This window comes from Schistocerca serialis, chromosome 2 (genome assembly GCF_023864345.2).
Source record: "Schistocerca serialis cubense isolate TAMUIC-IGC-003099 chromosome 2, iqSchSeri2.2, whole genome shotgun sequence".
NCBI classification, from domain to species: domain Eukaryota; kingdom Metazoa; phylum Arthropoda; class Insecta; order Orthoptera; family Acrididae; genus Schistocerca; species Schistocerca serialis.
This window is the reverse complement of record NC_064639.1, coordinates 920,253,743-920,397,921: the sequence shown is the minus strand read 5'-3', so window position 1 is coordinate 920,397,921 and position 144,179 is coordinate 920,253,743. Positions and strand designations below refer to the sequence as shown.

Below are 144,179 nucleotides of genomic sequence, written 5' to 3'. Positions count from 1 at the left end.
AAGGAACGTGTTTCTGAAGATGAGAAATTTGTTAACATTGAGTATAGATTTAAGTATAAGGAAGTCGTTTCTGAAAGTATTTGTATGGAGTGAAACATGGACGATAAATAGTTTGGACAAGAAGAGAATAGAAGCTTTTGAAATGTGGTGCTACAGAAGAATGCTGAAGATTAGATGGGTAGATCACATAACTAATGAGGAGGTATTGAATAGAATTGGGGAGAAGAGGAGTTTGTGGCACAACTTGACAAGAAGAAGGGACCATTTGGTCAAACATGTTCTGAGGCATGATGGGATCACAAATTTAACATTGGAGGGCAGTGTGGAGGGTTAAAATTGTAGAGGGAGACCAAGAGATGAATACACTAAGCAGATTCAGAAGGATGTAGGTTGCAGTAAGTACTGGGAGATGAAGAAGCTTGCACGGGATAGAGTAGCATGGAGAGCTGCATCAAACAAGTCTCAGAACTGAAGACAACAACAACAACAACAGAATCTATTATTAAGAAGTCTTTGACCACACAAATATTTGGGAACTACTTCATATGCTCGTAGCTTTGTTAACAGTTTCAGTGGGGCACAATGTCAGACATTTTCCAGAAATCTAGGAATATGGAATATTCATCCATGGTTCACAAGCTATAATGTATGAAAAGGACAAGCTGAGTTTTGCATGAGCAATGCTTTCTAAATCCATGTTGATCTGTCTCAAGGATATTTTTATATTTGAACTGAGAATATATTCAAGAAATCTGCAACAGACTGATGTAAAAGATATTGGTCTGTAATTTTGTGGGTCTGACCTTTTACCCCTCTTATATACACGAACCACCTGCACTTTTTTCCAGTCACTTGTTTGTTTGTGTTGTGTGATAAAGGCAAGCTAAGTAAGGGAACAATACTGTAAAGTACTCTCTGTAAAACTGAACTGGCATTCAATTTGGATCTGGCAAGTTATTTGTCTTCAGACCTTTCCAACTATCTTTTATCCTACTTGGTCCTAATGGCTTTTCGTACAATACAAAAATTCATTTTGTATTATTGCTGCAGGACTTTTAGAAAACAGTGACTCCATACTGTGGGTAGGGTTTAAAAAAAGTATGGTATGCTTTACGTAGAATTTGTTTGTTTGTATAATGTGCAAGCTGTTTCATAATTAATATCACAGTGATTGATTTACAACAATCATTGTCTATATGTTGTCTCCATCTGAGTATATTATCAACATAATTCCCCAAAAGAATGATAAAGGTCACTTTTTTCAGTCTTGTTTCATTTATGAATATATCTGTGTGATCTTCTTTTTCTCTCTTTGTGAATACTTTGAATGTTTTCTTTGTTAGATTCATAATTATGTCATTCTGTATGAGCCATTGCACTGTGTTATTTGTTGTAATTAACTGTCTGTTGACACAACAGAGGTGATCAATGTGGTACCATTCATTAGTGTCTATCATTCATTCTTCTTCCTCCTCCTCCTCCTCCTCCTCCTCCTCCTCCTCCTTCTCTGCCACAAATACTCACAAATTTGAGCAAACACACCTGATCTGCCACAAATATTCATAAATTTGAGCAAACACACCTGATTACCCTCTGATTATATTCTTAGGATATATGCTTCTTTTGCAGGTATCAGTATTATGAAAAGGAAAGTTGCCACTCACCATATAGCAGAGATGCTGAGTCGCAGATAGGCACAACAAAAAGAATGTCACAATATAAACTTTCAGCCAACAAGGCGTAATACACACACACACACACACACACACACACACACACACACACACACACACACACATGCAAATGCAACTCACATACTCATGACTGCGGACTCTGGCAACTGAAATCAATCACACTGCGAGCAACAGGAGCAGTGCACGATGGGAGTAGCAACTGGGTGGGGGTAAGGAGGAGGCTGGGTTGGGGAGGGGGAGGGATAGCAGGTTAGGGCTGGGAGACAGCAAAGTGCTCCTGGGGAGCACGCAAGGATAAGGTGGAGAGAGGGTAGGGCAGCTGGGTGCAGTTGGGGTGTTAGATGTGGACAGGAGAGAGGTAGCTGGGATGGGGTGGGGGGGCCAGTAACAGAAAAGATGAGATGTAAAAAGACTGGGTGTGTTGGTGGAATGACGGCTGTGTAGTGCTGGAATGGAAACAGGGAAGGGGTTGGATGGGTGAGAAAAATGACTAACAAAGTTTGAGACCAGGAGGGTTATCGGGAACATAGGATATATTGTAAGTAGAGTTCCCACCTGTGCAGTTCAGAAAAGCTGGTGTCCTGGTGTGGGTGGGAAGGATCCATATGGCACAGGCTGTGAAGCAGTCATTGAAATGAAGGATGCTGTGTTGGGCAGCATGCTCAGTAACAAGGTGGTCCAATTGTTTTTTGGCCGCAGTTTGAATGTGGCCATTCTTGCAGACAGATAGCTTGTTGGTTGTCATGTTCACATAGAATGTGGCACAGTGATTTCAGCTTAATGATTACATGACTGGTTCCACAGGTAGCCCTGCCTTTGATGGGGTAGGTGGTGTTTGTGACTGGACTGGAGTAGGTGGTTGCGGGATGATGTATGGAGCAGGTCTTGCATCTAAGGCTATTATAGGGATATGTGCCATGAGGTAAGGGATTGGGAGCAGGGGTTGTGTAGGGATGGATGAGTATATTGTGTAGGTTTGGAGGACGGTGGAATACCACTGTGGGAGGGGTGGGAAAGATAGTGGGTAGGAGATTTCTCGATTCAGGGCATGACAAGAGGTAGTCAAAACCCTGGCAGAGAATGTAATTCAGTTGGTCCGTCCTGCTATCCCTTCCCCTCCCTGCCCCCACCTCCTCCTTACCCCCACTCAGTTGTCACTCCCACCATGCACTGCTGCTGTTGCTCACAGTGTGGCTTCAGCTACCAGAGGCTGCAGTCGTGTGTGTGTGTGTGTGTGTGTGTGTGTGTGTGTGTGTGTGTTTCCTTTTCATAACGTTGTTACATTCCATCCTGGATTTTCCATTCTTTTAGAGGTATGTCTGGTCAGTGGGTATAGTATACACTGACATCATTTAATCTCCCAATAGCCACAAATCTAAGGTATTAAGGTCATCTGAATGGGCAGCTATGCTTTTTGACCTTCACAACAAATCCGTTGTTCATTAAATGTTTGCATTAGGCAAGTCTACATTGTATGGGGCTTATAAAAGGGAATGCACTCGATTGTACATACACTAGAGCCTTTGTCTTTCCGCAAAAGTTTGTTTTTGTTTTCAGTCCGAAGACTGATTTGATGCAGCTCTCCATACTAGGCTGTCCTGCATAGTGTTCTTCATCTCTGTATAACTACTCCAACCTACACCTGGTTAGTGTATTTGAGCCTGAGTACTCTTCTGCAATTTTACCTCTTCAAGCTTCTCTCCATTACCAAACTGATAACTTCTTGACGCCCCAGCCTGTGTCATATCAACTGATCCCATCTTCTACTCAGGTTGTGCCATAAATTCCTTTTTTCCCCCTAATTTGCTACTGTACCTCCTCTTCAATTATTTGACGTACCCATCTAATCTTCTGTAGCACCACATTTCAGGAGCTTCTGTTCTCATCTTGTCTGGATTTTTTATAACCCACAAGGCTATACTCCAGACAGGTACCTTCAGAAAATAACTCATAATATTTAATTTATATTTTATGTGAACAAAATTTATTTTTACTGAAATGTTTTACTTGCCATTCTATATTTTACTCCGAGGTGACAAAAGTCATGGAATATCTCCTAATATCATGTCAGACCTCCTTTTGGCTGGTGTAGTATAGCAGCTTGACATAGCAGAGACTCAGCAAGTCATTAGAAGTACTCTGCAGAAATATTGAGCCATGCTGCCTCTATAGCCATTTTGCCTCTTCAGGATTTTGTGCACAAACTGACTTCTCAATTGCGTCCCATAAATGTTTGACAGAGACCCAGTCAGGCAATCTGGGTGGCTAAGTCATTCGCTCGAATTGTCCAGAATATTCTTTAAACCAATCGTGAGCAATTGTGGCCCATTGACATGGTTCATTGTCATCCATACAAATTTCATTGTTGTTTGGGGGCATGGAGTTTGTGGGTATGTAGAACCACTGGGTCTACCCCTCTCCCCCTCCCCCCCCCCCACCTCCCACCCCCCCAATAATATCACTGCCATACCACAGCAAGAACAACTGTATCTTTGCCAGATCAGTTATCTATAATACACACTCTATGCTACACGCATTGCATATATGCTGCGAGAATAAAAGTATTCATAGTAAGTGCCAGGAGGGTGAGTGTTTACTTATTGTTGTAATTACCACACCCACTCCCCACTACCTGCAAGTTCATGAATGGCTGCAAATGGTCTCCAAGTAGCTGAACATAACCATTTTCAATCAAAGATCTGTGCAGTTGGACCAGAGGACCCAGCCCATTCAAAGTAAACACAGCCCACACCATTATGTAGCCACCACCAGCTTGCACAGTGTCTTGTTGACAACTTGGACCCAAGGCTTTATTAGGTCCGTGCCACACTCAAACCCTACCATCAGCTCTTACTAACTGTAAATAGGTATACTTTTACAGTTGTCTAGGGTCCAACTGATATGGTCACAAGCCCAGGAGAGGCATTGCAGGCGATTTACTATAAGCAAAGGCACTTGCATGGGTCATCTGCTGCTTTAGCCCGTTAATGCCAAATTTTGCTGCAATGTCCTAACAGATATGTTTGTCATACATCCAAAATTGATTTTTGCAGTTATTCACACAGTGTTTCTTGTCCTTTAGCACTGACAATTGTATGCGAACACCACTGTTCTGTGTCATTAAGTAAAGGCTATGGGCCACTGGATGCTCCATGGTGAGACGCAATGCCTGATATCTGGCATTCTCAGCACACTCTGGACCCTGTGGATCTCAGAATATTGAATTCCCTAATAATTTATTAAATGTAAAGTCCCATGCATCTAGCTCCAACTACTATTCCACATTAAAAGCCTGTTAATTCCTGTTGTGTAGCCATAATCATGTTTGAAACCATTTCACATGAATTATCTGTGCACAAATAACAGATCCAGCAATGCACCCACGCTGTTATACCTTGTGTATTCAGTACTACCGCCATTTGGATTGTGCATATTGCTATTCCATGACTTTTGTCACCTCAATGTATATCCTCTCTATGTTGTCCACCATCAGAGTTATTTTGTAGCCCACATGAAGTAACTCATCTATTACTTTTAGTGTCTCATTTACTATCTAATTCCCTCACCATCACTTTATTTAATTTGACTTAATTCCAATACCCTTGTTTTATGTTTGTTGATGATCATCTTTTAACTTCTTTTCGAGACAGTATCCATTCTATTCATCTGCTGTTCCAAGTCCTTGCTGTCTTTGACCAAATTTCAGTGTCTTCAGCAGAGACTCAGAGTTTCTATTTCTTCTTCCTGAACTTTAATTCCTTTTCCAAATATCTCCTTGGTTTCATTTACAGCTTTCTCTATATGCAGACTGAATAATTTTGGAAATAGGCTACAACCCTGTCTCGCTCCCTTCTCAACTACTGCTTCCCTTTCATGTCCTTTGACTCTTATAACTGCAGTCTGATTTCTGTACAAATTCTAGATAACCTTACTGTATTTTATTCTTGCTGTCTTCAGAATTTCAAGGAGTGTATTCGAATCAACATTGCCAAAACTTACTCTAGGTCAGCAAATATTATACATGTGGGTTTGTCATACCTTAACCTGTCTTCTTCCAACACAAAGCTGTAGGGCAGTATTGCCTGATATGTTTCTACATTTGCCCTGAACTCAAACTGGTCTTCCATAAGATCAGCCTCTACATTTTTCTATTCTTCTGTAAATAATTTGTGTCAATATTTTGCAACTGTGACTTACTAAACTAATAGAGCTGTTAATACTTTTTCAGTGCTTTGTCTATTTCTTCTCATGGTATCATATCTCCTGTCTCAACTTCATTTACATCCTCTTCCTTCTCTATAATGTTGTCCTAAAGTTCATTACGCTTGTATAGCTACTTTGTATATTCCTACCACATTCAGTTTACCCTTCTTTGCTTAGTATTGGGTTGTCATCTGAACTCTTGATATTCACACAGCTGCTTCTGCTTTTTCCATAGGTCTCTCTAATTTTCCTAAAGACAGCATTTATCTTTCCCTTGTTGTGGATGCTTCTACAGTCTTGCATTTGTGCTTTAACTGTACCTAATTAGTCATTTTGCATTTTCTGTTGGTCTCATATTTTAGATGTCTGTTTATCTCTTTCTCACATCATTTGCTGCATTTTTTATATTTTCAAGTTTTGTCAGTAAAATTCAGTAGCTTATGTGTTATACAAATATTTTTACTGGGCTTTGTCCTTTTACCTACCTGATCCTTTGCTGCCTTTCCAATTTTTACTGTGCAAGGTGTATTGTGATCCATTGTCATTGTAGATTATTTTCCCATGTCTACATGTTTAGATAGATAGATAAATAAATCTATTCATCTCATAACATACAACTTCAAATCATTGTTTATTTGATGTATTGGAAGCATATTAGGATTTTTACTTTATTTTCTATACATTTCTGAGATACTGCTACACAAGTACATACTACTTTCTAGTATAGAAAAGTAAATGTATAATTTCCTTGTTCAAATGGTAAAACTGACCTCAAAGAATTTTCCATTTGAACAGTAACACATTTCCACCAGATAGTTGTCAAGCACTCATTTCAGTGAACCTAACTCCATGATAAATACATTACTGCCTTTTATTTTATTGCAAATTTTTAACCCCACTTACTCCATTGTTTGGGCATATAGTTTTAAGTGGTATGCTGAGAGTTTGAAATTCTCTCTGTGGTAAGTACTTTAGTTGTTAAAATGGAAAGAGTTATGCGTACATTTGTTTTTATGTATGAACAATAATAGCTATATACATAAAGGAAAGGAATAGATATACTTTTAGATTTTTTAAAAGTGGTCAACATGATGCCCGTTGTTCGGAGACACAAATTATTATTATTATTATTATTATTATTATTATTATTATTATTCTCATTATTTTAGTAGTTTCATGACATTTGCTGAATTTCACCAGAGGACTATGCCATAAGGAATTATTTACTCAAAGCAAGAGTGATAGACTATCTTTCTGATGCCTATGCTTGTGACACCTGACAAAATATAAAATATACATTGCAAAAGCTAGGCTGTTAATCTTGTTTGCTAAGCAATCTAGGTGTACTTTCCAGTTTAAATTTTTATCAAGATTTAGGCCTAAGAATTTCATGTGGTTTGCTACTGTGATATTCTGATCATTGCAAGCTACCTTTATTTCACTTCATTCTAATGATTAAGCTCCAAACTGTATCATTTGAGTTTTATTTACTTTTAATTTTAATCCATTTTGATGGAACCAAGATTCGAGTATTATGTCTGAAGTGTTTATGACACTTTGTGGGATTCTTTCAAGACCTAATTTTCAATTAGAACTGATGTATCATCAGCAAATAAAACTGAATGAACTTCAGTAGCAAGTGGTAGGTTGTTTATGTAGAAAAGGAACAGGTAGGGACCCAAAATCAAACCCTGCAGCACTCTTTGGCCAATTGTTTTCTAGAGGTGGCAAAAAATAATGTAACTGATAGAAATAACCGGTTACTGAGAAGTAACGGTTACTGTGATAACCGTTCCTCTGATTCTGGCAGTTATTTCAATAACTGTTTAGTGTCAACAGTGCCTCGCGCCATCTGTTGACTGAAGATCGTACTGCGCATTTGGAAGGCGTTCTATAGACCATGGGAATTACTGTGAGACTGCACGCCATCTGTTGATAAGAACTGAGTACTATTTCGTGGGCCTTCGTTACTTTTAGCATAAACAATTAAATAAAGTTAATGTCCGAGCCGTGGCTGATAGGAGCTGCAGTACAGGCATTAACAAGTACGGTCGTTCCCTTAAGCCACCGCCTTACGTGTTAATTTAGCTTGGACGGGTAGTACAAGGAAAGTTACTTAGGAATTCGAGCGACTATGGAAATAACTGTCAGAGACCGGTATTCTCCTCTGGCAGTTATCGTTATTGGCTCGTAGTTCTAGTTCTCTGGTAGTTATCGGGCTACCACCACAGATAACCTGGAAGCTGGTAACGGAATAACTGTGTGTCTAGACGTTCCTGACTCGGTGACTCCAGTTAAAGGTCGTAGTTCCAGGTGATATTTCCAGAGAGGATAGTAACTGGAGCGAACAAATATTTTCGTACTGCTACAGAAATAGCCGCTGGCCATCGCGAATGACAAATAACATGTCAGAAAGTACAACATAATACAGTGGAATATAATAATTATTATCCTCATCATTTGTCAGGAGATTGTCAAAATATGTGAATATATCACAGTAACTGCTAATATTTACAGAATTGGTACACTGACAGAATAAAACACAGTTACGTACTTTTAATAAATTTATCGTACACAGAATACCCGATCTTGACTGTTGCAACCAAGTGCTGTCAAAACTGAAATATCGCAGAATTTTTACCTAAGCTGGTCTATCAGTCTGTTACGATATTCATCTACAGAGTAGAAGGAGGGGTCAATGGAAGCGTCTGATTCCACCCGTCTGCTTCGACGTAAAGGTGTTGTGGTGTGTGAATGTCATTACGGCACGGTGTTTATGAGTTGGTTTTTGTGTGTGTGTGTGGGGGGGGGGGGGGGGGGGCTGTCGATCTAGGTTGCAGTGCCGGAATTTGCTGGTGGTAATTAATTTTTTTTTTTTTTTTTTTTTTTTTTTGTTTTTTGGCATCAGTAGCTGTGGTGGACCTATATAGGTCACCGGAAATGACCGATTCCCATTTTCATAGTTGTGTATGTTGATGTTTTAGTATCGTCATCTGAGGTTGACCTATGTAGGTCAAGGGAAATGTCTGATTCCAATTTTCGTACTTTTAGTTGTGGGTATTGGTGTTTTGGTATGGTCACCTATAGTTGACCTATATTGTTCAAGGGAAGTGTCCGATTCCTGCAGATTTTTGTTGGTGTAGCAGAATGCTGTATTTTTTTTTCTTTTTGTTCTTCATTTTGTGTTTTGGGATCATGGTGTGTTTTTTTTTACTAGCTTGTCCTCACCCTAAAACCCCCAACTTCCCACAGTTGTCCCATTGGTTTGATTGTATTTTTGGTGGGAAATGTTATTGTATTATTTATATGTATCTTCGTGTTTGTTGCCATGTGTATGTAGTGACGTCATACACACACTTAAAATAGCCATTTCCGGCATATTGATGACGGGTGGAATCAGACACTTCTGTATCAAATAGTCTTTCAAACACACTGTAAACCGTGCCTTATCTGAAACCAAGTTTTTAATTTGTTGCTGACTTGCTGGCAGTTTATTGAAAATGCATGTTCCTGAATATTGGACCCCTTTTGGACCAAGGTAAGTAATTTTAGGTCTTTATGTAGATTGCTGTTCCCATTTCTAGTGCTGATATTATGTATTAAGCTATTGGTTGGAAATACTTGTAACAAATTTCATAAAGGAATAAATATACTAGGAAGCAGTGGTTAGAATACAAAGTTCCTTGAACAGGTTCCTACATGATGTTCTTGAATTGATACCACAAACGATTTTTATTACATGCTTTTACATGCGAAAAACTTTTGCTACGTTTGATAAGTTACCACAGAATATGCTCCCTTATGAAATAATAGAATGAAAAAATGTGGTATGCCCTTCCCAACTGAATTTATTATCTAGTTGTAGTCCCAGAAATGTAACACTGTCAACCTTTTCGATCTGCATTCTTCATATGTTATAAACATGCTGTCGCTGGAGAAATCGAGCAGTTTGCAAATCTGACATAAAACTTGGATTAGCGTACTCACACTTTCCCCAATACGACTAGCTTTTACAGCACAGGAGTAAACGAATCTGTCACATTACGTATATTTTTTGTTGTATTACAAGGCTGTACACTTTATTCTATTATGTGAGCAGCACAAGAAATTAAGCTTCGATTTTAACCTACAGTACTCAGTTTACATATTACTTCATACTTAAAAACGCACGTTGTTAACATTTTACTTAAACAGTGCTTTGGCGAAGTTCTGCGTACTTTCTGTCGCAGCTGCGAAGATAATATTTCTAATAGTGACTGATAACCTACAAGCATATAATATGAAACACCAATAATCGTTCTAACATCAACTAAAATGTACCCGGAGTTAATAAGCTAAGGTTATGACACGATTCATACGACATTCCTGCTATTTCACACTACTCGCAGTTATACTGATAACTAAACTGATGGATTCCAACTATGTCGTTATTTAACTGTCGGAGTATTCGGTATTCGCTAGCGAAAAATAACTTGGCAGTTATTAATAACGGTTAACGATAACGGTTATCAAAGAATAACTGGAACTGTGATAACGGTTACTCCAGAATAACCGTTTGGCCCACCTCTATTGTTTTCCATTCTGAGGAGCAATTTCTTGGAGTGGAAGTTATAATTACTCTTTGTTTCCTATCTGTTAAGTAAGAGGTGAACCACTGTAAAACAGTGTATCTTATTCCATATATGTAATTTGTCTAGAGGTAAGGAATGGTTTACTGAATCAAAAGAATATTCCTGCGATCTTTCTACCATTATCAAATGAGGAACATAACTTTTGACTAAATTAGTTCATGCGAACAGGATACGATTATCGGTTGAATGCAATAACTATCCCCATTAAATTCCACATAGAGATATATTTTGCAGTAAGTCATATATGTGTACACAGCTTGCAATACAGAACAGAACTAAAAACTAACATGGAGGCACAGCAGAGCAGTCAAGTCCAAAGAAGGTGTTAATCATAGTCAATACGACCTCTCAACACCCCCGCACACGCAGTACGGAGTACCACTGGTGAGGCTTGAGTGGAGGACATGTGGGCCTCGGCGTCAGTAGTAGTCATGTGAGTTGGCAGGCGTACGACCAGGATTTCCATCTCGGTTGAGGCGGATTGCGAGGGCGGAGTGACTGTTGGCAGGTCCATCTCATAGTTGGTTAACCAGCGGAGGCGGGCGATGCATCGACCGACCCGAGAGCAGGCGTGTGGAACGGCCTGTAACATGGTGCAGGTGTGTGCACCCTGTATACACATTGAGCCATTCAACGAGATGAACGCATAGATTTCTGATGGGTCACACTCACGTGGGAGAGACAGGCTATGCACCACACAGACATTTAAGTGCCTGTTGGATGGCGAGGCCGCGGTGTCTGTTAGGAGCATGGTCATCAAAGGTGACAATCGACATGTCGTGCACTCAGTGTGGTGGCACATTGCAGCACAGGTTGAATGTGGGAGAGCGAGTCTCCACAGATGTTGAAGTGGCAGTGAAACCCGCACGTGGGGTGGATGGAGACGTGTCTGGAAAACCTGCGAATGGTGACAACGAATCATGGGTTGGAGCAAACAGCACCATTGGATGAGACAAAGCATTTTCAGGCTCCACAGTGGAAAAGTTGTCAGGAGAGTCTGACTGAGGTGGCAGAGGGGCATCGGATTCCACGAAAGCAGGTTTGAGCCTATGCAATGAAACAGTTTGAGGACGATCTCTAACCATAATATCGAACATTGTCTCACCCTGCCAGAGTACTTTAAAGGGGCCAAGGTTGGGTGACTGCAGGGGTGGTCTAATGGAATCATCCCTGAGCATAACATGGGAGCTAGTGTTGAGTGCGGTTGGCATGTAAATGTCCAGTGGGAATGGCTGATAGGTGGGCATAGCTGTGCATGTCTGAAGTGAGTGTGCATGCGACTAATGAAATATGGGGAGAGGGGAAAATCCTCAGGTGTTTGATGCAGGATAAGTTCCCCTGGTAGGACTGGGTTCTCCCCGAAAACGAATTCAGAGACGGTTCCATGTAAGTCTGGTTTAAAGGTTGAATGGAGACCGAGTAACACCCATGGAAGCACCTCAGACCAGAGGCAATCGTGGCACCTGAGGGCAGTTTTGAGGCTGCGGTGCCACCGTTCAACTAACCCATTGCTTTGCTGGTGGCAAGCTGTTGCATGAATTTTTTTAATGCCACAGATGTTACATAAAATGGTGAACAGGGCAGACTCAAACTGCCGACCTTGGTCAGTGGTGATGGTGGTCGGGCAACCAAACCTGGGAATCCATGAGGAGATGAAACCCTTGGCCACAGTTTCAGTGGTGATGTTGGGTAAAGGAATAGCTTCCACCCAGCAGAACATGTGGCCGATTGTGGGTAAAAATATATTTGTGGCCCTCCGGTGGTGGTAATGGACCGATATGCTCGATATGTACATGACAAAATCGTTCTTGTGGAATGTCGAACTTGCCTAGCGGAGGTGTGGTGTGGCAGTCGATTTTGTTGTGTTGACAGGGGATGCAGCTGCATGCCCAGGTCTGACAGTCCCATTTAATATTTGTCCATATCAAATGCTCGGATATGAGCCGTGTAGTGACATGGATGCCAGGGTGAGCAAGGTTATGCAAGGCGTCGAAGGCTTGCCGGAGCAATGTGGGCGGGAGCAATGGCCGCAGGGTGCCGGTAGAAGAATCGCACCACACCTCATCCAAAACGCTGTGGAACTTGGCTTTGGTAAACACGAGAGATGTTTGAGGATCCGTGAGGAGAGCTTGAGATTCCTCGTCGGAGGCCTGGAGAGTGGCCAGGTTGGATAAGTCAATGATGTGTGAGATAGTATTGATCCACGAGAAAAAAATCAGCAGGGATGTTTTCTGTGTTTATTATAGTGAACGTATGTTGTGAATTGAGAGACTAAATCAAAGTGGCAGAAATGCTGAGGGGGTGGGTCCTCGGGAGGGTTGGAGAAAGCGTCTACTAGTGGTTTGTGATCGGTGAGGATGAACAAAGAGCGGCCCTCGACGTTGGGGTGAAAGTGTTTGACGGCATCATAGACCACCAGAAGTACCCTATCAAAAGCGGAATATTTCTCCGAGCTGTAGACAGTTTTTTAGAGAAGAAATGAAGGGAATAAACCAAGTCACCCTTGTGTTGCTGTAGTACTGCCCCCAGTGCGATGTCGCTGGCGTCCGTAGTGATGAACAACTCGACTGACAGGTCGGGGTGGGTGAATGTCACGGCGTGAGCTAAGGAAGTTTTTAGAGCCTTGAAGGCCTCCAGCATAGGTTTAGTCCAGAAAACTGGTTAAAGACCTGAAGTCCGTTTGCACGGAGCTTGAGATTCCTCGTCGGAGGCCTGGAGAGTGGCCAGGTTGGATAAGTCAATGATGTGTGAGATAGTATTGATCCACGAGAAAAAAATCAGCAGGGATGTTTTCTGTGTTTAATATAGTGAACGTATGTTGTGAATTGAGAGACTAAATCAAAGTGCCTCTGGTCTGAGTGAGTCTGCTGCATGGCAACAGCAAAAGGCAGATGCCGACAGTAGTAATTTATTGTACCCAAGAAACGTCGGAGTTCTTTGTAAGTAGCCAGAGGTGGCAGTGACGTGATGTCCTGCATGCGGGATTAGGGAGGCTGTATTCCGTCTGTGGAGACGGTGTAACCCAAAAATGTGACAGAGGACTGTCGCAAATAGAATTTGTCCTTGTTGACCTCGATGCCGTTGGAGTTCAAGGTCTGGAGGACGTTGTATAAATGATTTTCGTGTTCCTCAGCTGAGTTGTTGAAAATGAGTATGTCAGTGTAACATCACCAGTTTTTCTAGTTGATAGTTGATATATTAGTATTGATTGGCCCTGGCTAAAACTCGGTGATAGTTGGCAGAGCAATGATACTGTTAGTAGGTAAAGACTACGTTACAAAAAACAGTGCTGAACTGAACTCTCGATGTGTGCGTGATATTTACTTCACCAATTGTAACCAATATTACGCTACTCATTGTAATTAACTCGTTTATATTTGATGGTTTAACAGTTACTATTAAAATATTAATGATAAATTCAATTCAGTTCCACTGACACCAACTTCCGCATAGTTTGGTTGTAATTTCAAATCTCTAATAAGTCGTAACTTTGCGATTGCTTCTTAACGTCAAAGAGTTTTTATATATGCGCCAAGCGCTTCAGTCAAATATTATCGCAGCATGCAAAAGATCACAGTTATGTCTCTAAACAATTTTGTAATTTGGAATCACAAATGCGTAAATTGGCATGAAAGGGTGGTTTATTTCACAATAACACTCACTTCCTAACAAGGCTGTGAGGAAGAAGCTTTCCCAGGTGGTGGTGGTGGTGGGGTTATAGATTGTCTGCTTTAAAACTATTGCCAAATTCCAGAGTCCATTTGCAATTATGAATGAAGTTAATTGTCTATCACTGTTCAAGGCCTAACTAGAGTTGAGTTCGAGTTATCTAATTAAAAAGTTCACTTCGGTCTAATATAAGGTAGTCCTCTATCTGAATTCTAAACGATGTTATAGTTGAAGTCAATGTTTCGTTTCACTGTGTCATAGTAGATCGCAATTATCAGTCCTCGAAAAACAATCTAGCATACACGAGCATTCAAACAAGTCTGACCTGCTTCAGCTAACTCTCATAACATAGTGACAATGGATCAAATTTTCCTTAGCCGTTACTCACGATTCTCAAAGAGTACTCACACGAAGTATTATTTGAGATCGTTGGGTCTACTTTGCTAATTTTAATTCTAATGATTTTGTGATTTACTATGATTTTGAATTAGAGTTTACTGAGATTCTATCTTTCTTTTGTAAGTTGATAAATTACTAAGTATAAGGTTCTTGCCTCAATTACTGGTTATTATCCAGACAATAGTGTTAAATAGAACTTTGGTTACTTGTTCACTTTTCATGGAATTTGGAACTTGTTTTGGGGAAATTTTTGGGGTATTGGTTGCTATTTTTTCTTTTTTCGCTTTTCTTCTGAGGAAGTGGCATTACATCCGCCCCCCAGATGGTTATCAGTGCATTCACTTTTGCATACACAAGAGGGTGCTCTGATTATCGGACAAGTATTGGTATTGGCACTGGTTGCTTCCTCATGGCTCAATACATTCTATGTCATAACAGAACAAATTTGAATATTTTTTTTTTTTTTTTTTTTTTAAATATGGGCCTAACAATATTGCCCTCTAAAAATTTCACTAATTCTAAACTAATAATTTAAATATTTCACCACTAATACTACAAAGGCCTAAGGAATTCGCCTGTTTAAAAATTTCACACTTAAGTATTTCAAGCATAAAGTAATTTAGAACTGTTATTTAATATTGTCATCATGCATGATCAAATAATTTAAAATTTGTCTCATTTCATTGTCATATCTATGAATTGCATCTGAAAATTAACTTCATTAAGTCATAATCATTACTACAAAATATTCAATTTTGTAATTCCAGTTTTTTTACATCGCGACGTCCGGAAAGTGTGCAGACACAGCATCTGGAACGATGGTCTGCAAGTGGTGGTCAGCTCCCCATCGGGACGTTTAGCATGAAAGAGAGTTGGACCAGACTGTGTGGGCAGGGATCACAGCCTGATCATGTGCTATCTCTGCTGTGTCCCAGTTGTCTAGGAAGCAGGAACCCATTTCAGTATATGCTACCTCTTAACTGGCAAGTGGCAGACATAGATCTTCTCAACAGCTGCCTCTTGATTGGTTAGCAACAGACATATATCTTTTTGTCAGCTGCCTCTTGAATAGCTAGCAACTGACTTTTTATTTTTGGTTGCCTCTTGAATGGCTAGCAACCAACACTACTCTTCGTATCCAGAAGACTAAGAATGTGTGTTGAATGAACAGGTGAGGCTCCTCTGCTCACGGTGTCTTCTTGCAAATGAGCAGTGATCGTTAGACAGCGGCTGAAAGTCTCGGATGTGCATGAGAAGCAGCAGGAAGCAGCATTTTCCTTCTCAGAGGTTGACCGCATACGTGAGTGCCCCCCAGCAGTTTTACCTCATTACCGGCAGGGTTGGCACAATGTGAAGGCACCAGTGGTTATCTGACGGCTGCTACTGGTGTTCCATACTCAAGCAGTTGATATGGAACAAAAATCTCATTAATATACCCAATCACATTTAGTACACAACAGTCATGATATTTTCAGGTGGTCCATCTGTATGGGATTCAATCACACAAATTTATTAAAGGATACATTGTCTTCAGTCCTTGGTTTAATTTCATAAGTGTATAAGTTTGTCTGGGCATAGAACTTTGACTCGCCTACCATCGAGTTCTAGTTCAAGGAGATGACGTCCATCAGCGACTTGTATTTACAGTTCGCCTTCCTCAGTATGTCACACGAATTAACACACGGCACTTTTCACTTACACGTGTTAGTCAGAATTATTCAACTCTTTTCCTCTGTGATTGTAACAACGCAGCTTAGTCAGTTTTCCATAATGAAAACACACCTAGTCTACCATCCTTTAGTGGCCAATTGTAACACGGAAACTGTTGTACCATTAAATGTTTACAAGTAGGGTTACATGCAATCTCCTGTTACTAATAGTAACTTAAGTCATAAATAAGGAATACACATATGAGTGTATCCTTCTTACACAGGAAATTACCCTTGAGTTCATAAAACAAGTGATTAGTCAGATAGCTGTATGAGATCATTGTATATTCTGAAACTTGTGCAACAATTAGAAACATCTAATAACAAACCAACATCTTGTGCACTTGATAATCCTTTTCTGACTTAACACGGAAACACTATCATCATTCTTACTTAAATAAATCATAACTTACAACTATATATATTATTATTAACTGTATAAATAAATTTCATTTCAACAAACACAAAACACTCTAATAATTATTTCTCCAGCAGCATGGATCATTTTCTGAATATCTTTTCTTTCTTATGCTATTTCTCTTATCATTGCAAACAAACAGACTTGTAAAAGTAGAACTACTAACTAATATAAGTCTCTTCTGGCATAATTAATAAAACTACTGAATAACAAAGCTTGAGTCTCTTGCTATTCTTCTTTTTTAAGTATAATGGCACTCACTTATTGCTTTTAATTTCTTAGGATTTGGTGTTATGCCCAAAGGAGAGATAATATGGCAAAGAACTTTGACTCTCTCTTTCCTAAACTCAGATTTGGAAAGGTTCACCGTTACTCTATAATTTTGAAACCTACAAAACACTCATCACAACAACTTTATGTGATGCTCCCATGTAGCAGTAGCCACTAGGAGATCAGCAACATACAATGTCACTTCATTCACCAAGTCCGGGCTCAACACAGTATCGAGTGTGGAAATAAAAACTCCACCACTGCTATTTAAACCAAATGGCATAACTTTAAAGTGATAATGCTTACCCATAAATATAAAAGCTGTATACTTCTTAGATTCTTCAACTAAGGGGACGTGCCAATAGGAACTACGGAGGTCGACGGAGAATAGGTACTTTACACCATAGAAACGCTGTAACAATTCATCTAGATTTTCTGGCCTGCTTTGGACAGGTATTAAGATTTTATTTATATTCCTGGCGTCAAGTACCAATCTTACATCTCCATGAGGTTTTACTACTGCTAAGAGTGGACTACTGTATTCTGAGTTGGATGGTTCAATGATACCCCATTCCAACATTCGTTGAATTTCTAGCCTAACAGCTTCACATTTTGACCAGGGTATAGAATAGGTTGTCTTACAATAGGTGTCATGAGGTCTCACTCACATTCTATATTTAAATCCTCTAATCACACCAGGGTGAATATCAAAAACTGAAGCATAATCATGTTACAACTCTGACAGTTCCTGTTGCTGTTCACTAGACAAACATTCCGATTCACTTATTTTATCTTGTATAATCTGTTCAAGATCTGGATTGGGTCTAGCTACTGACAAGTTCTCGGTGTCATAAGATATTACATTACTATAATTACATACTACTTATAGATTCTGACAATATTTATCAGGAACCCTTATTTCTTTCAATAGAGACAGTTCAACAGTTTCGTTGACTGTGTGTAAAATACATACTCCCTTTTTTATATCGATGACTGCCCGGTTGTTGGCAAAATAATCCCACCCCCAAATGCATGGTACGGATAAATTCTTAATAATCAGGTTGGTGCTTATAAGTCTTTCCTCCTGAGTACATAGCTCCGCCATCACTTGAGCTTTAATGGGTTTAACCGAAGCACCAAGAGCACCGGAAACAGTACATCCTGTCACTGGAAAAGTAGGTACTTTCTCTACTCTGTTAATACAATTGAATAAATCGAATGGCATCACATTTGTCGTAGCCCCCATGTCTATCAGTAAATTTACAGGTATTCCATTTATCTTACCAACTTTCACAGCTTGAACACGTTCCTTCGGTTCCAAACGTCGCATCATTGCCTCACTTATCAATTCATCTCTGATGCCTACCCCTGCATTATACAGGGTGATTCAAAAAGAATACCACAACTTCAAAAATGTGTATTTAATGAAAGAAACATAATATAACCTTCTGTTATACATCATTACAAAGAGTATTTAAAAAGGTTTTTTTTTCACTCAAAAACAAGTTCAGAGATGTTCAATATGGCCCCCTCCAGACACACGACCAATATCAACCCGATACTCCAACTCGTTCCACACTCTCTGTAGCATATCAGGCATAACAGTTGGATAGCTGCTGTTATTTCTCGTTTCAAATCATCAATGGTGGCTGGGAGAGGTGGCCGAAACACCATATCCTTAACATACCCCCATAAGAAAAAATTGCAGGGGGTAAGATCAGGGCTTCTTGGAGGCCAGTGATGAAGTGCTCTGTCACGGGCTGCCTGGCGGCCGATCCATCGCCTCGGGTAGTTAACGTTCAGGTTTCATAATTAACCTTTTTTGTAGGACTCTCCATACAGTTGATTGTGGAATTTGCAGCTCTCTGCTAGCTCTGCGAGTCGATTTTCCTGGGCTGCGAACAAATGCTTGCTGGATGCGTGCTACATTTTCATCACTCGTTCTTGGCCGTCCAGAACTTTTCCCTTTGCACAAACAACCATTCTCTGTAAAATGTTTATACCAACGTTTAATACACCACCTATCAGGAGGTTTAACACCATACTTCGTTCGAAATGCACGCTGAACAACTGTCGTCGATTCACTTCTGCCGTACTCAATAACACAAAAAGCTTTCTGTTGAGCGGTCACCATCTTAGCATCAACTGACGCTGGCGCTTAGTCAACAGCGCCTCAAGCGAACAAATGTACAACTAAATGAAACTTTATAGCTCCCTTAATTCGCCGACAGAAAGTGCTTAGCTCTGCCTTTTGTTGTTGCAGAGTTTTAAATTCCTAAAGTTGTGGTATTCTTTTTGAATCACCCTGTATTATAGCAAACCTACACAATGATTGTCGTGACCTCCATTGCTCGTACCAGCCACCCCTGGAAGTTTAGGACTGGCTGGCCCTAGTTTGTTGGATTCACAGATTCACCACAGGGTTCGTCAACAATCTCTATAACATGCACATTATGGTTTTGGGAATTATACATAGGATTTCGGACCTCGGTTGCACCATTTCCCAGGGGAATGGCTGCAGAAGCGTTCTGACATGCAGAATTTGGTATATTACCTGAGTTTCATTTAGTTAACCCAATGAGAATGTGTCAGAACCCATTGGAATGACTGATTCTGATTTCCCATATTATTCAGTTCTTGATTTATATACGATCTACTACCATTAAATTTTCTTTTACGATTCTGTATATTAGATTCGTTATAACATGGACCTCCAGTGAAAGCCAGTCCCTGATTATACATATTTCTGTTGCTTTGGTTACTATTATTCTGATCATGGAAATTTTGGTTGCTAAACTTAGGTCTGCACTGTAGATCTCTTATTATCAGTTTTCCACTAATTGTTGTTATTATACTGAGAATGATTATCATTAATGTACAGGGCTATTACAAATGATTGAAGCGATTTCATAAATTCACTGTAGCTCCATTCATTGACATATGGTCACGACACACTACAGATACGTAGAAAAACTCATAAAGTTTTGTTCGGCTGAAGCCGCACTTCAGGTTTCTGCCGCCAGAGCGCACGAGAGCGCAGTGAGACAAAATGGCGACAGGAGCCGAGAAAGCGTATGTCATGCTTGAAATGCACTCACATCAGTCAGTCATAACAGTGCAACAACACTTCAGGACGAAGTTTAACAAAGATCCACCAACTGCTAACTCCATTCGGCGATGGTATACGCAGTTTAAAGCTTCTGGATGCCTCTGTAAGGGGAAATTAACGGGTCAGCCTGCAGTGAGCGAAGAAATGGTTGAACGCATGCGGGCAAGTTTCACGCGTAGCCCACGGAAGTCGACAAATGAAGCAAGAAGGGAGCTAAACGTACCACAGCCGACAGTTCGGAAAATCTTATGGAAAAGGCTAAAGCAGAAGCCTTACCGTTTACAATTGCTACAAGCCCTGACACCCGATGACAAAGTCAAACACTTTGAATTTTCAGCGTGGTTGCAACAGCTCATGGAAGAGGATGCGTTCAGTGCGAAACTTGTTTTCAGTGATGAAGCAACATTTTTTCTTAATGGTGAAGTGAACAGACACAATGTGCGAATCTGGGCGGTAGAGAATCCTCACACATTCATGCAGCAAATTCGCAATTCACCAGAAGCTAACGTGTTTTGTGCAATCTCATGGTTTAAAGTTTACGGCCCCTTTTTCTTCTGCGAAAAAAACGTTACAGGACACGCGTATCTGGACATGCTGGAAAATTGGCTCATGCCACAACTGGAAACCGACAGCGCCGACTTCATCTTTCAACAGGATGGTGCTCCACCACACTTCCATCACGATGTTCGGCATTTCTTAAACAGTAGATTGGAAAACCGATGGATCGGTCATGGTGGAGATCATGACCAGCAATTCATGTCATGGCCTCCACGCTCTCCCGACTTAACCCTATGCGATTTCTTTCTGTGGGGTTATGTGAAAGATTCAGTGTTTAAACCTTCTCTACCAAGAAACGTGCCAGAACTGGGAGCTCGCATCAACAATGCTTTCGAACTCATTGATGGGGACATGCTGCGCCGAGTGTGGGAGGAACTTGATTATCGGCTTGATGTCTGCCGAATCACTAAAGGGGCACATATCGAACATTTGTGAATGCCTAAAAAAACTTTTTGAGTTTTTGTATGTGTGTGCAAAGCATTGTGAAAATATCTCAAATAATAAAGTTATTGTACAGCTGTGAAATCGCTTCAATCATTTGTAATAACCCTTTAATTATTACTATTACCATTCTTATAGTGAATTTCTCAGTTATTTAACTGACGGAAATCCTCCTGCATAATGTCAATTGAGTCTATTGTAGTTAGAAACTGTTCAAAGTCATCATCCAAAGCATGAACTAACATCTCACTAATATTAATTGGAAGCCTTGTCTTCAAGATACGAATAACCTTGCAATGTGATATCGGCTCCATCCAATACCAAGTTTTATTCATATATTTCTCAAAGTATGAACGTAAGGTTCCTCTTTTTAGATTGTAAAACTTGGGATTGTATACTTCTTTTCGCAAACATTCCTGTTTATTAGTGGACCAATATTTAGCTAAAAACAGTTTTTCAAACTCATGACAGATTGGACAAGTTTCACTAATCTCACTGGCCCAGAGCGATGCCTCTCCGACTATTTTAGAGACTATGAACTGGATCTTATCATATTCCGTCCACACATTGGGGAATATTCTCTTAAAACTATTGATAAAGATCTTAAGGATGAATAGTATTCTTTTCAGATGAGAATATTGGGAATTGTCTGCTTTTAAAGATACTATTTTCGATTTTAATCGAGGACAATGCAGTTTGTTGAGTAAATGATTCTGATTCAGGCAGAGATCATTCCTCACTATAGATTCCCACTACTTTAGATTCATGACATAATCTTTTTTCTGGGCAAACGTTACAGTGTTGACTTTTACTGGCCAATTCCCACCTGCTTTGGCTACACTCCTTTACACTTTCATTCAGAACGCCACCAAAATGACCGGTACTCTCCATTTCTATCGGAATTTCATTGACTACTATGTTCTTACTAATATGAAACTCCTCTTTGAGCTGTTCTGTCTTCACCATTTGGGACATTTAATTTAGGATTACTGATAGAAGTCAATCTATGTTCTACTGTATCATCTACCCATTTTTTAATCTCTTCAGATTGCTCGTCAATCCAGTCAGACATCTCTTTTTCCCTCTGGTTAGACCTTTTAACTAAGAACAAATCAACATTCTGCTTAGTAGTTAGTTCTAATTGGTTCATCTTTTCTGATAGGTCCACAACTTGATGTACTACTGAATCTTGTGTAGACTTTACTACTGTTAAATTCTCTTCTAGCGTTTGAATAGCACTAGAAATGTTATTAATCTCATTCTGTACCTTTTCTATCTTTTGGTTGTATTTAAGATCCCAATTCTTTTGCAAATTCTAACATTTCTTGCATAAACTTTCTGTTCTCCTTGCTTTCTAATTCTCTGCATTTGACATCTTCCTCCCTTTCTAATTCTTTATGTTTTATAAATTCTTTTAGTTTAAGATTTTCCTCCCTTTCTAATTCCATCCATTTTATAAATTCCTTTAGATATGAGTCACGTTCCTCCATCTTCAACATGAAATTGAATAATATGTTCATATCGAAGTGCTGCGTGGGAGAAGCATCTGCCATCCCAGAAGTTTTTCTTGGTTCATTTATTATGTTATCTGAGCTTCCACAACATCCGGAATTTTCTCGAGTTCATCTTTGGAGGTTGCGAGCATGTTCAGTTTATACATTCGTTATATTGACTCAATTTCAGGGTCAACAGAAGGAATGTTTTGTACATTTTGATTTATCTCCTCCACTGGGTCTTCTCTAATATCAAACTCCTCTTGTCAGGTTCTAATCTACTTTTCTTGGTTCTCCTAGACATCTTGAATACTACTTGACAAATACCAGTTTACAAAACCTATTTACCTAGTAATACTTATTCAGTTGTCTATGTAGGTGCCTACAATATCCTACAAATACTCAATGGTACAAAGATTCCAATGTTACACCACACACAAAACAAGAGTTCATCTACTACTCACTAACTGAGCTGTACAGTACTTTACTGTGTTGCTGGGTTGAGTTGAGACGATGGACGCGCAGTCAGTTTTAGGCAGCCACAGCGCCCCCCCCCCCCCCCCCCGATCTTCACAACGTCGCGCGTCATCGCTCTTGTAGTTGGCATGTAGCTGTAGGTTGATGTGGGCTGCGTCCTGCGATGTCGACTCGAAGTTCTGCGTTGGTGAAGCATGTGGTGAAAAATAAGCGCCTACGCCTGTCTTGCGTTGTAGTTCAATCTGTTTTCCCTTCGGGCCTCATGTTTAGGTTGTCAGGTTTTTGTAACTGGGTGCTTGTATGTGTCTTCTTGGTTGGGCCCCACATTGGGGAGCCAGGTTTTTGTAATGTCACCGGTTTTTCTAGTTGGCAGTTGATAGATTAGTATTGATCGGCCCTGGCTAAAACTCAGCGATAGTCGGTAGAGCGATGATACTGTTATTAGGTAAAGATGACGTTACAAAAGACAGTGCTGAACTGAACTCTTGATGTGTGCCTGATATTTACTTCACCAATTGTGACCAATATTATGCTACTCGTCGTAATTAACTCGTTTATATTTGATGGTTTAACAGTTGCTGTTAAAATATTAATGATAAATTCAATTCAGTTCCACGGACACCAACTTCCACATAGCTTGGTTGTAATTTCAAATCTCTAATAAGTCGTAACATTGTGATTGCTTTCTAACGCCAAAGAGTTTCTAGATATGCACTGAGCGCTTCAGTCAAATATTATCGCAGCACGCAAAAGATCACAGTTATGTTTCTAAACGATTTTGTAATTTGGAATTACAAATGCGTAAATTGGCACGAAAGGGTGGTTTATTTCACAATAACACTCACTTTCTAACAAGGCCATGAGGAAGAAGCTTTCCTAGGTGGGGGGATTTGTAGATTGTCTGCTTTAAAACTATTGCCAAGTTTCAGAGTCCATTTGCAATTACGAATGAAGTTAAATGTCTATCACTGTTCAAGGCCTAACTAGAGTTGAGTTCGAGTTATCTAATTAAAAAGTTCACTTCGGTCTAATATAAGGTGTTTCGTTTCACTGCGTGATAGTAGATCGCAATTATCAGTCCTCGAAAAACAATCTAGCATACACGAGCATTCAAACAAGTCCGACCTGCTTCAGCTAACTCTCATAACATAGTGACAATGGATCAAATTTTCCTTAGCCGTTACTCACGATTCTCAAAGAGTACTCACACGAAGTATTCTTTGAGATCGTTGGTTCTACTTTGCTAATTTTAATTCTAATGATTTTGTGATTTACTATGATTTTGAATTAGAGTTTACTGAGATTCTATCTTTCTTTTGTAAGTTGATAAATTACTAAGTATAAGGTTCTTGCCTCAATTACTGGTTATTATCCAGACAACAGTGTTAAATAGAACTTTGGTTACTTGTTCACTTTTCATGGAATTTGGAACTTGTTTTGGGGAAATTTTTGGGGTATTGGTTGCTATTTTTTCTTTCTTCATTTTTCGTCCGGGGAAGTGGCATTACATCATCCAGATATGCAAAGCAAAACTCGAACTGTCGTAAGATTGAGTCGATGAAACGTTGCCATGTTTGTGCCATGTTTTTCAGGCCAAATGGCATGAAGTCGTATTCGAACAAACCGAGTGGCATGATAATAGCTGTCTTTGGAATGTCTTCCAGCGCTAAGGGAATCTGGTGATAGGCCCATTTACAGTCAATCACACTGAAGATTGCGACACCCGATAACATATGAGTGAAATCGTTTATGTTCGGCACGGGGTAATTGTCCATGACGGTACGAGTGTTTAAGCATTGTAATTACCGCACATTCAAAAAGAACCGTCATGTTTGGGGACAAAGTAAATCAGTGAAGACCAGTTGCTGTCCGATGGTTGTAGAATACCTGCCTCCAAAACTATATTAATTTGCTGCTGGACCATGCGCATCTTAATGGGGTTGAGGCGTCTAACCCTGGGCCTAATAGGAGGGCCAGCAGTGGTAATTATCTTGTGTGTTGTTCCATCAGTGATGGAAGAAACTGAGAACTGCACACAAGATTGAGTAACATCCTGATGTGAAGTTTTTGGACGAGTGGGGCATGACAAGGCATAACCATGAGCACGGTTGGGGAAAAGGCAGCATGAATGTCACATGCCTATTACGTGAGCACGGCGTGCACTTGTTTGGTGAGGTTGGCTGCGTGCGCAGCATGGAGCGGGTCGGGATGTGCAGTGACTGTATGTTGTCAGCCTTGCCTTGTGTAACCGGCACGGGTGAGAGAGGCATTGGCGTCGCGTGCGGAAGAGTGATGGCCGCTGAGTCATGCGATTACCACACGAGGGAGGAGGAATGTTTATCAACACGCGGGGCGGCTGCCTGAGTGGTAGGCATGGTCGCATTGTGCATGCGACTGTCATTAGAAGCACTGTTTGAAACACATGGCACTGAACGTGGCGACTGCTTCGGGGGTGTGGTGTCTACCGGACATGAATTGTCAGACGCAATAAATGTTTTTGGATTAACCTGCTGAGTGTCTGAGCCAGTGTCTGCTGGAGAAACAAGGTTAGATGGTAGCACTGTGGACTGCGGTTTCAGCAGCGAGGTACGAGCCGCAATGAGCTCATTGTAAGTGTGTGCTATTTGTTGTTTCAGCTCATCGTTTTGCCAGCAGAGTTGTGCTGCCGAGTCGCATTCTGACAGTAGGTTAGTGACGCAGGTCATAATGTTGCCCATGAGGGCAGATCACTCATGTATTAACTCACATGCTGCAAGAGAAACAGAACATGGAACATAAGTGCGGGAGCACAATATCTGAGTGTTAGTGCTATGGTGTATCATTGAGCCCTGAACCACGTTCAGAGAGAGTTTGTAATGGGACAGAAAATCCATACCGAGAATTGGTTCATCGAAGTCAGCAATGTAGAAAGTTCACGGAAAACACAGAGAAGGAAATGGGTGCACCGTAACTTTGTCAGAGCCTGAGGTTTGTAACATTGATATGTCGACAGCTCGCAGAAGTGACCTCGTCAGTGAAAAGACAGGGAGAGCCATCGATGTAGGTATGATAGACACATCAGTACCAGTGCCACTAGGAAAACAAGCCGTGACGAAATGTCAGTCACATACAAATGACCGCTTGGCCGGGCAGACGAGTGGACGGAGTGCAATGTATGGGGACGCCTGTGAGGTTGCCTGCAGGACTCGGCATCTTTTAGGTCCTGTGGTTGGCTTGGTTGCTGGCAAGGTAACCGGTACTTCTTAGCATTATCACTGAAAACCTTGTGGTACCAGCAGTACAGATGAGCCGGATGTGGTGGTGGTGGTGACTGTGGCAGCGGAGGAGGCTTGTCCTCGTCAATTTGTTCTGGCGTGTATACTGGCACTGGAATGTTCGGAGAGTGGAGAGAGTGAGTGGATACTGCCAGGCAGTGTAGAGAGCACAGATGTGGAGCAAGCTCTGCCTCTGCCAGCAGACGGCCGGTAAACAGTAGCAGTTGTGCCGACCAGCGGTGAGTGGTGAGCTGGTTGGTGTTGTCATAGCAATACATACAGCTGGTTCGCAATGCGGAGAGGAGAGCCAATTGACTCGAAGGAGTGCAGTAGCAGGTGAATCTGTAGGTCAGTAGGCAATTTGGCGGACCATACCACCCACAGAGTGACGTCCAGCATTGTATGCTCACTGACGAGCAACTGAAGGCAGCTCCAGAGTTGTGATGGAGTTTGGTCCCACAGGTGTTCCTTGTACAAGATCATGATGAATAATTCTTGTGGTGAGCAGGCAAGTCAGTCCATGATCGTGTTCTTCGCAACCTCGTACTTTGGTGGAGGCAGTGGCAAGAGGAGTAGATCACAAATTAAGTCTGAGTGATCATGGGGTGTGTGACGAAACACAGGAATTTAGAGTTGTCGTCGGACACATGATGCAACTCAAAAAGATGCTCAACAAGCGCAAACCATAATACAGGGTTGTCCTATTATAAAGGGGGCAGATTTGGCAGACGACCAGGGGGAGGGGATGAAGGCGGCTTCGGTGTCCCTTGGAAAACCGGCTGGTCCATGGTAGGAGAGGCCGTACAGCAGACTGGCACAGTAGGCATAGGTGTGTTACTGGCAAACATGTCCGTAGCAATGGCAGTTTGCATTGTCCTTGATGTGTTGCGAAAACACAACATGGCTGCCACGGTCGGTACCGTGGGAACGAGCGGTTGCGCAATACATTTGGGAGTCCTGTAAACTGGACCAGAGATTACAGGTACTGAATTGAATTGACCCACCCCGGACATAACATGGAAGGCCGGCGCAGCAGACACAGGCAGCGCTGTGGGAGACGCGAGCGCCTGAGCGACCAAAACCGGGGCCCCTTGTGAGTGAGGGGGGGGTTTGGGTCTGCGGTAACTCGTATGACCAAAATTTAATTTCTTCTTAAGTGAGCATGGAGACTTGTGCACAATACAATATTCTTGAGTAGTTTGCCAATGAGGCAAAACGGGAACAGGTCGCGGTTGATAGTGGCCGGGTGCATTTTGCAATATTGGGGGTGCTGCACACAGCAGTAACTGTTGTTGTGGTCTGTTGAGAGTCAAAGTATGTGTGACAGTGTTGATCACTTTGAGCATTATACAATCGATCAGTAGGTACATAGTTCTGAATATTATTCACTTCACACGTTGGTGAGCGCAGTCCAGCAACACAAAACCCGAGTCCATTGTTTGTGTTAGCTCCGTAGCATTCGACCGTTGTAGAACGACAAAGTTTTAAGTTAATGTGGCTTGAGATCACGAATCACTGTGAATTAATGTAGAACCGGTCATTGGCGAAGGAATGAAGACGTTCGGCGATCATTGTTTTGCTTCCAAATCTTCTAACAAAGCATTGGGTGAGGATGGATGGTGTCATGCGCATAAACTGTTGATTTACAACATCCAGTGCAGAAGTCGCAGAAAACGTAGAAACTTCGAGGTCGCCAGTATGGGAACGGGATACGATTATCAGTTGAATGCAGTAACCTATCAACACCACAATTTGATTGCTTTTGCAGAGCTTTTTCCTCGTTGGAATCTCAACTGGCTTTTAAAAAACATGTCATTTACAGTAAGAATTTTTTGTATTTGTCTTGCTGCAATCTTTTCAAACACTTTAAAAAGTACAAGCAGAAAAGAGGTAAGGTGGTAATTCCCCAAATCTTCTGTCATTCACTCTTTGAATAGTGGTTTTATCTTAGCATATTTCAATATATTTAAAAAACATATCGGCTCAAAAGATTTCTTTATGATAACTGTCAGTGGTTATGAAATGATACTATACACCCTCTTGATTACAGGTGTGGTGTAGTGGTTAATAAAAAAAATGGGAGAAGAAAGACTATGAAAAACGGAAAGAATGAAAGAAATGCAGATCGGACTTTGTATTACGGAAAAGCTATCGGACTTCGTTATTCGGAAAAGCTATTGTTGGGGTGGTCCTTGTGGCGTTTTTGAGCAAAAGTTAAACAAATTTTCACTACAAAAGTTATTGAAAAGAAACAGAGAATAACAGAATGTAACTGACAGGGGGAAGTGGCGTAGACGAGAGATCATCCTTTACCAGATTAACTTATCTTCTTTCGGGCGGCGTCCACGTCTTCAAAAATCTCCTTCATTTCAGCGTGAAAAAATCTGCTCCGAAATCTTGTAATAGTCCAGGGATCACTAATTTATACCAATTAAAATCATCTTGATACTGTATGCAATTTAATTCACTTTGCTACTTCCATCCACCGAATTTCTTAATAACTTCCACACTGTCTACACATTACAATCAGATCAAGATTAGCCATTAAGTTTTTACGTCAGCATCCGATCACGCCTGCCTTAAGCTTCCGCTATCAAGAGACAAAACAAAAAACGGATAGAAAACAAAAAAAGTGTTACCATTTTAGTATTTTCTCTGCCGTCGAGCGCTCATACCGCTGCGACGGGATATTTTTTATCTGAGGGAACGAGTGTAGCACGGCGAAATTTAAAGCCCCGCTACAGTGGGAATTTCATCCCACCCAGATAAGGTTTTATTTTTTAAAGAAAAAAATTTTGTTTGTATACTCTGTTGGGTGATTATTTCAAACTGTTTGAGAAATGAGTTTGAGTTGTTTCCCAAGCTTATGAAATTTTCATTGTGTTGATGGCAACTATTTCTACATCTGACCTCACTATGTTTAAGAAGAACTCAATGAAACAATTTGACATCTGGACAGGGTTTATTACTGTATCATTTCACTGGAACAACCTGCACACCATCTTGTTAGATGGCATTTGGCATTGGAGATGCAGTTTAGTGCACGTGTCAAGTGTGATTTATAATATTGGCTAAACCATAGCAAAATAAAATATTTGTCATTTCCCATGTGAAATAATAAAACTTCATGTCACATACATGCCGTGGAATCGCTAATTTGATTCTGATGACAGCACAACTTCAGAATCATAAATATAGAAAAGCTGATCTAGGAGGCAGTTGCATATGCACTATGTCTTACAGCATCACCATAGTGGAAGACTGTGTACAGAGACAAACACAAAGCATTAAGAAATGAGCAACAAAATATCAACAGGAAAACAGTCTATAGCACTGAGTATTGACCATTCAAGACACAAATAACATGGCCTATATCTTAACAAGTATTTATTTCCATATATGTATTTGTGGGATCAGTGCCATAACCTGTATGAACATGGGAAACTTTTTCTAAACTTCCTGTTTATTAGCACAAGAAGTTAACTGTACATTCACAAATACTTTCTTGTTGTAGAAGGAATTGTCCAGCAGATATGATTTGAGTTGTGTTTGAGGCTAATCTGTTAGATGCTATAATTATAGTTAAAATAAAAGGTAGAAGCAGGTTCTTCAAAGCAGAAGCTTTCTAAATCTTAAACATGGCTCAAAAGCTTTTGAAGCTTTCTTGTTAATTTTGCTATATTAAACTTATTGTGATTTATTTATTTACATTTTTTTGTATGTAGCCATCGAGCTGATAACTTCTGGAAATGTTATACAAATGTCAAGTAATAAATTGATAAAAAATAGTACTTACATGTAATGGTGGTACATATATTCATCTTAATATTCTAAATATATTACATGTTGCAACAGGGGACATGTAGCTTAGAACTGACTGAGTGGTACAAGCACTTATTAACTAGGAAAGCCTTTAACTCCCTGAGGAACAGCTTTACTTCACAAGTTTCCAGAGTATGTGGGAGCTTGTTGAACCGTATCTGCCCATAATATAAGGACTATTGCCAGTTATTTTTAATTTTGTCCTCTGCCTGAAGTAGCTAGCCTTATTTCTACTGTCATAATTACGTGTACCGATGCACTTATTTACTTTGCTTCTACTGTTCACAAAAAATATAAGTTTGTACAAATATAAGGAATATATTGTTAAAATCAAACTGTAAAATCCAGGATGGAATAATGACAATATTATGAAAGTGGTAGATCACTACTCACCATATAGTGCAGAAGTTGAGTCTCAGATAGACACAACAAAAAGACTGTCAAACACATAAGCTTTCAGCCAATAAGACCTTCATTGCAATTAGACATCATACGCACACAGACTCACACAAACTAAACTCACACACACGTGACCACAGTCCCTGACTGCTGAGGCCAGACTACAACAAGCAGCAGTGCACGCACAGTGGGAGAAGCATCTGGCTGGTGTGGCGTAAGGTGGAGGCTGGGGTGATGAGGGGGAGGGATAACAGGGTAGGGGTAGGGGACCACTTGTGGGAGCATACAGGATCAGGTGGAGAGAGGGTAGGACAGCTAGGTGCAGTCTGAATTTAGAGGTTAGATGATGTGTGGGGGAAGGGGGTTGGGGGGGGGGGGGGGGAGGAGGCAAGGGAAACGGAGAGATGTAAAAAAGACTGTGGGTCCATCAGTGGAATAGAAGGCTGTTTAGTGCTGGAGTGTTATTGTTACTGTGGATGCATTGGAGGAATTGAGGGCTGTTTAATGCTGGAGTGTTATTGTTAAATATTTATGATGGACAAAGGTTTCAGAACGTAGCCCACACATTAACCTAAATGGTCTGTTCTGTAGTACCAATAATCTGTTCAAACTTCCAGACTATAACACCTTTTATATTTGTTTTCTCTTGCTGCCACTTAATGAGTAGGTTTTTTATCTGTCCAATTACATTATGTTTTCAAAAATTGGTTATGAGTAGAGCTAATCAAACCACAGCATAAAAAGTCATACAACATCAGAGTAATGATGGTGCTCAAGTTGTTTGGTTAGTTAGTTAGTTAGCTACTTTCATGTTTCATGGATCATTTTGCACAATAAATTGTCATGATGCGGAATGAGTCATTTTACATTCATATTGCAGATTAATTTATACATTTATTTGTGCTTTAAACACCACCATATATTTTTTTCTTCTTTCCCTGAAATGATACAGATTGAGTTAGTGATTCCTACCCACCACCTTTTACCCATTACAAACATAGAAGTTCTTCTACATGGTAGAAGGAGTTGTCAGGAAAAAACTTTTCAATTTATTTTCAAATTTTGCCTCACTATCTGTTAGACATTTTATATCACTGGGCAAGTGGTAAAAAATGTTTGTTGCAACATTGTGCACCCGTTTCTTTGCTAAAGACACATGCGATATGTACAATTTTCAAATCATTTGATTTGATGTATAGGAGACATGTCAAGGTTTACAAAAAGAAACTTTTTCTCTTTTTTAAGAGAAATACAAAAGTTTACATTATATTTTACATTTCTAAGTTACAGCTACACAAGTTTATTTTACTGAAATTGTTTAACCACATATACTCCGACGTTTGGGCATAAAGTTTTAAACGGTGTGCTGGAAGTTTGAAATTATCTCTGTGGCAAGTGTGCTGCAGTTGTGGTCAAAACAGAAAAAGACTAGTGTATGTAGATTTTTATATAAGAACATCACCACCTCATATACATAAAGTGAGGGGACAGATAGTATTTTTAAATTTTTTAACAATGGTCAACAGGATTCCCGTGGTTTTTTTTTTTTTTTTTTTTTTTCAATGCACATGTTTCTAATTACTTTCTTTTGTAATACTAGGACCCTAGTGACATTTGCTGAATTTCCCCAGAAGATTAAGCCATAACAAATAACTGACTCAGAGTAGCAGTGATAAACTATCTTTCTGGTATCCATGTTTGTGGCACCTGACAAAATACACATTGCAAATGCCAAGCTGCATTTGCTAAGTAATCTATGTGTACCTTCCAATTTCAATTTTTATCAAGATTTAGGCCTAAGAACTTCACGTGGTTTGCTTCTGTGATATCCTGATCATTGCAAGTTATCTTTATTTCATTCCTTTCTAGTAATTTAGCTTTAAATTGCCTCATTTTGGTTTTAGTTACATTTAGTTTTAGTCCATTTTAATGGAACCAAGATTTGAGTTTTTCTAAAGTATTTTTTGCTTTTTGTGGAATACTTGCAGATACCACATTTTCAATTAGAACTGACGTATCATCAGCAAATAAGACTGGATGAACATCAATAGCAAGTGGTAGATCATTTACATAAAAAAGAAACAGATAGGGACCCAATATCGAACCTTGTGGGACTCCTTGGGGAACTGTTTTCCACTCTGAGAAATAATTGGTTCCATTTGAAGTTAACATTAGTCTTTGTTTTCTATCTGACAGGTAAGAGCTTGTGGCGCCAGTGAAATCGACACCAATATTATATGCATTCATCTTTGGACTCTAAGCATTATCTTCGGCTGTTCCACCACGTTCAGTTCAGATATTTGTGATCCTTGTATGTGTTAAGGTTAATAAATTAACTATTGCAAAATGAGTGTGATTATTGGTGCAACCAACCTGGTAATCCTCCTCACTGGTGACCCCGAGTTGTAACGTCTTCCATTTTCGCCATTTTACTGTGTCCGCGACCTCCGTGTCGGTTATTTTCGCGTGTATTACATCGACACAGCATTTGAACAATGACTTTGGCCCAGCCCCTAATGCCAGATTTTGAGATCAACATGCATCGTGTTACGGGCGATGTACACCCGCCAGGACTGCAACACGATGCCTCTCACTCGATGATTCCGCCAATTTTGCTGGACGTTTTAGAGCCTGCAATAATAAGTGAGGCTATCAAACGTCTTTATTCCCACCACATGTGCCCCCCCCCCCTCATCGACTCTGCAGTTACCTCTTACAGATCTCCGTGCAGTGCGGGACCAATGCCGGTTTCTGCAAATGCTTCGTCGGACAATCTGCTACCGCCAGGACAACGATTTGCTATGCCGAAATCCGTGCAGGACCATGCAGATATCTGCCATGTGGCCGGAACTGCTTTGTTCACAGGTCTACCTCCTCCGCATCTGAACACGCCCACACCTGCCTCGGTTCAGCATCAGCACATGCCTTCCTACTTCGATACCTTGACCTGCAACAGGAACAATAACTTGTTATCTGTGCCTGACCTCCACCTCCATCCCACTGCTGCACCTCAGTGTTTTGTGCCATGACATGCACCTTATCCGCACACCGTTTTGAGTGGAGTGACTATGAACAGTGAATATTCACACATTCCGTCCCACATATGACATCATTTCCCACACTGTGCTTCTGGACAGCCCGCACCTCCGCAGCCTCCCTGCGACACAGGTGGCCCCAGCTCTAATCACACATTGAGCTTTCCGCGGACTAACACGCGTTCTCAAACTTTGAACTTTTACTCACCTGTCGCTCTCGCGCCAGCTCCAGTTGAGCTTCCGCTACCATTCTTGGCACATCTCGGTGCCTCATCCGCGTCGGTCTTCCGCAACGCATCAATCCGAACACACCCGCAACGTGTTGAGCTTCTGCAACTGCAATCGACACATTATGGTGTCTCACCCACATCGGCGTTGCGCGTCGCGACGGATTGCGCTCAACCACAATGTGTCACCTTCACATTGCCACCCGAACAGCCATCGTTGCCACATCCCCTGGAGGCACACTCTCCTGGAATACTACAGCAACAACAGCTCGATTCAGGCAGTGCCCCGACGAACTCAACTCAACCTGTTCTTCCGAACATTATACAACGCTTACTGACACTGCCGCCATTTAATCCCGACAGAGCAACAACCTGGTTCAAAATTGTGGACAAGGTATTCGGCCATTACAAACTCAATGAGTCAACCAGGTTTCTGTGCCTCATTACCCACCTGCACGACCAGGAGGACTTGATTGCTGACCTGGTCGATGCCCCTGGACTCATCTACCTTGTACACTCTAGCCAAAAAGACAGTTCTCCGTCGGCTTGCACGCTCAACTGAGGCAGCAATATGGCAAGTGCTCCACATCAAGCAACTAGGCAACGAAAAACCTTCCCAGCTCTGGAGATGGCTACGTGCCCTGGTGAGTGCTGATCTACTCTCTGCCACAGTTCTCCTCACCATCTGGTCAGATAAACTATCTCCTCACATCTGCTTTGCTCTGGCTCAAAGGTCTCCTGAATCTGTCGAGCAAAGAATGACAATTGCTGACGAGCTACATGATGCATCACTGCTCTATTTCACCAGCCACTGCCTACCTGACTAGTCTCAGGTTCAGGCTCATCGCCCTGCGTCCGGACGTGGCCAGGGCCGTACTGTGCCGACCGTTCCACTCACTCCGGGAAGCAGTAAACAAGCAACTGGGATGTCACCGGCTCTGCCCACAGTCACACCCCCTCCTGCAACTGAACCTGCTGCACCCGGAAATGCAACCGCACTACCCGTACTGTTACTTCCACACACGGTTGGTGAGGCAGCACGGAACTGCAGACCACCGTGCTACTTCCCAAACGCCAATCGCAAGTAGGTCCGGGTGCCGCCTCCTGCGCACAACATGACAGGCACCGCCCAGTGCTCCATTCTGTCTGGGACCGACCAGATAATTGCGGACGAATTTACATTAAAGACATTTCGTCGGAATACTTTTTCCCAGTGGACACAGGCGCCGATGTTTCACTGCTGCCTACGTCCTTAGCATTGTCAGACATCCACCCTCATCATACTTCACTGCAAGCCGTGAATTCAACTAAACTACGATGCCCGGGTTCAACTCCCCACATCATTACACTCTCCAAAAACTGCAACCTTGAGTGGACTTTTTTAGTGTGCAATATTGAGGAACCTATACTGGGCATTGACTTCTTGCGACACTACAAACTTTCACCGGACCTAGTGCAAAACACCGTGTTTCATCACCTGTCCAAAACTCACTTCCCCTGTGCTCCGTCGAGCAACCCCCCCCCCCCCCCCCCTTGACACATCAGTCAGGGCTCATCTCATCCATACATGCTCGTCTCTGTTGACAATGTTACAAGAAACCACGCACAAGTGCCTTGTTGAGCTTGAACACGTCGCTCGCCTATGCAAGGAAAACTTAGAGCTCTCCCTCCGGCTCCACATAACACAGCTCCAGCTCTCCGATGCAGCAAAGGAATTACAGACGCTAAAGCAAGGACAAACCAGGTCAGTAAGTGCACTAAATCTGCTTTCAATCCCGGCAATCGAGCCTTCGTGTGTTTACCTCCTGCTACCCCTCGCAGTTGTGCTATCAAGAGTGCCATAAGGTGTACTGACAGTTCCACAGGGCCCCACCCTCCTAACACGGCAGCGTTTGACACTCGGCCGAACACAAGTGTGCATGCGTGGTGAGCGTCACGTGTTTCCAAAATGATGGTTCCTATCCTACCCCTTGCGGACAGCACCTCAAACTATGCAACTTCAGCTCCTGCGCACCACCATGTGACCGCCACTGACAAGACAAACAGTGCACTCGGGCCAAGCGTTTTGCCCGCAACCATGCTGCCACAGGCTTCACCCTCAGACAATGGACTCACTGATGGCTCACGAGCTCTACCGAGCTCACCCGACCATGGTGCCACTGCTTTGGGCCAGCGGCCATCTTGTCGCATTGACTCCTGGCACACTTCACCACCTCGGCTCATGTCGGATCCGCCGAGTGGCTCCGAACACAATGACCACGCCTCGCCTGCCCCACCCGTCACACATTATAAACAAACTGCCTCCCGTGCTGCCGGCAACATTTTCATCACTACCAACGGCACGGTTCACAAGCTTCGCCTCACGCCTGGTCCCCCGATCTCCAGTCAACCACGTTGACTTTGTCCCGAGCGCTTCTCTGACCTTAAAAATCAGATTTCTGAACCACTAAGCTCTGGCATCAACGAACCCTCTGCCAGTAGCTGGTCTACACCCATACATATGACATCCAAGAAAGACGGGTTCTGGCGCATATGCGGAAACTACCGTTGACTAAATGCACCAACAATTACGGACACCTACCCCATACCCAATAGTGCCGACTTTACCAGTTCCCTCGCAGGTTCGACCACGTTCTCTGTCATTGATTGCAAATGGGCCTACCACCAGATCCCCATGGCATCTGAAGACATCAAGAAGACAGCAATAACCACCCCGATCAGGTTATTTCAGTTTCAATTCTTGCCCTTCGGTCTGAAAAACGCAACCCAGCCCTGGCAACGCTTCATCAATGAAGTGCTATTTGACCTAAAATTCTGCTTTGCATATTTTGATGACATTCTTGCATTCAGCTCCTCTGTTGAGGGCAACATGTGCAAACTGTTATGAACACTCTCACAGCAGCAGTCATCGACATCAGCCAGGACAAATTGCAGCTGCATCAACCCGCTGTCACTTTTCTTGGTTTTCGGGTCTCTGCCAACGGTATTTCACCACCCCCTGAGAAAGTACAAAAAATACTAAACCTACCCAGACCTTCGTCATTCAAAGAGTTCCGGCGCTTTCTGGGGACAGTTAATTATTACTGCCGACATCTGCCTCGGGCTGCGGAGATTCAGGTTCCAATGACGGACACCTTGGCAGGCACCAACACTTCTGAATCTCGGTCCTTTCCATGGACCCCTGCTATGACTGACTCTTTCACTGCCCTCAAAAATCTTCTTGCCGAGCCCTGCACCATCACGCCTCCTCATCCCAATGTGCAGCTTTTTATCACCACTGACGCAAGCGATACTGCCATTGGCGCTGCCCTTAGCCAGACAATCGATGGCCAAACTTCACCTCTGCAGTTCTTCTCGTGCAAGCTCACCAATGCACAACAGAAATATTCCGTGTTTGACAGGGAGCTGCTCGCAGTGTACGAAGCAATTAAGCATTTTAAGACTGACGTTGAGGGATGCCCTTTCTATGTTTTAACGGACCACAAACCCCCGGCTGTGGCCATTACAAACCTCCCAGCTGACCCGCCTCCTCGCCACTTCGGATACATGGACTTCATATCTCAGATCACCACCAATGTCAGACACATAAAGGGTGCTGACAATATAGTTGCTGATTTCCTTTCACGAGTCAACACCGTCCATTCACTGTTAGACCTCTCTGAACTGCCTAACCTCCAAATAACCAACGAGGAAACACAAAACCTGATTTCACTACACTTCGTTTGCACCTGGTGCGAAGACAGTATGGGCACGTTACGCCCCCTCATTCCAACCACACTCCGTCAAGCTGTCTTCAACGCACTGCATAATTTAGCCCACCCCTGGTGTTCGTGCATCCACCCGCCTCGTAGCGGAGTGCTTTGTGTGGAGAAATGTCAACAAGGACTGCCAGCAATGGGCACGCTCTTGCGTCGCATGCCAATGCTGCAAAGTTCACAAGCACACTTCAACCCCCCTCGGCGCCTTTTCAATCCCACCTGGGTGTTCCCAGCATATTCACATTGACATTGTCAGCCCTCTCTACCCCTCTAACGGCTTTCGTTATGTTCTCTGGTCTATTGACCACACAACTCGCTGGGTCGAGGCTGTCCCCCTCCGCAATATTACGGCAGAAACTGTTGCTCGAGCTTTGGTCAAGTCATGAGTATTGCATTTCGGATGTCCAGCTATCATCACGACTGACCAGGGCAAACAATTTGAGTTGGCCCTGTTCAATGGGATTTGTGGCATCTGGCACATCTGTACCACAGCATATCACCCGCAAAGTAACGGGCTAGTCAAGTGCTGGCACCGCACTTTCAAGGCGGCTCTTCGATGCCACAACTCTCTATGGACGGAGGCCCTTCCCCTTGTGTTATTCGGCATTCGTGCAATCTATAAGGAAGACCTCAAAGGCACAATAGCCGAGTTCGTATATGGCCAGAACATTGTTCTCCCTGGTGAACTTGTGAGCCCTTCAGCTTCTCTCCCTCAGTCTGACTTACCTTCCTTCACGGACCGCATCATACACCACTTCATCAACCTCCATATCCCTCTGCCCACCAGCCATTCCTGCCCTAAGGTTCACGTCCCGAAATCTCTGGACAATTGCATGCTCCGAGATGACACTGTCCGTGCTCCCCTCCAACCTCCATATACCGGCCCGTACCGAGTTCTCCGGCGCTCAGGCAACACCTATGACATCCAGATGAAAGATTCAGCTGTTACAGTCTCTCTCAACATTATTTAAGCCTGCTCATGTTGAGCCTTCTTCTACCCTCCTTCAGGCCACAATCACGCCACTCACTGTCGTGGCTCACGACGCTCCGACCACTCCCTCCATGTCGGACTTACACACTCAATCAAGTGACTTCCAGCTCCAATCGTCGAGCTTTCCTCTGGCCTCACCCTCTACTCCGGTCTCACGCACTCCGCGTTGAGTGACCTCATGCTCCCCACATTGAGCTTACCTACGATCATGCCCTGGCCGCCGGGCCTTTCTCCGGTCCCTTCGACCTCTCCACTGTCGCCTGCCTCGCCCTGTCGAGGTTTCTCACGCTCCCCCCCCCCCCCCCCCCTTCCCCACTGTCTTGAACGTGCCCTCGCTCAAAGTGTTTGTGCCTGTCCCCCCAGACATAATCTAAGACACCTCAATAATACTGCACAATTATATACTGTTCGTCATGTGTTTCTCTTCATCCAGTGCTCATGACACAACCTCTGCCATTCCCTGCCACCTGGTGAAATGTGTTCTCCTCCCACCCAACGTCGACCTGGACATGCTTCGTGTGTTTGTCACGCCCACTGTAGACATCATCATCATCGCTCCATTCCACCCGCAAACTGCCGGCCTACGTGTTGCCGCACGACCAGCACGATGCCCGCCTCAATTCAACGACTTCCAGATTTGGTGACCGACCGAACCTTCCTTCACGACATCTACCCACACATCTCCCCGACGACGCTGTCGAGCTGACCGTGATCCGGCTCCTGCGGACTGCCCCTGCTGACGCCATAGTCACCCCCCCCCCCCCTCGGCCTTTCAAAAGTACTCTGTACTGCAGGGAGAGGGGGGGGGGGGGGGGCTTTGTGGCACTGATGAAATTGACACCAACATCGATATGCATTCATCTTTGGACTCTAAGCATTATCTTTGGCTGTTCTGCCATATTATTTCTCAACCACTGTCAATTATTATAAATCATGAACAAGGATGTTTTCCAAATGTATTGAAATATGCTGAGATCAAACCTGTATTGTGACCCTTGTATGTGTTATGGTTAATAAATGAACTATTGCTAAATGTGTGTGATTATTGGTGCAACCAACCCGGTAATCCCCCTCAAGCTAAACCATTTTAAAGCAATGTCCCCGGTTCCATATATCTGTAATTTGTGGAGGAGTAATACATGGTTCACTGAATGGAAAGCTTTAGTTAGATCACAGAATATTCCTGTGACCTTTCTACCCTTATCATATTTTTTGGATAAACTCATTTATAGTATTCACAGTACTTTTACCCTGTTGGAATCCAAACTGGTTTTTAAAAATCACATCATTTACAGTAAGAAATTTATCAATTTTGATGCAATCTTTTCAAACATTTCAGAGAAGACCGGCAAAAGAGAGATAGGGCAGTAATTCTCCATTCTTCAATCCTTTTTTGAATATAGGTTTGATCTCAGCATATTTCAATACATTTGGAAAACATCCTTGTTCATGATTTATAATAATTGACAGTGGTTGAGAAATAATATCGTACACACACTTCGTTACGGATGTGGTAATTTCATCCCACCCATGTGAGGTTTTGATTTTTAGAGACAATATTTCCTTTTCCACATCCCTTTGGGTGATTTTTTCAAATTGTTTAAAAGATGTGTTCTGGCTGTTTTCCAAATTTGTGATGCCTTGACAGAATGTCATATCCACATCTGATCTTACTACATTTAGGAAGAATTCACTGAAACAACTTGACATCTGAACAGGGTTTACTATAACTTCATTTTCAAGTCTAATTTTCAAAATCTCATGAATTTTTACTTTGGCTCCTAATTCAGATTGAACAACTGGTCACAATGTTTTTGTCTTATTTCTGTGTTCTCGTATGAATTTATCATTTGCCAGTTTTTTATCTGCCACTACAACTTTCATAAATACAGCTTTATGCTGTGTGACGTAAGAAACAAATTCCGGATTTCTGTTTGATTTTAACTCATCCATGAGAAATTTTTATTCCTGTTGCAGTCCATTTGAGTTTACCATTTACTTCCTTTGCTTAGATCTACGAGTAAATGATTCATTAAATACTTCTAAGAAACAATTTGTGGATTTGTCATAGTTTATCGTGCTTGAACTGTTGTGGTCTACAGGCCAGCTTATTATACTAAATTTACTGCAGAATAAATCTGTTTTACTTTTATTGAGATCCCTTTTTATATACACTTCTGGAGGCTTTAGATTATTTGCTTTTGGGAGCTCAATAAACAAAGCTGAGTGATCTGAAATACCCACGTCTAAGCCATATTTGTGCTTACTTCCATTGTCAAATTTGTAGTTGGTAATAATATTATCAATGCAGGTCACCGATCTGCTGTTTTCCCTAGTGCCTTCAGAAAAGTTTAGCTTGAAACCAGATTTCTGAATTAAGTCACAAAAGACAACCTTAATGTTGAGTAATGAATGTGATTTTATCTTCTAGTATTGTAATTATGTACATCATTGTTCCTTTTGAACTGTAGTGGATTATTTACAACAAACTTTATGAGGAAATAAATATATTGTGAAGCAGTAGTCAGAATTGCCAACTCCTTAAACAGGTGTCTACAAGATGTTCGCAGGTGAGCACCACATATTCTTACAGCACATCTTTGGGCAATGAAAACCTTCTTGCTTAAAGATGAGTTACCCCAGAACATTATTCCATATGACATTATTGAATTAAAATAAGCAAAATAAATTAGAATTATATATTAATACCTTCAGCTGCTGATGAGCGTTGGTATATATCAACGGGGACAGGTGAAAATGTGTGCCCCGACCCGGACTCGAACCCGGGATCTCCTGCTTACATGGAAGAGGCTTTATTCATCTTTTTTTTTGTTTTTTTTTTTTTTTTTTTGTTTAATTTTTTCAACCCATTTTGTTCACTTTTGTTCATTGCATCTGCTCGGGGCAGACGTCGTAAGACATCCGTTTAAAGTTCGTTGTTGATCGATTAACCCATTTTTTTTATTACAGAGGGCACCTAACCCTCTCACCAAACACGCTGAGCTACCGTGCCGGCTATCCATCTGAGCCACCGAGGAAACAGAGGATAGTGCGACTGAAGGGATTATCTCATGCACACCTCTCGCGAGACCCACATTCTCACCTTGTATGACCACACACTACATTCGTAGTGTCCCACACTCGTTACTCATAGATGACGTTCTTACTAAGTCTTGTAAGAGTTCGAAGAATATGTGTGCATCCGCACAGAAGAAGAAGGTCATGACCGGTATTGCCAGAACTCATATGGATATGAAACTGAAGAAACTGCAAAAAGGTGGGAATTTAAGGAGATGGGACCTGGATATACTGAAAGAACCAGAGGTTGTACAGAGTTTCAGGGAGAGCGTAAGGGAACAATTGACAGGAATGGGGGAAAGAAATACAGTAGAAGAAGAATGGTTAGCTTTGAGGGATGAAATAGTGAAGACAGCAGAGGATCAAATAGGTAAAAAGACGAGGGCTAGTAGAAACCATTGGGTAACAGAAGAAATATTGAATTTAATTGATCAAAGGAGAAAATATAAAAATGCAGTAAATGAAGCAGGCAAAAAGGAATACAAAGTCTCAACAATGAGATCGACAGGAAGTGCAAAATGGCTAAGCAGGGATGGCTAGAGGACAAATGTAAGGATGTAGAGACTTATCTCACTAGGGGTAAGATAGATACTGCCTACAGGAAAATTAAAGAGACCTTTGGAGAAAGGAGAACCTTTTGCATGAATATCAAGAGCTTTGATGGAAACCCAGTTCTAAGCAAAGAAGGGAAAGCAGAAAGGTGGAAGGAGTATATAGAGGATCTATACAAGGGCGATATACTTGAGGACAATATTATGGAAATGCGAAGATGAAATCGGAGAAATGACATTGCATGAAGAGTTTGACAGAGCACTGAAAGACCTTAGTCAAAACAAGGCCCCCGGAATAGACAACATTCCATTAGAACTACTGACAGCCTTGGGAGAGCCAGTCCTGACAAAACTCTACCATCTGGTGAGCAAGATGTATGAGACAGTCAAAATACCCTCAGACTTCAAGAAGAATATAATAATCTCAATCCCAAAAAAAGCAGGTGTTGACAGATGTGAAAATTACCGAATTATCAGTTTAATAAGTCACAGCTGCAAAATACTAACGCGAATTCTTTACAGACGAATGGAAAAACTGATTGAAGCCGACCTCGGGGTAGATAGTTTGGATTCCATAGAAATGTTGGAACACGTGAGGCAATACTGACCCTACGACTTATCTTAGAAGAAAGATTAAGGAAAGGCAAACCTACATTTCTAGCATTTGTAGACTTAGAGAAAGCTTTTGACAATGTTGACTGGAATACTCTCTTTCAAATTCTAAAGGTGGCAGGGGTAAAATACAGGGAGCGAAAGGCTATTTACAATTTGTACAGAAACCAGATGGCAGTTATAAGAGTCGAGGGGTATGAAAGAGAAGCACTGGTTGGGAAGGGAGTGAGACAGGGTTGTAGCCTCTCCCTGATGTTATTTAATCTGTATATTGAGCAAGCAATAAAGGAAACAAAAGAAAAGTTCGGAGTAGGTAATAAAATCCATGGAGAAGAAATAAAAACTTTGATGTTTGCCAATGACATTGTAATTCTGTCAGAGACAGCAAAGGACTTGGAAGAGCAGTTGAATGGGATGGACAGTGTCTTGAAAGGAGGGTATAAGATGAACATCAACAAAAGCAAATTGAGGATAATGGAATGTAGTCGAATTAAATTGGGTGATGCTGAGGGAATTAGATTAGGAAATGAGACACTTAAAGTAGTAAAGGAGTTTTGCTATTTGGAGAGCAAAATAACTGATGATGGTCAAAGTAGAGAGGATATAAAATGTAGATTGGCAATGGTAAGGAAACCGTTTCTGAAGAAGAAAAATTTGTTAACATCAAGTATAGATTTAAATGTCAGGATGTTGTTTCTGAGAGTATTTGTATGGAGTGTAGCCATGTATGGAAGTGATACGTGGACAATAAATAGCTTAGACAAGAAGAAAATAGAAGCTTTTGAAATGTGGTGCTACAGAAGAATGCTGAAGATTGGATGGGTAGAACACATAACTGATGAGGAGGTATTGAATAGAATTGGGGAGAAGAGGAGTTTGTGGCACAACTTGAGTAGAAGAAGGGATCATTGGTAGGACATGTTTTGAGACATCGAGGGATCACCAATTTAGTATTGGAGGGCCACGTGGAGGGTAAAAATCGTAGAGGGAGACCAAGAGATGAATACACTAAGCAGATTCAGAAGGATGTAGGCTGCAGTAGGTACTCGGAGATGAAGAAGCTTGCACGGGATAGAGTAGCATGGAGAGCTGCATCAAACCAGTCTCAGGACTGAAGACTGAAGGTTCGAAGTGATGAACCCATGTTTCATCGCCTGTAACAATCTTTGACAAGAAATTGTCGCCCACAGCCACATGACGAGCAAGCAATTCCGCACAGATGGTTCTCCTTTGCTCTTTATGGTGTTCGGTTAGACAACGAGGGACCCAGCGGGAACAAACCTTTGAATATCCCAACTGGTGAACAATTGTGACAGCACTACCAACAGAGATGTCAAGTTGAGCACTGAGTTGTTTGATGGTGATCCGTCGATCATCTCGAACGAGTGTGTTCGCACGCTCCGCCATTGCAGGAGTCACAGCTGTGCACGGCCGGCCCGCACACGGGAGATCAGACAGTCTTGCTTGACCTTGCGGTGATGATGACACACGCTTTGCCCAACGATTCACCGTGCTTTTGTCCACTGCCAGATCACCGTAGACATTCTGCAAGTGCCTATGAATATCTGAGATGCCCTGGTTTTCCGCCTAAAGAAACTCGATCGCTGCCCGTTGTTTTCAACGCACATCCATTACAGACGCCATTTTAACAGCTCCGTACAGCGCTGCCACCTGTTGGAAGACAATGAAACTATACGAGACGAAGCGGGAATGTTTGAAAATATTCCACAAGAAATTTCCGGTTTTTTCAACCAAAATTGGCCGAGAAAAAAAATGTGTTGCATTACTTATTGAACTGCCCTCGTATATAAGCAAAATATATCAACTTATTGATTTATCTCTCCCCAAAATTTGCTGATTCTAAGTGCAAATATGGCTGAACTAAGGTGTTTTGGGAGTTCCAAAATGTATTTTTTCCAATTTAAATTCTCATCAATGACACCTACGAATTTTGAAGTTACCACTCTATGTCTTATTTCATCACCATGTGTTACACTTATCACTGGTGCAGTACCCCTAGAATCGCAGAATTGAATATGATGTGTCTTTGTGAAATTCAGGATGAGACCATTTGCAGAAAACTAGTCAATGATACTTTTGAGAACTTTGTTCGTCATTACTTCCATTTCTTATACATACTGGGAGTGATTACAATGCTGGTGTCATCTGCAAAAAGAACTAATTCTGCTTGTTGTACATTAGATGGTAGATCATTTATATATATGAGAAACAGTAGTGGACCCAAGATTGAGCCTTGGGGGACCCCATACATGGTTTCTCCCCAGTCAGAATTATGTCCCTGGATTTTGTTGGTTGAATTACCACTAAGTACAACTTTCTGCATTCTTTTGGTTAGATATGACATGATCCACTGGTTGACTATACAATCAAACCCATAAAACTTCAATTTATCTAGCAGTGTACTATGATTCACACAATCAAATTCCTTGGATAGGTCACAGAAACTACCTACCTGTGCTATTTTGTTATTTAATGCTTGTAATATCTGGTGTGAGAACATGTAAAGGGCATTCTCAATAGAGCAACCCTTCTGAAACCCAAACTGTGATTTGCTAAGGATACTATTGTTGCCAAGGTGAGACACTACTCTAGAATACATCACCTTCTCAAAAATTTTGGAAAATGATGTCAGCAGTGAAATAGGTCTGCAGTTACTGGCATCTCTCTTATCACATTTCTTAAAGAGGGGTTTTAGTCTCTCTGGAAAAATGCCTTGACTTAGTGATGCATTACATATTTTGGACAATACCGGACTTATTACATGGGAACAAATGTTTAATACTCTATTGGAAACACCATCTAAACCAGAAGAACTTTAATTATTGAGGGAATGTACGACCCTCTTAATTTCAGAAGTAGAAGTTGGTGGTACATTCATATGATGTAATTTTATGAGAGTTGCTTCTTCAACATACTGCTGTTATCTTTCTCTTGAACTGTTGATCCCTATGATTTCCACTATGTTTAAGAAATGATTATTAAATACATTTCCACCTGTGACTTGTCATTCATAACACTTCCAGTCAATTCAATAGTAATGTTATCCTCTTCTGTTTTTTTGTTGTCCTGTCTCTTGCTTCACTATATTTCATATTGCCTTAACTCTGTTGTCAGACATACTGATTTCTGACATTATGTGCATGTTTCTTGATTTTTTAATAACTTTTCTGAATAATTTTGAGTAGTTTTTGTAGTGTGCAACACTGTAAGGTCTGTACTTGTTCTCGCCAAAAGATCCCTTTTCCATTCACAAGATACTTTAATCCCCTTAGTGATCCATGGTTTTTTACAAGGCTGTTTTAATGTTCCTTTTGATTGGCTTATGCGGAAAGCTATTTTCAAATACTGATACAAATTTATCATGGAATAGATTAAATTTTATATTGGCATTTGGTTCTTTATAAATTTCATTCCAGGTTGTTTCTTGTAAACTACTTTTAAAAAGGTTTGCCCTGTAGTCATTAGTGATTCTAACTGACTTCTCCTGAAATGTATCAGCACTGTAAGGCACTATGCCATTTATCCTGACTAACTGTGCATTGTGATCAGAGAGAACATTTATTACTGGATAAACAGTTATTTTCTTGCTTTGTGCCTCATCAAAGAAAACGTTATCAATTAGAGACCTAATGCCTATCCACCCATGTTGTAAAGTTAACTACTGAGAGCAAATTGTAGGATCCAAATAAGGTTTGCAGATCATTTTTCCTATCAGAACCCTTTAGAAAATCTACAATGAAGTCACCACAGACTATTGACTGGTTGCTGATGTCTGGCAGACAGCACAGTAAGGAATCCAGGTCCCTCATAAATAATTCAAAATTTCCCAGTGGGGATCTATATACTCTTACAATTCAAGTGAACTGTTTTTCAGCATTAATTCACAAGCTGTGCTGATCACTACAAAATCTACTTGTGTCAATGCTTTTGAACTTGTGTTCTGTCTTAATATATCCAACAACTCCTCCTTTTCCCACATTAGTTCTGCATGAGTAAGCTGTAACTTATCTGACCATCTGGTTATGTGGTGCTCAGACAGGCACAGGATGTCTATCTTTTCCTCCAAATTTTGCAAGCAGGCAAGAAGCTCTTCTACCTTATTACTCAATCCTCTAATATTTTGGGGGAATAAGCTAACCTTATTTTCCTGTGCATTCTTGTGGATGGCCTTGCCGCAGTGGATACACTGGTTCCTGTGAGATCACCGAAGTTAAGTGCTGTCAGGCGTGGTCGGCACTTGGATTGGTGACCATCCAGGCCGCCATGCGCTGTTGCCATTTTTCAGGGTGCACTCAGCCTCGTGATGCCAATTGAGGAACTACTCGACCTAATAGTAGTGGCTTCGGTCAAGAATACCATCATAACGTCTGGGAGAGCGGTTTGCTGACACCACACTCCTCCTATCTGCATCCTCCTCTGAGGATGACGCGGTGGTCGGATGGTCCTGGTAGGCCACTCGTGGCCTGAAGACGGAGTGCATTCTTATGGGGCTCTTCTGTTATAGTGACTTCTTTCAAAACAGGGTGCCTGAAACTTGATTCTAACCTAAAAATGGTGCCCCTCTGACAGTAGTAACTGTCACACAATGCAGGAGGCTGGGATGGGGAGGGGGAGGGTTAGTAGGGTAGGGGTGGTGAACAGTGACATGCTGTTGGGGAGAGTGCAGGGACGAGGTGGAAAGAGGGTAGTGCAGCCATGTGCAGTCAGGAGGCTAGACAGAGGGCAGGGAAGATGTGTGGAGGAGGATAGCAGGAAAGGAGAGAAGTAAAAAGACTGAGTGCAGTGGAGGAATGAGGGTTGTGTAGTGCTGGAATGGGAACAAAGGAGGGGCTGGGTAGGAGAGGACAATGACTAACAAAGTTTGAGGCCAGGAGGGTTACGGGAACATAGGATATATTTGCAGAGAAAGTTCCCACCTGTGCAACTCACAAAAGCTGGTGTTGGTGGGAAGGATCCGTATGGCACAGGCTGTGAAGCAGTCCTTGAAATGAAGGATGTCAAGTTTGGCAGTGTGTTCAACAACAGAGTGGGCCACTTGTTTCTTGGCCACAGTTTGTCAGTGGCCATTCATGTGGACAGACAGCTTGTTGGTTGTTGTGCCCACATAGAATGCATCTCATTGGTTGCAGCTTGCTTATAGATCACATGACTCGTCTCACAGGTAGCCCTACCTTTGATGGTATAGGCTGTGTTTGTGACTGTACTGGAGTAGGTGGTGGTGGGAAGATGTATATGACAGGTCTTGCATATAGGTCTATTACATGGCTATGAGCCATGAGGTAAGGGATTGGGAGCAGGGGTTGTGTAGGGATGGATGAGTACATTGTGTAGGTTCAGTGGACAGCAGAATACCACTGTTGTTTGGAAACCATACTTATCCTCCCAACCTTATACAAAAACAAATCTCCCATGCCTTGTCTTTTCAGTCTCCCACCACCTCACAAAGCCCCACCATCTGGCCACAGAGGAACATTTCTCTTATAACTCAGTACCACCCAGAACTGGTGCAACTAAATTACATTCTCCACCATGGTTTCGATTACCTCTCGTTGTGCACTGAAATGAGAAATGCCCTGCCCAATCCTTCACACCCCTCCCACAGTGGTATTCCACCATCCACTGAACCTACGCAATATACTCGTCCATCCCAATGCAGTCTCTGCTCTCAACCTCTTACCTCACGACTCATACCCCTGTAATAGACCTAATGCAAGACCTGTCAAATACAAGCTCCTATCACCACCTAATCCAGTCCAATCACAAACACCATGTATCCCATCAAAGACAGGGCTACATGTGAAACCAGTCACGTGATCTACAAACTAAGCTGCAACCACTGTGCTGCATTCTATGTGGGCATGACAACCAACAAGCTGTCAGTCCACATGAATGGCCACTGATAAACTGTGGCCAAGAAACAAGTGGACCACCCCGTTGCTGAGCACGCTACCAAACATGACGTCCTTCATTTCAATGACTGCTTCACAACCTGTGTCATATGGATTCTTCCCACCAGCACCACCTTTTCTGACTTGGATAGGTGGGAACTTTCTCTGCAATATAGCCTACATTCCCATAACCCTCCTGGCCTCAACCTTCGTTAGTTATTGTCGTCTCCCACCCAGCCCCTCCTCTGTTCCCATTCCAGCACTACACAGCACTCATTCCTCCATTGCACACAGTCTTTTTACTTCTTTCCTTTTCTGCTATCACACCCCCCCCCCCCCCCCTCCCTCCCTCCCCGCCTCACCGCTGCCCTCCGTCTAACCTCCTGACTGCACATAGCTGCCCTACCCTCTTTCCACATCGTTCTTGCACAGTCCCCAACAGCATGTCACTGTCTGCCACCACTACCCTACTATCCCTCCCCCTTTGCACCTCCCCTCCTCCTTACCCCCACCCAGTTGCCACTCCCATCATGCGCTGATGCTGCTGCTCGCAGTGTGGCTTAGTTGCCTGCAACTGCAGTCATGTGTGTGTGAGTTCTGTTTGTGTGAGTGTATATGTGTGTGTTTGTCACCTAATTTTGACAAAGTTCTTACTGGCCAAAAGCTGTATTTGTGACAGTCGTTTTGTTGTGTCTATCTGCGACTCAGCATCTCTTCTATATGGTGAGTTGGCAACTTTCCTTTTCACAATATTTTTACATTTCATCTTGGATTTTCCATTGTTTGTAATGCTATTCAGATGTATGATAAAGAAATACCTGCTTGACCATCTACTGTACTCCTTAGATTAATTCTTTTCCAGAAATAATTAAAAGTTCCCATATATGCTTTTAATGCTCTTCTTGAATAAAAAGACATATCTTGTTATTTTTAATAAGAGAAATTGTTACTTACTGTTATTTATATTATTGTACAATGTTATTATTATTATTTCTTTTCTCAGACGTTATGTCTGGTTAAAAATGGAAAGTGACGCGGACCTTGATCAAGCGTGACTTCCTTTTAACTGTACGGTATATGTTACTTTGCATTTAGGAACTTTCGGGTAATTGAACATGTATCAATAATTACAGATTTCTGTAGTTGTATATATATGTTTGGATGTAGCTGTATTGCGTTGATGTACTGGTGGATGTTGTGTGGTATGACTCCTGTAGTTGATAGTATAATTGGTATAATGTCAACTTTATTCTGATGCCACATGTCCTTGACTTCCTCAGCCAGTTGGATGTATTTTTCAATTTTTTCTCCTGTTTCCTTCAGTATATTTGTTGTATTGGTTATGGATATTTCCATTAGTTATCTTAATTTCTTCTTTTTATTGGTGAGTATGATGTCAGGTTTGTTATGTGGTGTTGTTTTATCTGTTATAATGGTTCTGTTCCAGTATAATTTGTATTCATCATTCTCCAGTACATTTTGTGGTGCATACTTGTATGTGGGAACGTGTTGTTTTATAAGTTTATGTTGTAAGGCAAGCTGTTGATGTATTATTTTTGCTACATTTTCATGTCTTCTGGGGTATTCTGTATTTGCTAGTATTGTACATCTGCTTGTGATGTGATCTACTGTTTCTATTTGTTGTTTGCAGAGTCTGCATTTATCTGTTGTGGTATTGGGATCTTTAATAATATGCTTGGTGTAATATCTGGTGTTTATTGTTTGATCCTGTATTGTAATCATGAATCCTTCCGTCTCACTGTATATATTGCCTTTTCTTAGCCATGTGTTGGATGCGTCTTGATCGATGTGTGGCTGTGTTAGATGATACGGGTGCTTGCCATGTAGTGTTTTCTTTTTCCAATTTACTTTCTTTGTATCTGTTGATGTTATATGATCTAAAGGGTTGTAGAATTGGTTATGAAATTGCAATGGTGTAGCCGATGTATTTAAATGAGTGATTGCTTTGTGTATTTTGCTAGTTTCTGCTCATTCTAGAAAGAATTTTCTTAAATTGTCTACCTGTCCATAATGTAGGTTTTTTATGTCGATAAATCCCCTTCCTCCTTCCTTTCTGCTTAATGTGAATCTTTCTGTTGCTGAATGTATGTGATGTATTCTATATTTGTGGTATTGTGATCATGTAAGTGTATTGAGTGCTTCTAGGTCTGTGTTTCTCCATTTCACTACTCCAAATGAGTAGGTCAATATTGGTATAGCGTAAGTATTTATAGCTTTTGTCTTGTTTCTTGCTGTCAATTCTGTTTTCAGTATTTTTGTTAGTCTTTGTCTATATTTTTCTTTTAGTTCTTCTTTAATATTTGTATTATCTATTCCTATTTTTTGTCTGTATCCTAGATATTTATAGGCATCTGTTTTTCCCATCACTTCTATGGAGCCACTGTGGTTATCCAATATGTAATCTTCTTGTTTAGTGTGTTTTCCCTTGACTGTGCTATTTTTCTTACATTTGTCTGTTCCAAAAGCCATATTTATGTCATTGCTGAATACTTCTGTTATCTTTAGTAATTGGTTGAGTTGTTGATTTGTTGCTGCCAATAGTTTTAGATCATCCATGTATAGCAAATGTGTGATTTTGTTTGGGTATGTTCCAGTAATATTATATCCATAATTTGTATTATTTAGCATGTTGGATAGTGGGTTCAGAGCAAGACAAAACCAGAAAGGACTTAATGAGTCTCCTTGGTATATTCCACGCTTTATCTGTTTTGGCTGTGATGTGATATTATTCGAATTTGTTTGGATATTAAGTGTGGTTTTCCAATTTTTCATTACTATGTTTAGGAACTGTATCAATTTAGGATCTACTTTGTATATTTCCAATATGTGTAGCAACCATGAGTGGGGTACACTATCAAAAGCTTTTTGGTAATCAGTGTATGCGTAGTGTAGTGACCTTCGTTTAGTTTTAGCTTATTATAATTATAATTATAATAATTATTATTATTATGTAGTGGTAATTAAAGGAGCATATGTTATCATTGGCTGGGAGGCCCCATACGGGGAAGCTCGGCCGCCAAGTGCAAGTCTTATTTCAGTTGACGCCACATTGGGCGACTTGCGCACCAGTGGTGAGGATGAAGTGATGATGAGGACAACACAACACCCAGTCCCTGAACAGAGAAAAATATCCAACTTGGCCGTGTATCGAACATGGGCCCACTTGCATGGGAGGTGAGCACTTCACCACCCAGCTAAGCATGTGGAGTATTATGTAGTATTAATTATATTTGTATAATTGTATTTACACATTCCATATCAAAGTGAATTACTTCCATGTATGGATCCATGGAGTATGCATTACCAAATAAATAAAAAAAGGTGCAGATCTGACATACAGCCCCACAGTTCAATACTATAATTAAAAAATGGATAAAATGTACCATAGTACCCAATTTTTAAGGTTTGACCTGGAACCATTTTTGTCAATTGGCTTATCAGATACAAACTACTGCTGATTATCCCACATACAGAATTAATGCAGTTTATCAGAGATTTTGTTCAGATGAACACCAATAAATTTAATTTTATCTGTTTCTACTGGTATAATGCAAAATATATTGTTTATTTCAACCTCATGAGAGCCAGTTGCTTTAAATGTTGGTAGCAGGTATTTGCTGATGTTAGAGTTTATGCCTTAGTCTAAAATACATGTTGTTGCTTCCTTCACAACCTTAGTTGCAACTGACTGTAATGTCTCAAAGTCTTTCTCATAAAACAAGAGGGATGTTTCATCAGCGTAGTTTTCTAGATGTGAGTTGAAGGGCTTTGTAACCAAGAAGAGAAAGGGAACAAGGATTGACCCCTGCAGCACCCCCCTCGATTACTTTATCTCTAGCAGACTCTGTTACCTTGTGATCTATTTTGTGTGAAAGTTTAGTACAGTAGCTGCAGAGGTTAATCTTTGATGTTGTATGCTTTCAACTTGTTCATGAGCAGCCTATGGTTGACAGAGTCGAAGGATTTGGAAAGCTCTGAGAGTATGCCTGTTGTCTTCATTCCTTCATATAGGAGGGTGTGCACTTTATGGAGGAATTCACTAATTGCAATTGTTGTGCAGAAATCTTTCATAAAGCTATGGTATGTTTCTATTAACAATTTGCTTTTTGTAAAATAAACAGAGAACTGAGAAATGATTAACATTTCAAAGACCTTAATAGAGGTAGGGATCAACTATATACTTCTCAATTCTGAATCTCTCGATTCTACTGGCTTAAACATTTTGTCTTCTCATTTAATTGTTCTGTCAGAGTTATCCAGGTCTATTACATTCCCACACCCACCCATTTCTAGTTCAACCTTTGATTTAGTAATGGTCATTGTTCCTACACTTTCTCTTCAGGTGACACAGATTGAATAAATCACTGAATCATAAAAATTTCATTTCTATTTATATTTACGTATCCATATACGTTTCCATTGTTTATCAGGCCAATTCCTTTATCGCTGCTTCCGTCAGTTCATTATATGTCCTCTGTTAGGAATAATGTTTTTCAGTACCACAATATTTACTTTTTGTTAACTTCATTCCTGAGAAATTTTGACAAATTCATGTGGACAGAATTAATGTCCTGGCTGACACCACAAATTCTAATGTTTTCCACCATTAATGATACTGAATGTCATTAAATTTTAAAAATCTCTTCCCAGATCTCGTTTGTAAAATGTAACTCACTGCTGTTAGCTGCAGTATGTTAAACAGGTTCAGTTTTTATGCTAGATATTGATATTAGTTATAAAGCTTTCAGGTGTCATACATTTTTATTCCACTTTCTTTTAGTTTTTACATTTTCAATCACAAATACATAAAAACAAAGTCAAGCAATACATTTTGTTTTGTGCCAAGTACATAATATTACTTACAAGACAAACACGGAACCAAAGATACGGAAACTCACTGAAGTTACAAATCTATTATTCCAAAAAGAATTGTTTTTGTAGATTGATTTTTTTTCTTTCACATATATTTATAAGTGATTAATAGTTTATGTTACAAAGATTTTCAAGCTGTCTTCCAAAAAATTACAGAAATAGTAATGTCAATAATAATGATAATTTTAAATATCTTTCTAAAATTTGAAAACTATGGTTACTATAAATCAGAAAAAGTCTGTGTATTAAGTGATCTGGTTGTCCAATTTCTAAGCAAACCAACCTGAATTCTATGGCCTCTCCTCTATCACCTCTTCAGTAGTTCATCAGTTTGTATTCATGAAGCTGAAAATCTTAATGAGTATTGGATGGGATTTTTTCAAAAAATGTATACACCACCATAACTTTAGTTGAACATTTTCACACATTTATTGTCCTTGAGGTCCTATTATTTGGGTATGACTAATTTTTCAATTAAGTGACATTATTAACACAAAAATATCAGGTTGGAGCTCAAAAATAACTGAGAGTTTAGTGGCAGAATTAGTCAGATAAATTGTATTGTTATTGAAACACTATCCAACAGTCAGTGGTAGTTCTAACAACTCACTGAACTCAGGTAAGTTAATCTATTATGCTACTTTGAAGGAATTCAAAGCTAACAGTACCTACGTTACGTAGTAACTGTCAAGATACATCTCTTTCCCAGAAAGATTATCTCTGCTCAATCTTTTTAACTCTCTGCATCCCTATTCATCTACATCAACAAGCTATACTCTACAAACTGACGCGATGTGCTTGGCAGAGGGTACATCCAATTGTACCAGTTATTAGGGTTTTTTCCTTGGTTGAATGCCTCTGTGCGTGCAGTAATTATTCTAATCTTATCCTCACGATCCCCATGTGAGTGATACGTAGGAGGTTGTAGTATATCCCTAGAGTAATAATTTAAAGTCAGTTCTTGAACTTCGTTAATAGACTTTCTCAGGATTGTTTACATTTGTCTTCAAGAGCCTGCCATTTCAGTCCCTTCAGTATCTCTGTGACACTCTCATGTGTTAAACAAACCTGTGAGCATTCATGCTGCCCTTCTCTTCAATATCCCCTGTTAGTCCTATCTGGTATGGGTCCCACACACTTGAGCAAAATTCTAGGATGGGTCACACAAGTGATTTGTAAGCAATCTCTTTTGTAAACTGATTGCACTTCCCCACTATTCTACCAATAAACCAAAGCCTACCATGTGCTTTAGCCACAACTGAACCTATGTGATCCTTTCATTTCATATCCATACAAAGTGTTACACCCAGGTATTTGTATGAGTTGGCCGAATCCAAGAATGACTCATTGATATTATAGTTGTAGGATACACATTTTTTTCATTTTGTGAAGTGCAAAATTTTATGTTTCTGAACATTTAGAGCAAGTTGCAGTCTCTGCACCATGTTGAAATGACTATAAGGTTTGCCAAATAGTGTACAAAATGGTGCCAAAAAACAGAATACAGATGTATGGAAGTATCTGATACATAACATATTACAGAAAACATGAAAAAATGTCTACTATACAAGTCATAATTTGTACATATATCAGGACATGGCATTCAGATTTTCAGATCTGTGGAACATTCTGTCACAAGACAAACAATACCAAGTTAAAACTACAACATTACAACATTAAACTATAGAAATAAATACAGAGACAATCTAAATTACTAGAATTACAAATTGCAAGTTTACATCCATAAAATCAAACCTTCAAAATCTTCAAAAGAGAAGAGAAAAAAAATTCAGAGTTGACTTGAAAAACTCACAACGACAGAAGAATATACTCAGTCTTGAATAGGATTATAGCACAAAATCAATCCGCCATGCAAACCTGTGTATTGAAGGATATGTTGACCCATGAAAGGACAAAATAATGAAAAATATTAGGGCCTAAGCTTACGATGTGGGGACTGACCCATGAATCCAAACCACAGCAGGTATAAAACCAGCAAAAAATGTTTCGACGCAACGAAATGAATAAAGTTCCTAATCATATCAACAAGTTCAATCATATGAAAGAGTAATTATGAGAAGCATCTAGTCTCAATCAATAGTTGTGTGCTCTTCTTGAGTACATACACACAGTCATGATGACCAGAGGTACCCAAACCAGAGTTAAGCATGATTTTGCCCACAACTCAAGATCCAGTCAGATACAATATTGTAGCACTCAGGATAAATAAAGATAAACAGAGCCATAATTAGCTTTGAATGAAGACATAATTGAGTAGCTTCAGGACCAAAATCAGTGTATGAAAGCTGACATGTGTATGTCTTGTTATATTGTCTACAGTAGTAAATGTCTTCCACACTATTTGCTAATTGTTCATACAAACTAATGTACCTGTATAGCAGCCTAGAAAATTGATTTACAATTGATAAAAAAAGACATACAGACTTAAAGTTATATAATACACTTGGAAGTCAATCCCGCTACTTGAAAAGACATGCATTTATGCAGAACAACATTGTCTTTGGCAGTCTTGGCTAACAATTTACAAATCTCAGTCGCAACACTGATGTAGTTGACAGATGCTTGAGTACATTACTTAGAACCTATGATCTCTTGTGAAAGACGAGTGATACGGCAGGATACAGCCACACAGCAGTGTGGGGAGTGGATCCACCCGCATCTTTCAGTTCCCTCCGTAGAGTTCTCATCACACACTTCAACAGATAGGTAACTTCCTATCTAGCATTCACATCAAATCCTGAAACATTGTTGTGTGTACTAAATATGCTGTTCAATACCTTCTTCACATCACATGGCATATGCTCTCCCTATTTATATTGCAAAAGCAGTTATGTAAGATTTACGTCAGATAGGATTAAAAAGTGTTCACATTAGAAACTTTAATGAATAGAGCTAAATGCAATGAAAAAAATGAAATAATAAGGTGATACAGACAGATATACCAAGATACTATTACAAATATTTATGGTGTGAAAACTCACCACTAGATATTTAATGGCCTTGCCCCATTTCAAATTAGTAAAAAGATCTACTCATTTAGTATCGTGGCATATTTGTATCAAATTCTAAAGCACAAATCTATTACAAGACATAATTATATAGTTGTATCATAGATTTAAACTCAGTCAATAGCTAAGGCAGAACTTTAAAAATCACATCATCTTACATAAATGTTATTATATAGTCTTAGTAATCTGCAAATATAGTGTATATTTTCTTCTAGACTAAGGATCATTAAGCATCCATGTTCATAGGTCTTGTCTTCTGTACTAAAAGTTAATAGTACTTGACATTTTACATACTTGCTTTGCGTACCAATAGCTCCTCTTATCTTTACATGTGCAATGGACATATCCACAAAATTCTTACTGTCCTTAATCTTGTCTCTAAATGGTTCAGATATGTAACAAATTGGGCTACCTGTATTAATCAAACAGTTCCCTTCCAACTGATCAATCTTAATCTTATTGTAAGGTCGCCCAAAATCTGAATCATACTCTCTGTTATGAGACACTTCATGCAAAAGATTACTTTCCATTTCATCAAATGCTACTTTCAATCTGTCTTTACAGGGTTTTATCAACTTTACTGGTATAATAGCATTACTTTGGTTACTCATGTTACAAGGTATAGAGTGAACACAATGAATGGATCCTAAGGCACCACATCATCTCTTATTACAGAAGGGACACAAAATATATTACTGTCAAAGTTACACTTCCTTCTTAGATCTTCTTTCATTTCATTCCACCAATTTGGATACAAACTTTGACTAACCACAGCTAATTTATGCCAGAATGCACATTTATCTATGTTATCATCAATCTGGTCCCAAACAAACTACAAAAAGTTTCACCTTTATTCTCTAGGCTTACAGATAACTCACCTTTAGTGTTTGGATCATTAATCTGCATGACATTAATGAAAAATTGTTTTGACTGGGCTGGTATTTCATGACTCTCACTTACATCATCACATACATCACTTACCTTATCTGTATTGTCAACATGATTCACAAATAATTCTGAAACTCCATTATTCTTAAATTCCACAAATACCTGATAGTCATCATCATCAAAAATTACTTTGTCTATAACATCATTAAGGACACAAGTCTCATCTCCTTTAAGTCACACACCTCACCTACATTCATTTGCGATAAGCTACTAGTCACAGACTCACCAACCTCAGTTATTTCACAGCTCTCATTCACATCTACATCAAAAATACCACCTAGTTCATATACAATACAGTCATAACCAGATTTACATACATCAATAACACTATTTTCTGACCAAGAGAAGAAATCATTAGGACATACAGCATCAAAATTCTCATTACCCACTCATTCTGGTTTGTGATTACCTACATCACCATAATTAAACATAGTATCCCAAAACCTTTGATCAAAACATAAATGAGAAATCTGACATTCCTTCAGTTCAACTTCAGGTACCTGTGCCATATCATTAACAGTGTTATTATTGTCTAATTACAAGTGTAAATTGGGAGTCCTGTGCTTGTTGTGTTTCCTCGCCTCAAAACTGTGGACCTTCTTGTGACGGACTGTCGTTTCCTGATTAGTTACTTCTATGATTGTTTCTCCTATTCAACTGCCCACAGTTATCCTCATTATTCCTATCCTGCTGATGTTCAGAGTTTCTCTTTCCATCAACATTTTGATCCTGGCAGAAGTTAGGTACATACTTCTTTCTACTGCCCTATCCAGCCTGTTAATATATCGCAAAAACTGCTCAAGACAATTGTCAGGTCCATATACCAAATCCCACTGCAACCTTTCTGGTAATCTCCTTTTAAGAGCATCAGTCAATGTCATTTCATCAAATGATTTGTCAAGGTGTGTTAATTTCTTAAGTTGATTCCTACAAAACTCTTTAAGTTACTGTCCACATTCCTATAATTAGGACCGTTCAGAAATTCACTTTTAATTCTCCCCTGTTCAGATTGATATGTTTCCCATTGACTTAAATTTAAATTTACCCATGACAGAGCTTCACCTTCAAGGCATCTTTTAACAAATTTAATTTTTTTATTCCCCTTCATGCCTGACACAAAACTATCTCTACAGCGGTGCAGAAAATCCATTGGATGTAAATTGTCTGATGGAAAACTTTTGAGTGGAGTGTTAGACCATGCAATACCATTGTTTGAATACAGATTTTTGTGAATATGATTTTGCTGAACTGCTGAAATCTGTTGATCTAAAACATTTACATTAGTTTGCATATTGTTTTCAACATTTAAAATTTTTTGATTTAAACTAGAGATGTTTTGTGCCACTTTTCTGCTATGGCCTTCTATTCATTTCTGATGCCATTAACATTCATCAGTTGTCTTGTTGATTCAACAATGAACTCATTTTCCAAAACAATAAATTTATTTTCTAAGATATCAACTTTTTCAATCACTCTTTTTAACCCCTCTGACAACCCATTTTTTAGCTCTGAAACTTGATTACTAATTTGGTCTATTTGGTATTGTACCCTATCCATTTTACTATTGTTTTTAGTTTTTAAGTCATTTAATTGTCCTTGTAGTGAAGTAAATTTTTTGGTTAAATGATCATTAACTGCACTAAATTTACTATTGTTAACTGTTCTTATTTCAGTTAACTGATCATTAACTGCACTAAATTACCTATTGTATTCCTCTAGTTTTGCCAAAATTAATTGCAAAATATCAGTTTTTACTGTTTCTTCACTGACTACATTTTCACTCACCTCAAACCTGCCCTGACTGGGTCCCACAGCTTTCACTTCTATATCACATTTGCCCTCATCTCGATTCATTTTTTTAACTAGCACATGAATCCACAAACAAATTAATTTCACAGGTAATTTGTACGTATCTTTCCTTTTTGATGTCACTCTTTCATTTGATCTGGACCGTCATTGTAGGTAGTACATTGTCACTGTTGATACAGCATTGTTGGGCAGCTCTTGGTCTTCTTTCTTCGAGTGATCAGAAATCCGTTCATACATAAACTGCAAAAGACACAAATCACTCTCCCTTCTTCTACAACAGACAAAACTTTATTATCAGTCAATTGATCACGGATGATGCCTTGAATGTCAACACCAATATATTGTGTCACCAATGTATGCAACAGTGCTTGAGATTTATGAAGTGATGAATATTTTTCCATTAATGACTTTTAAGCCTATATGTGAAAACCGAGAAAGGACTTATTATTTTATTGTGACTTATTATTATATTAGGAAATGTAAATAATTTCCGACAACAATATGTTTTATTGTTGTTGTTGTTGTGGTCTTCAGTCCTGAGACTGGTTTGATGCAGCTCTCCATGCTACTCTATCCTGTGCAAGCTTCTTCATCTCCCAGTACCTACTGCAACCTACATCCTTCTGAATCTGCTTAGTGTATTCATCTCTTGGTCTCCCTCTACGATTTTTACCCTCCACGCTGCCCTCCAATACTAAATTGGTGATCCCTTGATGCCTCAGAACATGTCCTACCAACCGATCCCTTCTTCTGGTCAAGTTGTGCCACAAACTTCTCTTCTCCCCAATCCTATTCAATACTTCCTCATTAGTTATGTGATCTACCCATCTAATCTTCAGCATTCTTCTGTAGCACCACATTTCGAAAGCTTCTATTCTCTTCTTGTCCAAACTATTTATCGTCCATGTTTCACTTCCATACATGGCTACACTCCATACGAATACTTTCAGAAATGACTTCCTGACACTTAAATCTATACTGGATGTTAACAAATTTCTCTTCTTCAGAAACGCTTTCCTTGCCATTGCCAGCCTACATTTTATATCCTCTCTACTTCGACCATCATCAGTTATTTTGCTCCCCAAATAGCAAAACTCCTTTACTACTTTAAGTGCCTCATTTCCTAATCTAATTCCCTCAGCATCACCCGACTTAATTAGACTACATTCCATTATCCTTGTTTTGCTTTTGTTGATGTTCATCTTATATCCTCCTTTCAAGACACTGTCCATTCCATTCAACTGCTCTTGCAAGTCCTTTGCTGTCTCTGACAGAATTACAATGTCATCGGCGAACCTCAAAGTTTTTATTTCTTCTCCATGAATTTTAATACCTACTCCGAATTTTTCTTTTGTTTCCTTTACTGCTTGCTCAATATACACATTGAACAACATCGGGGAGAGGCTACAACCCTGTCTTACTCCCTTCCCAACCACTGCTTCCCTTTCATGTCCCTCGACTCTTATAACTGCCATCTGGTTTCTGTACAAATTGTAAATAGCCTTTCGCTCCCTGTATTTTACCCCTGCCACCTTTAGAATTTGAAAGAGAGTATTCCAGTCAACATTGTCAAAAGCTTTCTCTAAGTCTACAAATGCTAGAAACGTAGGTTTGCCTTTCCTTAATCTTTCTTCTAAGATAAGTCGTAAAGTCAGTATTGCCTCACGTGTTCCAGTGTTTCTACGGAATCCAAACTGATCTTCCCCGAGGTTGGCTTCTACTAGTTTTTCCATTCGTCTGTAAAGAATTCGTGTTAGTATTTTGCAGCTGTGACTTATTAAGCTGATAGTTCGGTAATTTTCACATCTGTCAACACCTGCTTTCTTTGGGATTGGAATTATTATATTCTTCTTGAAGTCTGAGGGTATTTCACCTGTTTCATACATCTTGCTCACCAGATGGTAGAGTTTTGTCAGGACTGGCTCTCCCACAGCCGTCAGTAGTTCCAATGGAATATTGTCTACTCCGGGGGCCTTGTTTCGACTCAGGTCTTTCAGTGCTCTGTCAAACTCTTCACGCAGTATCATATCTCCCATTTCATCTTCATCTACATCCTCTTCCATTTCCATAATATTGTCCTCAAGTACATCGCCCTTGTATAGACCCTCTATATACTCCTTCCACCTTTCTGCTTTCCCTTCTTTGCTTAGAACTGGGTTTCCATCTGAGCTCTTGATATTCATACAAGTCGTTCTCTTATCTCCAAAGGTCTCTTTAATTTTCCTGTAGGCGGTATCTATCTTACCCCTAGTGAGATAGGCCTCTACATCCTTACATTTGTCCTCTAGCCATCCCTGCTTAGCCATTTTGCACTTCCTGTCGATCTCATTTTTGAGACGTTTGTATTCCTTTTTGCCTGTTTCACTTACTGCATTTTTATATTTTCTCCTTTCATCAATTAAATTCAATATTTCTCCTGTTACCCAAGGATTTCTACTGGCCCTTGTCTTTTTACCTACTTGATCCTCTGCTGCCTTCACTACTTCATCCCTCAAAGCTACCCATTCTTCTTCTACTGTATTTATTTCCCCCATTCCTGTCTAATATGTTTTATTATTTTTATAAATAGTTTTCTACAAAGAATAATAGTATAACAAAAGATAATACCACTAAAAGAATGTATTAGCATTGTATTGTCTGTGAAATTTTCCTTCTTCTATTGTTCCCTATGATGTATGAAATGGATGAGTTTGAAGATAAGCTGAGGTCAATTCTTTTAAATATTGTAAAAGGTAGTCAGAAGTGATGAAAAGAAAAATATAATGTACAATTTAGTAAATGGAATTTGAGCATATGGACTTTTATTTGTAATCAGATAACCAACTATGAATGTTTTAAGTTTTGTGTCCTCAGCAGTCCAGACTGTGCTGTGTCTGCTGCCATTTCATGAGTGTATGGAGTGGCAATTTCAAACTGCATAAATAATCAGACATTAATTCTTTCGATTGATATTACAATATTTGAACTCCAAGGACAAGAACCCACAGGAATTTATAATGTTTCTATTCTAACAGTGAAAATAACATTCAGTAGAACAATCTAAGACTTTACATATATGAAATAATTTTTTAGGCTGGTGTGTAAGATTAATTTTTCTCAGAGTAATACATCACTGACTTCAAATGAAAATATTTATGACACCAGTGTTGTTATGGGAAGAGGTTAATTCTTTGATGCATAAATTTTAATGTCATTTACTGAATTAGTGAAACAGCATTTCAATATTTATTTGTTGTGATAAGGTATGACAAAACAATTCATTGTAGTTGGGCTCAGCAGCACATTAATAAGAATTATCAAAAATTATTTCTTTCTTTCAAATAATACTGTTATCCTTGCTGTTACATTTTCGTATGTTTTTCAATAATATGTACACACCACCACAACAACTTTAAACAGAAAAAAACTGTTACATTGGCACCCTGCCACAATGAGCTTAAATACAAATATTGTAATTATATTTATTGTAATCAGTGTATTTCTTTTTGTATACAGATTGCCACTGTAAACTGTTAATGATTGTTTTGTTTGCCTTTTCATGTACAAACTGAATGTACAAGATACTGTTGTAAATATCAAACTGACACCTGACAAGATTATTGTAATTATGCAAACAAACTGGAACTGTGGTGCTATATGATCTTATTTGATAATTTGTAAGCAGTGTGCAGCTGTGTATCACCGGTGGCATCACCTGTCAGCTGAAGGTAGTAACAGACACACACATTACACAAGCACACAGCTAATATCTGTTTGTGTGCTACAAAATTCTTGCAGCACTTCAGTCAAAATCACTCCAGCCATCAGAATTAGCAGTATCATATTCTGGCTGCAAGAAGCATTTTCAAATATTTTCTTGTCTATAGTGAATTACACAAACACACATTTAGTTGTAGTGATTGTTTCTTGTGTTAGTTATAGAATATTTTTGGGGATTTGAATTTGTTGTAATTGCTTTATTGTGTAAAACATTTGCTGATAAACGTGGTTAGGCCTAAGAAGCAGGCTAAAACAAATGAGCAGGCTGATACAGATGTACTGTCAGATGCTCAAGTGAACCAAATTCTGCACACCATAGTGCATGAGCTAAATAGCTTAAATGTTGATGATGATATTATTTGACCAGACATGACAAGAAAAACTGAAAATGAGGTGTTGCCAGTGTTGAGTGACACTCTTGTGGTGAAAGCTTTAGATGCAAATGATAGTAATTTCACAGGGCAAGGGGCAGGACCTACCAATGCTCAAGTTATGCCATAGGGAAGAAGAAGTGCTTAAAGAAGAGCAGCGTGAATTTAAAGAACAGGAAAGAGAAAGAAAATTCTTAGAACAAATCAGTCAGGTCTTTATCCAGAAATTGTTCAAAATATTAACCAAGTGATAATCAAAAGGGATAAAGCATTGTCAGCATACTTTAATGCAGAGATAAACACAGTTAAAGACATGATCAAACCATTGGCAAACATTCCCACCAAAGTAATTGATATCCAGGCTGAAGTCAGTAACTTAGAAACTAGTTTTAAAATGCTGACTACTGCTGTAGAAAGAATTGAAGAAATAAGTACAAACAGAGGTAGCCAGAGTTTTTAATCTAGACAATCGAAACTTAGGGCTAATGTCAGAATCCAGTAATGAAGAATCTGGTCCTGACGGGGAAACTAAAGTTGAACACTAGCCGACTGCTAGTGTGGCAATGCAGAATAGACCACAACATTTACCCACTGGTCATGTTATAAATCAGAGTAATACACAAAGTTTGCCAGCAACCCTGTTGCACTTTATGACAAATCAAGCCAAGGGATGTGACACACTCCACCGTCCAGGAGAGCTGCCACACTTGAATCCCCCTTGTTAGAAAACCGGCACCTCTGTTTTGCTGATGTGTCACTCCAAGTCATCTACTCTGTAAACCACCGCATTTACTCTTTTCAGCAGTGCAACGGCCCTGTTGCCTCCATTCTACTTCACAACCATTGGTCAGCGTAAGTTACTGTCAACAGGCCCACGCCTGGCTGTAATTTGTGTGCTCAGAAATATTGCACCGTATCTAACTTTCCTATCTTAAATGGTGGTGCTGCTACATTATTCCCCCCTAGGGAAAGACCCGGTCTCCTGGTCGACCTCTAACTACTCTTAAACTTGTTTGGGTCAGCACATACTTATGACATATTTACTACTACTATAAGAAAACTTAGATGTAGCCTAGTCCTCTTAAACACATGACATGAGACAAAATGTAAAAATTCCTTATTAGATGACCACTCCACTTAATGCTCGATCAGTCTCTTACCTGCCCATCTTACGCCCTCGGTATCCAATCCACTGGGATTTGGACTACGTCGGTTCCCCTTGGAATTGGCTCTCCACCTGATCAGAATGAAAACAATGCACAACAAAGTTAAGGCTGCAATGGTACTTCGCACAGAGGTGCTCAAACTGATCATTACTTGTTGTTGCCTCTCCCTATATTGATTGACATGCTGCACAAGCTGTTTGGCTGTTATGCGCCACTCTTGCTCTGAAATGAACTGGTTTACGGATCTCAACAGACCTGACTCCAGAGTTTGATTTAACAAGGTCAAATTCTGCCTTTGCAAAAACTCTAAAGTTGCTCTGGCCAGTACAGCTGTGGCTGTGTAACATTCAATTGCATGACTCACGAAATTGACGCTGGCAGATGGAAGGTTGGTCCTATTATGTTACGCGTAGTTCCATTGATTAAAATTCTGCTCCCATAAAGCTCTATACATTTCACTTCTGCAAATACTCCCTGCTCAAAACAACTTGTTACTACTATCAAATCTTCATATGTGAAGAAGTTCCAACGCATCCCGACCTGTTGCAAGCTCAATTTTGGCTCCACGATGTCCCTTGGACAGTCTATTTCTTTCCTCCTGGCTAAAAATAACTGCACCATGCATTTGTCCAGATAGGTGCTTATCACCCTGGCTGGACATACCATTACCTTCCCTCTACGGCAGCTCCGTAATTACTCCCTTGTCATCTCAGCATACTGGCTGTTAACTGCTGAGATCAGCAATACCTCTTCAGTTTTTTACATCTACCAGCTTGCTCAATGCTCCCCTTTTCAGTGACCTGAGGGCAGTTATCACCATCACCCTTCTTCCCTCTTCAAAAAGACTGCTGTCCCCAGCAGGCTCACAATACGCAAAAACACATACAATGTATGAAAACTAATCTACGCAAACCCCATGATACATAACAAGGAAACGAAAAACTACAAATGCTCTACTACTTTCTGGATCATAAAGCATATGGTACATCATGCTGTACTCTATCTTCCTGGTTTTACCTGCACTTAACACCTCTCTCCACTCTCTCTTTCTTCCTCTTTCCTTCCTGTGACTTGCCTGGAACCACATCCGGACAACCCTTAAATGGCCGCAACCACCCGATGTGTACTATCATTGTTCTAGTTGGCAGCTGAAGCTTAACATTAACGGGGGATGTGGTTTCAACTACTTGGTATGGCCCTTGATACCTCATGACCTCTTGATACCTCATGACCTCTTGATACCTCATGACCTCTTCATTTTTCCTTTTGGTGTATAGGGGCTGTATAGCATTACCCATTGCCCTACTCTATTCTGTGGTAAACTTCCTTTCCGCTTCACTGTGTCTTCCTTTCCAAAGCCTTCATATTTGCCTTTTGTACCCATTTCCAAACATCCCCAATTGTCCTCATGAATTGACATACAGATTCACGGGCCCTTCCTTTCTGTAGCTTCATTAAATCAAATGGTGACAGCGTTTTTCACCTGTACACTACCTCAAATGGAGACAAACCAGTATTGGTATGGACTTTTCCATTGTATGCACATACAATATTCTTCAAATACTTGTTCCACTGACGGTGATTAGATCCACATAAAAACTCAGCATCTTTCTGATTGTTCTGTGTACCCTTTCTGTTCTTCCACTCACCTGTGGATGCAATGCGCTCGTCCTCAACTTCTTTACATTCAACAATTTACACAGTTCCTTCATTAAATCTGACATGAAGTTGGCCCCTTGGTCAGTAATTATTGTCTCCGGTACACCAAACTTCAAAATCCAGTTGTTTATTAATGCTTGTGTGACCTTTCCTGCCTGTTGATTTGGTATAGCCACCGTCTCCACACAACTCAAAAAATGGTCTATTACTGTCAGAATGAATGCGTTCCTCGATAGTGTTCTACTGAAAGGTCCTAAGACATCAATTCCCGACACAGAAAATGGACATGTCGTTTCCGGCAATTGTTGTTGCTGCATCCATTTATGACTCAAATCTGCTCTCTGTGCACATGGTATACAGTTCTTGACATACTGATCCACATCTACTTTCCTACCCCTCCACCAATACCTCCCCGCCACTCTCCTATTCGTCGCTCTACTCCCACCATGACCAGATAACATGTGATCACGTGCTTCTTTTAAAACCTCATGTCTCAGCTTCGCTGGCACTACTACCCTTGGCCCTAACTTCATTTCCCTGCACAGAAGACTGTCGTAAATATTAAATTGTGGCTGTGTCTAATACAATTTACAATCATTGTCAGCGTCCTGTAATTCTTGCCATACTGCTAGGTCATAACCTATGACTTCTACTTTTGCCATCTTTTTAATCAGTGCATCCGCACCTTGTAGTCGAATTCACTAAGCCTCACACGCCAACTAGTCAGTCTAATGGACAGATCCTTCAACCCCAACAACCACTTCAACGCAGCATGATCTGTCACTACCCAAAATCTTCTCCCATATAAATAACATTTAAAATATGTGATTCCATATATTATGCTAAGCATCTCCCTCTCTGCTGTTGAGTAATTCCTCTCTGCTGCATTCAACTGCCTAGACGTATGGGCTACAGGATGTTCTTCCCCATCAATTTCCTGACTAAGAACACACCCTAATGCTTGATTTGATGCATCGCATGCTAGAATAAATTCCTTTTCAAAATCTGGAAACACAAGAACCGGACTTGATGCTAACACTTATTTCAGTTTGTCAAACGCTTTCTGACACTCTTCTGTCCACTCAAATTTCACACCCTTCCATAACAATCGCGTCAATGGCTGAGCTAAATCTGCAAAACCCTTCATGAACTTTCTATAGACATTGCAAATTCCGACAAATGATTGCACTTCCTTAACTGTTTTCAGCTCCAGAAAATCCCTTACAGCCTGTACCAACCTCAATCTGTTCGCACTCTGTCCTTATTGATGATATAACCTAAATATTTCACTTCTTCCAATGCTAAATGACACTTCTCTAGGCTCAACATCAAACGAGCTGCTCTTAACCTCATAAAGACTTCCCTTAACCACTGTCTATCCTGCTCTATACTACTTGAAAACACTATAATGTCATCCAAATAGACAAGACATTGCTGTGGTTTCAAACCCCTTAACACACAGTCTAGCAACCTCTGAAATGTTGCCGGAGAGTTTTTCAAACCAAATGGCATTCTGATGTACTGGTAATGGCCTCCAGAAGTAGAGAAAGCAGTTTTTGGATGATCCTCTGGAGCCTCCTCTAACTGATGATAACCACTTGTCAAATCCATCACAGAAAAGTACTGTTAAGTGATCCAAAGCCTCCAATATGTTTGGAATGGGGTATGCATCCATTACTGTCTTATTATTGAGGTATCGGTAGTGACAACAGAACCTGTATATCTTAGTTCCATCCATAGATTTTTTAGGCACAATGACAATGCCCGCTCCCCAGCAGCTATTGCTATGCTCTCTAATACCGCCCGCAAGCTGCTGATCGGTGAAATCCTCCACAAACAGCTGCAAATACCTCAGTATTCTGTATTGTTTACAGTAAACAAATGCTTCTTTCCCTGTTGGTATCCTATTTTGAACTAATGGAGTCGCTGGTAATGGCAATTGCAGAAAAAACAAATCCTTAAATTCCCACAACAATTCTTCCATATGCTCTTTTTCTCCTCATTTCAAATGCTTAACTTTGTTATGCAATGCAGTTCTATCGGCAGCTAGTGGTTGATCACTATGTCTACCTCTCGAACACCAGTCTTCATCATCTGGTACATCCAAATTCGGTACTAAAACTCCTTTTCCCAAATTCACGTCTACAGTGCTAAAATTATCTATGTTCTCTGGGACTACTCGCCTGTCATTTCCCTCTTGAACACCTACAATACATTTCACAAAACAACCTAATCGATCCAAAACTTCATTATCCCCCAATGGTTCAATATCACATATCGTACCCACAGGTAAACTTGCCTCTACACTTACCCAAAGTTACTTCCTGGTGCCACTAGACACACACTTACACGAATTAAGCCTTAATGTTAATGTACGTGGCTCAGTTGGTTTGTTCATTACATTGAATGCCCCTTGCAACAGCTCTGCATTGACAACAGTTTCCCCTACCTGAAATAACATTCCACCAAGTTCCACAGTTCGTTGTCCAAGGTCGATTTTGGCATGATGTTGATGCAAGAAATCTACTCTACATCTATATCTACATCTACATCCATACTCCTCAAGCCACCTGACAGTGTGTGGCAGAGGGTACTTTGAGTACCTCTATCGACTCTCCCTTCTATTCCAGTCTCGTATTGTTCGTGGAAAAAAAATTGTCGGTATGCCTCTGTGTGGGCTCTAATCTACCTGATTTTATCCTCATGGTCTTTTTGCGAGACATACGTAGGAGGGAGCAATATACTGCTTGACTCCTCAGTGAAGGTATGTTCTCGAAACTTCAACAAAATCCCGTACCGAGCTACTGAATGTCTCTCTTGCAGAGACTTCCACTGGAGTTTATCTGTCATCTCCTCGTAGGATCATGTAGTAGCCCTCTCTTACCCATGGTACTACCTCCAAGCATGCATCATATCAGACTTTCCCTATGCAAAAGCCAACTGTCGCTGACCCCATAGGTGTGACCTCCTTATCCCCCACTCCATGCAACCTATAACATGGTGGGTCTAACTTCCTTCATCCCATTAAACCCTTAGTAGCCACTGACATTTGCACCCCTGTGTCCAACAAAATCTTAAACTTTTTAGTTCCTATGGATCCTGCCGCTGAACATTCCGCATCTGCATAAGTATTTGTAGCACTGAAATTAAACGGCAGCTCCCTTAGGTTGGTCTTGGGCCCCCTCTGCAATTTAACAATTGTCCACCTCTACTAACTCCACTTCTCCATCCTTTACACTACTGATTTCGACCCCTTCCTCTATTCCTCAGTGACTGGGTACACTGCCTCTGCACGTGTCCTGCACGGCCACACTCATTACATTTTATACCCAATTTAAACACCGTTTGTCTATCACGTACCCCCGTTGACACCTCTATTTCCTCACATTGGATTGCCAGCTGAATGGCCAAATACAAATCTTCAGGAGCCCCTTCATGCACTTTCCACACCATATGTGCCGATAACCCTCTCAAAAATACATCAAGTGCCCTTTGCTCAGCCTCGTGCAACAGAACACCATTTGCTTCATCGCTCTGACCCAACTCGTAAGTATGCTCATTAATCTCTCTTATTCTGTCTGCAAATTTCTCTACCATCTCCCTCTGTCTCCTCACCATTGTACTCAACCTCTCCCTAAAGTATTGAGCGCTATTCTGTTTCTTGTACCTCTGTAAAAGCCCCTCCTTCAACTGCTTAAACTGTCCTGCCTTCCTTAAGGCCTGAGAACACCTTTCATATGTCTTCGCTTCACCCGTTCGTCTAATCTTGGCTACATGTAAAACCTGTTCATCAGACCAACCATTCATCACAGCTGAAGTTTCCAAGTCTTCCACGAACGAACACACATCCTCAGATGCCTTTCCAGAAAACGGAATAATCATACTCGTGGCAGCTGGATCAGTCTCCTGCTGCAACACCCTAGGCAACAACGACTGATCACATGCAGTTTGCCGCTCACTCCTAGGTATTAATTCACTTCTTAACTGTGTATTGTCCATTGTCAATTGTGCTATGTTTTCCAGCAAAACCTGTACCGCTTCTGGTTCTGACACACCTTGCGTTCCTGACTCTGCCATTGTGTTGCTTTCATTCCCAGTTAGTCCCATTTCAACCTATAAAATCCCTTAGAAACAAAACATCTAACTACAAAAATAAACTGACTTCCTACAGCTCAATATCTCATCTTATCATAAACATCATACTCAACCCAATACAAAAGTAATTAAACCCCACAAAAGAAAAAAAATCTTACTGCCCCAAACACACTAAGACTTACTCTGACAATGTAAAGAAAGAAAATGTACAAAACCCAAAAAGAAAAATTGATCAACATTCACCACATTTTGTGACTGTAATGCAGGCAATGGGCTCAAATGTCGTACTGTACAAATGACGCCCTCTATTCTGCCACCTAATGTAGCTGCCCCTACCAAATGCAGATGTTGGCATGTGGTGGAGGAATGTTGGATGTGGATGGAAAGTGTCAGGATGCACCATATTAAAACTCGGCCATGATCTTCAAGTGTTTTATTATTCCCAGATACAGTGCTGCATTCCTCTCTGGCTACATCACAGGATCCCGTGATGCTGAGGATGCCACTTCACTGTCTGCAAAACAGCTTGGCACAGAAGGGCTACCTCATCAACCCGTGCAATGTACTGCAGCATGCCAGCTGTGTACAGCCGCAGAGTTTTGACGACATCAGGATGTGCCGGCAGCCGACTCAGCAGCCTTCATACCCGTTGCCTCAGTGCCACTCTCTGGGAGCCACAGGGTGGCCCACTACGTGCTTCTTCACCATTGTGGTTAAGATCGTGGTGACAACAAGCACCTGTGATCTGACAGCCAAATCTGCAGCCCTCACCTTGGAATGCCTCTGGCATGTGTTGGGAGCCAACAATACTGCCCATGGTAGCAAGCCATCGAGTGGCCCGCTGTTGGCTGGCTACAGACCCTACGTTGGTCTTAGAGGGTTGAACCAGCAACCCACCGTGGACTGGAATGCTGGTGCCCCATCTGATGCTGCGTGTAGCCGGTGGTGTGACATTCCCCGCCATCCAGGAGAGCTACCACACTTGAATCCCCCTCATTAGAAAATGCATCTATTTATATGCAGCTGTGCGCCTCTGTTTTGCTAATGCGCCACTCCGAGTCATGTACTCGTAACACCTAGGTTGCTCCAGTGGGCCGCTTCTGCCTGTAACTTGTGCCATGCAAACCACTGCATTTACTCTTTCCAGTGGTTCGACGGCCCTGTGGCAGCCATTCTACTTCGCAACTACTGGTCAGTGTAATGTACTGTCAACAGGCCTTCACCTGGCTGTAACTTGTGCGCTCAAAAATATTGCACTGAATCCAACTTTCCTATCTTAAACGCTAAAATATGATTAGATATCAGGGTGGAATAAAATTAGAGGATGAATTATATTAAGAAGATACCATATCTGAAAATGAAACAGCAGAATATATACAAGCAACAGTTAATGCATCTGTAAACGGAATTGTTACCTCAGTACTCCTTGATACTGGCGCAAGTATTTCAGTGATAAAAGGGCAATTTTTCAAGAGAGTTTTGCAAGTCAAGCAATTATTGATTCTGCCAGTGAGTAGCCCGCATCTCGTAGTCGTGCGGTAGCGTTCTCGCTTCCCACGCCCGGGTTCCCGGGTTCGATTCCCAGCGAGGTCAGGGATTTTCTCTGCCTCGTGATGGCTGGGTGTTGTGTGCTGTCCTTAGGTTAGTTAGGTTTAAGTAGTTCTAAGTTCTAGGGAACTGATGACCATAGATGTTAAGTCCCATAGTGCTCAGAGCCGTTTGAACCAGTGAGTAACTGTAAAGTTATAGGAACTTCGAGAAAGAAATCACAGATGGTGAAGTTCAAAATGCAGATAGAGCTTTCCCTCAGAAATGATAGCCTCAGGTGCATGTTCCTATTTATGGAATACCTGTCTGTACCAATAATTTTGAGCTTCGAATTTCTCCAGGATAGAGGATCAATAATAGATCTTGCCCAAGGAATCTGCAAACTGAAGTACCAGGAGCAAAAGATAACCTTACAGCTAAATCAGGAAATTAAGGCAGGCCTTCAGCTGACTAGAACTGTAAATATAGTGGTCAGTGAACAAAAATTGCTTATATTAGAGTATGCTCACCTAAAACAGGTGTTATAAAAGGTTATATTTATGATATGAATGTGTATCCGCCCAAGACCTATTTTAAGGCTTCATGTTTGGTCCCTTGGATGAAGAAGAGTGAGGTAATGAGAGAGATAAAAAAATGCAAGATTGGCAAATTATCAAGCCATCAAATTCACTCTATAGTAGCCCCTTATTAGCCACAATGAAAGCTGACAAAAGCATATGACTAGTCCTAGTTGCACGGGACAGAAATAAAATTGTTGTGGTGCTATGCACTTGGCCTGAAAATCTTGACGAAAGAAGAAAAATAAAAAGTGGCATCTACTATATAAAGAGCCATTCAAGATTGTTTCAGTTCCTCATGACAATTGCTGTTTACTGCAAGACATCAATACTGAAAGTATAAAGGGACTCTATTGTCATAGGGACCTTAAGAAATATTTGCAATAAGAACCACCGTTCTTTGATTGCAAGTAACAAAATACAAGGGTCGTCCACAAAGTGAGTTCTGTTTCTATGCCTACCCGCAGCAGTGCTATGATAGCAGTTCCGAGCATGCGTGGCAGTTACTCTGACTCAAGGAGAAGACATGTACGCCATTTTCAGATTGCTGCTGCCGACGTGTGCTTTGTAGTGCTTCTTTATGTCAGCCATAATTGAAAATGCCACCATGTGTGAAATCAGGCTGGTGATTTGTTTTCTAAATAAGAAGAAAGTTAAACCAAAGGAAATTCATCAGCAAATCTGTGAGGTTTATGGACAAAATGCTATGAGTGATTCAATGGTTAGAAGATGGGTCAGACCGTTCAATGAAGGACGTAATCATGTGCACGATGAAGAATGAAGTGGACGCCCGTCTGTGGTTACTGATGAACTGGTTCACACCATTGAAGAGAAGACTAAGCACAACTGTAAGTTTACACTTAGTGCCCTTGCTATGAAAGTTCCACAAATATCATGATCACTAGTTCATGAAATTTTTACTGCAAAACTGAAATTTCGAAAACTTTGCTCATGTTGGGTACCCAAAATTCTTACCGAACATCACAAAAAACAACGGATGGGCAGTGCTCTTCTGTTTTTGACACACAACAATAAAGAAGGTGATGGTTCGCTATCTCGGATAGTCATGGGGGATGAAATTTGGGTATGTTATGACACCCCTGAAAACAAAACAGCAATCAATGGAATGGAGGCACACTTCATCCCCAACGAAGGTTAAGCCTAAGCAAATCTTGACACCTCGAAAAGTCATGTTCACCATTTTTTGGGACAGAAAAGGCATTTTGCTGATTGATTTCTTACCACAAGGCCAAACAATCAATGTACGTGGCTATTGAGAGACCATTAAAAAATTGTGTCGTGCAATACAGAACAAACACCGAGGATTACTGGCAAAAGGTGTTGTTTTTTTCCACAATAATTCCCGACCTCACATGGTGAATGCAACCAGACAACTCTTATGGGAATTTCACTGGGACACGTTTGATGATCCTCCATACATCCCGGACCTCACTCCTAGCGACTTTCATCTCTTTTTACACCTAAAATCTGTCCTTGGTAGTCAACACTTCAATGATGATGACGAGCTGAAAGAACATGTTACCACATGGTTTAATACACAGGTGGCAACCTTCTATGAAGAAAGCATACAAAAACTTGTGCCACACTATGACAAGTGCCTACAAGATTTTGGAAGCTATGTAGAAAAGTAGTTTAACAGTTGTAGATTTTTGTACAATAAATATTTTTTCTGTATCTGTACATGTTTGTTTTATATAACCAAATGGAACTTACTTTGTGGACATACCTCATATCTTCATGCACAAGCACTATTGTAAAGTATGTAAATAGTAGTTATAGAGCAGCTTAATTGTAAATTCTTTTACTCATGTGTCTTAGTTTACAAGGATTTATTTCAGGTCATGTATGACCCGACGATATGTTTAACTTTATCTATTTAAAAAAAAGAAAGTCAATGCCAATATTTTGTGTCACCAGTGTCTGCAACAGTGCTTGAGATTTATGAAGTGATGAATATTTTTCCATTAATGACTTTTAAGCGTATATGTATATGTGAAAACTGGAAAAGGACTTATTATTATATTGTGACTTATTATTGTATTATGAAATATAAATAATTTCCTACAACAATATGTTTTATTATTTTTATAAAAAGTTTTCTACAAAGAATAATCATGTAACAAAAGATAATACCACTAAAAGAATGTATTCGTATTGTATAGTTGGTGAAATTTTCCTTCTTCTATTGTTCTCTATGATTTACGAAGCAGATGAGATTGAAGATAAGCTGAGGTCTGTTCTTTTAAATACTTTAAAAGGTAGTCATAAGTGACCCAAGAAAAATATAATGTGCAATTTAGTAAATGGAATTCTAGTGTATGGACATTTATTTGTAACTAGATAACCAACTATAAATGTTTTAAGATTTGTGTCCTCAGCAGTCCAGACTGTAATTTGTCTGTCACCATTACATGAGTGTATGGAGCAGCAATTTCAAACTGCAGAAATAATCAGACATTAATTCTTTTGGTCGATATTACAATATTTGATCTCCGAGAACAAGAACCCACAGGAATTTATTATTTTTCTATTCTAACAATGAAAATAACATTCAGTAGAACATCCTTAGACTTTATGTAAATGAAATATTTTTTGTGGCTGGTGGGTGAGATTGATTTTTCTCAGAGTAATTAATCAGTGACTTTAAATAAAAATATTTACAACACCAGCATTGTTATGGTAAGAGGTTGTGGTGTGACATATTAATTATTTGGTGCTTACTGAATTAGTGAAAAAGCACTTCAATATTTATTTGTAGTGATAAGGTATGAAAAAATAAGTCATTGTAGTTGGGCTCAGCAGCACATAAATAAGAATCATCAGAGATTATTTATTTCCTTTATTTCTTGCTGCTACATTTCCATACATTTTACAATAACACGTACACAACACCACAATAACTTTAAACAGAACCAAAACCCATTACAGCCACCACTTGTAATCTACCCATCCCACACATCATTTGTTGATTGTTACTGACTTCTTGATTAACTCTTGTAATATGCATCAAGAGGAGTAAAATTTACAATAAACTTTTTACTTATCTTCTTTTCTCATAGCTGGCTCCCGTTCTTCACATCTAGGAGCTGATTCTTGAAGCAGAAATTTTTGATATTATAGGTTCTCATGGATACAATTGGCATAAATAATGCTGAAGTATTGCCTGAGCAGTAATTTCTGTTTCTGTAATTTTTATTCTTTCACATTCTTCTATATCACACTGTCTTTACAATTTTTACTTCAACAAAACTGAGTAATACATTGTTACTGCCAAAATTAAAAACACGTCTGATCACATCAAAGGTATGCCCACTACTAATCCATTCTGTGGTACTAACGATATTTCGAAGAGTTTACAAATTTTATTCACAAATTAATCTCCACCAATTTATATTATTATTTTACAAATGAATCCAGAAGTAAACATAAAAATATCATCAGATTGTGCAATTAATAACAGGAATTTTAAGTCCGCCAGATGATTCATAATTTCAAATATTTCTAAAAAAAAAAAGCAATTTTACCTGTACGTACAGAGCTAGTACATATCAACTGTATCAATGAAAATAAAGTAATTTCTTTTTATGGATTATAGCCTGAAATATACCATACCATGTACAAAATCATGTGAAATTCAGTTCTTTTAGAAAAATAGCTGAGATCACATTAACCTGTTTAAAAAGTTGTAATTGTTTTTGGTATCAATTATTTCTGTTGAGGTAAAGTAATGCTAGAGTAGGGTGTTCCTTTACAAGCTTATCTCAGATAGTACTTCATTATAGATAACTGCACCATCTGCAAAAAGCCTGATTTTCCTATTAATATTGTCTGCTAGGTCATTAATATACAACATGAATGCGTGGGCCCGTACACTTCCCTGGGGCACACCCTAAGTTACTTCTTCATCTGATGATGATTCTCCATCTAAGATAGCATGCTGTGTCCTCAATCCAGTCACCAATTTCACTTGATACCCCATATGATCATACTTTTGACAGTAAGAATAGGTGTGGTACTGAGTCAAATGAGTTTCAGAAATCATGAAACACTGCATCTGGATGGTGCCTTATGTCTAAAGATTTCAGTATGTCATTTGAGAAAAGTGTGAGTTGGGTTTCATATGAGAGATGTTTTTAAAAACCATGCTGGATGGCATTGAGGAGGTCATTCTGTTTGAGAAGACACTTTATGTTTGAGCTCAGAACATGTTCTAAGATTCTACAACAAATTGATGTCAAGGATGCTGGATGGTAATTTTTTGCATCACTTCTACTGCCCTTCTTGTAGACGAGTGTGACCTGTGCCTTTTTCCAACAACTGGGCATGGTTTTTTGTTCAAGGAATCTACAATAGTGTCTGTGAGGGTTCTTGTTTTGGTATAGCAGGGCTGCCTGTTGACCTTTCCCATATGCTTGGCTGTACACAAACACCATCTCAGCTTTTTCCCAATCAGAAAACCAAACCTTTCTACTGCTTACAATATGCTGCATCAATCACACAGACTGCAACAAGGAACACATGGCACATTGAAATGGGACGTCCTCCTATAGCATTACTTTTCCTCAACAGAAGTAGTCGATACCAGTAATATTTTTCGAATTTTGGACAGGTCAATATTATCTCAGCTGTTTTGCTGGAAAATTTCATATAATTTTATACATAATATGTTATATCTCAAGCTACAGTTTATGAATAGAAATTATTATTTTGGGTGTTATAATCAATAAATACTAGTTATGAACATACAGTTAAAATTATTTTGTTATAAATATTTAAAATTACTAATTATTTGGCACACTTAAAATTTCAATCATGAATTATGCAATATAGTACTATTTATTATGTTTATTTCTGGATTCATTTATGAAATGATAATCAAAACTAAGAGAAATTCATTTATCAAGAAAAATTGTAAGCCATTTGGAATGTTGTTATTACCGCAGAGTGTAGTAGTAGTAAGCATGCCTCCGATGCTAGAGTAGGGTATTTTTGTATTTTGGGCAAAAAATGTAAATTCGGCTTTGTTAATGTGAAAATTCAAAAGACTGTGTGGTATACTAAAATGTGACAAAATAAATAAACGTAAAAACAAAAATGCTGCAACAACAATCTTCAAAATTATTTATATCAATTCAACCATGAGAATTAAAAATGTGAGAATTTCATCTTTAAGAGTCAGACCCCTAGAAAAGAACTGGAGCCAACTCTACAAGAAAAGATAAGTAAATCAAAAAGTTTATTGTAACCTTACTATTCTCAAATCTTCAGAAAAGACTTTGCACATTGTGTACAATAACTGCAGCTAGGAAGGAAGGGGTAGATTAAAAGTGTGGGCATTGTCTGGTATTAATTGACTAATAATGAAGTTTTGTCTGTTGCAGAAAGGAAACACTTATTTCATTAATTTTTGTAATTTGTGTACTGATAAATTTTTGATCACATGGAGTAAAAAACCAAAGGCTGCCCAACAAAGCAAATCATACCAACAGTGACAATGTACTATCGGTAATGATCAACCAGATCAAATGATAGGGAAGAGGACTTTACAAGTACAATCAGGGACATCAGAAAGGAAAGATAAGTACAAACTATTTGTGAAGTTAATTTGTTTGTGGACTTGTGTGCTTGTTAACAAAATGAATAGGGATGAAAGCAAAAATGAGATAGAAATGAAAGCTGTAGGATCCAGTCAGGACATGTCTGAGCTGAGTGAAATCATAGTCAGTAAAGAAACAGTAAACATTGATATTTTGCAGTTAATTTTGGCAAAAATAGAGGAAATGAAGACAGATAACAATAGCAAATTGGACAAAGTACAAGATCAGATGGATCAACTTAGCACTCAAGTTTCAGGGCTAAAAAATGGGCTGTCAGAGGGGTTAAAAAGTGTGAATGAAAAAGCTGATGTTTTAGAAAATAAATGTATTGTTTTAGAAAATGAGTTTGTAGCTGCGTCAGTGAAACAATCAAAGAATTTTGATGACATCAGAGCTCACCAGAAAGCCATAGTGAAAAAAAAGAAACAACAAAATATTGCCAGTTTACACCAACATATTTTAAATGTAGAAAACTTTTTTAGATCAAAAAATTTGTCTGAGCCAAAGTCGGTGTGCAAACAATGATATTGTGTGATCCTATCAAAAGTTTTCCATTACATAATTTATATCCAGTGGATTTTCTGTGCCCCTCCAGAGATAGTTTGTATCAGGCATGAATGACAATCAAAACATTAAATATGTTAAAAGATTTCTTGAAGGAATAGGTCTGCCATAGGTAAATTTACACTACTGGCCATTAAAATTGCTACACCGTGAAGATGACGTGCCACAGACGCGAAATTTAACCGACAGGAAGAAGATGCTGTGATACGCAAATGATTAGCTTTTCAGAGCATTCATACAAGGTTGGTGCTGGTGGCGACACCTACAACGTGCTGGCATCAGGAAAGTTTCCAACCGATTTCTCATACACAAACAGCAGTTGACCAGCGTTGCCTGGTGAAACGTTGTTGTGATGCCTCTTGTAAGGAGGAGAAATGCGTACCACCACATTTCCGACTTTGATAAAGATTGGATTGTAGCCTATCACGATTGTGGTTTATTGTATTGCGACATTGCTGCTCGTGTTGATCGAGATCCAATGACTGTTAGCAGAACATGGAATCGGTGGGTTCAGGAGGGTAATACGGAACGCCATGCTGGATCCCAATGGCCTCATATCACTAGCAGTCGAGATGACAGGCATCTTATCCCTGAGTCAACAGATGGGGACGTTTGCAAGACAACAACCATCTGCACAAAAGGTTTGACGACGTTTGCAGCAGCATGGACTATCAGCTCGGAGACCATGGCTGCAGTTACCCTCGATACTGCATCACAGACAGGAGCACCTGCAATGGTGTAATCAACAACGAACCTGAGTGCATGAATGGCAAAACGTCATTTTTTTGGATGAACCCAGGTTCTGTTTGCAGCATCATGATGGTCACATCCGTGTTTGGTGACATCGCGGTGAACACACATTGGAAGCATGTATGCGTCATCGCCATACTGGCGTATCACCCGGCGTTATGGTATGGGGTGCCATTGGTTACACATCTCTGTCACCTCTTGTTTGCATTGACGGCACTTTGAACAGTGGACGTTATATTTCGGATGTGTTATGACCCGTGGCTCTACACTTCATTCGATCCCTGTGAAACCCTACATTTCAGAGGATAATGCATGACCTCATGTTGCACGGCCTGTACGGGCCTTTCTGGATACAGAAAATGTTCAACTGCTGCCCTGGCCAGCACATTCTCCAGATCTCTCACCAATCGAAAACGTCTGGTCAATGGTGGCTCAGCAACTGGCTCGTCACCATATGCTAGTCACTACTCTTGATGAACTGTGGTATCATGTTGAAGCTGCATGGGCAGCTGTACCTGTACACGCCATCCAAGCTCTGTTTGACTCAATGCCCAGGCATATCAAGGCCATTATTACGGTCAGAGGTGGTTGTTCTGGGTACTGATTTCTCAGGATCTATGCACCCAAATTGCATGAAAATGTAATCACATGTCAGTTCTAGTATAATATATTTGTCCAATGAATACCCATTTATCATCTGCATTTCTTCGTGGTGTAGCACTTTTAATGGCCAGTAGTGTAAATTTAAGTCAGTGAGAAATATATCAGAGTTTTGAGAAAAGTTTTTTTAAATAAATTTTGGTCAGAAGCAGAACAGGAGAGAATCAAAAGTGAATTTTCGAATGGTCCTAATTGTAGGAATAGGGATAGCACTTTTAAGAGTTTTATAAGAACCAACTTAAAAAACTAGCACATCTTGACAAACCATTTTATGAAGTGATCTTGATTGATGCAGTTAAAATGATATTACCAGAAAAATTTCTGTGGAATTTAGTACACGGACCTATCGATTGTCTTGAACAATTTTTACGATCTGTAGACAGGCTGGATAGGGCAGTAGAAAGAAGTGTGTACTGTAATAATAAGAATGATTGAAATCACAATGGGAGTAATCACAGAAACAGAGATAATGGGAACTTCTGTCAAACAATGGAAAATCCAGGATGGAATGCAACAGTATCATGAAGAGGGAAGTTGCCACTCGTCATGTAGCGGCGAAGCCGAGTCGCTGATAGGCACAACAGAAAGACTCTCACAATTAAACCTTTTGGCCATTAAGGCCTTCATCAACACTAGACACACACACACACAGAGGCAAATGCAACTGACACACACGACTGCAGTCCTAGGCAACCGAAACCACACTGCGAGCAGCAGCACCAGTGCTGATGGGAGTGGCGACTGGGTGGGGGTAAGGAGGAGGCTGGGGTCGGGAGGGGAAGGGATAGTATGGTGGGGTTGGCACACAGTGAAGTGCTGCAGGTCAGATGGGGAGCAGGGGTGCGGTTTGCTGGGGAGGGGGAGTGGCAGAAAAGGAGAGAAATAAAGAGACTGAGAGTGCTGGTGGAATGATGAATGTATAGTGCTGGAATGGGAACAGAAAGGAGCTGGATGGGTGAGGACAGTGACAAATGAAGGTTGAGTCCAGGAGGGTTGTGGGAATGTACGATACACTGCAAGGGAAGTTCCCACCGGTGCAGTTCAGAAAAGCTGGTGTTGGTGGGAAGGACCCATATGGCATAGGCTGTGAAGCAATCATTGAAATGAAGAACACCATGTTTGGCAGCATGCTCAGCAACTGGGTGGTCCACTTATTTCTTGGCATTTTAATGTAGCATTTCCAAAAGTAGTAAAAACAGTAAAACCTAACAACAATAAGCAATGGGTACCTAAAGGCATAAAAATTTCCAGTGAGAGAAACAGATTTCTGCAGTACTCTTGTAAGAAATATAGAGTAACCCAAGAATTTGTAGATTATTCAAAAGCCTACAAAAGAATCTATGGTAGAGTAGTCAAAGAGGCAAAAATTATGTGGAATGACAATTTGATAAGAAACTCATCTAACAAAATGAGATCCACATGGAGAGTTATAAAGAAAGAAACTTGTAGTTCAGTGCCAAAGAAAAAGAATGTATCATTAACACTAAAAGGCTCAAAAGTCATAGACCCAAATTCAGTTGTGGAAAAATTCAATGAATACTTCACCTCACTAGCTGAAGACCTCATTGAAGTACACTGTCAAGGTCCAGTCCCAAGTTTCTTCAGCAAGTCAGTGATCGTGACTGCTTCTATGTATGTGTATAATATAAACCCCAATTAAATTATAAGTAAAATTAAATCATTAAGCAATAAAATATCAAGTGGTCTTGATGAAGTACCTGATTTCGTATTAAAAGTATGTGCTCACCACATAGCAAACCCCTTGGCAAAAATTTTCAACCTCTCTTTAAAAACTGGTGTATTTCCAGATATTTTTAAAATAGCGAAAGTTTCACCACTGCTAAAAAAAGGTTCTTCTGAAAAAATATCAAACTACTGTCCCATGTGACAGTTAAGTACCTTCTCAAAAATTCTAGAAAAACTCTTCTATGACAGGCTTTTAAGTTTCATAAATAAATATGCACCTCTTACAGTACAACAACATGGTTTTAGAAAGTCGAAATCTACACAGACAGCAATTTTTGAATTCTTAGACTGCATTTTAAAATCCCTTGATCAACATAAATTAGCTGCAGGTATTTTTCTAGATCTATCAAAAGCCTTCAATGTCCTGGACCATAACATTCTGCTCGAAAAATTAGAAAGATAAGGAGTGAGAGGTGTAGCACATAGCTGGTTGAGTTCAAACCTAAAAAACCACAGGCAGAAAGTATCACTTCAATATGAATTCAACAAAATGAATAAAACAAGGAACATCAACTTTCTTTCTAGGGAATGGCCAATAAAATATAATGTACCACAGGGCTCAATCTTAGGTCCACTACTCTTCTTGATTTATGTGGATGACTTAGTTGAATATATGAGTCCCACAAAAACTATCCTGCTTGCCGATGACACCAGCATATTGCTCACTGGATCCAGTCCAGAAACTTTGTGGTCCACAGCAGAACGTTCTATGAAAAGACTTTCTGAGTGGTTCACAAAAAACAAACTCATTATAAATACTGAAAAACCTGTGTGTGTCGATTTTCATTTAATGCCTCCAACTAATCAAATGTCTCTTCAAGCCCAATTAAAAAATGATCCCCTAGAAAATGTAAGTGTCACAAATTTCTTTGGTCTTTGGGTTCGGCATGACTTTGTGGCACCGATGAGATCGACACCAGTATCAACCTGAGCATCATCTTTGAACTGAGCAAAACATTATCTTTGTGTAGTTCCGCCATCCAGTTCTGTGTAAACCTTGTTTGTGTAAAGAGGTGAATAAATGAACTCCTGATTATAAGGTGGTGTTTGGTGTATCTAACCCGAGCATTCACCTCACTGGTGACCCTGAGTTGTAACGTCTTCCGTTTTCACCTTTTTACTGTGTCCGCGGCCGCCGCATTGGTTATTTTCGTGTGTATTACATCAACACAACATTCAAACAATGGCTTCCGCCCAACGTCTAACGCTGGATTTTGTGATCGACATGCATCGTGTTGCGGGTGATGTACACCCACCAGGACTGCAGCACGATGCCTCTCACTTGTCGATTACGCCGATTTTGCCAGACGTTTTTGTGCCTGCAACCATAAGTGAAGTTAGGAGTGTGCATGACTCCGGCTATCAGACGCGTTTGTACCCGACACATGTGCCCTCCCTCATCGACGGTGCAATTACCTCTTACGGATCTCCATGCAGTGCGGGATCAATGCCAATTTCTGCAACTGCTTCATTGGATAACCTAGCACCGCCAGGACAACGGTTTGCCATGCTGCAGTACCACGCAGATTCCTGCCACGTGGCCAGAACTGCTTTGTTCACAGGTCAACCTCCTCCGCATCCGACCACGCCTGCGCCTGCCTCGGTTCAGCTTCAGCACATGCCTTCCTGCTTCAATACCTTGGCCTGCAACAGGAACAATGGCTTGTTATCTGTGCCTGACCTCCATTTCCGTCCTACTGCTACGCCTCAGTGTTTTGGGCCACGACATTCACCTTATCCGCACACCATTTTGAGTGAAGTGTCTATGAACAGTGAACATTCACACATTCTGCCCAACATTTGACATAATTTTCCTCGCTTCTGGACAGCCCGCACCTCCGAAGCCTCCCTGCAACACAGGTGGCTCTGACTCTGATCACACGTCGAGTTTTCTGTGGACTGGCACGCGTTTTGAAACTTTGAACTTTTTCTCACCTGTCGCCCCCGCGCCAGCTCCAGTCAAGCTTCCGCTCCCATTCTCAGCACATCTCAGTGCCTCATTCGCATCGGTCTTCCGCGACACGTCAATCCGAACACACCCGCAACGTGTCAAACTTCCGCAACCGCAATTGACACATTACAGTGTCTCACCCGCGTCGGCCTTCCGCATCGCAACAGATTGTGCTCAACCACAATGCGTCATCTTCACGTTGCCACCTGACCAGCCATTGTCGCCACATACCCTGGAGACACACTCTCCTGGAATACTGCAGCAGCAACAGCTCGTTTCAGGCAGTGCCCCGGTGAATTCAACTCTCCCTGTTCTTCCGAATGTTCTAGAACGCTGACCGACACTGCAACCGTTCAATCCCGACAGGGCAACAACCTGGTTTAAAATTGTGGATGAAGTGTTCAACCATTTCAAACTCGATGAATCAGCCAGATTTATGTGCCTTATCACCCACCCGCACAACCAGGAGGACTTGATTGCTAACCTAGTCGACACCCCAGACTCAGCTACCCAGTACACTCTAGCCAAAAAGACAGTTCTAAGTCGGATTGCGTGCTCAACTGAGACAGCAATATGGCTAGTGCTCCACGTCGAGCAACTAGGCAATGACAAATCTTCACAACTTTGGAGATGGCTACGGGCCCTGGTCAGTGACGATCTACTCTCTGACACACTCTCCTCACCATCTGGACAGATAAACTACCTCCCCACATCCGCTTTGCTCTGGCTCAGAGGTCTCTGGAACCTGTCGAGCAACAAATCACAGTTGCTGACAGACTACATGATGCATCACTGCTCTATTTCGGCAGCCACTGCCTACCTGGCAAGTCTCAGGTTCAGGCTCCTAGTCCCACGGCTGGACACGCCCGGGGCCGCACTGTACCGACTGTTCCGCTCGCTCCAGGACGCAGTATACAAACAGCTGGGATGTCACCGGCTCCACCCTCGGTCACGCCCCCTCCTGCAACCAAACCGGCTGCGGCCACTAAACCTCAGTCACCACCTCCGGCAACGAACTTTCCACAGGAAATGCAGCCGCACTACCCATACCGTTACTTCCACACACGGTTTGGTGAGGCGGCACGGAACTGCAGACCACCCTGCTGCTTCCGAAATGCAAATCATAGGTAGTTCTGGGTGCCGCCTCTTGTGCACAACATGACAAGCACCTCCCAGTGCTCCATTCTCTGTCCGGGAACAATCGGATAATTACGGACAACTTTATATTAAAGACATTTTGTCGGGATACTTTTTCCTAGTGGACACAGGCGCCAATGTTTCGCTGCTGCCTACATCATTAGTGTCACTGAACATCCACCTTCATCATACTTCACTGCAAGCTGTGAATTCTACTCTACTACAATGCTCGGGTTCAACCTCCCACGTCGTCTCACTCTCCGCAAACTGCAAACTCGAGTGGTTTCTTTTAGTGTGCAATATTGAGGCATTGACTTCTTGCGACACCACGAACTTTCACCGGACCTAATGTGAAACACTGTGTTTCATCACACGTCCAAAACTCACTTCCCCACTCCCCCCCCCCCCCCCCCCCTCCCGACACGTCAGTCCGGGCTCATCTCATTCATACATGCTTGGCTCTGTCGACGACATTAAAGAAACAACGCACAGGTGCCTTGTCCACCATGAAAATGTAACTCGCCTACGCAAGGAAAACTTCAAGCTCTCTCTCCAGCTCCACGAAACTCAGCTCAGCTGTCCGACGCAGCAAAGGAATTAGAGACACTGCAGCAAGGACAGAGCAAGGTCAGTAAGTGTGCCGAATCTGCTTGTAGTCCTAGGAATTGAGCTTCTGTGTGCTTACCTCCCGCTAACCCTTGCAACTGTGCTATCAAGTCTATCATAACGTGTACTGACAGTTCCACAGGGCCACATCCCTCTAACATGGTAGCATTTGACACTCGGCCGGACACGAGTGCACATGCACGACGAGCGTCACGTGTTCCCGTACTGACAGCTCCTACCCATCCCCTTGCGGACAGCACCTCAAACTACGCAACGTCGGCTACTGCGCACTGCCGTTTGACCACCACTGATAACACAAACAGTGCACTCACGCCTAGTGCTTCGCCCGCGGCTGTGCTGCCACAGGCCGTGCCCTCGGACAATGGACTAACTAATGCTTCACGAGCTCTACCGAGCTCACCCGACCATTGTGCCACTGCTTCGGGCCGGCGGCCATCTTGTCACGTTGACTCCTTGGATACTTCGCCGCCTCGGCTCCCGTCAGATCCGCCGAGTGGCTCTGAGCTCCACGACTTCACCTCACCTGCCCCACCCGCCTCACATTGTAAACAAACCACTTCCTGTGCCGCCAGCAACATTTGCGTCATCACCAACGGCAAAGTTCACAAGCTTCACCTCACGCCAGGCCCCACAATCTCCAGTAAACCATGTTGACTTTGTCCCAAACGCCTCTCCGACCTTAAAAAGCAGATCTCTGAACTTTTAAGCTCCGGTGTCATCGAACCCTCTACCAGCAGCTGGTCTAAGCCCATTCATATGACACCCAGAAAGACGGGTCCTGGTGCATGTGTGGAGACTACCGTCAACTAAACGCACGAACAATTATGGACACCTACCCCATATCCAACATTGCCGACTTTACCAATTCCCTCGCAGCTGTGACCACGTTCTCTGTCATTGATTGCAAATGTGCCTACCACCAGATCCCCATGGCATCTGAAGACATTGAGAAGACAGCGAGCACCACCCCAATCTGGTTATTTCAGTTTTGATTCATGCTCTTCGGTCTGAAAAACGCAACCCAGACCTGGCAACGTTTCATCAACGAAGTGCTATTCAGACTAAAATTCTGCTTTGCATATCTTGATGACATTCTTGTGTTCAGCTCCTCCATCAAGGACAACATTCGACATGTGCAAACTATTATGGACACTCTCATGGCAGCAGGCATCGAGACCAACCGAGACAAATTGCAGCTACATCAACCCGCTGTGACTTTTCTTGGTTTTCGGGTCTCTGCCGACGGCATTTCACCATCCCCTGAGAAAGTACAAACAATACTAAACCTACCCAGACCTTCATCATTCAAAGAGCTCCAGCGCTTTCTGGGGACGGTTAATTATTATCGCTGTCATCTACCTCGGGCTGTGGAGATTCAGGCTGCACTGACGGACGCCTCATCCCATCCCATCCTCATCCCAATGCACAGCTTTTCATCGCCACAGAAGTGAGTGATACTGCCATCGGTGTTGTCCTTAGCCAGACAGTCGACGGCCAAACATCGCCTATACAGTTCTTCTCGTGCAGGCTCACCAATGCACAACGGAAATAGTCCGTGTTTGACAGGAAGTTGCTCATGGTCTACGAAGCGATAAAGCATTTTAAGACTGACGTTGAGGGATGCCCTTTCTATGTTTTAACAGAGCACAAAACCCTGACTGCAGCCATTTCAAACCCGCCAGCTGACCCGCCTCCTCGCCGTTTCAGATACATGGACTTCATATCTCAGTTCACCACTGATGTGAGACCAATAAAGGGTGCTGACAATATAGTTGCTGATTTCCTTTCATGAGTCGACGCCATTCATTCACTGTTAGACCTCTCTGAAATGCCTAACCTCCAACCCACTGACGAGGACACACAAAACCTGATTTCAGACTCTACCTCTTCACTACACTGCGTCCGCACCACCTTCCCTGGCATTTCTGGTGTGATCTATTGCGATGACAGTATGGGCATGTTACGCCCCCTCATCCCAACCACGCTCTGCCGTGCTGTCTTCAACGCACTGCATAATTTAGCCCACCCCAGTGTTCATGCGTCCGCCTGCCTTGTAGCGGAGTGCTTTGTGTTGAGAAATGTCAACAAGGACTGCCAGCCCAGCAATGGGCACATTCCTGCATTGCGTGCCAATGCTGCAAAGTGCACAAGCACACTTCAACCCCTCTCGGCACCTTTTCGATCCCTCCTGGGCATTTCCAGCATATTCACGTTGACACTGTCGGCCCTCTTCTCCCCTCTAATGGCTTTCTTTATGTTCTCTCGTCTATTGACTGAATAACTCGCTGGGTCGAGGCTGTCTCCCTCCCCAATATCGTGGCAGAAACTGTTGCTCGAGCTTTCGAAGAGTCATGGGTATTGCGTTTTGGATGTCCAGCTATCATCACGACTGACCAGGGCAGACAATTTGAGTCAGCCCTGTTCAACTGGATTTGTAACATTTGTGGCATCCGGCACATCCGTACCACAGTGTATCACCCGCAAAGTAATGGGCTAGTTGAGCGCTGGCACCGCACTTTCAAGGCGGCTCTTCGATGTCACGTTTGACAGAGGCCCTTCCCCTTATGCTACTCAGCTTTCTTGCGATCTATAAGGAAGACCTCAAAGGCACAATAGCCGAGTTCGTATACAGCCAGAACATTGTTCTCCCTGGCGATCTGGTGAGTCCTTCCACTTCTCTCCCTCAGTTTGACTTACCTTCCTTCGTGGACCACGTCAGACGCCACTTCATCAGCCTCCACATCCCTCCCCCTGCCAGCCATTCCCGCCCTAAGGTTCACGTCCTGAAATCTCTGAACAATTGCAAGTACGTAATGCTCCGAGATGACACTGTCTGTGCTCCCCTCCAATGTCCATATACCAGCCCGTACCGAGTCCTCCAGCGCTCAGCCAACACCTATGACATCCAGAGAAAGATTCAGCTGTTACAGTCTCTCTCATCAGACTTAAGCCTGCTCATGCCGAGCCCACTTCTACCCCCCTTCAAGCCACGACCATGCCACTCACTGTCATGGCTCACGACACTCTGACCACTCCCCCCACGTCGGACTTATTCACTCAGTCGAGTGACTTCCAGCTCCAATCGTCGAGCTCTCCTCCGACCTTGCCCTCTACTCTGGCCTCACGCACCCCGTCGAGCGATCACATGCTCCCCACGTCGAGCCTACCTACAATCACGCCCTCACCTCTGGGCCCTTCTCCGGTCCCTTTGACCTCTCCCCCATCGCCTCCCTCGCCCTGTCGAGGTTTCTTGTGCCTGTCCCCCCCAGACATAATCCACAACATCTCTATAATACTATGCGATGACACACTGTTTGTCATGTGTTTCCCTTCATCTGGTGCTCATGACACAACCTCCACCATTCCCTGCCACTTGGTGAAATGTGTTTGCCCAACGTCGACCCGGACATGCTTCATGTGTTCGCCACGCGCAGTGGAGACATTGTCGTCATCGCTCCGTTCCTCCTGCAAACCGCCAGCCTACCTGTCGCCGCACGACCAGCACGCTCATTACGATGCCTGGCGCACTTCAACGACTTCCAGGTTCAGTGGCTGGACCTTCCTTCACGACATCTACCCACACAGCTCCCCAATGACGCTGTCGAGCTGACCGTGGTCCGGCTCCTGCGGACCACCCCTGCTGATGCCATAGTCATCCCACCCAGCCTCTCAGGACCTCCTGAAGAGGAGCAGCAGCCTTTTCAGTAGTTGCAAGGGCAACAGTCTGGATGATTGACTGATCTGGCCTTGTAACAATAACCAAAATGGCCTTGCTGTGCTGGTACTGCGAACGGCTGAAAGCAAGGGGAAACTACGGCCGTAATTTTTCCCGAGGTCATGCAGCTTTTACTGTATGATTAAATGATGATGGCGTCCTCTTGGGTAAAATATTCCGGAGGTAAAATAGTCCCCCATTCGGATCTCCGGGCGGGGACTACTCAAGAGGATATCGTTATCAGGAGAAAGAAAACTGGCATTCTACGGATCGGAGTGTGGAATGTCAGATCCCTTAATCAGGCAGGTACATTAGAAAATTTAAAAAGAGAAATGGATAGGTTAAAGTTAGATATAGTGGGAATTAGTGAAGTTCGGTGGCAGGAGGAACAAGACTTCTGGTCAGGTGACTACAGGGTTATAAACACAAAGTCAAATAGGGGTAATGCAGGAGTAGGTTTAATAATGAATAGGAAAATAGGAATGTGGGTAAGCTACTACAAACAGCATAGTGAACGCATTATTGTGGCCAAGATAGACACGAAGCCCATGCCTACTACAGTAGTACAAGTTTATATGCCAACTAGCTCTGCAGATGACAGAGAAATTGAAGAAATGTATGATGAAATAAAAGAAATTATTCAGATAGTGAAGGGAGACGAAAATTTAATAGTCATGGGTGACTGGAATTCGAGTGTAGGAAAAGGGAGAGAAGGAAACGTAGTAGGTGAATATGGATTGGGGCTAAGAAATGAAAGAGGAAGCCGCCTGGTAGAATTTTGCACAGAGCACAACTTAATCATAGCTAACACTTGGTTTAAGAATCATGATAGAAGGTTGTATACATGGAAGAACCCTGGAGATACTAAAAGGTATCAGATAGATTATATAATGGTAAGACAGAGATTTAGGAACCAGGTTTTAAATTGTAAGACATTTCCAGGGGCAGATGTGGACTCTGACCACAATCTATTGGTTATGACCTGTAGATTAAAACTGAAGAAACTGCAAAAAGGTGGGAATTTAAGGAGATGGGACCTGGATAAACTGAAAGAAGTTCTAAGCAAAGAAGGGAAAGCAGAAAGGTCGAAGGAGTATATAGAGGGTCTATACAAGGGCGATGCACTTGAGGACAATATTATGGAAATGGAAGAGGATGTAGATGAAGATGAAATGGGAGATACGATACTGCGTGAAGAGTTTGACAGAGCATGGAAAGACCTGAGTCGAAACAAGGCCCCCCGGAGTAGACAACATTCCATTGGAACTACTGATGGCCTTGGGAGAGCCAGTCCTGACAAAACTCTACCATCTGGTGAGCAAGATGTATGAAACAGGCGAAATACCTTCAGACTTCAAGAAGAATATAATAATTCCAATCCCAAAGAAAGCAGGTGTTGACAGATGAAAATTACCGAACAATCAGTTTAATAAGTCACAGCTGCAAAATACTAACTCAAATTCTTTACAGACGAATGGAAAAACTAGTAGAAGCCGACCTTGGGGAAGATCAGTTTGGATTCCATAGAAATACAGGAACATGTGAGGCAATACTGACGTTACGACTTATCTTAGAAGAAAGATTAAGGAAAGGCAATCCTACGTTTCTAGCATTTGTAGACTTAGAGAAAGCTTTTGACAATGTTGACTGGAATACTCTCTTTCAAATTCTAAAGGTGGCAGGGGTAAAATACAGGGAGCGAAAGGCTATTTACAATTTGTACAGAAACCAGATGGCAGTTATAAGAGTCGAGGGACAAGAAAGGGAAGCAGTGGTTGGGAAGGGAGTAAGACAGGGTTGTAGCCTCTCCCCGATGTTATTCAATCTGTATATTGAGCAAGCAGTAAAGGAAACAAAAGAAAAATCAGGAGTAGGTATTAAAATCTATGGAGAAGAAATAAAAATGTTGAGGTTCGCCGATGACATTGTAATTCTGTCAGAAACAGCAAAGGACTTGGAAGAGCAGTTGAACGGAATGGATGGTGTCTTGAAGGGAGGATATAAGATGAACATCAACAAAAGCAAAACGAGGATAATGGAATGTAGTCGAATTAAGTCGGGTGATGCTGAGGGAATTAGATTAGGAAATGAGACACTTAAAGTAGTAAAGGAGTTTTGCTATTTGGGGAGCAAAATAACTGATGATGGTCGAAGTAGAGAGGATATCTAATGTAGACTGGCAATGGCAAGGAAAGCGTTTCTGAAGAAGAGAAATTTGTTAACATCGAGTATAGATTTAAGTGTCATTAAGCCATTTCTGAAAGAATTTGTATGGAGTGTAGCCATGTATGGAAGTGAAACATGGATGGTAAATAGTTTGGACAAGAAGAGAATAGAAGCTTTCGAAATGTGGTGCTACAGAAGAATGCTGAAGATTAGATGGGTAGAGCACATAACTAATGAGGAAGTATTGAATAGGATTGGGGAGAAGAGAAGTTTGTGGCACAACTTGACCAGAAGAAGGGATCGGTTGGTAGGACATGTTCTGAGACATCAAGGGATCACCAATTTAGTATTGGAGGGCAGCGTGGAGGGTAAAAATCGTAGGGGGAGACCAAGAGATGAATACAATAAGCAGATTCAGAAGGATGTAGGTTGCAGTAGGTACTGGGAGATGAAGAAGCTTGCACAGGATAGAGTAGCATGGAGAGCTGCATCAAACCAGTCTCAGGACTGAAGACCACAACAACAACAAGCAGAGTATTAATACAAACAGTAAAGGTGAGGTATCTGGAGCTTGAAGAGCAAAGGTGAAAACTTTTTGAAGTTTGTTTGGGACCAGACTGATGATAAAACAGATAAAGGTGCATTCTGGAATAAGTTAGCTGTGCTTAGTCAGAATTTGTATCCCAGTGGGTGGAATGAAGTGAAAGAGGATGTAAACAGGAAGCATAATTTTCATGGTAATGTGTTTTGTGTTCCTTCTGTAATGAGTGATGTTAGTTGTGCCATGAAATCTATTCATTGTGTTCAATCTTTACCTGACAACATGATTAATAAAAATAATATTATGATACCTGTAAAGTTACCATCCTCACTCACTTCACAGCTCTCATTCACATCTACATCAAAAATACCACCTAGTTCAGATCCAATAGTCATCACCTGATTTACAAACATCAATAACACTGTTTTCTGACCAAGAGAAAATTATCTGAGATTTTACCAATTTGCTTTGCTTACCTGTAGCTCCTCTTATCTTTACACCTACAATGGGCATTTCCACAAAATTTTTACTATACTTGATCTTGTCTCTAAATTGTTCAGATGTACCACAAATAATGCTACCTGTATCAGTCAAACAGTTGCCTTCCCTCTGATCAGTCTTAACTTTCATGCAAGGACACCTAATATCTGAATCATCCTCTCTGTTGTCAGACACTTCATGCAAAAGATCACTTCCAATTTCGTCAAATGCTACATCCACACTGTCTTCACAAGGTTTTATCAACTTTACAGGTATCTCCAGGATAGGCAAGAAATAGGCTGGGTGATGTGAGGGAGGTATTGAACAGCATACTTAGTACACAAAACAATGTTTCAGGATTTGATGAGAGAGCTAGACAGGACGTTACCTATCTGTTGGAGAGTGTGATGAGAAATCTAGGGAGGAAACTGAAAGATGTGGTGGATCCACTTCCCACACTCCTGTATAGCTGCACCCTTGTAGGTCCAGTCGACTTACAAGGGATCATAGTTGCTGGGTAGTGTACTCAAGCATCTGTAAACTACATCAGTTTTGTGATTGAAATTTCTAAATTGTTAGCCAAGAAATTATGCTATATGGAGAATTTGTAGAAATACTTGTTTAGAAAAGTAGTCACTGCTATAGCCAGTGTTATTCCACATTGATGTATCTTTATGCATGTAGGGAATTAACTTCCCAATATATTATGCAACTATAAATAATGCTTTGGAAGGCTGATGTTGTATGATGGATGATTTATTATGCTCAACACAGAAATGTGGAAACTTAGAAAGTTCAAAAGTACATTATATGAATCATGTTGTAAGTAATTATCAGAATCTGATAAAATTAGCACTTTTAGGTTATTAGTCATACATTTCAATGAATTTTCTTATCTCAACACTCAGTTTGTATTTTTGATCAATTGTAAATGAATCTTCTAGGGTTCTATGTAAGTAGGTTAATTTGTATGAACAATTAACAAATAATGTGGAAGACATTTACAATTGTGACCGTAAATGAAGTATAGACTGTATAACAGGATGTATACATTTCTGATTTCACACATTGAGAGTGTGGAACTATTGATTGAGGCTAGATGCTTCCAGTAATTATTCTTTACATATTATTGAACTTATTGATATATGATTATGAATTTCATTCATTTTGTTGCGTTGAAACATTTCTGTTTGTGTGTACCTGATGAGGTTTGGATTCATGGGTCGGTTCTCACACTGTAAGCATGGCCCCTATTATTTTTCATTATTTTCTCCTTTCATGAGTCAACATATCCTTACATACTCTGGTTTATGTGGCTGATTGATTTTGTACTATACTCCTACTTCTGATTGAGTACATTCTTCTGCTCTGTACCTGTCATTGTGAATTTTTCGAATCAGCTCACTTGTCGTATACTGAGGCCCTGAATTTCTTTCTTCTTTTTTGATAATTTTGGAGGTGTGACTTTATTTATATAAACTTGCAAGTTGTAATTCTAGTAATTTTCACTGTCTCTGCACTTATTTCTATAGTTTGGTGTTGTAATGTTGTAGTTTTGGCTTTGTATGAAATGAAATGTCGTGTGACGAGGGCCTCCCGTCGGGTAGACCGTTCGCCTGGTGCAAGTCTTTCGATTTGATGCCACTTTGGCGACTTGTGCGTCGATGGGGATGAAATGATGATGATTAGGACAACACAACACCCAGTCCCTGAGCGGAGAAAATCTCCGACCCAGCCGGGAATCGAACCCGGGCCCTTTGAATTGACCGTCTGTCGCGCTGACCACTCAGCTACCGGGGGTGGACGGCTTTGTATAATTTGTCTTGAGACAGAATGTTCCACAGATCTGAAAATCTGAATGCCATGTCCTCATATATGTATAGATTATGACCTGTATAGCAGATATTTTTCTTACATTGTCTGTGATATGTTATGTATCAGATACTTCTATACATCTGTATTCTGCCTTTTGGCATTATTTTGCACATTGTTTGGCAAACCTTATAGTAGGTCACAAAATACTGTAAACAGATTATTTTCATATCCTGAGAGGGGGATATTGTAACGGGACTTCCTCCTCTAGCATTACTTTTCCTCAACAGTAGTAGTCAATACCAATAATATTTTTCAAATTTTGGACAGGTCAATATTATCTCAGATGTTTTTCTGAAAAATTTCATATAATTTTATACACAGTATATTTCAAGCTACAATTCATGAACAAGGATTATTATTCTGGAAAATCCAGGATGGAATGTAACAATACCAGAGCAGGAAAGTTGCTACTCACCATATAGCGGAGATGCTGAGTCGCGATAGGCACAATAAAAAATCCTTGTACAGAATCCTTGTACAAAAACAAGTCTCCCGTGCCTTATCTTTCCAGTCTCCCACCACCTCCCAAAGTCCCACAGTCCGGCCACAGAGGAGCATTCCCCTCGTAACTCAGTACCATCCGGGACTGGAGCAACTGAATTACATTCTCTGCCAGGGCTTCATTTACCTCTCATCATACCCTGAAATGAGAAATGTCCTGCCCATTATCCTTCCCACCCCTCCTACTGTGGTATTCTGCCGTCCACCGAACCTACACAATACACTCGTCCATCCTTACACAACCCCTGCTCCCAATCCCTTACCTCATGGCTCATACCCCTGTAATAGACCTGGATGCAAGACCTGTCCCATACATCCTCCTACCACCACCTACTCCAGTCCGGTCACTAACATCACCTATCCCATCAAAGGCAGGGCTACCTGTGAAACCAGTCATGTGATTTACAAGCTAAGCTGCAACCACTGTGTTGCATTCTATGTAGGCATGACAAGCAACAAGCTGTCTGTCCGCATGAACGGCCACCGACAAATTGTGGCCAAAATACAAGTGGACCACCCTGTTGCTGAACACACTGCCAAACATGATATCCCTCATCTCAATGACTGCCTCACAGCCTGTGCCATATGGATCCTTCCCACTAACACCAGCTTTTCTGAATTGCGCAGGTGGGAACTCTCCCTGCAATATATCCTACGTTCCTGTAACCCTCCTGGCCTCAACCTTTGTTAGTCACTGTCCTCACCCATCCAGCCCCCTCACTGTTCCCATTCCAGCACTACACAGTCGTCATTTCATTGCCACACCCAGTCTTTTAATTTCTTTTATCTCTCTCCTTTCTGCTACTTACCCCCCACCCCCTTTCCACCTTCTCTCCTGCCCTCCTTCTAAACTGCAACACTTGATCATCGACCACTCCCACCATACTATCCCTCCCCCTCCCCACCCCACCCCAGCCTCCTCCTTACCCCCACCCAGTCGCCACTCCCATCATGCACTGGTGCTTCTGTTCGCAGTGTGGTCTCAGCTCTCTGAGACAGCAGACATGTGTGGAAGTTGCTTTTATGTGAGTTTGTGTGCGTGTGCGCGTGTGTGTATGTGTGTCTACTGCTGACAAAGACCTTAATGGCCGAAAGCTTTAATTGTGTGAATCTTTTTATTGTGCCTATCCGCGACTCAGCATCTTCGCTATACAGTGAGTAGCAACTTTCCTTCTCTGATTATTATTTTGGATGTTATAATCGGTAAATATTAGTTCTGAATGTACAGTTAAAATTATTTTTTTTTTAGAAATATTTGAAATTACAAATTATTTGGCGGACTTAAAATTTTTATTATGAATTATGCAATCTAGTACTGTTCATTATGTTTATTTCTGGATTCATTTATGAAATAATAATTGAAACTAATATAAATTAAATTGTCAAGAAAAATTGTAAACCCATTGGAATATTATTATTATTGCAGAGTGAAGTAGTAGTAAGCATGCCTCTGATGAGATTTGTATTTTGGATGAACAATGCAATTTCAGATTTGTTAATGAGAAAATTCAAAAGACTGTGTGATATACTAAAATGTGACAAAAACAAAAATTCTGCAACAACAATCTTAAAAATTATTTAAATAGTTTAAACATGAGGAACTGAAATGTGATAATTTCAGCTTCAAGAATCAGATCCATAGACAAGAAGAACCCTACAAGAAAAGATAAGTAAACTAAAAAGTTTATTGTAATCTTACTCTTCTTAAATCTTCAGAAAAGACTTTACGCATTGTGAACAGTAGCTGCAACTAGGAAGGAGGGGGCAGATTACAACATGGTCAGGGGAACTTACATTCATCAGCACCATCTACTGTGCCAACAATGCATTTCTAAAAAATGTTGATAGGACTTTTTTCCTCCATTTCTAGTCAGGAATCTGTTCCTGCATTTTGTCAGTTTTGTTAATGTTCACCCTGTATATCAAGCTAACACATTCCTACTGTATCCAGTATTCATACCTGGTTTCTAATCTGTCTTCTCTGCTGTATTTATTGTACTCCTCTGTACTTAAATACTCATTATTTACATATATACTGAATGCTCTCCTATTACATGTTTCAGCAATCATATCTGGATGTTAGCCCATCATATTTGCACTCTATAGATAAGGGTATAGCCCCCTTGTTTGCTGGAGCAAACAGCTGCTATCACTAAGAAGAAACAAGTCATCTAGGTTTTTCAGCATATCCACTGGCCATTGTTTGATAAGTTCTGTTGTTTGCCAAATACAAATATATCTTTATGTCATATGTTACATATAATTATCTCACTGTATATGAATTATCTATTCTATCACTTTTATAGTATAGAACAGTCAAAGGTAATTACAGTTTTAAAGAAGGCAGGGAGAAGGTTAAGAGACTGCTATACAGAAATCTAAAGCTGAAGAAATATAGCAGACAACTCAATAAATAGATTATGTCAATCTGCTAAATTCACACAGCATGTGAATTTATCTGAGGATTGTTTCTTAGGACCCATATCTTTTGATCATGTCTATATTATATAGACCTTCTTCTTTAGCCATCAAAGGGTCTATTAAGAAAACAGCCTTCAGATGTGGAATCCCTTTAATGTTGTATGGATCTTCTTAATGACAGAACAACTTGCTCATTTCTTTCTTTGATTGTGACCTGGAATGAAAAACATTTATTGGCACTGTATCATCCAGTTAAAAATTTAGGGTGCATGCTTTTAAATTATGTTCTGACAGTCAACATTGTGCTCGCTTTTTTAAATTCCTCTCTACCTCTCATTGGAAATTGATATTTGTTATCTCTTTCAATTCTGGCCAAAAAAAAAAAGAACTTTAACAATGATTCTCCCTTGAATTTTTGGTTCAACAAGTCTACCAGGAAAACTCCAGTTGATAAATGAGGTAACTAATTAAGGATAACCTGAAACTTCAGGATCATCTGTGTCCACGTTGTGTTCTTCATAGAATAATAAGGATGACATAATCTTCCTCTTCTTTCATTATTCTTTCATATGGGTAGATTGTGGGTGGTATTTTGAAATAAGTACCTGTTTCACACCTACACATGCTAAAAATTCTTTAAAAATATTACTTATAAATTGAGTCCCATTATTGGTGAGTAAGCGATTTGGTTTGCCATGACCATGAAATAATCTCTTAGATTATGGTGGTTGTATTTGCTAATTTAATGGGATATAGCTTTACATATTTTGACCAACAACCTACTAAGACAAAAGTATCAGAAACATCACCTTTGCCCATTGGCAAAGAGCCAAAAAATCTGATGCTGCTAAGTTGTATAATGCTTTGGGAATTACTCATTATTTGTCTATGATTTCCTTTAGCCTTCTGACAAAGATCACAATTTACTTACTCTTATTATCTCTCAACACAGATTTTGAAATTAATAAAACTTTATCATATGTTAGATGCCTTTTTGTATACCAAAATGTCTAGCATGTCACTCAGCACATTTCTTATAAGTTCCCAAACTATTTTTATAATACCATGGGTCAAGGAACTCAAGTGTTTAAGACACATTACCCAATCAGCACCACCATCCTCTAAAAAAAACTTGGTGCAAAATATTTTCTCTTCAAACTATCCCATGATAAAGATTTAGTAAATACTCTTAAAATGTACTGTATGTGAGGTGAACCTCCCTATCCAGCTTAAATTAAGAGAATTGTTGGGATAGACCAGTTCCATTTCCCAGCTGCAGTTCCTCTATCAGCTCTAATGACAGTCCACTATTTCCACTAAATTTCCTTTTATTTAATTGCTCCTTAGCCTTAGTTAATTCATCCTAAATTTTCTGCAATCCACTCTCCATTCTATCCTTTTCTGCATTATATTGAGGTCTACCTATAGATGAATCAATCTTTTCTCATATTTTATGATTAACTGGAGCTGCTACACACTATTCCAAGCTAGCAAGTGTACAGTCTGAAATAGTAGCCACATCTGAATCTCTTTGTTCCAACACCCTTAATCTCACTCATGTGTCTGCAGTTTTGTGTGTGTGTGTGTGTGTGTGTGTGTGTTAAACTCCAACTCAGTTAATTCTTTTAATTGTTTTAAGTTCTTGTTCACATCTCTGAATTGATCAAACACTTCATTACAAACTAAATTACACTCTTTAATTAGCCCTGAATGTAATTCCTCTGTTAAGATGGTAAGTGTCATCTGCAGTTCTGATATTCTATTTTGAATTTCTTGTTTTCCAATAAGTGACTAATTGATGTGCTGCTTAAGTGTGATATTTGTTCACTTTAGTGGGGTGTTTGTTGCTTTTATTTCATTTTTTAATTCTGATTTACTATTCCCTATACTTGCAGTTAACTTCTTCATGTCAGTGCTCAGTTGCACAGGAAATATCTTAAACCAATGCAGCACTTCGGCCTCTGTGCTGCTTGTCACAAGGGGCATACAATGTCTAGAATAATATGTGCTTAATTAAACTTAGTTTAATTCTGTAACAACACCAGCCACGACATTGTAGTACACCCACAAACTCTGACTTAGAAAACCACTTGCTGTTTACTCCACAACAAAAACACCACTTAAAAAAATTCAAAACTAATCAATCTGGATTTTATGCAGCTGACTAGAATCTCACCACAATGAGATACCAACAGGAGGCTGGATTGGTGAGTTGGTTGGGCTGCATTGTTGAAAATGAGTGCCTGTAGATTGATGAGCCACAGCTGCAATTCTCAACCGTTACTATAGATTCATTGTGGGTAAATACAACTGAAGTTGTACTCAAAATTGTGGACTCGTTAGTTTCTTCTCTGATTTATTTGTAGTCAAAGGATTTATTAATTGTTCAATGACTACTCAAACTTCCTCAAAATTCTTAAGTCACAGTGCCATCAGTTGTTTTTGCATTTGCACTGCATTGTAGTCTTGTCTACTGAATTTCATCACGGACAACAGTTATCCACTTGAGCAAATCTTCTTACAAAAATTACCAATCTTCTTCAACCATTCAAATTTCAGGTTACTATCCCTGTTTTTTGTCATCTTTATTTACTCCCAGCCATATTTTTTCTGGTTGTTGTCACCAGTCACTGCATGCAGTCTTCCAGTGCTTCTTTATCATGATACTGACTGGCAAGGTAAAGTCTGCTCGGGAGCTATGATTTCCTATTACTTGACTTTGGTCACCTTGTTATTTCTTCACATTCACCAATATATCCTAATCAGACTTCATTACTCAAATTGCTGTGGTTGCTGCTGAAGTCACGGGTACGGTTCAACATACAAATTCGCAAAATAAACATGATGTATATTGTACTCTAATTTACAATGACCATGCATAACAAAGTTGGCTTATTATTTGGAACATCACAAATATATTAATATGGACTATGTTCAAAATGGTCTGTCTTACTTAACATACATGCTTTTTCCCCTCTTGTCCCTATGATGTCATTGGAACTGTCATAGCCATTCTTCTTCCATGGCTCACATCATTCCTCCAAGACTTCCAAGGCAGGACCATCAACCAACCAACCACCATGTATCGCGAACATAGTAGTTTTCCTGTTGTTGTTCCAGTTTGCAAATATGCTGCATACATCCATTCCAGACTACAGTGCATGTTAATAAAACATGCTTCTGAACAGCAGGCTATATCAATTCATTACTTAAATGAACTTTTTACAGTGACAATCATAATTCATCTATCAGTAAATGCTTGTGTAACACATCACTTTACCAAAATAATATTTTACACTGTAAGTCCTGAATGTCTGAGACAGGAAACTGTCCATTATCATGCAGGAGGGAAGTGCCTGATAATTGCTGCATAGTCTATAGATGATGTCCTTGTCTGGTACAAGTTGAACAGACAAAGCCCAAGAACTGTCAGACTGTCTAACAATCTCACCTTGCAATAGCTCCTCAATAACCAACTTATCTGCAATAACTCTGTCAGGAGCTAGCCTACTATGAGCTCTGTGTTGGACTGGCAGCCCCAACGTGGTATTTATTTTATAAACTGTACCATTGCTGATAGCACACTGTTTGAACTGCACACATGGATTAGGAGAGACAGGGGAAACATTTACACCAAGTGCATGGGCACCAAATGAGAAATGCAATTGACTAACCTGTACAGACACTGTTGAAGCCATTACAGTTTTCTCTGGTGGTGTGTCAGTTTCTGCTGCCATCTGTTCTGCATCTGTTGTCTTGTTTGTGAAGGGAAAAATGGAGCACTGAGGCTGCTCACAAGTAAGCTATTCCAATTATATACATGGCAGTTAGTTCATCTGCTGACACATGAATTTTTTCAGGTATAGTGTGGTTTTCTTAATGTAAATGAAACATTTCCTTCTTTATGTCGAAGTATTGCTGGATGGTTCTTTTTAATTCCAGAGATGATGATAGGCAATATGCAATATCTATTGATAGCATTTGTATGTCATGGGAATTGTCAGTTTGTGAGGTGAGGTCAACAGTCATCAGTTCGTAAGTAATGCTGGTGCATGGATAACTCCAGTCACAGAATGGTTGCTGTTATGATGTAGAAGAATTTCATGAGCCAAATTGGGGGAGACGTGAAAATGACTTACTGGCTCATTGACATCAGTAATGAATTCTTTCCATGAGAACATGTCTTCTAAGACAATGTCCAAGGTTTTAGATGTGGTTCCATGCACTGCTATGTGTGAATCATTTACCACACAGAATTGAAAGGCAGATAAAGTTTTTTTCTTTGGTGGTAGGTTATATGTAATGATGCTCACCTCAGGATCCATGTTGACAAGAAAATAACATTTTGGTTGTAAGTGCAGTCCAGGGCATAAAATCTGTCTCACAAAGATCATGTGTAGTGAGACTGACTCACATGTCAAGTTGTGAGCTATATCACTGAAACAGCTGTGAAGCCAGCAGAAGTATGGTTGTGTGTTTTGTGAGCAAGTAGGGCGTTTTTTTTTTTTTTTTGGGGGGGGGGGGGGGGGGGGGGCTGCTGGAGGTCACAGCCCTGGCAGGTGGAAGTGATGTCATCTTCCTTGGTGGTGCCGTCTGTGGTCGGAATGGTTCTACTGCCTGCTGCTGCATGTTGTGGCGTGGTTCCCAAATGAGGCAGGGCCGGGCATTGTTGCCTGGTGAATTAATGCATTGTCATTGTTGTAACAGGGCTTGAAGCCTGTCCACCAAAATTAATCTCTTATCCACTGCCCCATTCTCATGCAAGATCATTGCTAGCTCTAACTGGGGAGGTAACTTTATGACCCTCAGTGTCCACAGTGTGTCATCTTGCATGAGTGTTGCACTGGTGAATGTTCAGAGACATCTCCAGAATTGTGAAGGCATCTTGGTGTATAAATGTTGATAATAATTAACCTGACATGATTGTTGCTCCAGTATTCAGGCAATATGCTGTGGCACAGTAATGTGACAAATGTGGAGCTATCAATGGAAATTTATGACTGTGGAGAACCACAAAGCCGGTTGTTTTGGCAGAAAAAGTGGCAGCTTGCGCTGCAAGTCAAAATTGATAGAGAGTAATAGCAGATGAACTCTCATGGTAGGAAAGCCCAAGAAAGTGTTCAAATGTGGCCCAACCAAGTGGACTCTTGTTGATATCATCTGCACTACACAAGAAAATGTCAATTTCACATTTAACCAAAATTGAGGATTGTTGCTGTTGTTGTGGTGTATTTAAGCTAACACTGTGTAAGTCACTGTTTTGCAATTGCTTGTATTCTGCACTAAGGTTATGAGAGGGCTCCACTGTAGTAGCGAGGAAGGTGAGTCAAAGAATGTGAAATAGTTATTAGCTGTCAGTCAAAAATCAAACAATGGAAAATCCAGGATGGAACGTAACAATATTGAATCCTACCGGCAGACAAAGGCTCCACCATTGTTGTTTTGAACTGCAAGGATTACGTGGCGGAAGGACTGTGTCAGCTATCAGATACTTCCACCTACAAAATTTGCCACAGTGATCCCATTCCAGTAATCCAGCAGGATCTCCAGTCACTACTCAAATCCTTAGGCCCATCCCAGAACCTCTGCCCAGAGTCCATCTTTCTACTTACCCCTACCACTCCCTGCATTCCCACCTTCTACATGCTTCCTAAAGTCCACAAACCCAACCACCCAGGATGCCCCATTGTGGCCAGTTACTGTGCCCCGACTGAGAGAATCTCTGCTCTTGTGGACCAACACCTTCAACCTATTACCCAGAACCTATCCTCCTATATAAAAGATACCTACCATTTCCTCCACCGACTCTCCACAGTTCCTGTCCCTTTACCACACAGTGCCCTGCTTGTCACTATTGATGCCATCACCCTGAACACTAACATTCCTAATGCCCGTGGCCTTACTGTTATTGAACACTACACTACCTTTCCAGATGCCCTATGGATTCCAAACCAACAACCTCCTTCCTAGTCTCCATGACCAACTATATCCTCACCCACAATTTCTTCTCCTTTGAAGGCATTACCTACAAACAAATCCGGGGTACAGTGATGGGCACCCGTATGGCACCATCATATGCCAACCTATTCATGGGCCATCTAGGGGAATCCTTCCAAAAACCCAGAATCCTAAACCCCTCACCTGGTTCAGATTCATTGATGACATCTTTGCTGTCTGGACTGAAGGTGAGGACACCCTATTCGCATTCCTCCAGAACCTCAACAACTTCTCCCCCATTTGCTTCACCTGGTCCTACTCAACCCAACAAGCAACCTTCCTAGATGTTGACCTCCACCTCAGAGATGGATACATCAGTAACTCCGTCCATATCAAACCTACTAACCACCAGCAATACCTTACTTCGACAGCTGCCACCCACTGCATACAAAGAAGTCCCTTCTGTACAGCCTAGCCACCCATGGTCGTCGCATCTGCAGTGATGAGCAGTTCCTCTCAAAATATACCGAGGGTGTCACTGAAGCCTTCACTGACTGTAATTATCCTCCCAACCTTGTACAAAAATAAATCTCCCGTGCCTTATCTTTCCAGTCTCCCACCACCTCCCTAAGTCCCACAGTCCAGCCACAGAGGAGCATTCCCCTCATAACTCAGTACCATCCAGGACTGGAGCAACTGAATTACATTCTCCACCAGGGTTTCGATTACCTCTCGTTATGCCCTGAAATGAGAAATGTCCTGCCCACTATCCTTCCACCCCTCCTACCATGGTATTCTGCCGTCCACCGAACCTACACAATATACTCGTCCATCCTTACACAACCCCTGCTCCCAATCCCTTACCTCATGGCTCATACCCCTGTAATAGACCTAGATGCAAGACCTGTCCCATACATCCTCCTACCACCACCACCTACTCCAGTCCGGTCACTAACATCACCTATCCCATCAAAGACAAGGCTACCTGTGAAACCAGTCATGTGATTTACAAGCTAAGCTGCAACCACTGTGCTGCATTCTATGTAGGCATGACAACCAACAAGCTGTCTGTCCACATGAATGGCCACTGACAAACTGTGGCCAAAAAACAAGTGGACCATGCTGTTACTGAACATGCTGCCAAACATGATAGCCCTCAACTGAATGACTGCTTCACAGCCTGTGCCATATGAATCCTTCCCGCTAACACCAGCTTTTCTGAATTGTGCAGGTGAGAACTTTCCCTGCAATACATCCTACGTTCCTGTAACCCTCCTGGCCTCAACCTTCATTAGTCACTGTCCTCACCCATCCAGCCCCCTCCCTGTTCCCATTCCAGCACTGCACAGACGTCATTTCACTGCAACACCCAGTCTTTTAATTTCTCTCCTTTCTGCTACTTAGCCCCCCCCCCCTCCCCTTTCCACCTTCTCTCCTGCCCTTCATCTAAACTGCAGCACTTCACTGTCTGTCACCCCTACCATCCTATCATACTATCCCTGCTCCTCCCCACTCCAGCCTCCTCCTTACCCCCACCCATTTGCCACTCCCATCATGCACTGGTGCTGCTGCTCGTAGTGTGGTTTCAGTTGTCTGAGATTACAGACGTGTGTGCAAGTTGTGTTTCCATGAGTGTGTGTGTATGCCTGTCTGAATGTGTGTCTATAGCCTTAATGGCCAAAAGCTATAATTGTGTGAATCTTTTTGTTGTTCCTATCATGATACAGCATCTTCGTTATATGGTGAGTAGACCAAAACTGTTTGCACAATAAAAAAAAACTGAACAGCAGCTTAAAAGAATTACATGATTTCATTTCTACACTCTTGTTGTATGTAAAAAGTTGACTTGGAAGCTGGAATACAAAGAGTTCGCTTCCTTAAATTTAAAACAAAATTTCCTTTTGCGACTGCTGTTGTTTGATTTAGAATGTGGAAGGATACAATTGTGTCATTTTACAGCTCATTAATTTATGGTAAAAATTCTTTGTACCTCACAACAATTAGTATGTAACTAAGAATTGCATAAATATTAGAATTGTGCAGATAGTGCCTCAAGTGATGAAATACACCAGACATTTCCTTCTACTTTACTGATGTCTCACTTGGTAAGTTTGAGCCTCGGGTGTATCCTGTCCAGTGAAATACTCTCCCTTTGCGTCATGTATGCCATCTTATTGACAGCTATTTAGAATTCATCTCTAAAAAGTGTTTGTCTTTTGAACACCACATCATTTGTCTCACACTGGCTACCAAATTTCTCAGTTCTGTTTGTAATAAGTGATTGTCATTACCGGCAAGTTCCATTACATTTGGATCATTGCTACAGAATGCTAGGATAGATCCAATGACAGTGTACCAGAACAGTGGACAACTTTTGCTCCCCATGCTAGTGGACTACTTCAATTACTCCTTTTCTCAGAAATCTGAAGTTTTTCTATTGACAATGTCACTGTGTAGATGATGGCGTAGGGTACAGCTTACCAGCATTATAACTATCCTTGCTCTTCCCGTATTAAGTGAAGGCAAAATCTACATCTACATGCATACTCCACAAACCACTGTATAGTGTGTGATGGATGATATCATGTACCACTACCAGTCATTTCCTCTCCCGTCCTACTTGCAAATAGAATGAGGATAAAACAACTGTCTAAAGCCTGAACACAAGCCCTATTTTCTGGCATCTTATCTTCATGATCCTTATACAAAATGTACATTGGTGGCAGTAGAATCATTCTGCAGTCATCCTCAAATGCCAGTGCTTTAATTTGTGCAGTAGTGTTCCTCAAAAAGAACATCACACTACACTCCCTCAAGGGATTCCCATTTGAGTTCACAAAGCATCTCTGTAATAATTGCATGCTGGTTGAACCTACTGGTAACAAATCTAGCAGCCAGCCTCTGAATTGCTTCGATGTCTTTCTTTAATCTGACCTGGTGGGGATCCCAAACTCTCAAACAGAACTCAAGAATGTGTTCCACTTGCATTCTATATGCCATCTCCTTTATGGATGAGCTACGCTTCCTCAAAATTCTCCCAATGATTCAAAGTTGTGCATTTGCCTTCCCTACTACCAACCTGACATGCTCATTCCATTTCATACCACTTTGCATCATTACACCTTGATATTAAATCAAAGTGACTGTGTCAAGCTGCACCCAACTAATACCGTATTCGAACATTACAAGACTGTTTTTCCTACTATGTGTGGTAACTTACATTTTTCTACTTTAAGAACAAGCTGCCAAATGACTGTGTATATGCCTCGGTGTGCACTCTAATCTCTCTTACCTTATTCTCTTGACCCCCTATATGAGGTATACGATGGTGTCAGCAATGTAGTGGTCCCACAGTGTTACTTGAGTACAGTTTCTCTAAATTTACACAAGGGATGTTGCAAGAAGTATGTATTCTAAGGATACCCATTTAAGTTCTCCAAAAATTTTTATCACATTTTTGTATGGGCTATATTGACTTGCTACAATATTAGAAGCACATATCTGAATTTGTTCCCCAATTGTTGTCATATCTACTTGATAACAACTCAAACACTAGAACTGTAGTCTAAAAATGGTCACAATGATGGTTTGCACATGATTTTCTTTACCAATGAATTGTATTTTGCCAGAAACCATCCAACAAACCCATTTCTTCCATTCACCTTCCATAATACTGATTTTGCATGACAAAATATTTGATGAAATGACATTGATTGATGCAGTAAAAAAGGAGCTTACCAGAAAGATTGCAGTGGGATTTAGTACACGGTCCTGATGACTGTCTTGGACAATTTTTACAATATGTTGACAGGCTGGATAGACCAGTAGAAAGAAGTATGTACCATATCAATTGAAATGATAGAGATCACAGAGGTAATAACTACAGAAACAGAGATAGTGGTAACTTCTATCAGGGTCAAAATGGTAATAGAGACCAAAATTTTGAACACCAGCAGAATAGGAATAATGGGGATAGCCATGGGCAATTTAATAGGAGAAAGATCACAGATTCAGGAAACAGCAGGTCCACAGTTTTGGGGCAAGGAAACACAACAAGCACGGCACCCCTAATTTACACTTGCAATTAGACAATAATAACAGTGTTAATAATGTAACAGTGTTAATAATGTGGCATAGGTATCTGAAGTTGAACAGAAGGAACATCATTTTTCTCATTTATGTTTTGATCAAAAATTTTGAGATACTATGTTTAATTAGAGTGATGACCAGTCAATGGCCAAATTATTAGACACACTGCACATTTTCAATGTTACTTGTAATAATTATGTGTTGAGTACTATATTTAACGTGATTAATCAGAAAATTTATGACAGTTTTTCAGGGCACTTACTACATTGTTGAATTTAGTATATATTGCTGCTATGTGACATTGGATTTTTGACTTATTGTAGATATCAATGTGCAGAGTACAGCGTACAGGAAAGGACCTGTTCAGTGGCGCTCTCACGTGTAACTGGTGTAATACTTTATTCACTTTGATTATCAATTTCATAATACTGACATCACAATTGATTATTTAACAGTCAGATATTACTAATGTGACCTTTAAAAATGGGTTTGACCATGTAAAAAAGCTTAAGTCAAAGCCCTCGTTAATATGAAAATGTATTCCAATTGGGAAATTTCACGAAGGATGGAAATGTCAGAAGCTAGCGTGAGGCACATAAAGAAGAAAATTGATTAAGGTGAAGAACTGAGACCAAGAAGGAAGAATAAATGTGGAAGAAGACCAATTTTCACCCCAAGATCAGAAAGATCTCTCAAAAGAATTTGCTCAGAAAGCAGAGTCACAACAATGAAACAGATAAAATCTCAACTGGAGAAGGCTAATGTGAATTCAACTTTCACAGAAAGTTGAAAGATATTGATTTCAAGGCCTGTTGACTCCCTAAAAAACCAAAGTTAACAGCCACAAAGAAAGCAAAGCGTCTGAAGTGGACTAAACAGTGGTGTGATAAGGATGTGGACTCCTGGAGATCAGTAATTTAACTTTAAAATTATTACTTACAATATGATATAACCTATGTACATTTATTCAGAGTATATTAATTATGTTTCTTGATTTTTACAGGTATGCTTCAGCGATGAAAGCACGTTTGAAATTTTAACTAACAAATCTCAGTATGTGCGCCGTCGAACAGGAGAAAAATGTCATCCCAACTGCATTATTCAGACCGTAAAACATGCAACTAAGGTGATGATTTGGTCTGACATCTGTGCCAAGGGTACATTACATCTTTATGTGGTTAAAGGCATAATGAGGCAAGACTAGTACAAGGAAATCCTGCAAAAATGGTTAATACCACAGCTCAGAGAATGGTTCCTGAATGGGGAACCATTTATTTTTATGCAGGGCAGAACTCCCTGTTGCACAGCCAGGTCAGTTAAATCCTTTCTGAAGGAACAAAATATCCCTATGTTAGACTGGCCAGGTAATAGTCCCGATATGAACCCCATGGAAACTAATGAGAGACGGCAAAAGATGTAATTTATTTACGCGCCTACCGCGTCGGGTTTCTCCGCGATCGCGAGGGCCTTTGTTCAGCTCCAGACAATGGCCTTTCAGCATTCACCACCACCCGGATTCCAGCAACATCTCTCCAGCACTCCTGCCGTCGTAGTGGACATGCCGCAAGAATCTTCGGAATCCTTCAGCCAGAACATGCAGTGGAATTCATCGAGTGCCGCCAGTTTCTTCCAACCGCCAACGGTCGTGGACTCTGGCTTTGTTAGCCTGGACCTTCCCACATGTTCTCCACAGAGTGTGGTCGGAACATTTCTACTGCTGTGTCGAACACACAATTCAATACAGTTCGTGGGGTCAAGCGAGGTTTTGCTACTTTGGAAAATCCAGTAGTAAATTCAAACTCGAATCACTTCCCGCCACGTGTGTATCCTTCCGCGCCGGCTAGTCAACAGGTGTTCAATGCTCGCCAAACCGAGTGTGCATCCTAGTGGACGTGTGTGGGATCCTTGTGTTGCTTCTAATCAAGTCAACAATTCTGTGCTGAACAGTAATTACTCCGACATCTACAACCAACCCCACCACCCACGGTCGAGTGAATACTGTGTGCATAACGGACATTCACCGGCGTACTTAAGCATTTGTGGCTTCTCTCCGAGCTACCACGTCAATGAGAATGCACATTTCGACTACGATCCTCACACCGTTCGAGCGTCCGCTGCTTCTCAGCCGCCCCCCCGGCGTCAAGTCAATTTCGCGATTCCCGCATTACGGGACGCCAATAGTTTGGACTCGCAATCTTCTGCATGCTCTACTTCCGTCCGAAGTAATAGGCGCACCTCTGCAGTGACTGCAGTGCCGAATCTGCCGAAATTACCAGACTTCAAACCCGCTCACCTGGAGTTCTGGTTTAATCTGGTTGAGCAAACATTCAATGTCTGTGCTTTGGATGACGATGCACGCTTCGCCTGCCTCATGAACCATCTTCACAACCGCGTCGATTTAATTTATGATCTGGTCAAAGCACCCCCCCCTAGCAGAGAAGTATGCTGTGGCGAAACAAACGATACTGGAGCGTGTCTCTAAAACCAGGAGAGAAAATGTGCGACAGCTCATCTACGAAGAGCGTCTCGGCGACAGGTCTCCGCCCCAGCTGTGGCGGTGCATCCATCTTCTCGTCGATGAGCAAGTTATGCCTGATGACACGCTCGCAGAAATCTGGACTGAAAAGCTGCCTTTGCCTGTCCAGACTGCAATCTCTGCTTATGAAGATAGGCCAGTAAATGAACGTTTACGCGCCGCTGACAGAGCATACTCCGCCAGGCAACGTGAGTTCCGTGCACTGCATTCTGGACGTGACCGCACTAAGACACTTTCTGACGCCACGCCCTTGTCTGGTGCTGCTGATAACAAGTTTTTTAAACTAGCCGCCCTGCCTGCACCTTCAACTCCTCGCAACGACAGTGCATCGGCCTCTGTGGAAGACTCTGAGGCACATACTCCGTCACCTAGCAACTACCCACAGGAGCACAGGCCCGCCCAACCTTACTGTTTCTTCCACGCGAGATTCGGGGAGCAAGCTTGCAAATGCCAGTCACCGTGTTCTCCAACCAAACTCCAACCACAGGTAGGCTACGGTGCCACCTCCTGCGATGTAAACAACGGGCACCATCCCACGTTGCACTCTGTTTTGGACAATAACAGTAAGTGTGGTCGAGTCTATGTTCGCGATTTACGATCAGGTGTATGTTTTCTGGTAGACACTGGCGCAGACGTCTCTTTGCTGCCGGTTCGCCTAGCAACCAATAAAGTGCAACCACACAAAACAGTACTTCGTGCAGTGAACTTGTCTACCCTACAGTGCTCGGGTTCCACTTTGTATACAGTGAAACTTTCGCCCGAGTGCAAGCTGGAGTGGACGTTTCTAATGTCAACAATTGAAGAACCTATTCTCGGAATTGATTTCCTCAAGCACTATCAGTTGTCACTAGATTTTGTGCAAAATACTGTGTTTTACCCCTCCCTTAACAAACATATTCCTTTCGCTTCACCGAGTGACAGTTCGGCTAACACCAAACATGTGTGCTGTGCTAAGAAGTGTGTAAACCTATCCTTGCAGCTGCAATCTTGGACAAACAAGTGGCTAGTGGAGTGCGCCAAGTCTTCTAAGTTGCGGATGGAACGTATGGAAATGCTGCTGCATCTCCGCGACATACACCACGAGTTGGCCTCCACACAACAACGCCTCGCGGCACTACAAGCAGACAACTCGTCGGCTACAGACAAGGTCAGTCCATGCCAATCTGGTGTTCCCATGCCCGCGCATGTTAATGACAATGTTGTGAACTCTGTAAACTGTGTCAGCACCCCCTTTTGTAATGATAAGGTATGCCCGAGTGCTCATGCTCCTTGCGTTCCGAATGGAAAATTAACTTGCCAAGCTTGTGGCAATGAACTACGGCCATCTGCTGTCTGGCCACGCCCACTCGTGCCTACAGCGCTCGTAGTGGCACGGCCTGCTACCAAGAACCAGTGTACCAACCTCGCCCATGTTAACACGTGTGCGGCCTTTACGCAGCCTACGAGCGGGGGGCACACCTGTACTTCTGTGCCCTCAGCGCCACAGCTTGGCCTGTCCGCCACTGCCTGCTCCCTTTCACGGACATCTGACTATCGTGCCGCACCACATATTGCAGTAGTCACTAACGGCACAGTTCATCGGTTACGTCTAACCGATGGGCTGCCCATATCGCAACGTCCACGCTGCCTCAAGCCAGAATTTATGAAAATTGCAAAAGAACAATTGGATGATCTGTTACAAAAGGGAATAATTGAACCTTCTTCCGGTTGCTGGGCTAGTCCTATCCTGTTTCACCAAAGAAAGACAGTACTTGGCGTATGGTTGGAGAGTATAGGCGTTTAAATGCCCACACCATCATTGATAAATATCCGGTCCCACACATCGCAGACTTCAATCATGCGCTCGCAAGTGCAAAGTACTTCTCTGTTTTGGACTGTAAGCACGCATTTCATCAGATTCCTATGGCTCCGGAGGACATTGAAAAGACTGCCATAACCACTCCCTTTGGGCTGTTCCAATACAAATTTATGCTGTTTGGGTTGAAAAATGCACCCCAAATGTGGCAGCGTTTCATCAATCAAACTTTATCCCATCTAGACTTTTGTTTCGTATATATGGACGACATATTGGTTTTTGCTTCTACTTTAGAACAGAGTGAGGAGCGTGTTCAAGTCGTGACAGATATTTTAGCAGCTGCTGGTATTGAACTGAACAGTAAAAAGACTCAATTGCACCAGTCATCCGTCACATTCCTAAGTTATGTTGTGTCATCGGACGGTCTGACACCACCACAGGACAAGATCAAGCCTGTTCTCGAGATGCAACGCCCTCTGACCTACAGGGAATTATGCAGATTCATCGGAACAGTTCATTATTACCGGAAACATTTGCCAGCCGCTTCTGTGGTGCAGGCTCCTCTCACAGATGCTCTCGCTGGCCCACAAACTTCTGGCACTCACCAGGTACCATGGACACCAGACATGGACAAGGCATTTAATGAACTCAAACAGCTGTTGGCCTCCGCTGTCACTATTGCTCACCCACGGGCGGACGCCACAATGTTTATCACTACTGACGCTAGTGACAATGCTATCGGCGCAGTACTGAGTCAGACATACAACGATGTTACGACCCCCCTGCAGTTTTTCTCAAAAAAGCTAAACAACGCGCAGAAGAAATGCTCAGCATTCGACAGAGAACTACTTGCAGTTTACGAGGCCATAAGACACTTCAGAACTGATGTTGAGGGACGAGATTTCTATGTGCTCACTGATCACAAGCCATTGGTTCCTGCCATAAAAAATCCTGCGGCTGATCCGCCCCCACGATGCTTTCGTCACATCGATTACATCTTGCAATTTACAAATGACATTCGCTACATCCAAGGAGCGGACAATGTGGTCGCTGATTTTCTCTCGCGTGTTGGTGCTGTCACAACCTTAATTGACTTAACGGACCTACCTTGGTTGCAATCGGCAGACCCCGATACCATGCAGTTAATTTCAGACTACAGCTCCTCTCTCCAACCGGTACGCTCTACTTTCCCTGGCATATCTGAATTAGTGTGGTGTGATGAATCGACTGGTCCATTGTGGCCATTCATTCCTAAGCCCCTTCAATGCCAGGTCTTTGACAAACTACACACATTAGCAAACCCCGGAGTTAAAGCCTCCACCCGTCTGGTAGCTAAACGGTTTGTCTGGAGAAACATGCGCCGTGACTGTCAGTCTTGGGCAAGGGCATGCATGGTGTGTCAACAGAACAAAGTTTCCAGGCACACTTCTCCACCCCTTGGCTGTTTTGCCCAACCTCCAGGCCGGTTTCACCATGTTCATGTCGACCTCGTAGGCCCTTTGCCCCCCTCCGAGGGTTTCTGTTACTTGTTTACAGCTATTGACAGGCTGACTTGGTGGGCTGAGGCTATGCCTATTCCGAACATTACCTCTGAGACAGTAAGTCGAGCATTCTTAGATTCATGGATCTCTAGATTTGGCTCACCTGTTTACCTCACCACTGACCAGGGGTGACAATTCGAGTCTTCAGTTTATGTAAAATGTGTGGTATTGTCAAAATTCATACTTCTGCATACCACCCCCAAAGCAATGGGCTTGTCGAGCGATGGCATCGCACCCTGAAGTCTGCCCTGCGTTGCCATGACTCACTATGGACAGAGGCACTGCCCTTCGTGCTTCTTGGCCTTCGTGCGACTTTCAAGAAAGACCTCAAGGTGTCCGTAGCCGAGTCTGTATATGGCCGACCTCTGGTTTTGCCTGGAGAATTAGTCACTCTGACCCCACTTCCACGGCCCTCTGAACTCCCTTCACTTCTCGAGCGGGTGCACTTGCACTGCAGCAAAATTCAGCTGCCACCTCCGGCTGCTCATACACCTCCGCGCGTGTACGTACCATGCACGCTAGACTCTTGTGAGTACGTGTTTCTCAGAGATGACTCAGTCAAAGCCCCGCTTCAGTCGTCCTACACAGGTCCTTACAAGGTCATCAAACGCTCTGAGAATAACATGGATCTCCTCATAAAAGACTCTGTAACCATGGTCTTACTCAACCGAGTGAAACCAGCTTTCATTGAGCCTCAGGTGAACCTCCCTGATTCTGCCCCTATTTCTCCCACTCCTGCTTCGAGCGGCCATCCATCTTCCCACACCATGCATTTGGGTATTGATTTTCCACAGCGTGTTTCTCTGCCGAGCACTGCTCCTTCTCCGCGTTCATCTAATTCGAGTGGCCAATCTTTTTGGGGCTTCACTCCTCACAGCCCTCGCAGTCGAACTGCCAACCACTCGGATTCTACCATTGTGTTACCATCTTCGTGTGACAGCTCTTTGTCATGCCGTTCAACCCACGCTGGCTCCTCGTTGCCTTCGGTCACGCTCCCTCGTCTGCCAGCTGATCACCCAAGGTTGTCTCCTGCACAGTCTAGTGCACCTGCCACCCCCCTCTTAACAGATGCTTCCCCCTGCCATGGCTTTCCCACACCTCCCTGCCTCCCTACCATTGCTCGTACAGGTGCCATCCAAGAATTCACAACACATGTGCACCCTGATGACATATATAAATTATCTGTGGTCGTAGATGGCAATACAGTGTATGTGGTACTCGCATGTGACAATATTGAGGGAGGAAGTGCAGAATCTCGTGTGGTGCGCCACTTTAAATTGAGCAGAAGTGCTGCGTGTGGCAATTTGCGTGCCTTTGTTAGGCCTTCTGGCAAGGTGATTCTTCACCTGCCGGCTGACGAAGTGCTACACCTTCACTCCAGGACGGGACGTCATCTTCAGCCACCAGCGTCGCTTGCTGACTTCACCGTCGACGTACCGGGCTTCACCCCTCGATCTCCTACCAGTCGACCGCTTCCGCCTGACGCATAAGAACTGTGCGTTACCTTCCTAACTTCTCACCCCCCCCCCCCCATTCACAGGGACGTACTCCATACTGCGCGGGGGCGGGGGGGGGGGGGGGGGGGGGCGGGGCTATGTGGCGTAGAGCGCCATAAAAATCGATATTTTTTCTGTGCGTAAGTGTGCTATCTTTGAGGAGAGGGCTTTGGGAGAGCATGTTGGATGCTAACGGCAGTTAGCCTCCGGACCTGTGTCTGTGTAGACGCTAAGTGTGAATAAATCTGTATATGAGAGAATTCTAGTTGTTTACCTACAACTATACCAAATTCCCTCAAATGTTATTGATGTATGTAAAATAGGTGATGACTGTATTGGATCTGAATTAGGTGGTATTTTTGATGTAGATGAGAATGAGACCTGTGAAATGACTGAGGTTAGTTAATCTGAGACTGGTAGCTTAACACATATGAATGTAGGTGAGGTGTGTGACTTTGATGGAGATGAGACTTGTGTTGTTAATGATGCTGTTGATGAAGTAATTTTGGAAGAATTTGATGATGATGATAATGATGTTGAGTATCAGGTATTTGTGGAGTTTAAGAATAATGAAGTTTCAGAGTTATTTGCAAATACAGATAAGTTAAATGATGTGTGTGATGATGTAAGTGAGAGCCATGGAATTCAGTCCAGTGAACACAGTTTTTCATTAATGTCATGCAGAGTAATGATCCAAACAGTAAAGGTGAGTTATCTGTAAGTGTAGAGAATAAAGGTGAAAATTTTTTGAAGTTTGTTTGGGACCAGATTGACGATAATGTAGATAAATGTGCATTCTGGAATAAGTTAGCTGTGGTTAGTCCAAATTGGTGGAATGAAATGAAAGAAGGTCTAAGCAGGAAGTGTAATTTTGACAGTAATATATTTTGTGTTCCTTCTGTAATAAGTGAGGTTAGTTGTGCTATGGAATCCATTCATTGTGTTCAATCTTTACCTGACACCATGAGAAACCAAAGTAGTGCTATGATACTGGTAAAGTTTAGAAAAACCTGCAACAGTGTGGATGAGCATTTGATGAAACTAAAAGTGATCTTTTACATGAAGTGTCTAATAACAGAGATGATAATTCAGATTTTCAATGTCCGTACATTAAGATTAAGATTGATCAGTGAGAAGGGAACTGTTTGATTGATACAGATAGCCCAATTTGGGGCATATCTGAACAATTTGGAGACATAATCCAGTACAGTAAGAATTTTGCAGAAATGTGTAAACATAAGTGGAGCTACTGGTAAGCAAAGCAAATATGTAAAATGTCAAGTACTGTTAACTTTTAGTACAGAGGACAAAACCTTTGAACATGGATGCATAATGATCCTTAGTCTAGAAGAAAATACATAGTATGTCTGTAGATTTATAAGACTATGTAATTGTGTTTTGTTTGTCATCAGTTTAATATGTAAGATCACGTAATTTTAAAATTCTATCTTATCCATTGACTGAGTTTAAATCTATTTGCAGATTCACAAAACTATATAATTGTGTTTTGTTTGTCTGGAATTTAGAATGTAAGATGATGTGATTTCTAAAGGTTTGTCTTATCTACTGACTGAGTTAAAATCTATGCTACATTATACAGGATGTTACAAAAAGGTACGGCTAAACTTTCAGGAAACATTCCTCACACACAAAGAAAGAAAATATGTTATGTGGACATGTGTCCGGAAACGCTTACTTTCCATGTTACAGCTCATTTTATTACTTCTCTTCAAATCACATTAATCATGGAATGTAAACACACAGCAACGGAATGTACCAGCGTGACTTCAAACACTTTGTTACAGGAAATGTTCAAAATGTAGCGAGGATACATGCATCCACCCTCTGTCGCATGGAATGTATTGTATCACAGCCGTCCACAATATGAGCACAAAGAGTCTCTACATTTGGTACAGGTGTTGCAGAGACAAGAGCTTTCAAATGCCCCCATAAATGAAAGTTGAGGTCAGGAGAGCGTGGAGGCCATGGAATTGGTCCGCCTCTACCAATCCATCGGTCACCGAATCTGTTGTTGAGAAGCGTACGAACACTTCGACTGAAATGTGCAGGAGCTCCATCGTGCATAAACCACATGTTGTGTCGTACTTGTAAAGGCACATGTTCTAGCAGCACAGGTAGAGCATCCCGTATGAAATCATGGCGGTGAATCAAGCAAGTACAGTACATACTCACGAAACTAAAATGAGCTCTAACATGGAAATTAAGCATTTCTGGACACATGTCCACATAACATCTTTTCTTTATTTATGTGTGAGGAATCTTTCCTGAAAGTTTGGCCATACCTTTTTGTAACACCCTGTATAATTACGTTTTGTAATAGATTTGTTCTTTAGAATGATACATATATGCCATGAGACTAAATGAGTAGATCCCTTTGCAATTTTGAAATGGGACAATGTTCATAATTTATGCTGTAAAAATTAGGAATAGTATCTTAGTATATCTGTGTGTATCACCTTGTTAGTTCATTTTTTTATTGCATTAATGTTTCATATGTGAACACTTTTTAATTTCACCGGCCATAAATCCCATACAACTGATTTTGAAAAATGAATAGGGAGAGCATATCTTGTGTGATGTGAAGAAGGCATTGAACAGCATTTTTAGAACACACAACAATGTTTCAGGATTTGATGTGAATGCTAGGCAGGAAGTTACCTGTCTGTTGAAGTGTGTGATGAGAACTTTAGGGAGAAAACTGAAAGATTTGGGGGATCCACTCCCCACACTGCTGAATGGCTGTACCCTACTGGACCAGTCAACTTACAAGAGATCATAGGTGCTGGGTAATATACTCAAGCATCTGTCAATTGCAACAGTATTGTGACTGATATATGTGAATTTTTATCCAAGACTACTAAAGACAGTGTTATTTCACATAAATGTATGTTTTTTCAAGTAGGGGGATTGACTTTCTAGTACATTATGCAACTTTAAATCAGTAGGTATTTTATTTTTTTATCAATTGTGAATGAATCGTCTAGGTATCTATGTATGTAGGTTAGTTTGTATGGACAGTTAGCAAATGGTGTGGAAGACATTTACTAGTGTAGACAATATAACAAGATGTATACATGTCTGCTTTCATACAAGCTACTGGATTGTGCCACCATCATAGCTAATTATTAATCTGTTTACCTGTATTTATCATGAGTAACACAATTTATTTATTTATTTACTTGTTTGGCATATACAAAGGCAATCATTCTTACATTAATTAACATAAACTTATACAACTATGGCAATAATACTATACAACATTACAAATACTCTCAAGCCACTTTAAGGCTGAGTCACTGAGTCTGTGTACGTCTTTCAAATCACCATCATATCTGTACACTTCACACATGAGTAAATGGTCCATTGTTTGGATTTCATGACACTCACATTCGGAACTGTCTGACAGGTCCCATTTCTTCATTAGTTGCTTACATCTGCCGACACCTGTTCTTAGGCGGTTCAAAGTTGTCCACAGTTTCCTTGGGAGGTTGAGTCCTTTAATCTTCTTGTTGGAGTCATCCACCAAATTGCAGTTCTTGTGTGCACTTGCAGCCCATAGTTCCTTCCATGTTGTTTCCGAGTTGAAGGCTCGAAGCTCTTTGCTGATTTTCCAGAAAGCTGTTCTTGATTTAAGCCTGTTTATAGCTGTTACATCTTTGTAGATGGAGAGGTTCGGGTTGCCTACGATTTTTTGGTATGTTCCTAGGGCTAACTGTGATTGCCTGATTTCAGGAGGTTCTGTGTTGGCTAGGACAGGGAGCCAGGCAAGGGGGGTGGCCCTGAATATTCCCGAAATTATTCATGTTGTCTCTCTCAGCTGAACATCCACTTTAGTTAGACACGTGTGCACTTCTCATCTAGACTGGTGAGCAGTATTCAGCTATGCTGTAGACAAGAGCTAGTGCTTATGTCCTCAAAGTGCTTGCCCAACATCTCCATGCTGTTCCAACCAGTTTCGAAAGGATAGCATTGCGGGATTTTAGTTTCTGTTTTGTGTCTTGTATGTGTGTGTTGTATGTTAGAGAGCGATCTAGTTTCACACCCAAGTATTTAGTCTTATTCTTGTGTCTGATCTGCTGTCCATTCATAGAAAGCTGTAATTTTCAATGTGCTTCTCTGTTGTTAAGGTGCATTATTGTGCTGGTTGTTTTGTTAGGGTTTGGGTGTAGGTGCCACTTGGAGTAATATGTGTTCAGGACATCCAGGTCTGCATTCACTGTTTCATCAAGATTGTTGAAATTTTTACTTTGATACGCGATGGCCAGGTTGTCAGCATGTGCAAATTTACTTGATGTGTTATCTGGCATCTTAGCTATATACAGGTTGAAGAGAACGGGTGCTAGTGCCGAGCTCTGCAGCAGACCATTATTCAGAACCATGCTCTTGCTGTTCATACCATGAAGTGAGACTTTGATTTTCCTGCCTGTTAACATGTTCTTCAGTTGTGTGTAGGTCTGTTTGCATTTTATGATTCAAGTTAGCTTGAACAATAGCCCTTCGATCCACACTGTTTCGTAAGCTGATGTAAGATCTATGAGAACAAATCCAGTTCTCATCTTGTTTTGGAAGCCTTTCTCTATGTAAGTTGTGAGGGACAGCACTTGATCGCAGCAATTTCTGCTTGCTCGAAAACCGGCTTGATATGTTGGAAGGTTGGCGTCAATGTACGGAGTTAATCTAGTCAGTAATATTCTCTCGAATAAATTATAGGAGGTACATAGCAGGGATATTGGTCTGTAGTTCTTTGGGTTATCTCCAGTCTTTCTGGGTTTCAACACAGCAATGGCTTTTGCTTCCTTCCAGATCTTGGGGAGAGCAACTGTACTGATATATTCCTTGCAGAGCTTGGCGAGCCACCTTCTTCCTAGAGTTCAAAGTTCCTTCAAGATTTCTGGTAGGATCTCATCAGGTCTGGCTGCTTTTCCTTTCCTCATTAGCTTCAGAGACTGGGTAATCTCTTCTGTCTCCACTTCTTTCACAATGTCCATGTTGGTTGGATTATTGACTAATAAATTGTTCAGGTTTCTGGAAACCTCTTTCTTTTCACATGCCTTTAGTTGGATTTTGGAGGTGTGTTTCAGGACAACTGAAATCTCGGAAGCACTTGTGCCAAGTGACAGCCTCTTAAGTACTGTAGCACTGCCTAATTTCCTCAACAGACTCCAGCTCTTTCTGCTAGAATGGGTGAAATCTAGATTGATTGAGACTGGATGCTTATTACAAGTATTGCATATGAATTAATTAATTGATATGATTATGAGCTTTATTCAGTTTTTGCTGGTTTGTACCCGACATGGATCAATCCCCACATTGTAAACTTAGGCCCTAATATTTTTCCATTATTTTATATTTCTTCTTTCATGACTCAACATATGCTTAAATACTATGGTTTGTGTGGCGGATTGATTTTGTACTATATTCCTACTCATGATTGAGTATATTCTTCTGATCTGTACCCGTCGTGAGCTTTTTGAGTTGGCTCACTCGTCATATACTTAAGCTCTGAAATTTTTCTCTTCTGTTTTACAGATTTTGAAGGTTTGAATGTATGGATGTAATAATTTGTAATTCTAGTAACTTACATTGTCCCTGTATTTATTTCTATAGTTTTGTGTTGCAAAGTTGTAGTTTTGATCTTGTTTCAATTGTCTTGTGACAGTATGTTCCGCAGATCTGAAAATCTGAATACCATACCCTGATATATGTACAGATTATGAATTGTATAGTAGATATTTTTCTTATGTTTTCCATGATATGTTATATATCAGATGCTTCTATACATCTGTATTCTATCATTTGGCATCATTTTGTACACCATTTGGAAAACCTTGTAGTCTGTCACAAAATGTTGTAAACACAGTTTCCAAATTTTGTGAGGGTGATATTATAATGGGGCACCCTCCTATAACATTACCTTTTTTTAATATATAGAAATAGTCGATACCAGGAATATTTTCAAATCTTGTATAGGTGAGCATTATTTCAGCTGTTTAACTAAATGAATGTCATTTGATTTTGTACATAATGTATTGTATTTCAGGGTTGGGTTGTTTGGAGGAGGAGACCAGACAGCGAGGTCATTGGTCTCATCAGATTATGGAAGGACGGGGAAGGAATTCAGCCGTGCCCTTTCAAAGGAACCATCCCGGCATTTGCCTGGAGCGATTTAGGGAAATCACGGAAAACCTAAATCAGGATGGCCGGACACAGGATTGAACCGTCGTCCTCCCAAATGTATTTCAGGCTAAAGTGTATAAAAATAAATTAATTTATTATAATTGATATGTACTAACTGTCTGTACAGTTAAAAATAACCCTAATTTTAGAAATATTTGAAATTATGAAACATCTGGCATACTTAAAATTCCTATTATTAATTTGCAGAGTCTGATGATAATAGTTAAATTTATTTCTGGACTCATTTGTAAACTCTTTGGAAAATTGTTAGTACTGCAGAATGAAGAGTAGTAGTGGGCATACCTCTGATGGAATCGGACGTGTTTTTAATTTTGGCAATAACAATGTAGTTGTTGGTTTTATGGAAGTGGGGATTGTAAAGTCAGTGTAATGCAGAAGATAATAATAATAAACAGGTGCAATCAGAAATCATGCAACAGGCATTCTTAATATTTATCTAGTCATCTGGAACTCACAAAGTTAAAAAATTTCATCCTCAACAATCTACCCCTAGACATACTGCAGCCAACAACAAAAAAATAAAGATAAGTAAAAAAAAAGTATTTTGTACATCTTACTCCTCTCAAAGCATTTGAAACAAAGTTATTAAGCTTTTTGAAGAGATTGAAAAAAATTACTGGTGATATGTGGGAGAGCAAGATCACAAACTCCATTTCTATTCTGAAATATTACTTTGGTTGGCCCCTCTGTACAGAAACTAATATTATATACATATTTAAATCTCTCACATAGCCAGATGCCATAAGTCCAAAAACTAATTTCTCGTAAGCATAAAAATTTTTTATCCATTGTGATAATCATTCAGTTCAACTTCAGAAACCACAATAATATGTGTCTGAACAGCATACATCATACAACACGCTACATTCATGGCTAATCTTTGTGATTCAGTTCACAGTTTGATGCTTATAGTGTAGTCAGAGTAGCATGGTAGGTATTCACAATATAAATCACTTTCAGCAAGTCATTTCAAAATAAATATGGATATGCATCACCTGCCAGTTCTGTGACATATTCATACAGAGATCAACCATCAGTTATTTATTACCACCACAATAAGACTTTTATTGCTACACTCTGCTTCCTGCTCTGGCAGAGGAATCATCTCCTCCAGGATTTTATATGTAACAACCTGTTCTAAGCATACACAAAAGCCTTGCTATCAGTAACTGATAACGGCGTACAACTATACACAGCTTACAAATGCCTGGCGCAAAGATTGGATTGGAGGGTGGCCATAATCATAAAGAAATGTAATGCATGTAAATAGATGGAAAGATCTGATATTATCTGACTGCACAATTGGTGATAGTTCACAATTTTCAAGTATGATACCTAGGAGTTTCTGTCTTGAGAAATTTGAGATGGAACAATCACTCAAAAGTAATCATGGGTGAAGGCCAATAGCAGATGTGGTTTTATTCAAGCATCTAAGAGGCCACCAACGAAACCCTTGTTCAAGCAGTTATTGAGTGATGTTTGCCAGTCTCAGACCCTCACCAAGTTGGGTTTATGAAAGGTATAGAAAATATTGAAAGAAGAGCTGCATGTTGCATCATAGTTTTGTTATAGTCAGCATGAGAGTGTCACAGAGATGAACAACAGAATGGAGTAAGAAACACTACAAATCACAAATATTCCTAAAGTACAAGAAATGTACCACGTTCTCCAACACACATCCCACCATTCCAGCTCTAACAAAAAGTTACTAACAATCTTGCTTCTGATGCACCATCCCCCATCAGAAAAGGAAAACAGAAAAATGAAACAGGTACACTGTATAGCCTCATGGCATCTTACAGAGTGTAGGTGTAGACACAGATTAACTAAATTTTAACAAAGTTGTATTGCTGTCATGTGGGAAGATGGATAGTCACCCTGGAGAATACCCCCAACATTGGACATGGGGTGTCAGCAGTATATCAATGTGTTACAGTGGTGATTCATGGAGTATCCACATGCTATTTCCCCTGATCCTTGGTGATAGTGAAATACAGATTCATGTCTAGGCCACTGCAATAGCCAAGTACTGTTTGCTAATTGAAGGACCTTTGAAACATAAATTCACATCAATGTTGCTACCCAGAGAATCTGTGTGAATGGAGAAGAGGAGTAATACAAGGAACTGTGCTGCGAATCAGTAAGAAAACTGTACAGTAATACAGCAATTTGGGTCTAAACTTCATCACAATTAAAACTGCGTGTGACTTGAACCTGGCACATATATTTAGCTGTAAATACTTTTACTGAGATGGGCAGGCACACAACATGCCCCTACCTCATAGCTTCATCTCTTCTCCCGCTTTCCCAACTTAACAGAATCTCCTCTGCATACCTTTCTGGACTAGCAGTCCTGGAAGAATGGATATTTCAAAGAAATGGCTCCACTGCAGTCCAAAGGATTGTTTCCATAATGAATCCTTCACTATGCATCAGAGTCATTGCTATTTTTGGGACTTCCTCGTAGATTCAAATTGTTGCCAGACCAGGACCCAAACCTTGTCTTTCACAGGCAATTCTCTTACCAGCTGAGCTATTCAAGAACAGCACACACTTAGTTGCAGTGTCAAAGATTTATTCTGGAGGCAATTTGAGTTGCCTAAGTCTGGTTACCCTCCCCTCCCCCCCCCCCCCCCCCCCTCCACCCCAACAGGAGGTACAAAAACAGTTTAGCAACTTCAGCCTGTCCTCTATAGCCCAATATATGGGAACATCAGGATAATTAGTGAAGGAAAAATAATGCATTAAATATACATACAACTCCTGAACCTTTTAAACTTCAAGTGCCCGTAGTGCGCATAACCTGTGGGACAGCAGAGTCAGCTATTGCCAAGCTCCATCCAATAATATTTAGTGATAAAACTATTACCATTCCAAAGAAGTGAGCACTAAGTTACTGAAAAACCTATTTTTCTAGCTGTGACATGGTATATTATTGTTTCTTGTGAACAAGTTTCAGGTACACTGATTTGAAAAAAGTCATGGGACAGCGATATGCACATATACAGAGGGTGGTAGTACCATGTACATAAGGTATGAAAGGAAGTGCATGGGTGGAGCTGTCATTTGTAATCAAGTGATTCATGTGAAAATATTTCAGATGTGATTATGGCTGAAGGGTGGGAATCAACAGACTCTGAATGCACAATGGTAGTTGGAGCTGAACACATGGGACATTCAATTTTGTAAATTGTTATGGAATTCAATACAACAAAATAATACACAGTCTTAAGAGAGTGCCAAGAACACCAGATGTAGGCATTACCTCTCACAGCGGGCAAGGCAGTGGCTGATGGCCTCCACTTGACAACCGAGAGCAGGGGCATTTGTATAGAGTTGTCATTGCTAACGCACAAGTAACACTGCATGAAATAATTACAGATCTCAATGTGGGACATATGATAAATGTATCTGTTAAGATAATGCGGCGAAAAGTGATGTTAATGGGCTATGGCAGCCACCGACCGAAAGAATGCATTTGCCAACAGCACATTATCACCTGCAGGGCCTCTCCTGGGCTGCTGACCATATTGGTTGGGTCCTAAATGACTGGAAAACCAAGGCCTGGTCAGATGAGTCCCTATTTCAGTTGGTAAGAGCTGATAGCAGCATTCAAGTGGGATGCACACTCCATGCAGCCATGAACTCAAGTTGTCAGCAAGGCACTGTGCAAGCTGGTGGTGGTTCCATAATGGTGTGGGCTGTGTTTAAATCAAATGGACTGGGTCCTCTGGTCCAACTGAACCAATAATTGACAAGAGATGCTTCTGTTCAGCTGCTTGGAGACCATCTGCAGTCCTTCATGGACTTCTTGTACCCAAACAATGATGGAATTTTTGTGGGTGAAAATGTACCATGTCACTGGGCCACAATTGCTTGCGATTAGTTTGAAAAACATTCTGGACAATTTGAGGGAGTGATTTTGTCCTCCAGATTGACCAGCATGAATCCCATCAAACATTTACTGGACATAATCGAAAGGTCAGTTTATGCACAAAATCCTGCACTGGCTGCACTTTCGCGATTATGGACAGCTATAGAGGCAGCATGGCTCAGTATTTCTGCATGGGACTCCCAACAACTTGTTGAGTCCATTCCACATTTAATTACTGCACTATGCTGGGCAAAAGGAGATCAAACACAATATTAGGAGGTATCCCATGATTTTTGTCACCTGAGAGTGTAATGAAAACAAGTTTCCTTCACTTTGCTAACTTTAGAGCAACATCCTCCTATGGTGTGTGGTATTTAGTGATTTTATTCACATATACTGAGCACTGAAATAATTTAGACCACTGAGGACTCATTATGGTCGATATGTTACCTTATGAAATAATAGAAGAATCTTAGAATGAGTGCTTCGAAGGGATTTATAAAATTACCTGGAACCAGTTACAAGCCAGAGTGCATTTTAAATGGCTAAATTGAAGTAGAGTAATTTCTTGTCAAGCAGATATATTATTGGACAGCAGAGATGCTGAGTCGCAGATAGGCACAACGAAAAGACTGTCACAAATAAAGCTTTTGGCCGGTAATGCCTTTGTCAACAATAGATAAAATGTGGTTTCAGTTGCCTGCGGCTGCAGTCATGTGTGTGAGTTGCATTTGTGTGTGTGTGTGTGTGTGTGTGTGTGTGTGTGTGTGTCGTCTATTGTCGATGAAGGCCTTACTGGCTGCTGAAAGCTTTATTTGTGACAGTCTTTTTGTTGTGCCTATCTGTGACTCAGCATCTCCACTATATAGTGAGTAGCAACTTCCCTTTTCATAATATTGTTACCTTTTGGCATGCAATGAAAACAATGTGGTGTATTCACAGTCATAGAATCTCATTTCAGTTTTCTGTCTGGAATGAGAAAGTATAAATAATTAAATCACTAGAACGCAACTCTCGTGTTATTCTTTTCTGTCACATTCTGTTTCTTAGTGCAATGTTTTATGCTAACAGAAACCGATTTAATAACATCCTGAAATATGATACATCTAAAGAGCACTGCTGCCATAGTGATGTAAATTATCAGTTAGGGTAAAAAACAACAGTTTATTTAGGAGTTAAGTAATAACATAAGAAATGAATATACGAAGACATCTCTTAACCAACACTTTCACCGTACCACAACTCAGTTCAGAATAAAACCCACTTAACGTTAAATTGATCATACAATGCAGGCTTCTGTGGCCAGCTTTGGACCCTTTGTGGCATCAGTTTTGTGGGAATACCTCCATTGCCCTTGAGGATGCCTCCTGAAGGAGGAGACAAACATCAAGTATGGAAATATGCCCCAGACCACAGCCTGCAATCAATGACTGCAGCATCCCGGTCTGTCTGATCAAGATTCCTTGGCCAGGTACCTTGCCCCATTGGAATCCTTGGATGGTCTTTTTCAGCGTCCTCTGCCTGCCACAGCATGACTACACATACCTCTGATCACCTCACCTGTTATTTTGATGTTGATTTAGACCATGCCTTGTAATCACATTTCAAAACAACCTGTGCAGCAGGAACATAACTTAATATTGTTGTATCACTAAAATCAGAATATGAGCTACAAATGGACACTTTCTGAGACAAGTTACATATTGCTGTGAATCAAAAGAAACTGTCTACAATACAATTTAAGGATTATGTATGCTTAGCCACATCTTGAACTAAGTCATATAACTCAGAATGATCCGATCAGCAAACACACTGACATAGAATTCAGACCAAGTATTTATCATTGTGTCAACAGCACAAGCAGAATAGTAAAAATCTTGGTGTAAACAAATAAATGCTATCTTGTGGTTCTTCAGCTTCTCCTGGTGTATTTCATGTTGAATTAGTTCACTTGTGAACTGCCAGATACCAGTGTCCAATGGGCACAATATCGGCAAATGACCATATTGCCATCATCAGATGTGCTGATGGAACTGACTGATAGGGGCAGGGCCAGCGCCATGATTTTATCTCCTCCCCATCTACCTCTTATCAGTTGCTCTATTGGCCAGCAATACCCAGTATCTCTGCCCCATTCCTCCCGCTAATACAGTGTTCTGTCCTAGGTGTGCACATAGATGTGCATGCTGGTGGTACCTCTGCTGCTCCTCCACCTGCCCCTGAAGACATTTTGAGATGTCTTGTATATCATTTTTCTTCTTGGCTATTCTAATAGCAGAATCCCATGCCTAAGGTGTGTACCCGCATTCATGATTTATCAGTGATACCCTTACTTGAATCTCAATAGATTCCTTAGTGATGCAGTTCCAGAGGTTGGACGTCTGTGTCAGAAGCTCAGTGTCATCATAATCCATTCTTTTTGATGTTGGCTCCTACAAGCAGATGGAAGGAGTAGCCATGGGGAACCCACTTTCACCAGTTGTCATCAGTATGCATATGGATTACTCTGAGGAGGAAGCCTTGAAATCAGCCCAATTGAAAGCTATATGTTTCTTCTGGTATGTAGGTGACACCTTCATTATAAGGCCAAATGGAAGAGACAAGCTGATTACTTCCTTATACACCTGAATTCCATCTACCAGGCCAAATGGAAGAGACAAGCTGATGACTTCCTTATACACCTGAATTCCATCTACCAGAACACCAATTTTATCATGGAAGTCAAAGTGGATGGAGTGCTCTCCTTTCTGGATGTCCTGGTTAAAAAAAGAGTGGACAGCACTTGTGGCCACAGTGTTTACTGGAACGAGATTTACACTGACCTATGTTTACATGCCAACAGCTGCCACCACCCAACTCAGAGGAATGGCATGCTCAAAACTTTGGTATTTAGGGCTCCCCTCTCTGACAATGGAAGTATAAACTATGAACTTGAACATCTGAAGTGGTTTTCTGCAAGAATGGCTACAAGGAGTGGCAAATTCAGAGAGCCCAATGTCCTATACCCTCTGCGCAAATGATGGGACCAGAAGAGAATCGTCAGGACATTGCATCATCCAGGAAGATAGGACGAGTTCTCCAGAAACATGAAGTGAAGATGGTCTTATGTCCACCAGCCAACACAAGCACTACTCTACAGTGTGAAATACGAGCTTGGACTATGGAAATCCAAAGTCTATCAAATATCCTGGTAATGTAGTAAGACCTACATAGGTTTGAGGTGCGTACTGTTGAAGATTGTTACTAAAAACACCAATGGCACACTGGACACAGCAGTTTAACAAGTCAGCTGTCACAGAACATTGCCTGACGGAGTTACATGGAATGGATTATGACCACATCAAGGTTATGACACAGAGATCCAGCTTCTCGCACTGCGTTTACATCTACATACATAATTCACAATCCACCATATGGAGCATGGCAGAGGTTACCCTGTACAAAAACTAGTAGTTTCCTTTCCTGTTCCACTCACAGATAGAACAAGGGAAAAACGACTGTCTATATGTCTCCATATGAGCCCTAATTTCTCATATCTTATCTTCGTAGTCCATATGCAAAATGTATGTTGGTGGCAGTAGCATCATTCTGCAATCAACTTCAAATGCTGGTTCTCTAAACTTTCTCAGTAGTGTTCTTCAAAATGAATGTCTTATTCCCTCCAGGGATTTCCACTTGGGCTCTCAAAGCACATATGTAACACTTGCATGCTGATTGACCCTAACAGTAACAAATCTAGCAGGAAAGAAGACACTGAATTGCTTCAATGTCTTCTTTCAATCCGACTTGGTGCGGATCACAAACACTCAAGCAGAACTCAAGAATATGTCGCCCTAGTGTCCTATATGCAATCTCCTTTACAAATGAATTATACTGTCCTAATATTTTCCCAATAAACCGATGTCCACTATTCACCTTCCTTACCACAATCATCAGATGCTCGTTCCATTTCATATCACTTTGCAATATTAACCCAGACATTTGAATGATGCGAGTGCTTCAAGCAGGACACTACTAATGCTGCATCCAAACATTTACAAATTTGTTTTTCCTACTTACATTTTTCTGCATTAAGAGCCAGCTGTCATTCATCACATCAACTAGAAATTTTGTCTGAGTCACCTTGTACCCTCCTACAGTCAGTCAACTTCGAAACCTCACTGTACACCACTGCATCATTAGCAAACAACCACAGATTGCTGTTCACCCTGTCCACCAAATCATTTATGTAGCAGCAGTCTATTAAAATTCCCTGGAGCACTCCTGGCGATACCCTTGTCTCTGATGAACATTTGCCATTGAGGACAGTATACTTGGTTCTATAACATAAGAAGTCTTCAAGCCACTCTCATATCTGTGAACCTATTCCATAGGCTTGTACCTCTGTTACCAGCCTGCAATTGGGCACTGTGTCAAATGCTTTCTGGAGCTAGAAATATGGAATTAGTTTGTTGCACTTCATGCAAATTCAAAGTATATCGTGAGAAAAGAGTAAGCTAAGTTTCGCACAAGCAATGCTTTCTAAAACTATGATGATATGTGGACGTAAGCTTCTTAGTCTCAAGAAAATTTATTATATTTGAACCGAGAACCTATTCATGGATTCTGGAGCACACCAAAGTTACAGATGTTAGTTTGTAATTTTCCGGGACCGTTCTCTTATATACAGGAGTCACCTGCACTTTTTTCTGTTAACTTGAGACTGCGCTAGGCAAGAGATTTGTAATAAATGCAAGCTAGGTAAGCCAATGCTATAGAGTACTCTTTGTAAAACCGAATTGGGAGTCCATTCAGACCTGATGAGTTATTTGCTTCCAAATCTTTCAGTTCTCTTTGCCAGTGACGCTTTAATGTGGAATTTAAAACTTCAGCCTTCCTTTCACCAAGCGAGGTGGCACAGTGGTTAGCACACTGGACTCACATTTGGGACGATGATGGTTTAAACCAAGATTTCCCTAAATAGTTACAAGGAAATGCCAAGATGGTTCATTTGAAAGTACATGCCCAACCTCATTTCCCATCCTTCCTTAACCCAATGGGATCAATGACCTTGCTGTTTGGTCTCCTCCCTCCAAATCAACCAATCAACCTCCCTTTTGCTATCTTCTATTGCCAAACCATACCGGTCAACAAGTGACTGGATGGAAGACTTAGACTCATTTAGTGATTTTACATGGGACCAGAATTGTTTTGGGTTCTCCATCAGATCTTTAGACAAGGTATGATGTGGGTAGCTGTTGCATGCTTCATGCATAGATCTTTTCACAAACACATGAATCTCTACTAATTTTTGCATGTTGTCATTTGTGCACCCTCTTTTGAACTGAGAATGCTACAGTTTTTGTTTCTTCAGCATTTTCCGAATTTCATTATTAAACCATGGTGGGTCTTTTCCATCCTTAATCCACTTAATAGGCATATACTTGACCAGAGCAAGATTTACATTCTGTTTAAACTGTGCCCATAATTCCTCTACCTCCATCATTCTGGAACTAAATGATTGCAGTTAATTGTCTAAATCAGATGCTGACAACTGCTTATCCACTCTTTCTCGCAGAAACACTCTCCTAGCCCTCTTGACCGATTTATTAATTTTCATAATCATAGTTGCTATGATGAAATCATGATCACTAACCCCATCTCTATACTGACTCCATCGATAAGGTCCGGCCTGTTTATAGCTACGATGAACAAGATACTTCCAATGCATGTGGGCTGCTGAAGTAGCTGCTAAAGACAGTTTATTCAAAAGTACTTCACAAGACTGCCTGTCTGTACCCCCTCCGATGAATCCACACACTTTCCAGTCTACACTCCATAGGTTAAAGTCACCACCAACTAGTACCACATGATCTGGGTATTTACGCACAACTGAACATAGGCTTTCTTTGAATGAGTCTACAATTGTCACAGTGGAGCCAGGTGGTCGGCAAAAACATCCAACAATTAACTTGGTTTCCCTTAGACCTGTTATGCACAACCAGCTAACTTCACTATCATAGTCATTAAGGAATTGATATGTGGTAAGGGAACCACTGATAAATCATGACAACAGGTTCATCCTTAGTCATGTATGGGACATCGCTCTTAGAATGGTCAAGAAGAGAAATGAGATAATCGATATCGAACTGACTTCGGAGGGAGATGGAGGAACAGCAGAGGTACAGCCAGCAGGAGAATGGGGATAGGGATGCTGTGTGCGGACAGTTGATGGAGCAGCCGATCAGAGGGGAAGGGGAGACTATAAAAGTGCAGCACTAAACCCCACCAGTCAGTCCATAAGCGCACCTGATAACAGCAATGTGGTCTTTTTTGTGTGGTTTTAGGGCGCAAAACTACAGTGGTCATTAGCACCCAGACTAAATTATGAGTGCGCTGCAAGGCACAATGTTAAAACAGCAACTAAAAAGGACAACACTATAAAAAGCACATTAACAGGCAAGGGATTAAAAGAAAACAGCATAATCAAATGTCCTTAGACAGGTTTGTCAAGTGGATAAAACGAAGAACATGAGCAGCTGCTCCTGGGTCATCCGCTAAAATTTCGTCAAGAGTACATGGCAGGCCAAGATCAATGCGCAGTGTATTAAAATTCGGACAGGATGTTAAAATGTGGCATACCGTCAGCAATTGCCCACATGGGCAGAACGGCACCGGCGCAGCCGTCAACACATGGTGGTGGCTGAACCGGCAGTGTCCAATCCGTAACCGGGCCAAAATGACCTCCTCCCACCGAGAAGGGCGTGAAGAGGTTGTCCAAGCCATAGGGAGAGGTTTCAAGGCCCGAAGCTTGTTTTCACTAAGTGTAGACCAATCGGCATGCCACAGCGATAAAATGCGCTGACAAATGACCCTCCTAAAATCAGATGAAGGCACAAAAGAAGAAGCTGTCTGAGGCTGGAGGACCACAACCTTAGCTGCGGCATCTGCAGCTTCGTTCCCAGGGATACCGACATGACCAGGAACCCACATAAAGGTAACCGGAGAACCGTCGGCCGCCATCTGCTGAAGAGAGCGTTGGATCCAGTGCACGAAAGGGTGAACCGGATACTGAACACTGAGGCTCTGCATGGCGCTCAGGGAATCAGAGCAGATGACATAAGCAGAATGTCGGTGGCGGAGGATGTAAAGAACAGCCTGATAGAGGGCAAATAGCTCAGCTGTGAAGACCAAACAATGGCCATGGAGCAGGTATTTGAAACTGTGTGCCCTGACAATAAAAGAACACCCGACAACGTCATTGGTCTTGGAGCCATCTGTATAAATGAAGATCGTATTAATGAACTCTGAATGAAGTTCGACAAACCGCGAGCGCTATACCGAAGCTGGGGTAACCTCCTTTGGGAGTGAGCTGAGGTCAAGGTGAACGCGAACCAGAGCCTGGAGCCAAGGTGGCGTTTGGTTCTCGCTCACTCTAAAGGTTGCAGGGAGTGGAAAATCAAGTTGCTCAAGGAGGCGACAAAAGCAAACTCCAGGGGGTAGCAGGGCAGATACATACAACTCATATTGACGGTCGAGAGAGATGTCAAAAAAAGGAACGATAAGACGGGTGGTCGGGCACTGACAATAGCCGACAGGCATACTGACAAAGCAGTATATCATACCGGTAGTTTAGTGGCAATTCACCAGCTTCAGCATGAAGACTCTTGACAGGACGAGTATAGAATGCTCTGATCGCAAGATGTAACCCCCGATGTTGTATAGAGTTGAGGCAGCGTGCAGAAGAGTATACAAAGCTCCCATAACCCAGCTTTGAGCGGAAGATCGACCGATATAGGTGAAGTAGGACAGTTCAATCCGCTCCCCATGACGTACCACTGAGAACACGAAGGACATTTAGGGAACGGGTACAACGGGCAACCAAATATGACACATGTGGAGACCAGCTAAGTAAGACCTAAAAATTTTGTTGTCTCCACGAATGGGAGAGCAACAGGACCGAGATGTAAGGATGATGGGAGAAACTCTTTGTAGCGACAGAAGTTAATACAGACCATCTTCTCGGCAGAAAAACTGAAGCTATTGGCGACACTCCAGGAGTAAAGATGGTCAAGACAATGCTGAAGACAGCGCTCCACGAAACATGTACGCTGCACACTGCAGTAGATGGTAAAATCATCCACAAAAAGGGAGCCTGATATAACAGCTGGGAGGCAATCCATTATTGGATTGATCACTATGGCGAAGAGAGCGACACTCAAAACTGAGCCCTGTGGCACCCCATTCTCCTGGCGAAAGGCATCAGACAGGACAGAACCCACACATACCCTGAACTTTCGATCCATTAAAAATGCACGAAAAAAAAGAGGGAGGCGACCGCGAAGGCCCCATGTATGCATGGTGCGAAGAATGCCCGCCCTCCAACAGGTATCATAAGCCTTCTCCAAATCAAAGAACACAGCCACTGTCTGGCGCTTCCGCAAGAAGTTATTCATAATGAAGGTCGACAAGGTAACCAGATGGTCAACAGCAGAGCGGCGTCTACGAAATCCGCGTTGTACATTGGTAAGTAGGCGTCAAGATTCGAGCAGCCAAACCAAACGAGAGTTAACCATTCGTTCCATCACCTTAGAGACACAGCTGGTAAGGGAAATGGGGCGATAACTGGAAGGCAAGTGCTTGTCCTTCCCTGGCTTAGGAATCAGGACAACAACAGATTCGCGCCAGCATGTGGAAACATGACCCTCAATCCAGATGCGATTATACGTACGAAGAAGAAAACCTTTACCCGCATGAGAAAGGTTCTTTAGCATCTGAATATGAATAGAATCAGGCCCCGGAGCGGAGGACCGTGACCGGGCAAGTGGAGTTTCGAGTTCCCGCATGGTGAATGAGGCATTATAACTTTCATGATTCGAGGAGTGGAAGTTAGGTGGACTTGCCTCGTCTGCCTGTTGTCGGGGGAGGAAGGCAGGGTGGTAATGAGCGGAGCTCGTAACCTCTGCGAAAAATCGGCCGAAGGCATTGGAGACATCCTCAGCGGCCACAAGGACATCATTCGCGACTGTCAAGCCAGAAACTAGTGTGTGGACCTTAGTGCCAGAAGCTGGCACAGGCTACCCCAGACAACAGAAGAAGGAGTAAAACTGTTGAAGGAGCTTGTGAAAGCAGCCCAGCTGTCTTTCTTTAATAACACAACGGCACTGTGCACTTAATCGTTGATAATTAATACAATTCGCCATTGTAGGGTGGTGTTTAAAGGTGCTTAAAGCACGTCGTCAAGCACGTATAGCGTATCTACATGCTGCGGTCCACCAGGGGACCGGTACATGACGTGGAGAAGAAGTAGTATGAAGGATGGAATATTCAGCAGCAGTGAGAATGACTTCTGTGAGGTGTGTGACCTGACTATCGCAGCTTGCGAAGTTTTGATCCTGAAATGTCGCCCTGGAAGAGAAGAGCTCCCAGTCTGCTTTGGAGATGTTCCAACTAGTTGAGCACGAAGATGGGGTATAATGCAGGAGATGGATAACACAAAGGAAGTGGTCGTTCGAATACATATCAGAAAGAGCGTACCACTCAAACCGACATGCAAGTTGGGTAGTACATATAGAGAGGTCTAAATGGGAATAGGTGTGAGGTCCGAAGGTGTGAGGTCCGAAAGAAAAGTAGGGGCGCCAGTATTGAGGCAGACAAGATTGAGGTGGTTGAGCCTCTCGGGCAGGAGGCTGGAGAGCCCCAAAGGGTAGGCATTGAAGTCTCCAGTCAACAAAAACGGTGCAGGTAGCTGAGCAATAATTTGCATCATGTCTGCCCTAGTAACGGCAGACGAAAATGGAGTGTAAACAGTACAAATGGAAAATGTGAAAGTGGGGAGAGTAATTCGGACGGCAACTGCCTGCAGATCGGTGTGCAATGCAATGGGATCGTAGTAGATATCATCCCGGACCAGCAACATACCCCTCCATGAGCTGGAATACCTGCCACAGGGGGCAGGTCAAAACGCACAGAGATATAGTGTGCCAAGTCAATACGATCGCATGGACGTAGCTTCGTTTCCTGGAGAGCTACTACGAGCGGACAGTGCAAGTGTAGCAGCAACTTTAAGTCCTCTTGGTTGGAGCGAATATCGCGAATATTCCAATGAAGAAGCGCCATCGTGAGAAGAAAAAGAAAAAGGAGAAGCAAGAAGGGGTCACCTCGAAGGCCGCTGAGGGCCTGGCGTCAAGCGAGCACTGCTGCCGCTATCAATAGGTGGAGAGTCATCGTCCATTTTTTCAATAGGTTCTTCGTCCATCATGTTAAGATGGTCGGGAGGGGGAGCGTCCTCCACTGGTGAACGGCCAGATGTTCGGCTACAATCGGTGCATTCAGGCGAAACAGATGACGGCCTGGGGCGTCAACCGCTGGGTGGCGCAGGATAAGAAACACGCCGTGGCGGAGAAGGAGAACTTTTCTTCCTATGAGCCTTCTTGGAAGGTCGTTTAGTCAAAGTACTGGTCGATGGCTGGGAGGTCAGTTTACGTAAGATGTCTTCACGGGATGGTTCCTTCTTGAAGGCCCGCGCATTGACTTCTGGGTCTCAGTCTTGGCAGAAGGTGATGAAGGTGCTTGTGTCTTAGAGGTGACTGGAGGAAGAGGAGACGTTGACCGGGCGAGTTCACGCAACGAGGGGACAGAGGTGGACAGTCACCCTCATGGGTGTCCATGCCACAAGTGACACATTTAGCCGCATTAGAACAAGACTGGCGGGTGTGGTTAAAACGCTGACACTGGTAGCAGCGCGTAGGTGTCAGGACATAGGGGCGAACAGAAATAACCTCATAGCCCGCTTTGATGCGCGACAGCAGCTGAACACTATCAAAGATCAAGAACAGTGTCCGGGTCGGTACAAGGCCATTGTCGACCTTTTTCATGACACTATCGACAGCCGTCATGCCATGCTCAGCGAGTGTAGTGTCCCTTTTGCAATATTCACCCTTATCGAGGTGAAACATAAATAAAAATGACTGTATGTGACCAAAAATGAACTGCAAACATAGATTTATCTGCGAAAGGTAATAACACTAACTGTAAAAATATACAATATAGATCGATATATGCAGAAAAGACATTATTTTTAGTGTATGAGATTATAATGTGTAAGTAATTAAAAGAAGTATTATCATCTCTGTAAGAGTATAAAACACAATGCAATGTTCATTCTTATGTCTAGTCTGTTTTGTTCTGTTTGTTCTGGTGTTAGCTGGAATAAGGTATGCAAGCTATTGTGCTGCGCTAGCATTTGTTTCTGTCGTAATGTAATTGCAAATATTTAATGGTGTAAACTGTGTCCTAGTAAGAATATATTACTATAAAGTGATCTCCATGTGTTATTTCAAGAACCCACGCCACATTTATCTTATGAAAAGAATATTTAATGAAAATTATTTAGCATTTTTCCAGCTGCTGCGGAGCGAGTAACAGTGATCTCTGACTGTTAACAATTAGCCGCCATTACGCGGTAGATTTAAAAATATTTTTTCACAGCACAACGTCTGATAGCCGGAGCGGAAGAAATATTGTAAAAATATTCAGTGAGATTAATTGAAGTAATCCAGTGAAATAATTTTATTAAAACTTGTCTATTTTCTATGATAGTGAACTGGAGCTGAGTAATACTTCGCTATTGCATTTACAGTAACTTGTAGGGAGCCTGGCACTCGATAAAACCAGATATAATACGTAATTGGCAACCTACAAAATTCATTATTTTGCTTATTATATCTCTTTTGTGTGTTTTTGAAAGCCAAAAGTAAAAACTAACTCCACTAAAAATCAGTAACAGATCACGGTAAATCCAAGGACAAACAAATTTACTAGGAGAGTGTTTCCTCTAAATAAATAGTTACAGTATTTTTTTTAAGAGATATAATAAATAGCGCCCTGTTACGTGGGGCCCGAAGAGATAAAATATTTTTTTTTTGGGTTTGTATGTATGTAATGGTTAACATGTATTGTATGTATTCTAATGTCTAGCAAATTCCATTTCATGTATGAACTTGAACGAGGAAAGCGGAGAAGAACTGTATAGACCCTGAGTGGACGAGATAGCAAAAAGAAAAGAAAAGAAAAGAAAAAAGAAATCAAGGTAAGGACCACTATGCATAAAAGCTTGCTACATAGGCCCGAATCATCAAAGTATAGTATCATAGATGGTACATGGTGTACAGTGGTGTAGATATTAATATTGTGTGATTTTGGAAACAATAAGCAGTTTGACTTGTGAACTTAGTCCGCATTTGTAGTTTGGAACAATTTTTGTAGTTAGCCCAGTGAGAGTCATTATGGGAAAAGTTGGACGTGTGTTAGATTTGCAACCAGATAATGTGTCCAATGTTACAAATAATGTGCAATTATTGAGCGATATGGATAGTGACACTGACTTACTAAATATTAATAGTGATTTTTGGGGGGGGGGGGGGGGGGGGGGGGGAGAAAATGTAAACAATGTAGTTTCCGATGATATACCAGGAAGCAGGAAGCAGCCAGCAGACGAAAACAGTAAAACTGATAGGTACTACTAGCAGGGCTAGTGATAATTTTCCAATGATTAGAACAACTACCACACCGGTATGCTCACCAATACCGGATCAATTTGCTGAATTTTTACGGAAATTAGAGAAAAAGAACGAACAGCTAGTCAATCAGATAAGGGAACAAAACGAAGAAAGAGAGAGATTGAGGGAAGAGAGGAATCTACAGCTAGTCAATCAGATAAGGGAACAAAACGAAGAAAGAGAGAGATTGAGGGAAGAGAGGAATCACCAGCTAGTCAATCAGATAAGGGAACAAAATGAAGAAAGAGAAAAGGTCTTAGTAGAAAGTATAGGTACACTGTTCGAAAAGATACATTCAGAAATGACAGAAATAAAAAAGCCCAAGCCGAACTGCCGAACATTGTAAGCATTATAGCACAAGATGTGCAAACACTTCAGACGGCACACACAGTCATCCGGGATGAAGTAGAACAGATTGCGAACCGAATGGACAATTTAGAAATGACACAAAAAGAAACCACAGAAACGCATTTAAATGATCAAGCCCAGAAAGTAGAAAAAGAGTTCCATGACTGGCTCACTGAAAAAGAAAGCCAGATCACAGAACGTGTAGAAAGCAAAATACAGTCCACTCTGCAAAAAGTAACTAACGGAGCAGCTGTATGTAAACAACCCACAGTAGACACGCTACCACTCGCAGGTGAAAAAAGCGAAGCGAGATACAAATTGCCAGTACCGCTGTGGCAGCAAGAAATGACACACAGAAATGCTGAACTTGAGCGTGCACATTTGCAAATGCATAACAACAACTGTGGCATGCCTGTTAGGAGTGTGTACGGCAATGAGAACATTACGTACAGGTCATACCAACAAAAAAGCGATTCAGAAAGAGAAAACACACCATTTACAGGAAGCATTCCTATTCATAACCCCGTGGGGGCAGCTTCTACTTCCACAAGCAATAACATTGAAGAAAGCTTAATAAAACACAGACAATTCCAAGTATTTAACGCGGAAAAGAAGACAGTGCATCCGGTAATCTTCATAAAAGGATTCCGAAATGTATTACCGAGTGCCTGGAATGAACGCCACAAAATTCAGTTCATAATCGCACATATACAAGGCGACGCTGCCTTATGGGCAAATGAAGTCATAGAAAATTGCCATAGCGTGGCACAATTTGAAAAATCTTTTCTAGGCAGATACTGGTCTAAGGCTATTCAAGAACGCCTGAGGACTGAAGTATACAGCCTGCAAATGTACAATCACAAACAGGGTACACTCCGTAAATATTTTGAAAAATATATCAACAAAATTAGATATATGGATGACCCCATATCAGCCCGTGATGTGATCAGAATCTTAAAATTACGATTGCCCGGTTATACACGAGACAAATTAATAAATGTACCCGAAAATGACCTGGAACGGTACTTGTCTGTGCTGGACGAAATCGATCTCTCCCAGGAAGAAAATAGGATAAATAAGGACAGGGAGAACAGTAATGGTTCACCACGCAAGTTTAAAAATGGCAACAACAATTCCAATTTTGGAAGCCACGGAAATGGAAAGGAAGATCAATCCGCAGAACAAAACAGGAAGAACGGAAACGGTCAACCATCTTACAATCAAAAACGTAGGTGGGAAGATAGAGGACATCCCGGCTACAGTAACAGTAATAATAATTACAATAACAAACGTCGAAATGAAGGTCAATGGCCACAACAAAGCAGTAGTGCCAACAACCGCACTTACCCGGTGCAGTGGATGCAAACTTCTATGCCACCACCACCGCCTCCTAACGGTAACCAGTACCAGTGTGACAATAGGAATTCTATGCAGAATACTAATGCAATACCACAAACATGGACAGACTTGAATAGCAGCATAAGGATAGTAGAAATGCTCACTAACGGAAACCACCATAGTATGGCCACAATAAGCTCCCAATTGATGGTCAGCGAAAAAACAGGGGGCACGCCTATAAACAATACACAAGATAATATATTATTACTGAGGTACCAAGATGGAAATGGTACACAACATGATTTACTTATGGAATCAAACTAATGTAACAAAAAAGAAATAACTGAAGTACAAACCATCATAAAAGCTAGAATTAATGAATTGCCAGTAGAAATATACATAGATACAGGTGCCACTACTAATGTTATGAGCTATGATCTATTCAAAATCTTGAGCCAAAACCGCAACTTACCGACATTTCCTGTACAAAATTGCTGTCATTGGAGCCATGGGAGCACAAGCACAAAAAGTTCAGTATCAGGTGTTGGTAGATTTATGCCTAGGGGAAGATAACGTAAAATGTATCTTTCTCGTAGTCAAAGGATTGAGAGTAACTTGCATCCTGGGGGGAGGTTTCCTGAGCGAGAAGAAAGCAAAAATTGATTTCTGCAGCGGGAAGATCTCCCTACTGAATGAAAATAAGCAGATTGTACTGGATTTAACACGATAAGTAAGTACACCCGGTAAAGATTGCCCGAACGTACGAGTAAAAAGCGAAGAGATGCCCATATTTCATTTAAGCAGCAATTTAAGGGGCCAGGGCGAATATTATTCGGATGTAGCTCACAACGAAACGCTTCGCTGGAACGAAACCCTTAACAACAAAGCACAAGAATCATGTTATCTAACTGAATCCCAACGAAAAAGTCGATATGACAAGTCAATAAAATGGACAGTCCCATATCAGATAAACGACTTAGTTTTGATAAGAAACCATCCTAAGTCATCACTCATAGCAAAGAAGTACAAGAAATGGCAAATGCTGTATAATGGACCTTTTAAAATTATACAAATACCGCACAGTTGTAGCTACCTTATAGCTGATGTGATGAGCGGGAAGATCAAAGGATTGTATCCCTATAAGGACTTAAAGAAATTTGTGGTACCTGACAATAGGACATGAATGGTTTACCGTATTTTTGTGTAATATGCAGGTTTTACGCAGACTTCAATATATAATTTTGTGTAGTTGTAAGAATTTGATGTTTTGTTTGTGCTTAGTATATAAGATGTTTTGTCTTTATTTCAAGGAATGATTTACACACCAGCCTTCAAAAATGAGTAAAAAGAAGCTAAAGGACCATCAGTCCAATGATAGTATTTGTTTAGAAACATAATCAGTAAGTGTAAGATGTTTTTCAGTGGTTATTAGAGCTAGTAACTATAAATTTTATTATGCTGTGTGATAAATGTTTATTTAAAGAATGCACTAAATATTCTAATCTGTCACATGAAAAATGAACAGAAAGGTGTATGCAAAAGACAGTGCACATACACTGTGACATGTGTGATGCTGTGCTTTGACCATAAAAGAGAAAGTATAAGCCTCTAGCCACAATATTTGAGATTAAATGAGAGCTCCACTTTAGAGCCTGTTTTTGACAGTTGCAAACCTTTTATAGGATACGCGATTACGCTAACAGCTTATGGAGCAAGCACATGCGCAGTGGTTCTAATCCCCAAATGAATATACTCTATGACAAATTTATTAATGCTCAAATATAAAAGTATTGCAAGTCAGGCCAGAATCCATTGCATGTATGATGTAACACTGAATTGTATGCAATAACAGAACAAAAGTGCTTTCGATCTGTGAAATTTCATTGTAACATATTGTGTAAACGAACAGACATCTGAGTCACTATGTGATATAAAAAAAAACCAGTAATCATGCAATACAATTGTATCAAAGTCATGCTGTAAGCAATACTAACAGGAACTATAATAGTGTGTTGGTATTCACGGAGGAAGTGTGAACTTTGAGAACTGTATTAGTGATCAACTTGGACAGTGAACACTTATGTGCTGTGCAACTGAAAAAACGCGAGGTACAAACATTAACAAAACATATCTGTGTGCAGTGACCGAAAACACAAAACTGTGATCAGTGTATATTCGAAACTGTACAGACATTTTTAGTTTGGACGCTACCTCCTGTGCACCAACAATTAATATGACGTCACGGACCACGTAGTAGGACATTAATGCAATGGCAACTACGGTGGAACGCCGTCAAACAAAAATTGTGAAACATAAATATTCCATACAAAGTGATGACAACAGGGATGTGCAGTGCTTACTTCAGCATCATATCTCCTGCATCATTCAGCAACAGTACGTGCAAACGAACACGAAAATACCAAGTAACTGAGCCTGTGCCTCGATGATGCAATAATGTTGACTAATCAATTCTTACCCACAGCCATAACATCATACAAAATCCGTTCTATAACATATGTGCATTTGTTTCATGATTTGCACAAGTCAACATCCTCTCCCGTGCTGAAAACTTTAACGAGCGGTGCGCAACAATGCAGACGCACCACGCAGACAAAATAACGTCATTCCGTACTCCACATCCTGACCGCAGCCTACGGACAAGAAAGAAGACAACAGTTTCCAGCCGACGCTTCATGGCAACGGGCACGAGGCATTGCGGAAGCGACATACAGCGTCATCCACACCACACGACGAGAAATTCGCCGACAAAAATAAAAAAAAACCTCAAAATATTACCAACACAATATAAAAAATTTGATGAACACTTTCATATAAAAACTATATGTTTGTTTCTTTTTCAGAAAATTTTATATTTGATGTAAATACTTGTAATACCAAAACATGTAGAACCAACTTATGTAAAGTAACACAAAGGGTTAAATCTATCAGCTCTGCCGAGGTTTTTCTGGGGCTTCCCGGCGGCCCTCGTCCAAATGGAAGAGCTTGTTATATTGCAACTGTCCCCAGCCATGTTATGTAAAAAGACTCAAAATGAATGTGTACCCATGACCTAATACACGGTAAAGTGAACTGAAAGTGACCAACGAATGAAAGAAAAGTGACACTCGTGGTCTACAAGGACCAAACATTAAGTAGTGTGTTCCTTGTAGCCCAGGGGGCCATGTAGTGTCGCTCTTGCAATATTCACCCTTATCGAGGTGAAACATAAATAAAAATGACTGTATGTGACCGAAAATGAACTGCAAACATAGATTTATCTGCGAAACGTAATAACACTAACTGTAAAAATATACAATATAGATTGATAGATGCAGAAAAGACATCATTTTTAGTGTATGAGATTATAATGTGTAAGTAATTAAAAGAAGTATTATCATCTCTGTAAGAGTATAAAACACAATGCAATGTTCATTCTTCTGTCTAGTCTGTTTTGTTCTGTTCGTTCTGGTGTTAGCTGGAATCAGGTACGCAAGCTATTGTGCTGCGCTAGCATTTGTTTCTGTCATAACGTAACTGCAAATATTTAATGGTGTAAACTGTGTCCTAGTAAGAATATATTACTATAAAGTGATCTCCGTGTGTTATTTCAAGAACCCACACCACATTTATCTTATGAAAAGAATATTTAATGAAAATTATTTAGCATGTTTCCGACTGCTGCGGAGCGAGTAACAGTGATCTCTGACTGTTAACAATTAGCCGCCATTACGCGGTAGATTTAAAAATATTTTTTCACAGCACAACGTCTGATAGCCGGAGCGGAAGAAATATTGTAAAAATATTCAGTGAGATTAACTGAAGTAATCCAGTGAAATAATTTTATTAAAACTTGTCTATTTTCTATGATAGTGAACTGGAGCTGAGTAATACTATGCTATTGCTTTTACAGTAATTTGTAGGGAGCCTGGCGCTCGATAAAACCAGATATAATACATAATTGGCAACCTACGAAATTCATTATTTTGCTTATTATATCTCTTTTGTATTTTTTTGAAAGCTAAAAGTAAAAACTAACTCCACTAAAAATCAGTAACAGATACAATAAATCCAAGGACAAACAAATTTAATAGGAGAGTGTTTCCTCTAAATAAATAGTTACATTATTTTTTTTTAAGAGATATAATACGAGGAAAGCCTGAACCTTCTCATCAGTCAATCTGTCAAGTATATCTAGTATATACCACACCACGCAACGAATACAAAGTGCGGTGAGCCTCCACCTGGACAGGGAACGTGTACAGGAGTGTGGCCCGAAGGAGTTTTTGTGCCTGAAAGGCACTCTCAGTTTCCAACAACAAGGTACCGTTACGCATCCTGGTACAAGACTTGACAGGTCTGACTATGGCATCTACGCCCTTGTGAATAACGAAAGGGTGGACAGATGAAAAATCCTTTCCGTCCTCAGATCTAGAAACTGTGAAGAACTTTGGGGCAGGCGGTAGTACTTTTGCCACTGGTAGCTGGTCAAGTTTCCATTTTGGGGCATAAGTCGAGAGAGAAGAAGAAGAGAAATCCATTGCGGATGAATCCCCCATGATTGCCAGGTCTCCGATGGCGCGCTCCTTCCTTGTGGGGACCCTCTCAGAGGGTGCTCCCGCCTTAGGTGAATGTTTACACCTCAGGTCATACCTCCTGAGAAACGGACGGAGGGACCAATCGGCATGGTCGGAACGTGTCAGCTCGGGCAATCACCCCTCCCCGGGCCTGGCCTTTACCAGGGGGTACGCACGGGCCCTACTTGTCTACCCAGGGCAGGGAATTACGCTTTACCCTGTCACTGGCTATGCGTGCGAATGCATGGGTCGGCCTTCAGGCACGCATAGGAAGGAAAGAAGAATAAGAAAAAAAAGGGAGAGAAAGGACAGACTGACTCAAACGCCGAGGCGGAGACCATAGGGTGGACAAGAAGGCAAGGAGAAGAGGGCAAGGAGAAGAAGGCAAGGAGAAGGAGGCAAGGAGAAGAAGGCAAGGTAAAAAGTAAGGAAGACAGTGAGAGAGGGAGAAGGACAAAGAAAGGAAACAAACAAAGGAAGGAGGAAACCAGAATAAGTGAAAAACCAAAATGACCACAAATCTAAGTCGTTGAACCGTCCATAGTCTGATAAAGCCTAACCTAAAATGTTCGCATTTAAAGCTAATCAAAGAGACCTGCC

At 41.2% G+C, this 144,179-nt stretch overlaps 1 protein-coding gene across 2 annotated transcripts; it reads left to right on the top strand.

The window, feature by feature from the left end:
* The first annotated feature begins 51,752 nt into the window (after window positions 1-51,752).
* LOC126456371 (uncharacterized) lies at window positions 51,753-120,816 on the top strand. Of its 2 annotated transcripts, none has more exons than XR_007585368.1 (2): window positions 51,753-51,902; window positions 120,749-120,816. XR_007585368.1 is itself a non-coding variant. In XM_050092125.1 (2 exons), exons 1-2 carry the CDS (start codon window positions 51,896-51,898, stop codon window positions 71,434-71,436), a joined length of 561 nt encoding a protein of 186 aa, XP_049948082.1. In that variant the 5' UTR covers window positions 51,753-51,895; the 3' UTR covers window positions 71,437-74,455. The 2 variants fall into 2 exon arrangements, 1 of the variants encoding a protein (XP_049948082.1); XM_050092125.1 differs by lacking the exon at window positions 120,749-120,816 and adding an exon at window positions 70,883-74,455.
* The last annotated feature ends 23,363 nt before the right edge of the window (window positions 120,817-144,179 follow it).